Source organism: Dreissena polymorpha, chromosome 6, assembly GCF_020536995.1.
Source record: "Dreissena polymorpha isolate Duluth1 chromosome 6, UMN_Dpol_1.0, whole genome shotgun sequence".
Lineage (NCBI taxonomy): Eukaryota > Metazoa > Mollusca > Bivalvia > Myida > Dreissenidae > Dreissena > Dreissena polymorpha.
In genome coordinates, this window is record NC_068360.1 from 42,364,632 (window position 1) to 42,495,790 (window position 131,159).

The window sequence follows — 131,159 nt, forward strand, 5'->3', positions numbered from 1 at the left end:
TGACCTTTGACCTAGTGACCTCAAAATCTATAGGGGTCATCTGCGAGTCATGATCTATCTAACGTTGATGTTTCATGATCCTAGGCGTATGCGTTCTTGAGTTATCATCCGGAAACCATTTTACTATTTAGGGTCACTATGACCTTGACCTTTGACCTAGTGACCTGAAAATCAATAGGGGTCATCTGCAAGTCATGATCAATCTACCTATGAAGTTTTATGATCCTAGGCTTATGCGTTCTTGAGTTATCATCCAAAAACCATTTTACTATTTCGGGTCACCGTGACCTTGACCTTTGACCAAGTGACCTCAAAATCAATAGGGGTCATCTGCGAGTCATGATCAATGTACCTATGAAGTTTCATGATCCTAGGCGTAAGCGTTCTTGAGTTATCATCTGACAACCACCTGGTGGACAGACCGACCGACATGAGCAAAGAAATATACCCCCTCTTCATCGAAGGGGGCCATAAAAATAACTACCTGGGTCGGAATTCACAAAAGTGCTCAGGGAAGTCTTCCAAGCAACTTTTAAAATCACCATATTCATCAACTCTTCAGCTGATACCTGTATAGTTTAATTTAAAAAATAATACTTTTTGAATGAATGACCATTTAGCATTTCCAAGTTCTGTGAACAGATTTGGTATATAAAATGCAATAAGACAATGTCTTTGAAGTGCCTCTAAAGTAAGGATAGCCATAAGTAACGCTTGATTGTTCATTGTTGGCTCGGGTACTACTTAAACATACCCCAGGTACTCTTTAAGTATACTTTAATGTACCCCATACACGGAATATACTGAAACCTACCAGAAATCCTAACATGAAATTTGTTATTGTCAGCTTTTTTTTCAGATTAATTATGTTCATATTTGTCAACATTCTGTAAAATCGCCTCTATATTATATAAATTCCTGCTCAAAAAGCATGTAAAGGCAGGTTTTTGTTCAAATAGAATTTTGTTTCGTATTCTGTAGCCCCTTTTACGACATTAGGTTTCGGGCGGATATAATACTCTGGTTCAGTCTAAATTGGCCAGGTACGTGTTAGTATATTTTCCAAACCCAGGGTACATGAAAGTATACTAAAGAGTACCCGGGGTACATTTAAGTAGTACCCGAGCCGATAATGACCAATCGATAATAAGGCTTTATTGTAGCATCATGAATACCTTCCCAAAAACACATTTTAGCACAGTAAACATAATAAACATCTATTGAAACATCAGAAAAACATGGCATACAAAATACAGGTATGTTTATAATTACCTGATCTATTATAGGTTTAACATATGATCACTTAATGACATATCTTGAGATCTTTCTGCTCAGAAGTTAAGGAGGTTATGTTGTTTGAAAGAAAAGTTTATGGAAGAGATGCAATACTGATAATACAGACAGAAAAAAGGCTGTCATAAAGCTCATATTGTGCATTTCAACAGGTACGCTTAAATCAGTTAAATGGCACTGTATTAAAACACATGATTATTAATGGAAAAAACTTTCTATCAAATAAATAAACGGAAGTCATATTATAATTAAACAAGAGCTGTCTCCATAGGATGACATGCCCCCTTAAAACACTTTGATAGAAGTTATGAGCATTTTTCAAAACCTGAACGCAGATTTTGAAACCTAAACGCGGACCCTAAGTTCAAGGTCAAGGTCACAGGGGTCAAAATTTGTGTGCGTATGGAAAGGCCTTGTCCATATACACATGCATCAAATATGAAGGTTACATCTGAAGCCACATAGAAGTTATGAGCATTTTTTGAAACCTAAATGCAAAGTGTGACGGACAGACAGAAGGACAGATGGACGGACAGACAGTGCGATTACTATATGCCCTCCTAAAGGGGTATAAAAACACAATTGCATTATCCCCTTAACAAATTGAACACAATCTTCTTTATCAAAAATATATGTATAATCATGTTATAGCTCAGAAGAAAAAATCAAAAAATCTGTTTGCAAAAATTTACTAAAATTCTTCCCATTTTTTATTCAGTTTATTATGTGCATGTGTTTCACATAAAAAAATACTTAAACTTTCAGCAGAGAAATTCGTTAACTTGTTCTGTACAGACACTGTACAGAGATTACGATAACATACGCACCAATGTTGTTGTCTTTGTTTAAGCTACTCATGCACATTGGCATCTCAGGGGAAGGAAAAAGCCTGCCCACATAACTGCTTTTACCAAAACTGTTTAATTTTTTAAAAATCTGTAAAGTTATGGACAATTAAAGGTGAAAACAAGATGCTGCATTTAACAAAAGTTGAAAGCTTTTTCAGTATTGATCAATTGTCCCATTTGAATAAGTCTTGGTGCAAAATAATGTAAAAGTCAAGGCCAAAATAATGCCAAGGTGTTGGGGGTGTGATTAGTGTTGAATGGAAGTATCTATTCAAGCCTTTTAGTAAAGAGTATTTATATTTAGTGAACTTTTACCCATTCATGCCTAGCGTCCTGAAAAAAGGACATTGCAAACAGCGTAGACCCAGATGAGACGCCGCATGATGTAGCGTCTCATCTGGGTCTACGCTGTTTGCTTAAAGGAATTGTAGTAAGCAATATTCTAAATATAGAAATAAATAAACTAGACATCCCTAATTTTGGAAATAAATTGATCCAATTTACAAGGATGGGAGAGTCCACTGGGCATAAATGGGTTAATCAGAATTACGACCTACTGAAAAAGTACAAAAGAAGGTCATTGTCAAGGTCAAAATGAGGTCAACAGATGTGGATGTGTTGAGAGTGTTCATAAACCATATCTATGCCATCATCAAAGCTTTATAGAAAACAGTAATGATGTAAGACTTTATATGTGATTTTGAATATACAATGTACCAATAATTTGGACCTTTTGAATTCGTCCAAGGCCAAAAGTAAATCAATGTCAAGGACAAAAATTAGTAAGGGTTTTGTAGGTATGTATGTTTTTTGTGTTAAAAAATAAGAGGCAAGTATCGTGGTTTTGTAAGAAGCATTATTCACTTTATTAAGGGTTCACCTCTGATGCACGGACTTAAGAACAGACAGCCCAATAGCCATACGCCTATCGGCATCATTACGTGCTGGGGCCATAAAAATTACACCCCAGTGCAAACAGGTCAGCGTTTGGATAATGTTTGAAACTTATATGGAAATTCATGACATAAAACAAAATGGATACATCTGATTAAGACAGTCACTATAATAAGGCTTGCATATAAACATTTCTATGTGTCTCTAATGTTATCTCTTGGTCCTGAGCTTTCCTGGCTTCTTTGTTCGCTTGGTCTTCAGAAGATTGTAGTTTTCATATACGCAATATTGACTAGATATAAATGGAATGTAAAATGCACGAAACACCCGATGTGACCTGCAATAACACACACAAGATTGGCAATAGAAGGGTCAAGACATACTATTTATGAACATTGTATAAAGGTACCTATCATCATTAGAGTATTATGCATACAGCACTGCAAATTGATCGAACAATAGTGTAACAATACTTGAACAATCTGGAGTATAACTGATTAATAATAAACTGCAAAAAAGGAATTGTAATGCTAAAAGAACTAATAAGACTGGTATCAAAACAAAAGCTCTTCAGCCCTTATTCCTCCTCCTCATTTTTGAAGTCCCTAGATATAATCCCTCATAAAATCACAAACTGTAAAATCATGATGATTAGTGGCAAATTAATTTTCATTGATTTCATGGGTTAACCAATCAAGGAATTTAAAGCAAACAAGTTGGAAAATAACCAACGCAAATTCATCTTTTGATCCAAAGTCAGAAATCCACGAATAAACATGTTCACGACAGTCTTTTTTTTAACCCTAAAATTTTATGCCAATGAAAAACAAGAGCACCGCCTTGCGGTTGCAGACCGCTCATCTATTTTTCATTTTAAGGGTGAAGGGACCTATCTTAATACTTCAATCAAAAAGGATTGAGGTGTGGGGTGGAGAGTGGTGTATAGTGTGGGTGTGTGGTCATTTATAACATTATCTTACAAAAATAAGAAATAAAAATGCAAAAAAAAATAAATAAAAAAATTGGAGGGTTTATAAGATGATTTATAAGATGATCTTTCAAAAATAAAAAAAATAAAATACTTTTTTTGGGGGGGATTTGGGGGGGATGGGGGATGGTTTGGGTGGAGTCTATTGTGATAAGTCAGGTAAGAGTTGTTTTGTCAAAGTATCAATCAAATCTGATCATAGATAACGAAGTCATGGCAATTTTAGCAAAATTTAGTTATTTGACCTTAAGAGTCAATGTCATTCAAAGGTCAAGGTAAAATTCAACTTGCCAGGTACAGTACCTTCATGATAGTATGAACGTATTTGAAGTTTGAAAGCAATAGCCTTAATACTTTAGAAGTAAAGTGGATGTAAACACAAAATTTAACCATATATTCAAATTTACTAAGTCAAAAAAGGGCCATAATTCCGTCAAAATGACAACCAGAGTTATGCAACTTGTCATGTACAGTCCCCTTATGATAGTTAGCGAGTGTTCCGAGTCTGAAAGCAATACTTATGATACTTTAGGAGTAAAGTGGACCAACACACAAAACTTAAAGACATTTTCAATTTTCTAAGTATAAAGGGGCCATAATTCTTTCAAAATGCCAGTCAGAGTTACACAACTTTGTTTGGGGGGGGGGGGCAATGGACAATGAAAATAATTGGGGTAGTACGAAAATTTTAACATTTGCACGCTTATGGCACGTCAGGGAACAGAACGCCGGGGTGAGTAGGATAGCTCCACTATATATATTTCATATATAATAGTCAAGCTAAAAAGGGCACATAATTCTGTCAAAATGCATGCCAGAGTTATTTAACTTTGCCTGCCTCGTCCCCTCATGATAGTAAGTAAGTGTACCAAGTTTGAATGCAATAGCTTTGATACTTAATGAGAAAAGTGGACCTAAACACAAAACTTAACCGAACGTAGACGCCGACGCCAAGGTGATGACAATAGCTCATTTTTTTTCAAAAAATAGATGAGCTAAAAATGTTTGTACAGTATTTACAATTTCTGGACTAAATGCAAAATAAAGCCTTAAACAGAAATTTTTTATTCTCTTTCGGCATTCCAATTTCCATAATTTTAATGACAGAGACAATAAACTCGCTGTGCAGAAAATACGCTGTGGAAGTATTTGAAATAGTGATCACATAATTGTAAGTATGCAGAATATGGTGCTATGCTTTTGCCTCCTTTTTAAAAATGTATTTCAATAACAATGGTAAGGGTTATCACAATTATAATTGAAATATTTTTCAACTCAGAGTGGGTAACAATAGTTAATAAAAGGAGGCGGCTTATACAATTAAATTCAGGGACTATATAGGTCATGAAAATTAAGAACCAGCAAACGTCCAGGTAATTGTCTGGATTTTCAAAACAAGGAGTGAGCTAATGTAAAGGCTAATGTCTTAGTCTTCCAAATAAGGAGTGGGTTAATGTTAAGATTTTCAAAATAAGGAGTTGGAAAATGTTGGGGCAAATGTCCAGGTCTTACAGATATTGTCAAAAAAACAATGAACAGGATATGGGCAGGGAAGTCTTTAGGTTAAACAGAGGATCAAACATCACAAAAAACAAGATTTGTCATAGGGCACAGATGCCCATAATTCCACTTTTGTCTAAAAACTACACATAGGTAAACAAACTCAACCCTGATCTGACAGTCATGGAGGTAGACTCACACACCAAAAGTCAGGTAAATATCTGAAAACGTTCCACAAACAAATCAGGGAAAGTGTTATTTAAGAGAAAAAAGTCCAAGGCCAGTAACTTTGTCAAAGAACTATGGACCAGAACAAAACTAAAACTTGATCTGTAAGTCATGTAGATAGACTCATACAACAAAAATCAGATAAATATCTGCAAGAAATTAGCAAATACGTTCGGACAACTGTTATTGTAGTGAAAATAAATGGAGCAGAACAAAACTAAAACTTGATCTGTATGCAGGTAGACTCAAATACCAAAAATCAAGTAAATATCTCACAGCATTAAGGAAAAAAACTTTGGGAAACAGAATGCTGGATGGCCAGACGGACTTAGGGAAAGCCTAACTGCGATATGTAACCCTATCAGATTCATAAAAACTTACCTTGCTGCGTCAAGGAACGGAATGGAGACCAGTACAGACCAGTCCTCAGTGTCCTGGGAGTAGCGAGGCTCGTGCTGTGCCTCTGTAGGCAAGTCCAGGTCCACCAGGTAATGACAGCGAGACACGTTTACCTTCAAGAGCAATCAAGCTGAACTTGATACATTCACTTTCAATAGCAATCAAATTGACTTGATATGTTCACCTTCAATAACAATCAACAATTGACTTGATACATTCACCTTCAATAGCAATCAAATTGACTTGATATGTTCACCTTCAATAACAATCAACAATTGACTTGATACATTCACCTTCAATAGCAATCAAATTGACTTGATATGTTCACCTTCAATAGCAATCAACAATTGACTTGATACGACCTCATTCAATAGCAATCAAACATTAACTTGATACATTCACCTTCAATAGCAATCAAACATTAACTTGATACATTCACCTTCAATAGCAATCAAACATTAACTTGATACATTCACCTTCAATAGCAATCAAATTGACTTAATATGTTCACCTTCAATAACAATCAAACATTAACTTGATACATTCACCTTCAATAGCAATCAAACATTAACTTGATACATTCACCTTCAATAACAATCAAACATTAACTTGATACATTCACATTCAATAGCAATCAAACATTGACTTGATACATTCACCTTCAATAGCAATCAAACATTGACTTGATACATTCACCTTCAATAGCAATCAAACATTGACTTGATACATTCACCTTCAATAACAATCAAACATTAACTTGATACATTTACATTTAATAGCAATCAAACATTGACTTGATACATTCACCTTCAATAGCAATCAAACATTGACTTGATACATTCACCTTCAATAGCAATCAAACATTGACTTGATACATTCACCTTCAATAGCAATCAAACATTAACTTGATACATTCACATTCAATAGCAATCAAACATTGACTTGATACATTCACCTTCAATAGCAATCAAACATTGACTTGATACACTCACCTTCAATAGCAATCAAACATTAACTTGATACATTCACCTTCAATAGCAATCAAACATTGACTTGATACATTCACCGTCAATAGCAATCAAACATTGACTTGATACATTCACCTTCAATAGCAATCAAACATTAACTTGATACATTCACCTTCAATAACAATCAAACATTAACTTGATACATTCACCTTCAATAGCAATCAAACATTAACTTGATACATTCACCTTCAATAGCAATCAAACATTAACTTGATACATTCACCTTCAATAGCAATCAAACATTAACTTGATACATTCATCTTCAATAACAATCAAACATTAACTTGATACATTCACCTTCAATAGCAATCAATCATTGACTTGATACATTCACATTCAATATCAATCAAACATTGACTTGATACATTCACCTTCAATAGCAATCAAACATTGACTTGATACATTCACCTTCAATAACAATCAAACATTGACTTGATACATTCACATTCAATAGCAATCAAACATTGACTTGATACATTCACCTTCAATAGCAATCAAACATTGACTTGATACATTCACCTTCAATAGCAATCAAACATTAACTTGATACATTCACCTTCAATAGCAATCAAACATTGACTTGATACATTCACCTTCAATAGCAATCAAACATTAACTTGATACATTCACCTTCAATAGCAATCAAATTGACTTAATATGTTCACCTTCAATAACAATCAAACATTAACTTGATACATTCACCTTCAATAGCAATCAAACATTAACTTGATACATTCACCTTCAATAACAATCAAACATTAACTTGATACATTCACATTCAATAGCAATCAAACATTGACTTGATACATTCACCTTCAATAGCAATCAAACATTGACTTGATACATTCACCTTCAATAGCAATCAAACATTGACTTGATACATTCACCTTCAATAACAATCAAACATTAACTTGATACATTTTACATTCAATAGCAATCAAACATTGACTTGATACATTCACCTTCAATAGCAATCAAACATTGACTTGATACATTCACCTTCAATAGCAATCAAACATTGACTTGATACATTCACCTTCAATAGCAATCAAACATTAACTTGATACATTCACATTCAATAGCAATCAAACATTGACTTGATACATTCACCTTCAATAGCAATCAAACATTGACTTGATACACTCACCTTCAATAGCAATCAAACATTAACTTGATACATTCACCTTCAATAGCAATCAAACATTGACTTGATACATTCACCGTCAATAGCAATCAAACATTGACTTGATACATTCACCTTCAATAGCAATCAAACATTAACTTGATACATTCACCTTCAATAACAATCAAACATTAACTTGATACATTCACCTTCAATAGCAATCAAACATTAACTTGATACATTCACCTTCAATAGCAATCAAACATTAACTTGATACATTCACCTTCAATAGCAATCAAACATTAACTTGATACATTCATCTTAAATAACAATCAAACATTAACTTGATACATTCACCTTCAATAGCAATCAATCATTGACTTGATACATTCACATTCAATAGCAATCAAACATTGACTTGATACATTCACCTTCAATAGCAATCAAACATTGACTTGATACATTCACCTTCAATAACAATCAAACATTGACTTGATACATTCACATTCAATAGCAATCAAACATTGACTTGATACATTCACCTTCAATAGCAATCAAACATTGACTTGATACATTCACCTTCAATAGCAATCAAACATTAACTTGATACATTCACCTTCAATAGCAATCAAACATTGACTTGATACATTCACCTTCAATAGCAATCAAACATTAACTTGATACATTCACCTTCAATAGCAATCAAACATTAACTTGATACATTCACTTTCAATAGCAATCAAACATTAACTTGATATATTCACCTTCAATAGCAATCAAACATTAACTTGATACATTCACCTTCAACAGCAATCAAACATTAACTTGATACATTCACCTTCAATAGCAATCAAACATTAACTTGATACATTCACCTTCAATAGCAATCAAATTGACTTGCTATGTTCACCTTCAATAACAATCAACAATTGACTTGATACATTCACCTTCAATAGCAATGACACATTTACCTGACACATTCACCTTCAATAGCAATCAAACATTAACTCAACCCTTTACCACTCAGATATGCACTTTGACACGTTTGTAGTCCCTTAGAAAATCTAATAACATTGCAGTCTTTTCCTACTAGATTCAAGATTTAAAGGCTTTATTTCCTACCATTGGATACAGAGGAGCAGCAACCGGCATAAAACCTGAACAGACTGCGAGATACTCAGACTGTTCTGGTTTTATGCTGATTGCATATAGCTATTTATAATTTGCTTCTGAGTGGGAAAGAAATAAGACTACTGATGCTATTAGTGCTACACTCAGTCTCAACTCAAAATATTCACCAGTGAAAATGCTTGTAGTTTTTTAGTGTTAATTTTAATTGGTTAAACATGTTACTTGTATAGGCTTATAATGAACTCATGATTCTTCATGGACCAGACACCTCAAAATCCGTTCAAATAGCAATTTCCTGCATTTAGTGCAGCGACAAATGCATAGCTATGTCATGCAATCAGAACTATTATGTACGCATTAATTTAACATGCGTTCAGCACTTGGACATAATCTTAGCTATAAAATCCATTTAGATCACATAGGTATAGCATGCATTTACATGTAGTCATATAAAATACACATAGGTATAGCATGCACTTAGTGCTATGAAATACACATAGCTATAGCAAGCACTTAGTGCTATGAAATACACATAGCTATAAAATGCAATAAGTGCCATGATATATGCCTAGCTAAGACATACATTCAGCAATATGACATACACCTATCTGTAACCAGTTGTTTGAACTATGACATAAACAGCTTTTACATACATTCAGCACTACAACATACATACAGCTATAAAATGCAATTCAGGGCTATGACATACACATAGCTATATAGCATGCATTTAGAACTTTGATGTTCCCATGGCTATGGCATGTATTCAGCACTATGACCTACATATCTGGAGGGTTCCTCCTTGTTCATGTCGTTCATCTCAGAGGGGATGATTCTCGTCCCGTCCGATGTAGACTGGTATGGCTTGGGGAGCTGACCCTCGAACTCTGACTTCAGAAACTGGAGGTTCCAACTGTAAATAACAGCAATTCAAATAACTCTGGAATCACAAGCAAGGTCAGTATACAAGCTACATACCTATGGTAATTTCAATGCAAAGCCTCCATCACAACTCTTAATGCCTTATCTACCTTATGCTGACTTGGCACAAAATAATTCTTAATACATCTGGTATAAATAAGTTAATTTTCACAGGGATCTTCATAGCCCTGGGAAAACCGGCTTGGGTCTGGGTCAAAACACTTCACATTATTTGAGATTTTGCTTGATATCTTTTACTAATAGGGACACACTCTAGGAAAACTGAGCTTTATGCATTCTGCACACTCTTATCATGGAAGACTCTTTCTGATTTTATTGCATTTTGTCTTTTTAGCGAAAATTCAGTACGGATAGGAAGTTTTGTCCTGCACAGGCTAATCTGAGACGACACTTTATGCACATTCATTAAGCCCTGTTTTCCCAGATTGCGACCCAAATATGGCCCCAAGACAATTTGCTAGGGTCAGGTTCAAAACATTTCACATAAGATTTTACTTGTAATCTTTATTAATGATGGCCCCAGGAAAAGACACTTAGGTCTGGTTCTAAACATTTCATATAATGTTAAGATTTTACTTGTAATCTTAATCAATTATGGCCCCAGGACTACTCACTTGGGTCCAGGCAGAAAGAAGCTACTTGGGAAGCGGTACCACTCCTTGCCCACACACAGGTTCACGGGCCGGTCAGAGGGCAGGGTGTGAACCGCGGGGTCGTTGGCAATCTTGTTGAGTTCAACAAACATGTCCAGTGGGGCGTGGTAACCTAACAACAAGAGAATCATCCAAAAACTAACAGATATTGACTATGAAGCTGAATTGTGGTTTGAATTACAAAGAATTACAACTTATAAAGAATATATAGATTTTCTGAATTTTTGAGATGATTTGAATTTGGACCAATTTTTTTTACAATTAATGCTAAGCAAAACCAGCCCTGCTAAGTTGTAAAATAACCAGCTTACTGAATGGATCAAAGTTAAATATCAATCGCTTTATGAGACCCAATGAATTAACTCAGTTGATCTGTTTTCTCAGAGGTGCCTCAGGTGAGCTCAGAAGAATGAGCCTCTATCTAAAAAAAACTGGGCTTAATGCAAGTGCTTAAAGTATCATCCCAGACTAGCCTTCGGAGTCTGTACAGGCTAAACAAGGAGAACATTTTCACATTAATGGTATTTTTGGTATTTTTTGCATAAAAAAAGTTGGTTTTGGCAAAATTATTTAAGAACTATGACATTCACCCTGGTATACAGCCACTATGACACCCACCCTGGTATACAGCCACTATCCTGGAGACTATGACACCCACCCTGGTATACAGCCACTATGACACCCACCCTGGTATACAGCCACTATCCTGGAGACTATGACACCCACCCTGGTATACAGCCACTATCCTGGAGACTATGACACCCACCCTGGTATACAGCCACTATCCTGGAGACTATGACACCCACCTTGGTATACAGCCACTATGACACCCACTCTGGTATACAGCCACTATCCTGGAGACTATGACACCCACCCTGGTATACAGCCACGATCACGAGACTATGACACCCACCCTGGTATACAGCCACTATCCTGGAGACTATGACACCAACCCTGGTATACAGCCACTATCACGAGACTATGACACCCACCCTGGTATACAGCCACTATCCTGGAGACTATGACACCCACCTTGGTATACAGCCACTATGACCCCCACCCTGGTATACAGCCACTATCCTGGAGACTATGACACCCACCCTAGTATACAGCCACTATCCTGGAGACTATGACCCCCACCCTGGTATACAGCCACTATCCTGGAGACTATGACACCAACCCTGGTATACAGCCACTATCACGAGACTATGACACCCACCCTGGTATACAGCCACTATCCTGGAGACTATGACACCCACCCTAGTATACAGCCACTATCCTGGAGACTATGACCCCCACCCTGGTATACAGCCACTATCCTGGAGACTATGACACCCACCCTAGTATACAGCCACTATCCTGGAGACTATGACACCCACCCTGGTATACAGCCACTATCCTGGAGACTATGACACCCACCCTGGTATACAGCCACTATCCTGGAGACTATGACCCCCACCCTGGTATACAGCCACTATCCTGGAGACTATGACACCAACCCTGGTATACAGCCACTTTCACGACACTATGACACCCACCCTGGTATACAGCCACTATCCTGGAGACTATGACACCCACCCTGGTATACAGCCACTATCACGAGACTATGACACCCACCCTGGTATACAGCCACTCTCCTGGAGACTATGACACCCACCCTGGTATACAGCCACTATGACACCCACTCTGGTATACAGCCACTATCCTGGAGACTATGACACCCACTCTGGTATACAGCCACTATCCTGGAGACTATGACACCCACCCTGGTATACAGCCACTATCCTGGAGACTATGACACCCACCTTGGTATACAGCCACTCCTGGAGACTATGACACCTACTCTGGTATACAGTCACTATCCTGGAGACTGATACCCACCCTGGTATACAGCCACTATCACGAGACTATGACACCCACCCTGGTAAACAGCCACTATCCTGGAGACTATGACACCCACCTTGGTATACAGCCACTATCCTTGAGACACTCATGAGAGAGAAGAAGATGCAGAGGAACACAGATATCCAGCTGGTCTTCTCTGCATAGTGGCCACGCGCTCGCTTCATGAACAGATGATTGTACCATTTCTGTGGATGATACGCTCATGATTTGTAAAAGATTCTTATATATATATGTGAAAAAAACAAGAGATGTGTTTGTCAGAAACACCATGCCCCCTAATGCGCCGCTTTTATTTTATTTTTTGACCTTTGACCTTGAAGGATGACCGTGACCTTTCACCACTCAAAATGTGCATCTCCATGAGATACACATGCATGCCAAATATCAAGTTGCTATCATCAATATTGCAAAAGTTATGACCAAGGTTAATGTTTTGGGACACACAGAATGAATGACTGACTGACTGACACAGTGACAGACAGACAGGCGAAAAACAATTTACCCCCGATCTTTCGATCCGGGGGCATAAAAACACCTGGAAACAACACTTTATTTCAGCATCGCTGGGATAAAGCTGTTAAATGTAGTATAATGATGCAAATGTCTTTTTTTGTGTAAAATCATCTGATTTATGTTCTGCCTTTTTATCACGCTTTGCTTGAGATAAACACAGAAAAGGTAAACCAATGAAAAGATAAATAGAATACCAGATAAGCATTTAAAACAAGGAAATTCGTTTTCTGAGCCTTGCTAAATAAACTTCTCTCTACATAAACACTTATCTTATTCAATATGATTACACCTCATCAACCATCTAGCAATTCCTCAAATATGCAGTTTATTTGTTTGCATAATCAATGAGTTTGTAAGACTTAGGAGAAGAGTCGCCATGGCATAGTGGATATGGTGCACGCCTAACAATCAGTAGGTCACCGGTTTGCTCCCCATTGTGAGAGCATTCTTTAGATCTAACCCATAGACACCAAGAACTGGTTGTAGTCCCAGGAAACGGACTTGAGAGCGTTTCAAATAAGCCTTAGGCTTTTGAGGCAATCAAGCTAAAATAAATAGTTTAAAACAAGTAGAGGACATGGATTTGTCATTTCAATGACTTTAGCTGCAAACATTTTGATTAAAACAGAAAAGTGTTAAGGGCTAGTATGTCTCTCAAAGAATATCCTATAACACTTTGTCAGCTATGTTTAAGGACAAATAACTCATTACCACTGAAAATAAAACAGTTAATTGCTTATTCTTGACATACTTGAAGTTTTAATTAAATTTCATAAGTAGCTTGCTTAACAATCAGACCAACTGACTGACTCAAAACATCAAATTAAATAATATAAAATCAAACTATTTCCATCAAACACAGGATAAATAAAAAAAGTATTTTCAATGGATGTAATGATGTATATGGAGTAAATGTTTAAACTGAAGAACAATCTTTTAACTTCAATTGTACAAGTGATTTTAACAGAGATAAATGCACAGGTAACCAATCATTTTTTAATTTACCAACAGCGCCATCTTGTTGCAATAAGTACTGCAGAAAATACCTGAATGTAGTCAATGGATACGGCTCCTCCAACCGAAAAAAGGGGGTAGATGGGGAACAGGAACCTTTCCTCCTGTGGGGCAACCAATGTTAAGTAAAGAGTAGTGTATAGAATGTAACAACAAAACTTAGTGAGAAAAGTAGTGCATTGAATATAACAATTAAACTTAGTGAGAAAAGTAGTGCATACAACGTAACAACAAAACTTAGAGAAAAGAACAGTGCATTGAATGTTACAACCAAATGTAGTAAAAAGAGCATAACATAAAATGTATCAACGAAACTAAGTGGAAAGAGAAGTTCATAGAAAGTAACAACAAAACTTATTGAAAAGAGCAGTACAAAAATAGAAAACAACAACGAAACTAATTGAAAAGCATAACATAGAATGTAACTGCAAATTAAGGAAATATAATAGTTCATAGAACGTTACAATGAAACTTAATAAAAAAAGCAGTGGGGCAAATTACCAAAGTTTGAATGAAAGTTGAATGCTTTACACGTACTTTTATTTTCTAATTCACCTGAGAGCTGAAGAACTAAACTAAAAGTTGGAGTTCAAAATAATGAAAGTTGTTCATGAAACATAAATATATCATTTTGAGGCACATTTTAAGATTTTAACTTGGACGAGATAACAATAGAAAAAATGTCCTGACATAGGTTCATGAAAGTTTGACAAAAAAGTCACGTCCAGATTATTACATTTTTTAAAATATTTAATCTAGTCATATAGTTTTTAAGCTCACATGACCCAGTTTCAATCTTGAAGATTGGCTAATAAATGTGGCCAATAGTGTTTACAAAGCTTCCATGTAACCATATAAGGAAAACTGCCCCGCCCCCTGGCAGCCATGTTTGTGAACGAACCTGACCATATTTTATCTCAGCAGAGAAATCATTTTAATAAATGTTCTGACTAAGTTTCATGAAGCTTGGATAATAAATATGACTTCTAACAAGGTTTGACTATAGCCATATAAGGAAAACATGCCTGTCCCCATGCAGACAGCCATGTTTTCAATGGAACCAGAACCATTTGCCAAATCATACCAAAACAAAATGATCTGACAAAGTTCCATTAAGATTCAACTAGAATCTAGAGTGTTAACAAGCTTTTTCTATGACCTAGTGACACAGTTTTTGACCTCACATGACCCAGTTTCAAATTTGTTCAATATTACATGTATATTAGGATGAATGATCTGACCAAGGTTCATGAACATTGGACAATAAATGTGAAATCAAGAGTGTTAACAAGGCAAATGTTCATGAGGGACATTGCACGACCAGCAAAAGGCAATCACAAACGCTCACCATGAGCACGTTGTTATCAGGTGAGCTAAAAAACATACAAATTGCAAAGTTTTTTAAACTACGTTAAGCTGACATCATTCAAAGTGTGGCATCAACTTTCCAGGTACAAAATCATATGATCAAATCCTATTTTTATCATTAGTTATTTGCTTGTAAATTTTACGCCACTTTACCCTGCCGAAATCTTGTAGGGTAGATAATTGGTAGACAATATTAAGTTATAAAAACGATCGAACCATGGTATACAATATTGTTTGTCCAAACCTTGATGAAATTGCCCTGCTCAGAATGTTACAATAAAAATTAGTGAAAACAGCAGTACACAGAACACAACAAAGATATTTGAAAATGGTGTTGATTTTTTTTTCAAAACATGTATATGGAATGAAAATTTAAATAAAACGGATAGCTTTCAATGAATTTAAGCAAAAATAAATAGATTTGAAAATAAATAAAACTCACCTTGTGAGGTCTGGTGAAGAATATGAGAATCCAGATATACATGGAGAGCAGTGACAACCAGGAGGAAATTCCTAAATAACATACATAATATGGCTAAGTATTAATGGTTGTCCAATTGTCCGGAGCAACCAAAATATAGGTTTTGAGCATTAACAAATTATCTGCTTGTAAGACAGAAAAAGTGAACAATTTAAGGTCTTCTTTTCTCAAATAAACTAGCGAAAAAATCCAATAATTTTGCTGGATTTTTTTAACAAAATTTTATATTGACAATAAAACTACAAAGCGCTACATATCCCAAAATTTCAAAATTATATTGTAATGATGACAAGGGAGATAAGTTGCATAGTTTAATTGACAACACTGTTGCAGGTAAGTCCCTTGTATTTTATTTCATAACATTATTCTTGCCTGTGGTTATTTAGTCTGATTAAATAAAAATTGTTTACAGTTGACACTCATTGCTAAGTTATATTCAGTTTTGATTGTTTACAACGAATATGCTAGTAATGCACAATAATTGTTTGTAAAATTATTAATGCCTATATGGCAATGGTAATATTGTTGTGATCATGTTTAATAAATGTTAATCCTTTACCACTTAGATACGTATTTTGAAGCATTTGTAGTCCTTAAGAAAGTTATATTTAATTTAAGATCTTTCTTACTATAGATTCAAGTGTACAAGGCTTCATTTCCAACGCTTAGATACATGTACTTATGAGCAGCAAACAGCATAAAACTCGCAGGCTGTTCTGGTTTTATGCTGGTTGCAAAAGCCATTTTCACTTTGCTTCTTATGGGGAAAAGGGTTAATTGAAAGATTGCAATGCCAGTCATTTTACATAATTTGTTTAGGCTAAAAGATTGAACAAGAGGCCTATGAGGGCCTGAATCGCTCTACTGGCTGGAATCAATAGGGCTCAAGCCCTTGATAGTATAAAACAATCTGAGTAAGTTTTAAATAAAAAGACCCAAAATGTGAAATTTATCGCATAAACAAGAAGAAACGTAAAATTTAAACTACAAATGGCTCCTTTCCAACAATAAGTTGGACAAATTTTCTTCACTCTCAATGGGGTTCTGGCCCTAGATGATATACAACATCCGTTGAAGTTTCAAAAGGATAGAACTTTATATGTAAACAAACAAGAAATATGTTTGTTGGAAACACTATGTCCCCTTCAGCACCGCTTTGATTTTTTTTTTACCTTTGACCTTGAAGGATGACCTTGACCTTTCCCCACTCATAATGTGCAGCTCCATGAGATACACATGCATGCCAAATATGAAGTTGCTATCTTCAATATTGCAAAAGTTATGGCAAATGTTAAAGATTTTCATTTTTTTCTCAAATTCAAGGGGAGATAATTCTTGACTTATAACTCCGATATTGCTCATTTTCAATAGGGTTTGACTCATCATTCAGATAAAGACACTGTGCAAGTTGGGAAATGATTGGATGAAAACTGTGGACTTTATTGCGTAAACAAGCCTTATTTCCCATTTTTCTCAAATTCAAGGGGAGATAATTCTGGACTTTTTACTCTGATGTCACCCATTTTTTATAGGGTTTGAGTCCTCATTAATATAAAGACACTGAACAAGTTTGAAAAGAATCGGATGAAAACTTTGGACTTAAACGCGTAAACAAGAAAAAGTCTAACGCACGCACAGACGGACAACGGAAACCACGCCATGACATAAGCTCTTCAGGCCTTCGGCCAGTAGAGTTAAAAATTAAAGAACAACATAAAGAGACACTAACCTTTAATGCTGCTGTGTATATCTTGTAAAATTTCTGAAAACTTACATATTATACTTATAAAGTCACATTTATAGATCTTGAAAAGTAAATTTTTGGTTGGAAAAAAAGTTACATTTTAGAGCACTAGTCCCACGTGACAAGTGGATTTGAAAGTAAATGTCAAGCCCTGCATTGTGCTACACAAATAAAAACATAGAGCAAGGATAGCAAGTTAAAACAATGAAACAAGTGTTTGAGTTAACAGTTACATAGCTGGACAATCTGAATTTTGCATTGAAATAAACCATTTTATATTCAAAATGAATGGAAGTGCTCAAGCTGTGAAATTATGGAATTTTTTTACTTATACAGGGACTAGGAGGAGGCCGACAACACAAGAATGAACATGATATCCAATCAATGTGTGACCGCATCAACGACGTAAGGCAGTTCTGCGAGCAAAACACGGCCGGAAGTGAATTGTTGAATGCTTTTGACAAATTGGACAAATATGTTACATGCGTCCAGTTTAGTGCTGCTAACGCCGATGTTCAGAGAGACATCGCGTCTTATTAAAAAAAAAGTTTATTCATTTCCGACAATGTACTCATATGTATTTACATGTATTATAATGTTTGCTGTTCATGGTATTTTATATGTTCTATAATTAGAGAAAAATAAAAAGAAGAAGAAAAAGAATCGTTTTATTCCTCCGTTTGTTACAAATAGAAATCTATTACTATCTGACTAGTTTACGTTTTTAAGTAAAACCATTATTTATATTAGCGTGTAATCGAACCATGTGAATTCCACAACGTTTTATTTGTACAGAGTCAAAGAAGTCTTCTGTCAAATGTTTATTTCGAATAATCGTTAATCCGAAGTTTTTTTACGGTCTCGACGACTTCGAAATAACAGTGTTGAAATGTATTTCAAAGATGAGTTTAGGTTCAGCAGAATTTGATTTAATTTGGTACCTTGGCTCTAAATTATAAGATGATGTTTAGAATTAAATAGCTATGGTTGCGTCCTGAAAAATACAGAAAACTAATGAGAATCAGCCAAAGTTTGCCACAGTGCTTGTAATTTTATTACCTTTTTGTTTCTCTTTGAAGACCAAGTTCGATAATACCTGAAAAAGTGATACAAATGGTCAAATTTACAAGTTACAATTTATATCCTCCACATGTCCAAAATAATTCCATTCATCTTAGATTGAACAAGTTTTAGTATTTAACATTTTGGTATGATTGTATTATTTACGTAGGTTTATAGCATTACATTTACAGTTTTTAGGTTTTTTTCCATTGATATGGAATGAAATATCAGCCTGTGACCCAAGCTTTATTATCATACGTTTTTCACCAACTTTTTAATAACCTTTTTTTGATAACATGTTGATTATATTCAACTTGCTGAAAAATTGCATTTGATTAGTTAATCAAAGAAAACAAAAGCCCATGAAAATGCTAGCCTTCAAATGTTTTCTTAAACTTAAAGGATATGAATATTCACAATAAAGGATTGAATTAAGCATTAGAGCTCCAGATAAGGATCGTATTTTCGTAATTAAGAATTATTTTCAAGTCCGTTGCGTATTTATTTTAAAATCTAGTCGTAACATTAAAAATTACAAAATCAAGTTACGAATATTATTTTTACATCGGATCGTATCGATTTTTATTGAGTTATTTTCGCGTATTAAAGATCTTTTCGGTACTTATATAAAATGGTTATTGGGTTTGTTTAACGAAGCGCATTTTTTCCAATAAAAGCGGCATGTACAGTCTATCTGTAAAATAAAATGGCTGTGCCCAGAGGACGTCCTAAAAAACTGCAAAGCGTGCAAAAAAAACGCTTTTAACATATTGTACGCAAAGTGAGCCGAAGTTGAATGTTAAGAAAGACACCATAGAAAAGATCTTATACGATGACACCCATGATTATTATTTATTTTTAGGTCATTTAGAAAAGTTAAGAAATATTTTCTAAAACTTAGTAGTAATGTCAAGAATTAAATTTCAGAGTTAAGAATTATTTTTGAAAATTTGGTAGTAACACAATACTCCTTATCAAATTAATGAAGTATGAGATGAACACTTTCATCTCCTTTTACCATTTATAGTAACTTCGTTACCAATATTGCATTGAATATTTGATCGAATATTTTCTTTCAAAAGTGAAATGGTAATACCAATGAAGTCAATGAGAGCGCTTTGTTAATGCAGCCTATTTATGTATGAAGTGAACATTTTTAAAGCATTTTGCTGTGAAAACATCACCATGAACAATCAACAATCAGAAAGGTTATTTACTTCCCTTTCAGAAACTGCAGATAGGAAAGATGCTTCAAAAAATTAGTTCCTGAGGACTTACCACAAATGGTAGGGAGATGAGCGCTAGAGGGAAGGCTACATTAAAGTTCAGAAGTCCATTGAGAATGTAGTAAGACAGTGGCTCTGTGCCTAGAGGTAGAAATAAAAGTCAATTGTTACATGAGATCTAGAACTTTATTTTGTTTACAGTTAGTAGAGAAATGATGGGACAGATGATATATTAGCAAATACTGTATTTTAAAAATGTGGATTCTATCAGATACTTCACTTGTGTAGCAGTTATGTAACTTAATCTTAAAGTAATGGCAAATTAAATTATGCCTATTATTTTTGTATTATAAATATTATTAAGTTTGATTTCGAATTTGTGAATTAATGCATAAAAGAAACAACCATTCTGCATCACACGGTGGCTGTTATCTTTAACCTACTAACTGTGCTACAATGCAATACTGATGTATCAGAAAATGACATCATCTTTCATGTGTTAAAAGAGAACATTAACTCATATCATTTGCACTAAATCCTTTACCACTTAGATATGCATTTGTATGCATTTGTTGTCCCTTAGAAAGTTAAATTTAATTACAGACCTTTCTTATTAGATTCAAGATTTAAAGGCTTCATTTCCAACCCTAAGATACTGATAAGCATCAAACAGCATACAACCTGAACAGACTGCGAGTTACTCAATACTTAACTGAGCAATACTTAACACACATGCATTAAGCCCTGTTTTCTCAGAATGAGGGTCACGCAATCCAACACTATGAACTCACCATACAGGTCTGGTCCATGCTGAGAGAAGACGTTGTAGAGGACAATGTTGAGAGGGGCCACCACCAGTTTGCCATAGTAATGTTGGTCAATCTGTACCACCGGCAACTGAAGTCGATGACAAACTTGTCAAATATGAGAGCAAAACCTGTGTCAATCTAAACCATCGGCAACTGAAGTCCATGACAAACTTGTCAAATATGAGAGCAAAACCTGTGTTGTGTCTAGAACCCATTTCAAATCAGAATTTTAAATCTGTCAGTAAACTTGCATAGCTTTGTATAGATTCAGATATTACACTACTTTACGCAAAGCAAGTTGCCATGATATTAAAGAGTACTGAATGCCTGTAACCATGCGTATATTTCCAACATTTGTCAGTTTGCTAAAAGAATACAATTTGTCAGTGCAGGGGACGAAAAAGCAACTCCTTATTGCTGTCCTAAATAATAATTTTACAATTTGCTTGTTTTGAAAACAGAGTCTTAAAATAAAGAATTCTGCAATTTCTGATTGTAGAGCAGTATAAAACATGACATGCGAAAACATCCTTTTAGTTAATGAATTCAACTGGTTTTCCAAGTAGTTTATGGCCTACACATTAAATAAAACATTTGATTAGGTACAACTTCTCCTACATATTTCAAAATTCATATGACTTAACATGTGGAAACACAAGTTTAGCAAAAGGCACTTGCCATGACCCTTGACTATACACCGCATGGTCTAAATACAAGTCTTTTTCTTACACATGTAACCATTTGAAATCAAATTAAAAATGTAGCAAGCATTCTGATTGGTCAATATTTTAGGTAAACACTTTGAAAGTTGAAATAAAGAACTATCAAACAGTACTGGGTCCTGACACCAACAATTATAACAAGCATTCTAATTGGTCAATATTTCAAATCAAGACGTTTTACAGTTGGAAATTTAGTACTTATAACACCCTGGGACTGGATGTGAAAAAAAAAGAGATTTACGAAGAGACTTCCTCCTTTAAATGAAAAATATCAGACAAGCGGAAAAAGTAGTTCCTGATAAGCCTGTGCACACTGCACAGGCTAATCAGGGACAACACTTCATCCACATGCAATAAGCCTTGTTTTCCCAGAGGGAGACTCAATTACGTTTAATCCCAAAGCACTGATACCAATTGTGTCTTGTTCTAAGAAAATTGGGCTTAATGCATGTGCGTAAAGTGTCGTCCCAGATTAGCCTGTGCAGTCCGCACAGGCTAATCAGGGACGACACATTCTGCCTCAACTTGATTTTCTGTAAGGAGGGACTTCCTTGAAACTAAAAATACCATTAAAGGGGAAAGTGTCGTCCCTGATTAGCCTGTGCGGACTGATCTGGGACGACACTTTACGCACATGCATTATGACCAGCTTTCACAGAACAAGACACAATTAGTCAAGTGAAAACAAAGACCAACCAGGAAGGTGATGACTGCAAGAGCTGCCCATGTGACAAACAGCAGCACCTTCCTCTTTATGAACAGCACATCTACGGCTATTGGTACACTGGAATCGCAAACAAAATGCCTAATGATGATTTCAGATCATAAGTATCGTATTTTATTTGGAGGAGTGTTGCTAAAAATGAAGTTTTCACTTGCAGTGGAGACACTATATCAAATGTGAATATTAGTGAAATTAAAGAAATGATACTACACAAAATGACTTCATGCTTTGTTGACACCAATGGAGTGCCCGTCCTATGGCTGTTTGCCTGTCTGTTGGTAACAGAATGTGCTGCTTAAAATATTGTTATTATTCTAAAATACTTAAAACAAGAGCTGTCTCCATAGGATGACATATGCCTCTGATAGCTTTGTTAGAAATTATGAGCATTTTTCGAAACCTAAACGCAATTTTCGAAATCTAAATGCGGACCTTAAGTTCAAGGTCAAGATCAAAGGAGTCAGAATGTGTGTGCATATGGAAAGGCCTTGTCCATATACACATGCATACAATATATGAATGTTACATCTGAAGGGACATAGAAGTTATGAGCATTTTTCGAAACCTAAACCCAAAGTGTGACGGCCAGACAGACAGAAGGACGGACGGAAGGACGGACAGACGGAGGAACAGTGCAATCACTATATGCCCTCCTTCGGGGGCATAAAAATGTCCTTCACATTATGTAAGACCATGAATTAATCAGATAAATTCAGTTGATTAAACAATAAATGGCAGATGTAATATTACCCAATAATGGCTGCAAAAGGCCAGCCAAGAAATGTACTTGCTGCTGTTGCCATAATGGCTATCTGTAACAATAACATTTCATAAATTAAGAAAAGTTCACAACACTATGTAAATCAATATACCACCTATTAACATTTTGTCTTCACCAGGATACATTCTTTTTTTCCAGCAAAATGTAGAAATATTGGCTATACTAAATTACTTCATTTCCTAATTTAACTTAATGTAATTATAATTTAACAAATGCTTTAATACACAAGATAGGATTATTGCTTAAACTTACAAAAAAGAAACTCAATACATGCCTTTTTAATTTTGATGCAATAGTAATGGATTTTCCACTGTACTGCTATGCACAATTGGGTATAAAATGCATCATCTTTCAATAATTTGTATCAAACAACGGCTGATACAATTTTGATGAATAGTTCAACATTGAAGAGATAAAAATATTACATTTCAAGAGAAGTGCACCAATTTACACAGTTAAAGTGAACATTCATTACCATACAGTCATGAAAAGTTGCTCCAAAATTAAATGCCCAGGTAAACTTACAACTGCTTTCTTTTCTTAGTTGTTATTTCATGCAAAATTAAAATGATACATTTTAAGCAGTGTATTTATTGAAAACAAATATTGGTATGCTTAAACAATACAGACTTTGAGTAGTCCGTTAGAAAATCAAATTAAAATGAATACCTTTCCTACTAGATTGAAGTTTTATGGCCTTCATTTACAAGCCTTTTTTACTGATGAGCAGCAAACAGCAAAAGACCTGAACAGACTGTGAGTTATTCACAGACTGTTCTGTTTTTTTTTTGCTGTTTGCATATAGCCATGTTCACTTTGTTTGTGGGAAAGGTTTGAATGAGGTTAAAAAAAGACCAACGTTATTATGCACTATCATTCGTTGTCAGTATGCGAATATTCATGTGACAAAAGAGCATTACAGTTGAATATTGTTTGTAGCAAGGGGTAAGTAGAGTTCCAAAAAATTGAATTTGATCTTTGTAGCCATTTTTACTTTGCTTCTGAATGGAAAAGGGTAAATTGACCTTCTATGTATTGCCATAATCACAAACTGTAGCAGATAAGACTTTCAAATTTACTTTGATAAATAAAGAAAAGTTTACAACACATTGAGAACATGCTGTTTGCATATAGTCCTTTTCATTTTGCTTCTTAGCAGAATAGGATGAACTGACTTTTGCCATAATTGTTGCTGAAACAGATAATACTTTCCAAGCAAAAGTGTGGAGAGGTGTACCTCATACTTCTCCTGGAACCACGCCCCCAGGCTGAGGAAGGTCATGTACATGCAGAAGCTGCTGGGCAGGTAGGCGGTACAGGAGATGAAGAACCCCGCCCCCAGCAGCTGGAAACAGATCGTGATACGGCCCACGTTGTTGCCAAACTGTTGGCACACTCCCCTGTAGAGAGGGGTGAAACATGGTTTACATATGAGTATGTGAAATTATTAGAATAATCCACTTGAAATCAAGTGTCCCTTAATGTTACGGTAAATAAAATCCATAACTGTTAAAGAAATTCTGGTAACAATTTAAGTCTTTAAAGTCTTTTAAGTATACAAGCCTCAATCTGGGAAAATGGGGTTAAATGCATGTGCGTATTGTCGTCATAGATCAGCCTGTGCAGTCTGTACAGGCTAATCGAAGACAATTATTTTCAGCCTAAACTGGATTTTTCTGCTAAAAAGAAACTTCCTTTAAATTATAAATACAATAAAAGCAGAAATAGTTATCACTGATAAGCGTGTGCGGACTTCGAATGGTAAGAAAAACAGAGAAGGGATCCCAACCCTACTATTTTGCTGTAGATCTTATCATATGAAACACGTCCACATACTTGTAGAAATACACCTCTGTCAGTGCACAGAAGAATGCTAGAACACATCTTGTGAAGAAGAACAGCATCACCTACAAGAAAAATGGTTAGGTTTCATAGAAAGAACATAGGTTTACTCAGTAAAAAGAAGTGCAGCCATATAGAACATATTTGTTTACCATATACTTTCAAAAAAAAAGTTCATGTTCTAAATCTAAATGCTTGGCAACTAATTCTTAATTCTTTGTACCTGCATTGAATCTTTGCTTAGAAAAATACTAATTGACAGCTATTTACAGGTTTTGTTGTGTTGTTATTGAAAACAACATGCCTCGCCCAATAAAGGCTGTTGACGCCTTGCCAGTATCAATTAAAAGGCCCATTTATTAATTAGAATTGATGTTAATCAAATAGTCAATTTGGTTAAACAAAGAATGTGTATATTTTGAATTAGTTTATGCCCCAAAGAAGATAAAATTCAAGGTCAAAATGAGGTCAGACGATGTGAGTGTTCATAGATAACATCCATGCAAGAAGCAAAGCTCGGTAGGAAACACTATTGATGTCAGACCAAACATATCATTTTTGGGTTAACCAAGGATTAGGACCTTTTGAGTAAGTCTTTGTCTCAGAAGGTTAATGCCAAGGTCAACATAAGGTCAGGTGGTATGGGTGTGTTGAGAGTATTTATTGATACAAGCCATGCAAGTATCAAGGCTGTGTAGGAAGTATTATTGATATTCAAAAAAACATGTCATTTAATGTTAACCTGGTACAGATGGAGGGAACAAATGCCATCAGTAGATGCCAGTGGCAAACAAATATATGGGCCTTTCTCTGTGAAAAGGGGGCTTTAATGCATGTGCGTATAGTGTCGTCCTAGAATAGTCTAAGCACAGGCTAACCAGGGACAAAACTTTCCATTTTTATGGAATTTCTCATTTCAAGAAAGTCTCTTCTTAGCAAAAATCCAGTTTAGGCGGAAAGTGTCGTCCTGATTAGCCTGTGCATACTGCACAGGCTAATCTGGGACGACACTTAATGCAAATGCATTAAACCCATTTTTCACAGAGCACGGCCCATATGCATTTTATATACCGGTATTTCCTTATAGCCCAACTGACTGTTATAATCTAGCAAATGATAAAAATTACAAAAACTTCATTTCTAAACATGATTTCAGAATTTGTGTAGCTTATATGACATGTTATAGGCCACTGGCTTTTTTCATACTGGTAGTACATACTTACAAGCAGTGTCCAATACTTACTGGGTTTGGGGTAAAAATCAGACCATACAGTCTCATGGGGAGGGTATGCATCATGATGTAGGCGTACGAGCGAATGGCGTACACTGGTGAATACTCCCACGTCTGGAAGCCCTTGCCAAACATTAGGTAGTGAGTCTGAAATGGGAAAACATTATTACTTCAGTGCTTAATTATTTTAATGCAATACAGTGCAATCTTTAAAACTTGATTTTTGTACAAAGCATAAATGTAGTTAATGTTCCTTTTTCCTTCAAAAGTACATGCAAATTAGCTTAATACACATTGTGTAATAAAAAATAAATGTGATTATAAGGTGGTGAGTCTGAAATGGGGAAATATCATTACTCCAGTGCTTAATGATTACAAGGGCAATACAGTGAAGTATCTAACAGAAGATAAGTTTTACAAAACACAGTTTGTTGATTTTCAATTTCTTTCCATAATTATGAAAATTAACTAAATACACAGGGAGTACTACAAATATAAGTAATTATACACAATGAGTACTACAAATATAAGTAATTATACACAGTGAGTACTACAAATATAAGTAATTATACACAGTGAGTACTACAAATGTAAGTAATTATACACAGTGAGTACTACAAATATAAGTAATTATACACAGTGAGTACTACAAAAATAAGTAATTATACACAGTGAGTACTACAAATATAAGTAATTATACACAGTGAGTACTACAAATATAAGTAATTATACACAGTGAGTACTACAAATATAAGTAATTGTACACAGTGAGTACTACAAATATAAGTAATTATACACAGTGAGTACTACAAATATAAGTAATTATACACAGTGAGTACTACAAATATAAGTAATTATACACAGTGAGTACTACAAATATAAGTAATTATACACAGTGAGTACTACAAATGTAAGTAATTATACACAGTGAGTACTACAAATATAAGAAATTATACACAGTGAGTACTACAAATTTAAGTAATTATACACAGTGAGTACTACAAATATAAGTAATTATACACAGTGAGTACTACAAATATAAGTAATTATACACAGTGAGTACTACAAATATAAGTAATTATACACAGTGAGTACTACAAATATAAGTAATTATACACAGTGAGTACTACAAATATAAGAATTTATACACAGTGAATACTACAAATATAAGTTATTATACACAGTGAGTACTACAAATATAAGTAAGTATACACAGTGAGTACTACAAATATAGGTAATTATACACAGTAAGTACTACAAATATAGGTAATTATACACAGTGAGTACTACAAATATAAGTAATTATACACAGTGAGTACTACAAATATAAGTAATTATACACAGTGAGAACTAAAAATATAAGTAATTATACACAGTGAGTACTACAAATATTAGTAATTATACACAGTGAGTACTACAAATATAAGTAATTATACACAGTAAGTACTACAAATATAAGTAATTATACACAGTGAGTACTACAAATATAAGAATTTATACACAGTGAATACTACAAATATAAGTTATTATACACAGTGAGTACTACAAATATAAGTAAGTATACACAGTGAGTACTACAAATATAGGTAATTATACACAGTAAGTACTACAAATATAGGTAATTATACACAGTGAGTACTACAAATATAAGTAATTATACACAGTGAGTACTACAAATATAAGTAATTATACACAGTGAGAACTAAAAATATAAGTAATTATACACAGTGAGTACTACAAATATAAGTAATTATACACAGTGAGTACTACAAATATAAGTAATTATACACAGTGAGTACTACAAATATAAGAATTTATACACAGTGAATACTACAAATATAAGTTATTATACACAGTGAGTACTACAAATATAAGTAAGTATACACAGTGAGTACTACAAATATAGGTAATTATACACAGTAAGTACTACAAATATAGGTAATTATACACAGTGAGTACTACAAATATAAGTAATTATACACAGTGAGTACTACAAATATAAGTAATTATACACAGTGAGAACTAAAAATATAAGTAATTATACACAGTGAGTACTACAAATATTAGTAATTATACACAGTGAGTACTACAAATATAAGTAATTATACACAGTAAGTACTACAAATATAAGTAATTATACACAGTGAGTACTACAAATATAAGAATTTATACACAGTGAATACTACAAATATAAGTTATTATACACAGTGAGTACTACAAATATAAGTAAGTATACACAGTGAGTACTACAAATATAGGTAATTATACACAGTAAGTACTACAAATATAGGTAATTATACACAGTGAGTACTACAAATATAAGTAATTATACACAGTGAGTACTACAAATATAAGTAATTATACACAGTGAGAACTAAAAATATAAGTAATTATACACAGTGAGTACTACAAATATTAGTAATTATACACAGTGAGTACTACAAATATAAGTAATTATACACAGTAAGTACTACAAATATAAGTAATTATACACAGTAAGTACTACAAATATAAGTAATTATACACAGGGAGTACTACAAATATAAGTAATTATACATTTCTTTAGATGTTGCTTGATCATGCCCATAAACTAAGGTAACCCAGAATTAAAATGATATAAAAAGCTAACGGTATTATGTGGCTATGTTGCAAAACAGCACAACAAACAAGTTGAGGACCCAAGGATCTAAACTTATATGAGCAGGTTATGTTAACATGGTTTTCTTTTAGAAGTGCACTGGCAATTTATAGCACCCAGCATAATAGCGTTAAAGTTTTTCAAAGACAGGAACTATTATCTTGCTTGGCTTAGAAATTGTCAGAACAAATGTTCTAACCAAGTTTCATGATCATCAGGCAAAAAAGTGACTGCTAGGATTTTCCCAAGGTTTCATTATGGCCATGTCAGAAAAACTGCTTTGCCCCCTTGTGGCCATGCATTTTTTCAAAGACACAAACCATTTACTAACCTGGTGGGTGAAGTATAATTACAACTAATGTTTTGAACAAGCTTCATTTCGATAAGTTTAATTTGACCTAGTGACCTAGTTTTTGACTCCACTGGAATAAGTTACACCTTGGCAGAGATATTATTGGGACACATGTTCTGACAGAGTTTCATAGAATTGGGCAATAAAGGTGGAATCACTAATTTTCACCAGGTAAATATAGAGGATTGAAAACAGAAAAAAGGCTATCAGTTAAATAAGCTTCCTATGAGCATGTTGTTCTTAGGAACGCTATCATCTTTACTTTGTAATATAACAATATTGAAATAATAATTTAAAAACAAATGTATGCCGTTATCATATGCTAAAATTCATGAAAATAAATCATACAGGCTCCCAGTAATTGAATGTTTCATCACAGTCGCCAACAATGTTCCATGCTGCGGCACACAGTCTGGCAGACAGGAAGATCTTGAACACTGTATACGGTGTGGGGGTCCAAGGACTAGGTGTTTCAGGAATTTTCTGAACTGGCGTTTTGTCAAGTTTCTTGTCATCATCTCTGTCCGAAAGGGATCTAGTGTGATAAGTAAATAAAATTGGCCCCACCATATTAAACTTCATTAAGTAAAATGTAATGTTCTCTCGTTTTATATGAAAAAACAACTGATTATCATTATTGTAAAAAAGTTAAATTTTGAACATAGAAAACACAGCAGACCATATCTGGAGCTCAAACTCATGACTGTCAGAACACTATTACTATCAAAAACAGGACAGATAATTTTTTATCAGACACAATGACCGTATCCATTCATTTATGGTCCACACTAGTTTCATGCAATTGCATTGCTAACACAATCCTATACAGCATTTAGATACAAATCGGAGGAAAGGGTCACACACTGTGGTGGGCTCTTTTAGGCATGCTTCCCTGCATTAAGGCCAACTGTAAACTGAGGTGGGTTAACTTGGCCACTGGTGTTTGTTTTACTAGGACAAATTAAAATTGTGATAAATGTTTTTTTAATCAAAACTGCTCAGTTTGAAAATTGAATTTGCTTATTTTCATTGTATAATTTTACATCTTTTATTTCAGGAACATGGCAGTCATGAATGTCCTTGTGTTGTGAACTTACAATTCATTTGTGTCGGTCATGAATGTCTTTGTGTTGAGAACTTACAATTCTTTGTAAATGTGATATGTTGAAAAACTTTATTCTTTGGTTATATTGGGGACTCGAACCGTGAGACATGCTCTGCATCCCTTCTCACTTTCCCCTCAATTAAAGATAAAACAGATTAACGTAAAAATCCTTAATCAATAACCTCCTTGTAAAAATGATTAAGACATTCATTTAAGTCAATATTATCCGAAATAACGTAATCCGAAATTATAGATAAATTGTTTACAATCGAGCTTTTATGAATGATGAAGATTAACATCATTATCTATGAGCTTATATTAACGAACAAAAAATGTTCAAAAATCATGCTTACCGATCTTTAGCTTTGGATAATGCTGCAAGCTCCTTAATTGACTTTGTATCTCCTTTCTGACGTTTCTTCGTGGAGGCTGACATCTTGAATTTTAATGCAACGCGATTGGCTCAAATGAAGGCGCTTCGAAAATACGCGCAATTGATTGGTTAATATCGATTTAATTGTCGTCTAAAGTGAAAGTATGAAAACGTGCTGCACACGTTTTGTTTGTTTATTATAAATGCCAACACGACTCAGGAGTGACATTATGTTACTGACAGATTTCCCAGTCCCCACTGTTGGCGTCCACCACAAGGAAGACAATACTCAGGCTTTCATTGCTGGAAATTTAACAGGCACAGGATCAATTTACATTGCTGAAAGGTAAATAGATGGGTGGGGAAATTTAAATGTTACTTGTTAGAACCATTCTTGAGAACTTCAAAGCTAAATATTCTATTAAAGCTGGCCTCGTGTGTGTTTGAAGCTAACTATTTAATGCTAAGATTACCTACATTGATTATGAACTATAAAAATAAGAAACCAAAGTAAGTTTAAAAAAATTATGATGAGTGAATAACTATTGAAGAGATTATATTATCAAATGTCAAATTATATTCACTAATGTTATATCTATATTCTAGTCAGGTGACATGGATAAGTGCTGGTGGAGAGGGTGGGTTCTGTCTTGAGTACCCTAAAATCTGCCTGCATGCAATCTCACGAGACCTGTCAGCATTTCCCCACGAGTGTCTGTACCTTCAGGTGGAAGGAAAACTCATAGGTAAAAGAAGCCCATGTAAACAATTTTAAATCAATAAACCCACACACTCCATGTGAGAAAACTGCTCACATTCCTCAAATTATAATTCTTGTTGACAAAACTGTTTAAATATATTCACTTATTACACTACTCTTGAATTGGATACTGTTGATATTTTACAATCTGCAAGATTCTTTTATCAGTGCTTTTTTAGGGCTGATTTAGGGACAAAGTGTTCCCACTTTCCTCTTTAATAATCTTAATATTTTAAGCTAGATTCAGAGCTCCAGATAAGGGTCGTACAGCTGTAAATACGCCTTTTTCATGAAGATTTACGCATTTATTTTTATAAACTGGACGTACAATTACGACATGAATATCCATTTTACGCATTTACGAAAAAAAATCAGGCCGTACTGATACATCTGCGTCAGCGAAGCGTGATTTATTGGTCTCTAACCTAACGGTGCTTTTCGTTAATTTAAATTACCGAAAAGTTGTAGACTGGGTTCATATATTAATGTCTATTCTGTCGCGTGATTTCCTGTAACTTGTAAATCCGTCAAAAACAATATGTCTGCGCGCAATGAAATGCCGGCTTAACCGAAAGCGCTTTGTTGTCATATAATGACTACATACGGTGTCGTCTAACCATCCTGACATTAAATCTGTAAACCCAGAAAATGACATTGTCGCCCCGATATTAAACTATTTGATTGCATCGGTGGCTTAAAACGTTAGAAAACACGATGGGAAACAGATGAGACAGTGAAATAAGTGTTCATTTACTTAGCTTAAAGTTACTAGTTGGCTTGTGTTTTCTTGTCAAGAAAAATGAAGAAATAGTATTAGTCATGAGTTTTAATGTGTAGTTGTATTTGTATCATAATTCAGAATGGAAAACCTAATACAGTAACTGTTCAAGAAGCTACATATATTTATTATAATTGCTGCAAATGTTTCTGTGACGTCAGTTATACACCCTTCAATATCCAAGAACACGGGTAGTACAGTACTACCTGTATTTTTGGATATGGTAATACAGGTACTAATTGAGTTTAAGTGTTACTCCTTTTCTTTCTGTCAGTGGCAGTACCGTTACTAATTTCACAAATCCTTATCTGGAGCTCTGAGATTAAAAAAGGACTAAATTACTAAACTAAGACAACAAATAATGTATGGCAATTTGTCACTTAGTAGTCCCATCAATTTTATCAAGTTCATTGAGTTTGATTATAATATTATTAAGCATTTGTGACAAAGCATTTTATTAATGTTTTACAACAAAGTAGAAAATAAACATGTAAATAAATCATACAGATCTTATAAATATAATTATTTTCTTAACAAATGATAGCATGTGCTTGTTATTAAGATAACACGCCATACAGTATAAATTACATTTTATTTATGATTCACTTTAAGCTTTTAAGTTATATTGGTATACATAGATATTTACCCACTAACTCAATTGCATTGGTCTGCCAGATTTTATTACCTTAGTCCCGTTGTAACACACATGATTGGAGTGTCACCAGATAAGGGCAATACTTTTTACAGGTTAGAATTTTTTTTAAACGGCAATGTAAAATGCACTGGACTGAAATTTGGAGAATTATGGATGAAAGCTGTATGTCCAAAATAATTATGTTGGCTAAAACAAGGGAGTCAATTACAGTAACTTTTGTTATACATTTCACAATAAACGTTTAAAAAACTTGACTTAGTGAATAGATGCTATATAATACCAGAATTTCATATATTGCATTTTCCCAGAGGATGACAATCTCAGCACATCGTCTTCAGAAGAAGAAATAGATCCACCCGAGCCGATGACAGAGGTCCGCTTTGTACCCACAGATAAAGGGGCATGTACGTACCAAGCAAAACTACTTACACAGTTAAGCACAGTTTGACAAAGTACAAGAATAACAGAATTTTTAAGTCTGACAGAGTAAGGTAATAGTGGGTCCGTTTTAGAATAACATTTGTTAATGAAGATTTCTTTATATTCATGAATTTTCGCCTTTTCTCTCAAGATGACTTTGTTTATTTAGTCGCAAACTCTTAAATTAGTTGTGTCATTTAGATTAGAAAATAATAAAACTTGGAGAACAATTGTCTAATTTGTATGTTATTTTTCCAAATAAACATATGATTGAATCTAAGATTGCATTATTTTGTTAGCAGTTTGTTGTTGGTTTGGCTCAGTGCAAAAAATGGTTTCATACAGTAACACTGTATAACACACCTTTTTCTTAAGCCGCTAATAGTGACACAATTTTGTTGTAACATAAGAGATGAGAGTGGTATATTTTTACGTACAGATTGATAGTCATGGAAGTTGAAAAACATATAATAGTGAAGTCATGGAAGTTGAAAGACATTTAATAGTGCAGTCATGAAAGTTGAAAGACACTTAATATTGTAGTCAAGACTCATGGAAGTTGAAAGACATTTAATAGTGTAGTCATTGAAGTTGAAAGACATATAATAGTGTAGTCATGGAAATGGAAGTTGAAAGACATTTAATAGTGTAGTCATGGAAGTTGAAAGACATTTAATAGTGTAGTCATGGAATTGGAAGTTGAAAGACATTTAATAGTGTAGTCATGGAAGTTGAAAGACATTTAATAGTGTAGTCATGGAAGTTGAAAGACATATAATAGTGTAGTCATGGAATTGGAAGTTGAAATACATTTAATAGTGTAGTCATGGAAGTTGAAAGACATTTAATAGTGTAGTCATGGAAGTTGCCTACTGAAAGGATTCAGAAGATTGAAAGGAAAGTAAGTGATTCAGATACACGCACATTATCCACTAAATGAACTCATATAACTGGCATGTAGACTCAGGAATATATCTGACTTTTGAAAATACAAATATTGTAACATGATGTGAAATACATGTATATGTACATCTTCTTTGAAAACTTCCAAATATATAGAGCAAAACATTCGAAATGTGTGATCAGGAAATGTGTAATTTCATTGTCCAAAAGCTGTTCCCAAACTGAGCCGCGGTCTGGGAAAACTGGTCTTATTTCAAGTGGGTAAAGTGTCATCTCAGATAAGCTTGTGCAGCCTTCAAAGGCTAATAAGTGATGACAATTTCCCCTTAAACTGGATTTTAGTTATAAAAGACTTCCTTTAAACCAAAAATTCCATTACAGAGGAAAGTTTCGTACAGACTGCACATATTTCAATGGATGGCATGTTCACATCATTGACCCACATGCATTTTACCCTGTTTTCTCAGAGCTTGGCCAGGGCCCTCTTTTGGCCGTTTTGGGGGCTGAAATTTGGCCCCATTCCCCCCCCCCCCCCTTAAAATAGTATACTTTTTTCCCCTATTTCAACAAAAAATTCCCCCCTCCAATATTTTTGTTTACGTTATACCTATGTTTCCAGCAAGTATCATGCAATTAACCTTTGAATAAATGTATATTTATGTAAATTACACTAAAATATAGCAATTTTAAGCGTTGAATGGTTGGTGAAAAGATCTCAAATTCCCCCTTTTTTGCCCAAAACGACGCGAAATTCCTCTCTCTAAGGGCCCCGGCCCCAATCCCCCAAAGTGTTGCAAGGGCCCTGTTTGCTTATATATATAAGTTCACATATTCACATATTTCAGTGGATGGCATGTTCACAGCGTTGTCCCATTGCCAGATTCTACACCCTGACCCAGAGGATGTGGATTATGATGAGAATTGTGACGGTATGCAGCGAGTTTTCACATCGCTTTGTTACTGTTAAATGTTGGAATAAGTGTTAAAACATGCAATTGGGATACAATTATAATAGTCATTAGAATAGAGTTATTTGTGTCATAAACTTGTGTTATAATGGAAAATTGTTAAATTTTATATTGTCCTGGTGTTTTAACATAACCATAGAAATATTTTCATGATGTGCAATTGCAATTCCTATTTAAGAAAGGTTTGTAACTATAGTTTTGCTATTTTTTAAAAATCCAGATTGGAAAAAAAAAATGTGCATAGAAGTGGCTTTTTTTTTAGCATAATCTGTTTTACCAGGAAAGAATCCCTTGTGAGAGCAGAGATGTTCAGCATTATTAGCTCTGTCCACAACTACATGCACATTCTAACTAGACAAATCAGCACTATTGATTCCTTTCAGGCAGGTTATATCAGCCAATCAAGGCCAATTGAGTTGATAAACCCAGCCCATGTCAGTACTGAAAGCTTAGGTTCAACTGGCTGCGGTGATATGACTACAACACTATTAAAAATGGCAAAATTCACTATAAATCCCCAAACTTTACCCTGTTCCCCAATGCAGAACAATTGTTTTATTTATAACCCAAGAAATAGGAATTTTCAGAAAATTAGCTCAATCTGTAGAAAAATATGGCTTGTATATTGCAAGGCCCAGTACCCTTAGTATTCTAATTATTTGCTTCTTATTGCAGATGAGTTCTATGTGGGAGAGGAGGGGGAGGAGGCACTCAACGAGGAGGGTCAGGCCAACCTGGCCAGGTTTGAGGCCATGTTGCAGCAAGGTCAGGGGGACGCCCCCAGCTCTAACGGGCACACATCGGAAGGTAGGCTGAGACTTTGTGTCTTTGTCAGGGAATTGAAATCTCATATTGGCTTGGTTGTTCCCCTTTTTAAGCTCACATGAGCGTGAGGCCCTCAAGGTGATCTCCCTATGTGCGGTGTCGGTCATCATGCGGTGTCCTGTGTTGGTGTGAGTAAAAAATCTTTAGCTTGTAATCACTGTAAAATCCACATTTTTAATGAAGTCTTGATGACTAAGTCTTGATGAAAATAAGAATGTTTATCTTGCCTATTTAAGCTTATTTGAAGTCTGGGTCATGCGCGTCCAAAAACTAGGTCTTCAGGTCAAATCTTATGAAAACATTGTTAAAACAAACAGGTCAAATATTTCATCCAACCTAGACAAAACTTGGTCAGAATGTTAAGCTGGACAAAATTTAGTCAAAAAACTAGTTAACAGGTCAAATCTTAGATAAATCTTGTTACACTCTAGAGGCCACATTTATAACTCACTCTTAAAGTGATATTATGGGCATTTTTTACTGTTGAGCTGAAAAGAATACACTGGTTAAAACAGTTAGTTAAAATGTGGTAACTGACCAAGTATCTGCAACTCATCCTGCTACCAGTTGTTTATAAAAAATATATATTATATTTGATATTGTACATTAGATCTACTCACCTAGTCCTCTTAGCCGAAATGATCCGTCAAACAAAATAGTGTCATTGTGTCGTATGAACGAATCTGCACTAAAACTAAATTGAGATTCATATCGTATATCGAATTGTTTCTGTCGTCAGTTGTCAAAATGAAAGAACAGTTGATATTCAAATGCACTATTTTTCTCTTACCATGATATTGTTTTAGTATGTTGATGCTGCAGTAACACATATACATGTGTATGAAGTAAAAACACCAAAAATAAACAACGGTTGCGATAGACACGTACAAACGGTTAGATGCCCATAATATCACTTTAATAAGATATGGTCGGAATGTTTACCTGACATAGTATGGCTGAGTTCCAATCAGGGTCACATGCCTAAGAAAACAGTCATCTGGTCAAATTTATGAAAAACCACTCTATTGGCCACATTTATGGCTCAACCGTGATGAAACCTGATGAAGTGGGGATTGAACCTTGTAGGGCTAGGTGGGATGCATGTGTTCCAACAACTTTTCTAACCACACATTCTGCCACTATGCAATTCTATAAACTTCAATTTTATATCCACAGAAATGGAGCCCGGTTCGCTTCCAGAAGATCAGTTTGAGGATGCAGACATGGAGCAGTGAATCACAAGTGCTGGTGTACTGGCTAGAAATCTGTGTTAATTCATGACATGCATACATTTAATGATGTTGGATACTCAGAAATCTTGAAGACACTCTTGATTGATGCACAATTAATTCAGCTTGGATCTTTATACAGGGGTGTGATTTTTTTGTCCTTTCATTTGATATTCTCCCTTTCAATGTTAAACTTATTTTTACCAAAAGTTATTAACTTTGCTTGATCTATGTACAAATAAAGAGTTGAGTTGAACTTTATATTTGGGTAGGAAATTTTCCTCCCCTGAGTTGGTTCTCAAATCACACCCTGGTTATAAAAACACATGCGTGAATGGTGGTTTTCCTTACGCGTGTTGAAACATGGTGTAAAGTTTCAGACAATGTGAGAGTATTTCATAATGTATCATGTTTGAATGCAAGTGAATGTACCTATGTTAAGGGAAAACAAATTTTATGCTTTGGTTTTTGTGGATGTTTTTATAAATACTTGTAGGTCATATACAGTAGGACATCACATACACTTTCAGTGGTTGACATTATATTTTCATAGTAAAAAATTACTTTGAATTATCAAGTTTTAACTTGGTTTGCGTTATCACAATATATATTTTTTTTGTGACGTGATACTTGGTTTATCAGTTATACAGTTGTGTACAGATGCAATATGACAGTGGCTGTTGTAAATAAACAATCTTTACGGAACACCTGCTATTTGATAACTGTCAACCAACCATTACAAATGGTAATGGTCAATCTTTTTTTTTTTTTAGAACCTATATCACCGGATACATGTACAGAAGTGCTTAATTATTAACAAAGTGAATCTTGTGCTGAAACAGCAGGAGTGAAACCCTATTTGTAGCACGTTGTCCTGTATTTGCAGTAAGGAAATCAGTGTTGAAGTGTTAAAGACACACAGACGTATACAAAATGTTTAAAGGCTGTAAGGCGCTCACTTGAGCCCACATGGCTGGAAACTAATCTGAGCAGGAAGTATTAACAAGGTGTCACTATATTATAAGAAAACAGCTCAGCCTTGTGGCTGCCGTGTTTTTTTGACGAAGAGGAACCATGTTCGACTTTGGTAAAGATAATATAAGAACGAGTTTTCTTCATTTTAAAAGTCAATGTGATTGTGCAAAAAATGCGAGTTCAAGAGAGTTCACATGCCTTTTTATGCCCCCAGATCGAAAGATCGAGGGTATATTGTATTTGGCCTGTCTGTCATTCATTCATTCATTGTGTGTGTCCCAAAATGTTAACCAAAACGTTAACCTTCGTTAAAGTTTGGTGGTAACTTTTTGAATATTGAAGATAGCAACTTGATATTTGGCATGCATGTGTATCTCATGGAGCTGCACATTTTGAGTGGTGAAAGGTCAAGGTCATCCTTCAAGGTCAAAAGTAAAAAAAATACAATCCAAGGAAAGTAAAAAAGCTTTAAAAGGGAGATAATTTGTAAACCTGCCAAATGATATATTGAAATTTTATTTCAAAGCGACGCAATAAAGGGCATTGTGCTTCTGACAAACACATCTATTATTTTTTATTGGATATACTGTCAAAGTTTTTTTAATCTCGCGTGTTCCAGTTCCTATTTCTAATTCCGCCGAAGTATCATTGGAACAAATGTTCTGACCAAGTTTAATCGAGATTGGGTAATAAATGTGGCCTCTAGACTGTTCAAAAGGTACAGACAAAAGGTGATAACCATTTAAGCACATCATGACCATATTATTCCACAAAATGCTAATTGTTATCATTTGTGTGACAATATATTCCATATGAATTTCCCGCGACGACATATCCGAACATTTACGAGCGAATGCGAGATTGGCTTGTGGCAGCTCATGAGAACATCATCGTGCTTCCGAAGCCAATTCTCGTAAATGTTCGTATATCGTCGCGGAACATTCACATGGAATATATTGTCACACAAAATAAAACAAGCATTTTGTATCTCGTGAAATCTCTGTTACCATACCACATATAGCGTTGAAATTTTGCGATTTATATAAAAACACCGCTTTTTTATGGGTTAACTATTTAATGAATTATTTTACGAAACATTCGTTGGTTTTGATTATTTATGTGGCTTTTAATGGATTCATTATTGCCGCGTGCATCGTATACAGCACGGACTCTAGATGTCAATATACGCTCCGTGTATACAGTTGATGCTAACCGTCTTCGTTCATACAATAAAGTTTAATATCATAAGGGTTGTTTTGCACGATTCATCATTGCTGCAACAATTTGCTATGTCTGTTCGCTATAGAAGGTTAGGTAAGTTGAGTGGTGTGGTGCTATTGAAGGTTGTTGGAGTGAATTACATGTAACTATAATTATGTTCCTTTGTTTACATGTATTTTCTGCTAAAGTATTGAAATATAGATAAAATCTTTTCCACGAAAGAATTAACCGGTTTTAAACATTTCATAAAGCGTGTTTTCGATTGATTTCCATACATATTTTAAGAGCAAATGATTCAAATGTCACGACTGAATTCCAAGACGCTCACGAAATGCCGGTAAAATATGGAGAAAATATAGGAGGAACTCGTCGAAACACACACAGAACATGTGGAACTTACGGCGATCTGTTGCGTGGACGCGCGGATAGTTCTACCTACAGATTGTTTAATTTCGATCCTCACCGAGATTAAATGAAAGCGATGGTTCATCGTAACATCATTAGAGTTTCTCGCCGCGAAGAGTCAATGCTCAACACTTCACATCGAACATAAATATCCAAAAAGAAATATTAAAACTCATCAAACAAACTCGTGGTAGTCACTTAAAAAATATAAACATACATTGTGGCCGGTGTATTATCAATTCCGGCATTTTGTTTTATTATACAAGTAATTTATTTACAAACAGTTGACGGTTTTCCAAAGTTTTTGTCAAAAAAAACGTCAAATACAGCTAAGAAATTTCGTTTTGCGTATAATATGTTGTATGCATACAATTCTCATTGGCATTACAACACCATGTTTTTTATTAATACAAAGACACGTGTGTACCATGAACAGCAATCTCGGCATATGTGTCATATAATATGTATATTTACTGTCGATGTGTTTGACCAGATTCTTTGAATAAAACTGTTCCTTTATCAGCCATGCTGCCAGAAGACGAGCGGTAGAGGAAATCGTGAGTCTGTACCGGTTCGTAAAGGGTACCGCGACTCGTTACCATTACTTTAAGGTGCATGCTTTAGTGTTTATTTTTCAGTTCATATCAGTTCAAACTGCGCACGAACTGTCCTAGTTTCATTCCGGACGACAAATCTGCTTATGTGACTATCTAAAAATGGACAATAAAACATCTTGCAGTAAGAAAAATAGTGTTTGAATCGAACAAATATTTTTCTATGAGGTGTCGTTCTGAGAAAACTGGGCACACTGCATGTGCGTAAAGTGTCGTCCCAGATTAGCCTGTGCAGGCCGCACAGGCTAATCAGGGAAGACACTCCGCTTTAATGGTATTTTTCGTTTAAAAGAAGTCCCTTTTTACCGAAAATCAAGTTTAAGCGGAAAGTGTCGTCCCTGAGTAGCCTGTGTGGACTGCATAGGCTAATCTTGGACGACACTTTACGCACAGGCATTATGCCCAGTTTTCTCAGAACAAGACACATATTTGTATGTCGTATAAGCAACGTTCAGTTTTGATATGTGCATCGAATCACACGTGCTTCAAATCCTACACCTCTATACACCTAACCGTGGGCAAGTTGACAACTAACTATGATAATATTATTGCCTGTACGTTAGATAAACGTTTATTCTTCTCTTTCATTGCTTTTGAACTTAAATGTTATCAATGAATTAAAATTTTAAATACACATTTTTTGAGTGAATAGTTCTGAGTCAAGTGTGAGGGTTTTGAGCTCCCTAAAATCGGTTTAACCCTCATTGCTATAACATTTATGTTCCGAGACGATGCCCGCAGATGGATGCATGTGTGCGTGCGTGTGTGTGTGTGTGTTTGTTTTATGTTTATGTGTGTGTGTCTTGTCTAGTGCATTTCTGTGTGTCACACAGTTTGGCAATCTGTTTCTTGCAATACTGGGCGGATCACATGTTATAGTAAGGTTCCTTCCTGCTGATGCAGCTGTGTCTATTTGTACCTTCAGTCAAGTGCCACATTTTCAATACTATATATGTGTCTTGTTCTGATAAAACTGGGCATAATACATGTGCGTAAAGTGTCGTCCCAGATTAGCCTGTGCAGTCCGCACAGGCTAATCGGGGACGACACTTTCCGCTTAAACTTGATTTTCGGTAAGAAGGGACTTCCTTCAAACTAAAAATACCATTAAATCGGAAAGTGTCGTCCCTGATTAGCCTGTACGGACTGCACAGGCTAATCTGGGACGGCACTTTACGCACATGAATTAAGCCCAATTTTCTCAGAACAAGATACATATGAGCCGCGTCATGTGAAAATGTGTCGTATGTCTCATGCGACCAGCGTAGCTACAGACAAGACTGCGAAATTGCTCACCTTTCCGTTACTAAGACCACTAACAGTTTGGTTAAATTATAGCGTACAAGGTAGCTCCTATCCAGACTGCTTGAATACTCAGACCGATCGCGAGCTATGAATATCGCATAAGACCCATTTTTGCATGACGCGATTCACAGGAACAGTGTTTGTAATAATTATCTTTAAGCTAATGACTGCAACATTTTTCTCTTAAGCTTTATATGGAGCTGAACGGGGTTGTATTGTGGGTTACTTTTGCATTATATAAATAGTATTTTTTCGTGAAATTGTAACAAACTTTCAAGAAAACGTTTAAAATTGTCATGAACAAGTTTTTACTATCGTCTTGGAACAAAAAGTGAATTTGCTGCAAAGAACTGTTTAAGAAAACCTGATAGTGTTCGCGGAACTGACCAGTGTCTTAGAGGAACAAACGTATTATGAATAATTTGCTAAATACTTTGACAAGCTTTCAACTTTAGGATTTTAGAATGAGTAAAGTTAAAAAAGGATTTCCGCGAATTTTGTCGATATTTTCATGAACAAAAAGGAAAGTTTGCATTACATTTTTGTCATGATAATTATCATGATGTATTTTGCAAAAGAATGCATTTATTGTTGCTTATTGTTTTTTGCAGGCTTTACTTTCTTAAATTTATTTGGTTACAAAAAACTTTTCTATTTCTTTATTTTGTGTACTTCGGGGTACTTTGTCAAAATTATCTACACTATATGATGACTTTCGCCAAAATTGTGGATGTTTTCATGAAAAGTTTGAAAGATTACATGAAATTATGGCAATATTTCTTTGTTATGTTATGCATATGTATGCAACCATAGGGCTGTAAAGTTTTTAAAAGTGTTATGGTAACTATAATGCATTGATATACTGTACCTAAACCCATGCGTCACATGCATATGAAATCGAGACATGTTGTGCTTCTTCTCAATTTCTCAACAACTATTAATTAAAGTTAAATTTTTCACCTCCCGTATTATGTAATAATTGTGAATATTTTTGCTACATACACACGAAGCGCCAACGCACACACCTAGCTGAAGTAAAAACTTCTTTAGTAAATTGCAAAACCCAAATAAATTGGTTTTAATACATGACCCCCTTACAGAACCATGATCAAAGATTAACGAAATTACACATTTCCTAAACGTTGTGTCAAAGAATCGAAAATATAAGATCATTGTGCATAAAGGAGTGAAATGGGTAAACCTATACTGAATATACGTTTCCGATTATGAGAATTCATGATATGAAATTGACTAAATTATACAGTTTTACAAACGCGAAACAATTAAATAATTTTAAGCGAGTCCCTTGTTTTCGTTAATTGTTGTTCCATAACAGTTCGGATGATCAAGAGATAAAGGCGATAACCTTGAAAGGGACATTTTCACGTTTTGATACATTGGCAAAATTGAAAAAAAACTTGTTTTAGATTTGCTAATGTTTGTTGCAGTACTGTTGTTTTGCGAGGAAACAGTAATACTGAAAATTAATCAAGCTCTAAAATATCCATTACATTAATCTTTTCACGATTTAAAAACCTGAAAATTATAAAGCGTTACAAACACGAAACGAGTGCATAATTAGGAAAGTTCTGTTGTCATCGTTATATTTTGCGACACTACGAGGATTGCTTACATAATGTATAAATTACATACACTATTCCTTTAGAACGAAGGGCCGAGTGGTCTAATCGGTAGACTTTTACTCCAAGGGACAGTGGTTCGAGCTTAGGTGTGGATTACTTTTGTTCTTTCTTCAATTTTATTGTTGTTGTAAACTGGAAATCTTTTATCGGATTTTTACATTAATCAATTTATAGTATGTGATGACAAACTTCAAAACATTAAAAAATCTACATTTATGTAAAGGTCCCTTTAAATATAGAACCCCAGTTGGAATCCAGGTAACTAAAGGTCTAGTATTTTTGTGTCTTTCTTAACTCGCCTTTCTTTGAACAAAATGTGAAAACGTCCCTTAAAATCAGTTGTGGCACACGTGCTACGCGGCCTTGCTGATAAGTTTGGAACCTTGTTAAGAATGTGACCCTATTGCCGTTAATAGTTTACGTGACGGTGCTGTGAACTATCTGTAATAGTTCAAGGGTGTTTATATAACATAGTCACGTGTATGACCCAGACATTGTTCCAATCTTTCGATGGACGCATGCTCTAGGTCTTGAGGTTAAATATATAGCATATCAGGCTGACCGTCGAAAATCCAGTACAACAAAGTCATTGATAAGCATACGATATCGAACAAGTTCAAGTGCTGGGGTTCTTGGATACGAGAAAATCTCTCCGCCGAATAAAATATTGCTTACTTGCAAACTTGTCTTGATTACATAGCAGTGAGATAAAGTCAAACAGAGGGTGACTAGGTAATATTAGTTTCACATCCAGAAAAACATTCAGCTGTAACTTAACCCATTTATGCCTAGCGTCTAAAAAAATGGTCTAGGCATGATGCGGCGTCTCATCAGGGTATGCGCTGTTTGCTTAAAGGAATTTCTGTAAGAAATATTCTAAATACAGAAATAAATATACTAGACATCCCTAATTTTGGAAATAAATTGATCCAATTTATAAGGATGGGAGAGTCCACTAGGCATAAATGGGTTAATCATAACGCTGCACGAGTTTCTCGATTTGTCGTAACACTGGGTCAATTTCTTAACAAATGATGTCAGGTGAGCAAAACGTTATGGCAACATTAATGGCGTTTAACCACGCAGGATCTTATAAACGATGCTATAACACAATATTAAATAGTTTATTAGAAATAATGATATTTGATTGTACAATTATGCTTTATTTGGGGCGAACCACTTTGGATGTTCGCACAAAGTCATCGTCGGATACACACGTTCGATATTTTCCGACCCTCTCCATTTATAGAAATTCTGGAGTGCTAATGAATGATTTGCCGGTTTAAACCGTCAATCGCACAAAGTGCAAATTTATTTAAATAAGTTGCTGACGCATTAAGTTAGAAACGGCATCCATATCTTCACCATACAACATAAGACGATGCACACGAAACAGTTAAATGAACAATTACAATATACGTACACTGTAAATGATTAAAAGCGGCAGACTAGCGCCTTAATTAGAATGGTAAATTCAATTCAGTAAGAGTTATATCAGCTTTTAACAGTTGAAAGGTAGCATCTTCACGCAATATTCAAAACGGAACACGACTAAAATTGCAACAACTCTTAAAATATTACTCTTAAAATAAACGTTTTAGGATAACACATCAATTATTATACAGTTCAGCACAGACGAAACATGCTAATTATGGAGCAGGATAATCTATCATGTCTGAGTTGAAGCAAAATGCTATTTGAACGATTTTGTGTCCAGAAAGAAATCCATGGCGACACGGCTATTATTCTCACATCCAGCGCATCAAAGTTTGGTTTTGTGGTCAACATATCGGACAGTTTGGCTTTCCTTCCGGTACAACGGCACCCCTCCACACAGACCTAGACTTATTTATAAGACGCGCAAAGAATTTAGAGATACTTTTTATATGGGGTAAATTCTTTAAGACGCGCAAAGAATTTAGAGATACTTTTTATATATAAAGTAGCTTAATATTTGAGAGCGTCAACAAGTTGGACTAGGACCTCATATATCTCATCGCGGCATTTATGTTTAGTATCGATGCGTCGCTTATCTTCCGTACGCTCGTACTTGCTATGGGCTTCAACATATGCCCAAATATAGGCCATGTAAATGTAGTGCGACCAAACGCAAACAAAAGTCGCTGTAGAAATGGGCTTATTATACAACATTTTGGGCTACATTATGCAATATTATGAGTGTTCTCAATTTCCACGATCATGACAGTGGACAAACACGTGTCGTCTGGACACATGCGTACTGAGGTCACGTTTTATGTACGCTTAGCGGCGACTATAAAACCGGCCAGTGTGCGTGGTGACTTTGTATTGCAAGCGTTGGATCAAGTCGCCTAACCATGATGCGCCTGTTAGTGTTGTTTGCTTTCGTGGGCTTTGCGTCTGCATTGACCATTCCGGAACTAGCTACACAATTGGGAGCCACTGAGTTGGTGAAGCTTGTCACACAGGCAGGCTTGGCTGATACGCTGTCATCTAAGGGTGAGTTCGAAAATCGCTTTTCTTTTTCGTTTCTAGTACTTTTTGTTTTATGAAAACTGAGTAATTTAATGGCTTTGCTTGTAGCAGAAGTTAAATAACATATCGTCTATTTATGTTTTTTCGTATTTCTCAATCAGTTTCACAATAACGACCATAGATTACATTTTGTAATGTTCTTAATACTTTTGAAATGAATAAGACGGCTTTCCAATTGTAAAATTTATAATGCTCGTGGAATTTCGCTTAAGTAAATGTCCTTCTTGGTTGCAATATTGGTATATGTTATGCTAAAACGAGATTGATTTTCACAAATTTAAATGGTATGCCTCAAACAAGATCCTATCGGTGAGATAAGAATTTGTGATATTACTCGCGCATGTACTTATGATTTGATGAGAGTATGAACTCAATTTGTGATATTACTCGCGCATGTACTTATGATTTGATGAGAGTATGAACTCAATTTGTGATATTACTCGCGCATGTACTTATGATTTGATGAGAGTATGAACTCAATTCCAATTGTTTGTTCTAATACTAATACTTCAGGGCCATTTACCGTTTTTGGACCAACAAATGATGCCTTTGCAAAGCTCCCTAAGTCAGTCCTAGACTTGCTGATGAAAAACAAGCAGCTACTTATCGAGGTTCTGAAATACCACGTTGTCTCCGGAAGTGTGTACTCATCTCAGTTGACCAATGAATTGACGGCACCTAGCTTAGCGCCACTGTCGGCAACAGCATTCGTTAACATCCGATTCAACATATACAACGGCGGGAAGGTAAGCAAAAAGAGGCATAGACGACTATGTTTGTCTAAGAACTATTGATATAGAAAAAAATAATATTGTTTTTTTTATAATAAATTAATAATCCTCATTGAATAGATGTGAAATAGCAAAGCAAATGTTTTTATTCTTACACATATATGAAAATAAATATTTTAATGATATAATTTGTGTTTAAGCTCATCACTGCGGATGGAAGCCCGGTGGTTTTGGCCAATCAGAATGCGTCTAATGGGGTCATTCATGTCGTCAACAGAGTTATGTGGCCTTTGCCCTTCCTGAACGTCCCAGGGCTTATCACCAGAGAACAGGCGCAATTTTCTACGCTTCTTACTGGTATGGTTTTATTGTCCTAGATTAGGTACATTTCATTGTTCACGTTTAACCCATTTTTGCTTAGCGTCTAGAAAAAAGGCCTTGGCAAACAGCGTAGACCCAGATGAGACGCCGCATGATACGGCGTCTCATCAGGGTCTTCGCTGTTTGCTTAAAGGAAAAGCTGTCAGAAATATTCTAAATATAGAAATAAATATACTAGACATCCCTAATTTTGGAAATAAATTGATCCAATTTAGAAGAATTGGAGAGTCCACTAGGCATACATGGGTTAATACTTAATCTTTACTGTTCAAATCGTTCTATATTTAGATGTATAATTTACAAACGAAAACAGCTGTAAATTCATCATCGGAAAATAATCTCAAATTAAATACTCAGACTATTCATTACAGTCATTCCTTTTTTTAAAGTTTAATCAGTAAATCTAAACTAAGCTAATTAGCGTGTTAAAAAGGAAAACTTGCGACAAGTGGTTTGACACGTTTTTACTTAATTAAATATTAATAAATACAAATCAAATGCTGCACATAATACATTAACACTCCAAACATAATAATACTGTTGCAACTTAAAGCCGTGGAGAAGGCCAACCTTGTCGCGACTCTCAGCGGGGGACCATTCACAGTGTTCGCTCCAACCAACGCAGCCTTCGCAAAGATACCCGCCGATGTCCTCAACAAACTTCTCGCCAACATAACTGCACTTACCGGTACTGGCTGTAGTATGATAAAATAATGTACTAAACACTTTTAAATTTGCTGGTACAGGCTTTATTCGGCTAATTGATGTTGAAACGCGCTTATTGTTGTATAAGCTTTACTGATCTTACTGGTCAGTGGCAGCTTAAATAATACATGAGCATGTCGCCTGGCATAGTGATATGTACTTAATTATGCTTATTTGTGCGTTTACTGATATAAGATTTAGTATTTCGCGTGTATAAGTAAACGATAACAGGGCTTCATAGCATGCACCTTTTAATTGATAAAAAAGTAATGATCATTCGATCTTTGATAACAATAAAAGATGTGTTTCATTTCTTTCAAAATGCTACAATAATGTTGCAGTTCTCAATTAAGACCAGTTTATATATTCATCACTCATTTTTTTACTAGAAACTTCAAAAATATACGTAGACTTTCATGTACATACTTGTGCATTGCAAAATATGTTATACATGCAGACAATGCCACAATTCTATCACTTTAAAAGAAGAACGCTTCACTTAATTGTATGGGATATCTATCATTTTTGCTTGAGAAAGCACAGATATGACTGAGACTCAAATAGACGTACTTGTTTATTTTGAAACATTGCATTAATAACGAGTTTGCCAATAATAAATGATTTAAAAAAGAATGCGTAAATGCAAAGCAAACGTATTTATCATTGACAACGTTTCTTTAAAATGAATTCAACGATTATGTTGTGGAAAACGGGCTCGGCTGTTATCAAAACATATCTTTTACGCTAAGGTCTATAAAACATGAACTGCTTTTTCCTTCATACTCACAATCAAATTTATCAATTATTTTCCAAGACGTCCTTACGTATCACGTGATCAGCGGAACCTTCTGGAGCGCCAGTCTATCTGACGGCGAGACGCCAAAAACTGTGGAGGGAAAGACAGTCAAGATCTCTATCAATGCCGGTAAGTATACGTGTATTTCATTACCCACAGTTCGAGTGAGAAGCTTTAGATGAAAACGCATTATTACGACAATTATTTTCTTAAGTTTTCGATTTGCAATACAAATTCGCAAAAGTATATGCATTACTTTAACAGTCTTGCTTTCGGACATATTTGTTCATGATATTTATTAAACTATCAAGTATCCAATTACTCTAGAATGATTCACTTAGACACAGTCTCTTGAATAACTTGATCTTCAACGACTCAACTTGTGTCAATTTATAAATTACACATATTGATTGTTATCAAGATTCAAGTACATCATTATGTACTGTCTCTGCGTTAATATCCTTAACGCAAAGTATTAGGACCATCATTTTGTGTATCAATGAAATCAAGTCGATTATCTTTTACACATAAATCCTTGATTTTGCATATTCTCGGAACCTGCTATTTAATTTTGTAAAATTTAACCGTGTCGTCATTTGTTTCAGGTAAAGTGAGTGTTAACAACGCTAACGTACAAGAGGCTGACATTTCCGTTACAAACGGCGTCATCCACGTCATTGACACTGTCCTATTACCGCCATCGTTTAACATCAATTCTTTATAACATTCATCGAATCATATTGTTCACATTTATTAAGCATTTCTAAATAAATGTGATATATTCTAATTAAATGTGATTTTTACTTATACGTTTTGTTTGTTTATTCACATTGAGAGCCTTACACCTGAGCTATCTTTTACAAATAGCTGTATTTTTATTGTATAATTTACGTACTTAAGTTAGTTTACAGGGATTTCATACGATTTCCGTGTCATCATTAAGAATAAATATATAATGAAAATAATTTTTTTTCTTAAACGAAAGGTATAACAAACAATGCCGATATCGACACGTTTACTCATTTTTTTATTGTAGAATTAACATGGTTTCTTTTTTTTTTAATTCTCTGTTAGACTTAAGTACGGTTTCTATTCATCTAGTGCATGAAAGTTTCATTTAGTTTATAATACATTAACATGATTAAATCAACGTACCTTTAATGAACTCAGTAAGTCTGTATACACGGACGAACAATTAACGATGAGTGATCTTTGTCTTAGAAGTTTTAAGCAGACGTAAATTTGGCATCAATTATTTTATTCCGCCAAGATCAATAATTCAATTCGCAAAGCCCATCAGTATTAACTTGCAACAACGATTTTTTCGACAAATTGTAAGGTGTTTGAAAATTGCTGATGCAAATTATCATAGATTGTGTGCAATGCCAAAAAAACCTACTTTCGAAGAGTTTTATCTAAATAATACAATCAATTTCTAAGAATAACTAACTTCTTATTAACCACGTTAAACTAGTGCAACATAAAAAAGTGTAAAATAATAGCGGAATATAATTAATAAAAAGAACAAATGCATGTCGTTTCTTGTGCAAATAAAACAAGAAATGACTTTAAAAGGACATTCGTCGCGGCCATGTTTATATAAATTTAATGCGTTAAATAAAGTATAAAATGAACAAGATGAACGACACATGATTGCTCAGAGCACAAAGTCTAAGTACATTACTTGTTATGAGTACTGCAAATCGTTCTTTCATGCTACGCAAAATAAGATATCGCCCCCAATGGTGCAGAAAGGTACCATGCGACATTGAAGTTAGAAGGCACATGGTACCCTTTTGTACCAATAGGGCGAAATGTAGTATAAGTACAATGTCGACTTATCACCAAACTTCTTTTACTTTAAACAACGTTTGCAAACTTAAAAAGAATTACAATTTAAAAGCATTGTATGGCGAAGTGAATACAAAGATGTAATTATACCAAATTCGTTTGGAATATAAACCGCTTCAGTAGAAAGCAATCGTCAATATTATCCGGCCTTAACACGTGTAGCTTGTCTATCCGCTATCTCATACGAAGTGTACTTAAGCGATGCCCTGAAGTCCCTAAGTTCGCGTTTGTTTATAAAAGTTTAACTTTACATAGACTATATGAGGATGTCCGTTGCATATCAACAGGTTCACGAGATAAGAAATATCATGGTTTCCATGATCCGCTGTGTTATTTGATAACTCATTCTTTACAGTATTATCCTCGTGTTGCAAAATTTTGCCGTTGTAGGACTTCAATGAATAAATGCTCATATCAATGCCAAAATATACATAACACATTTGAATGTGATAAACAATTAATATATTACTAAGACAAGTTTTCACAAATACCAATTGTAAGCACATTTAAGTTTGTTTACGTTTGAACAAAATGAAGGTAACTCAATTCGAATGTTCCGCACATCATGTAAGGACAGTATACTTTACTTGCTGGTACATGCTTTAGATTTCCCAGTGATGCAGACATATTCCTGAGTGTACTGGAAAAGGCTTTATAATCTCAAGTGATGCATACACATAATGAAGCTCATTGGGTCATTGTCGACCTGGAATGGCTTGAAGTCACCTGGGGGTGACTAGAAGCCGATTCATGTCTTCCTGGGGTGACTTCAAGCCGATTCTTGTCACCCGGTCGGCTTGAAGTCACCCAAGGGTGACATGAATCGGCTTGAAGTCACCATAGGGTGACAATAATCGGCTTCTAGTCTCCCCCGGGTGACTTCAATCCATTTCAGGTCGACAATGACCCAATGAGCCATAATGACAGTAAGTTGCGTCTGCAGGTAAAGACTTTAGGATAACCAGTGATGAAATCACATAGTGACAATACTGCGCTTAAGTGTGCACTATGATGCATAAACGTAGTGACATTACTGTGCATACAAGTACATGCTTTAGTATGCCCTGAGACATCTACATATAGTGATATTACCGCTGTTATTAGTGGAGGCTCTAGTATGCCCAGTGGTATAAACACGTTTCCGTACTTTATGCAGATTCATGCTTTTATATCCTCATGGATATACTTGAATGCGCAAACCCTCAGTTGTTTTCTGACCAGTGGCTACTATCTCCTCCGACCATGTATCCCACAGTATCTTACCTTGCTCAGAATACATGTTTTTCATTGGCTAAGTCAGGTCACATGCTGACCATGTAGTTTTTCAGGTTAATTCGGTAGCTTTTTACATATGACGAGTATTGTTTTATGAAGTAATGGAAAAAAAAAACATAACGTCATTTAATTCAAAACGGAAACTTTTCATCTGTTAGATTGTTCGTAGATTATTCAGGAAAGAATTGTACTCGGTAAAATAAATGCATTGAAAGGCTTTTGACTAACGTCTCACGGTGTAATAAAGAGTGATTAATTTGCCTCGAGGTACGGCTTCGCCCGGTATTATTTTGCTGACCCTGTATCACAACGTACGGCCTCGGTAAAAAACAGTAAGAGGCAGTGTAACCAATTTATTTAAAGGCCCTATAAAGGTTACAAATCCAATTATTGTGCATATAAACTGGTCTAATTTTTACCGGATTTCAGTTACTCTTGCATAAAAAATGCTAATAACACAGCTTTGGTGCAACGTTATCAAGAATTATGGAAGATATACCCGTTTCATAATTGGAAGAAATGTTTACAACTTTGCAACTAACGTGGTGTGTAGCCTGAAAGCGGTGACGCATGCTAAAAATAGCCGAAAGAAAATTCAGTTTTAATTCTATTTTAAACAACTTTTTCCAGCAGAAAGTAACTGATTAGATCACTACAAACGTTTTCACCATTTAAAAGAGACCTACTCTGTGAGTGATACCGGAAAACGTTGAAAATCAACGATATATTTTTGGTGACCTGAGTCACTTTCACTTTCCCGAGTAAACAGCGACTGTAAATAAACTGATTGTTTGTAAACAGAATTGAGTTGGAGGACACTGTATTTTGAGCTCAAAACAAGTTGTATTGTTCATTTTTTATGGTAATGCCCTAAAAACATTGTGAAAAAAACATTTAAAAATCGGTAAATAATTACGGATCGTCACCTGTATAGGGCTTTTAAGCGATTACCGTTTTGTACTTATGAAAATGTGTAAGTAGTAGTCATGACATGTTCCATTGTCATCACATTTGTTAGAACAACACTCATTATGACCATATATATCTATACTACAGATCTGGCCAGTATATACATGAACACACTAACGATATGTTCACTTGCTGTACTCGACCAGGCGACGCAGGCTAAATTCCTAATATATATGCACGTGCGTGTGCTCTGTGGTCACCATATCGATAAGGTGGGATTTCCTCCTGGTACTCCGGTCCCTCAACCCACTGCCCAATACCACATGACAATTGAATATGTTACAGAGAGGATTTATTGATGGAAATTTTATGTACATTGTCAACTTCGAAACAAACTTGTGTAGGTCTAGTAAAATAATTATGAAATAGTTCTGTGACACATTCCTTGAGCCGACGAAATACAGCCTCAGGCCCGGGTGGACCCCATAAGCCGGAATAAACACATTAACAGCAATCCTTTGTCGTTAGGAATCAGGCTATGAGTCATCTAACGCCATAAATTGTTCAACACATTTGCATTGGGGTTTAACAATACATGTTTTATGATCGCACACAGCAAACAGTATTAACTATTTTCAAAATAGCGTATGCGGATTTTTGCTTTATACGTTACTGAAAAAATATATAGATTGGGAAGAATAAATCTGCATGAAACTAAAACTTGACCGTTTAAATGGTTAAGATTATTTGCCCATTTTGCTTATTATCGAGGCACTTATAACTAGGTTCGTGCGCAGTAGTAGACGGCATTTAAGGAAAAGATTATAAAACATTATGGGTGTTCTTTACTGACCCACATTTAAGAAAGTGAAAGAACTCGTAACGTCTGAACAAACATGTGTACTGAGATCACGTTTTATGTACGTTATGCTTCGACAATAAAATCGGACATTGTTCGTTGAGACTTTGTATTGCAAGCAGTTGATCAGTCGCCTCTGACATGATGCGCTTATTAGTGTTGTCTGCTTTCCTGGTCTTTGCGTATGCGGCGACCATACCGGAACTAGCTACACAATTGGGAGCTACTGAGTTGGTAAGGCTTGTCACGCAGGCAGGCTTGGCCGATACGCTGTCTTCTAAAGGTGAGTGCGAAAACCATTTAGTGTTTAAGTTTCTAATATGTTTTAATCAAAAGGCGTTATTTAGGGTCCGTTGTAAGTGTATTTTTGCAACCTCAGATTTGAGTTGTGTGTATGTACTCAATGCTTTGAAGATGAATTTGTCGGCTTTAAATATTTAAAATATATAATGATCAGGGGAATTTCGCTACAGTTACTTAACTGTCTCCATTGAAAATATTGGCACATGTTATACCAAAACGAGCCTTTTTGCTTATTCTGTTACTACAGGACCATTCACCGTGTTTGCACCAACAAACGATGCATTTGCAAAGCTCCCTAAGGCGATTCTGGACGAGCTGATGAGAAACAAGCAGCTACTTATCGAGGTTCTGAAATACCACGTGGTCTCCGGAAGTGTGTACTCATCCCAGCTGACCGATGGAATGACTTCATCTAGCTTAGCGCCTCTTTCTGAAGGAAAATTCGCAGACATATGTTTCAATATATACAACAACGGGAATGTAAGCAAAAGCCGACATTTATAACTATGTATGACTAAGAACTATTGACAAAAGAAAACAATATAGTTTTCGTATAATAAATTACAGTCCACTCTCGTTATCTCGACATCGGATATTTCGATATTCTCGATATGTCGAAGTTAGCTCAATGTCCCAACTTTCTTCCTTCTTTATCAATATAAATAAACCGCATATCTCGATTTTCGTTATGTCGAATAATTCGATATCTCGATATAAAATTTTGTCCCGAGTCCCGATTTTACATGTATTTACTGTGGTTTATCTCGTAAGTGCGAATAACTGTTCAAGTGTCGGAAAGAGATGAGAATTTTGTCCTTTGATGCTTCACTAAAGAAGAAAGACTAATTGTTTTAAAATGCATTGAGTTATATTTTTGCGTATATAAACCGTCGCAAATTTGCAGAATGTTTTTATATCATTGTACTCCAACAGTTATCATCATGGCTAACTTGAAAGAATATTTTGAGTTGTCGGTCGAGCAATCCAGAGAAGGATATATGGATCGGCCAAGAGGGGGACTGATCCTGTACTAATAATCGATTGAACTTTGGATTTCAAACAACAAAATGTTCATGTACAATTCAGTATTCCGGAACGTGATTTACGCATGTTCAGATGGAAAACCCTCGTCTTGATTGGACGTCAATTGCATCATAACTTTGAATAGCAACATACCGGATGTTTACTCGACAGTTTAGAAAAATTATAACCGCATTTGTTCATGCAATTATGTCATACTTAAAACATCGGCTTTAGTTAGACTACTTAGCAGGTATTTAGATGTTAAAAACAAGGTAAATTTTCGTCTCATTTTTATCTTTGAAAACGCCTAATAGGATATCTCGAATTCTCGTTATCTCGATATGTTTTCTTGTTCCCGCCGACTTCGAGATAACGAGAGTGGACTGAGTTAAACTCATTAAATACATTTGAAAAAGCAAATGAGATGTTTATAAGCGCTAATACAAAAAATGGAAAAAAAATGTGTTAAATGATACGTTTGTTTTTGTTTTAGCTCGTCACCGCGGAAGGAAGCCCCGTGGTTTTAGCGAATCAGAACGCGTCTAATGGGGTCATCCATGTCGTCAACAGAGTTCTTTTCCCTTTGCCAGTCCTTGATATTCCATCGTTTTTATCCAGCGAAAAAGAGCGCTTTTCGACACTTCTTACTGGTAAGGATTTATAGTTCTATCTCAGGTATATTGATTTATTCACGTTCAATAATAAATATAAGATATCCGTGTACTCGTATTAGGTTAGGATAAGTTAATAAGTTTGATAGTCAATAGATTCTCAGATTATGTCAGCGACTACTGTCTCATGCTACCTATTTCAGTCATTCCTTTTTGAAACTATTTTGGATTGATGCGTTAAACTCAATGTAATCACTTCACTTGTTGAAAAGAAAAACAAAACACTGGGAACGCTCTTTGTGACTCGTTATCGTAAAAGCTCTCACATATTAAATAGTCATGAATAACGATCAAAAGGTTCAGTAGGTGGTTTCAAAATTACATCACAGGGCAAACCTAATTATATGAGTCGCGTCCTGAGAAAACTGGGCATAATGCATGTGCGTAAAGTGTCGTCCCAGATTAGCCTGTGCAGTCCACACAGGCTAATCAGGAACGACACTTTCCGCCGAAATTCGATTTTTGATAAGAAGATACTTCATTTAAACGAAAATGGCATAAAAGCGGAAAGTGTCGTCCCTGATTAGCCTGTGCGGACTGCACATGCTTATCTGGGACGACACTTTACGCACATGCATTATGCCCAGTTTTCTCAGAACGCGACTCATTTTGTTGCAACTTGTAGCCATTGAGAAAGCCAACCTTGTCACGATTCTCAGCGAAGGGGCATACACAGTATTCGCCCCGACCGACGAGGCCTTCGCAAAGATCCCTCCCGATGTCCTCAACAAACTGCTAGCCAATGCAACTGCACTCCTCGGTACTGGCTGTAGTATCATACACAAATGTGTAGTTATTAATGCATTTGCTGGTACATGCTTAAGTTTGCGAATTGATGTATTAACTTACTAATTGATGCATAAAATTGGCCTATCTAATTCAAAGGCCTATTGAACAGAACTTGCTATTGCCTTATTACTCACAATCCAACGTATCCATTATTTCCGCAGACGTTGTGGCCTATCACGTGCTCAGCCGTACCTTCTGGAGCGCGAGTCTATCTGACGGCATGACGTTCCGAACTGAATTGGGAAAGTCTGTCAGGATATCTATAAATAGCGGTATGTCTGCTTGTATTTAATTTCATATAGTTCTGGTGAGAATTTAAGATAAAACACATCATAGAGGCAATGGTTTTATTTAGTTTTCGATTTGCGATAAAAATGCTTAAACGTACATGCTTTAATAAAGTGTCTAGCTTAAACAATATTGCTTCTTGCTATTTATTGAACTATCAATAGATTTTCTTCTGTCTATTTAAGGCAACATCGTTTGAATTTGAGCTACTTTTGCTTTATTTAACCACTTGACCAACAATTGATCAACTTGATACTTATGGATATCAACTGGGTCAATTTATGATCATACACATCTATATTTTTAATAAATTAAATACCTAACATGTTTAACAAAAGAATGCGGGGCAGCATTTTTTTGTATTGAAGAAACTTAACTGTATTGTGGATATTCTCGAAACCTGTTATTTCCATGTGTAAAATTTAAGCGTGTCTTCATTCGTTGCAGGTAAAGTGAGTGTTAACAGCGCTAACGTACAAGAAGCTGACGTTTCCGTTACAAACGGCGTCATCCACGTCATTGACACGGTCCTTATGCCGCCAACGTTGGACATTAACTCGTCATAATATTCAATCAATCATACTGCTCACAAAATTATGTTTTTCTATTTAAATGTAATTTTTGACGCAAGTTTCATTTTTTAGCCGCATTGGGAGACTTCTAATTGATTTTTCTTTAAAATCTTAATGATGGCAGATAAAAGAAACTATTCACTAATGCAATTCATCTTTTATTCAGCATGCTACTTTAGGGCAACTTACCACTGATGATCCCCTTGCAGACAGTGTATTTCATGCGTAAAACCGATTGAAATATTTATATATATATAAATGGATAATAATGATGTGATAAATAGAGCATCATATCATAATATGAGATAAGAATTTGTTTCTACTCTAAGACATCATCGAATATGTATAAGCATGAATTACTACAAAATCTATAACTGGGGCAACGATTACCTTGATATCACACTGATATAGACAAGGCAATACGGGCATACATAGAAGATGCTTGAGTTAGATATTTTAAATTCAAATGAAGTTTAACTTTAGTTAGATATTAACATACATCAGAGCTGAGCCGGACGCCTTCAATCAGTCCTAGTTCAGACAGAATATTTATGTTATGTTCTTTTTTCTAATAACTTATATCAGTATTCCAACCGTTTTATTTCTATTAAATTAATAACATAATTTATTACGTTCGACGGGCGACGTAATTATAATATTGACACAACAAACTCGTTTCAGCTGGATTTTGTTTATTGATAGTGTTTTTTTTTTAAGTAATTTGTTAAGTGAATTCGTTTAGGTACACCCGACTGTTTTTTTTTTCAGTTTTTCATAGGCTTAAATAAGTAGACGTTCGTCATTTTGCGTTTGTTGGCGTTTTCCTTTGTAAAGGATTGTTATAGTAAGCATAGCTTTGTAGTATGTTTTTTTTTCTATGTACACCGTTAGAGGAACGTGAGTGTACACTTTGACGCCTAAATTCTAGGTGGCGATAAGGCGAGCGATCCGGAGGGTCAAAAGCTTGAAGTTTGATGAGTACAAATACTTGAACTAGTTAATTATCGTTAACTGCTTTTTCCCAATCATACAGTGCATATAAAGACTTAAATACCACCTTCCGTTTTATCTTAGTTGAAAACAATATAAAGACCAAATTAAATATAAACATTGTAGCCGCAATTTAGGATCAAAATCTGCTTTTAAGGGATATTAATTATGAAGTTTTTAAACAATTTTTTTGCAAATTTAAAGAAACCGTCAGTATTCAAATGAAAATTCACATGTTGTGTACATTGCGACTATGTACTATCCTGTTTCTATACTGTATTTAAACAGACATATACCATTGTTAATGTAACCTGTGCTACAGTTTCCTATTAACAAGATGTTTATTTCTACTTCGGGAAACTATTGCTGTGGCTTTTTGTTTGCTAAAAAAGTTTGATCTTTGAGCCTGAATAAAAAAGTAACTAAACCTTTAAAAATCTGAACGGAAGAAATTGTGTTAAATTCTTTTGTAGATAAACATGTTTTTTTTCAGTTCATGCATCTTGAACTTTCTTTTTCACCGGCACATTTTTATAACTGTATTAAAACAATACTTGTTTATTTCTCGATTGGAAGCTAAATGTCAAAAGTAGTAACAAAACTAACTGCTCAGGGGAATAACCAAATATCCGCTTTGGGCGTTTTTCTCACTGAATAAGTCTATATAAATAAACATATACCCTAGCAAGAGAAGTTTTGACCCCACGGGCACGATTATACCACACTTAGTACAGATCCACTATGCGATTGTTAACACCAAATACTAAACCAATACCTCAGGCGTCAGATAAAAGTTTTTTTAAAATAAATATTTCTAGCTATAGTGACCCACAAATGCAGTGGACCAATCTGCTGTAACAAGACGTCTCCCTACTGCAGGTTTGGTCCAAATCTATAAAGGCAAGAAGCATACATTATGTGGCTTTGGGGCAAATCTACAGCAAACAGACGCATTCCTGGTGAAGAAATAGGCAAAATGTATAGAAACCTGACGCAACCCTGGGACATCTGTGGGCAAACTATCAAGTAACCAAAACAAGACAGAGCCTGATGTAGTTTTTGGCCAAATATATAACAACAAAACAAAGCAGACACAGCTCTGGTGCAAAAATGGGAAAATTCTAAGATATTTGACGAGTCTCGATGAGCTCTACACGTGTCATATTGCTAAACTTTCAAGTTACGTCATTAAAGTAGGTGATGTCATCAAAGTTTTGCGTAATGGTGTCACATGCATGGAAATACGACGTGATATAACGACCGCACTGACGTTATTCGACGGGTCGTGATATGCTCTTCACACATGCCAAATTTCTTGACTTTATTCAAAAACGTTTTCTAGCAGCACCTAATTAACTTTCAAGGTCAAATTTGCATTACGACGTAATAGGTCCCATTCCTTATACCGGTAGCGGTTCGCTCGTTGCTGGAGACAAAGCATTTGACAGAGATTAATGTGTCAAACTTGTTTTTCTCAATGTGCCAAGCATGTCTGACGTGTCATCGATCCTCCTTGTGACGTCAGTGACGTAAACATGAAATCGAGGTTGCAGCTTATTACGTCACAGGCACCGCCATATTAAACCATGTAGGTCGCTGTGGCGTAGTGTATAGGTGTCCGCCTAACGCCCGAAAGGTCATGGGTTCGATCCCCACCGTGGGAGCGTTCTTTAAATGTCTCTCAAAGACACCAGGTATTGGTTCAAGTCCCAGGAAACGGACTCGAGAGTGTTTGAAATAAGCCTTAGGCTTTCGCTGCCATCGAGCTAAACGAAATAGGTTTAAACTAACCATATATATAACTCAATTCGACGCGTCTTGATGAGCTCTACAAACTTTCGAAGTTTTTAACTTCCAAGTGACGTCATTAACGTAAATGCCATATTCAACATTTAACGTTCTGACGTCCCAGGCGCGGCCATCTAGTGTGTGTCATTATAAAGAACTGACTGACGTCATTCGACTGTTCCCTAACACGCTTAACATACCTGCCGAATTTCACAAATAAGTTGAAAGGCGTTTGAGAGCAGTACCAAATTAACGCTAACATGTAAACTTGCATTATGATGCTAATCGCTCCCATTCTTTATAATAATAGCGGCTTGCTCGTGGCTGGAGGCAAAGTATTTGGCCGATATTGATGAAAATCGGCAACCGTGTTTTGCGCAATGTGCCAAGAATGTTAAAAGATTGAAATGTTCACCCCTTCTTATGTAACAATTGATATGCTAACAGTATCCAAAGCTGTCACAGTGGCAACTGAGGTGTCTACCGTCTTCAAACAAGACTGTAGCCATAATGGAATAATTGTTGTGTCCTTAAATATAAAGAAGGACTTGCTGCCACAATTTTAAATGTCATGGATTTTCGCCACTGCCTATTTTTATTTTAAAAAGTCCTCCTGGAAAATGAAGAGCTTACCAACACTTTAAAAGTAATAACGTTTTGTATGAATAAATTCGTTTCCTGACGATCTGTAATCCGGTCAACAGGTAGACCGCAAGAATGCTTAATAAACACAATCACACACATATGTTAATATCAGTTATAATTAATCACATGAGATAAACACAACCCAAACTGCGCTTTTTTATTCAGATATGTTTCATTTATAAAATGTATGTATTCGGTGGAAACATTATGTTGTCCTGTAAATTATAGGGAAAATTAAATATAGGGAAAATTAAATATAGTATGACGCTACTTATTGGGATTGTCACGGTGGGGGTGGGGGGGGGGGGGTGTAATTGTTCTCGTTAATTGGAAGCATTATTGTTGCGTGCATCATATGCAATTGTTCTCGTTTATTGAAAGCATTATTGTTGCGTGCATCATATGCGGTTAGTGCTGACGTTATTCGAAAATATACTTCAGTTTCGTATAATCCAGGTTCTTTTTCACGATTTAGTTCAATTAAATGATTCAATCATGCAACATTGTTCTGTTTTTCTTTCGCTGTATAAGTTTGTTTATCAATGAGTCATGACATTCTATGCTATGTACGTGATTAACAATAATATTCTTTCTTTTTATACATGTATTCATTGAGATATACTTCCAATCATTTCCATGTTTGACGGTGCATTATCAATCGCAGAGTTTTAAGATAAAAGTTTAATACAACTTCGAAAAAGTATCGTTCTCCGTAAAATATTTTGTTTCATACAATTTAAGGAGACGTTTCAACAACGCGTACTTCTGTTCAAAGACACGAGTTTAAATTCTAAAGCTATTAGTGTCTGTGTTTAATGACGAGACTGGTTGTAACGACTGTTCCCTTATCAGTCATGTTGACAGACAACGCGTCTTAAAGTGATATTATGGGCATTGTTCAGTGTTGAATTGAGCTAAAAAGAATTAGCAGGTCAAAAGAGTAAGTTCAAATGTGGTTACTGACCAATTATCTGCAACTCATCTTGCTACCAGTTGTTTATAAAAATATATTTTATATTCAATATTTTACGTGACTCACCCAGTCCTGTAAGCCGAAATGATGTATAAACGAAATTGCACTTAAACTAAATTTAGGTTCACATTGTACATGCGTGATCAGTTGTCAAACGAAAGTACGGTTGATATTCAAATGCGTTATTTTTCTCTTTCCGGGATATTGTTTTAGTATGTTGATGCTGCATTAACAAATATAAGTGTAGATGAAGTGAAAACACCAACAATAAACGACGGTTGCGATAGACACCTATAAACTGTTAGATGCCCATAATATCACTTTAAACGGTATCGCTAAGTAATTATCTGGTCTGTACCGGTACGTAAAGTACACCGCGAGTCGGTACCGGTACCGTAAAGAGCATGATTTAGTTTTATGTTCATACCAGTACAGTTGGCGTCGAAATGTTCTAGTTTCATTCAAGAGGTCATCTCTGCTTATACGACGTTCTAACATGGGACAATATACCATTTGTTAGTAATATATCAAACGGGTGTGTGCGGAAATCAATATAATATGTTGATGATAATGTTGTCTTAAAACCCAAGTTTTGTGGGGATGCAATAAAAACATTGTTGTTGCACACTCGTTATTCAACTCTAACGCCTCTCTACACATGCACGTGTGCTTTTTGACAGATCAATAGGATAAATAATGCAATTTATTGTACGTAAGATGCTCTTCAAAAATGCATTCTTCTGTTTTACTTTGTCTTATTTTGAATGTAGATTATATGAGTTTAATTTTAAGATACATGAAAAACATTTCGTAAATTAATTCAGAAAAAAAGTGTGAGGGTTTGAAGCTCTTTAAAACCAGTTTTTACCTTTATTGCTTTGCATTGACCGTTGCGAGACGATGTCCCGATTCTTATTCTTGTGTAGGTGTGTGTGTATGTTGTGTATATGTTTGTATTTTCTTGAAAAATTGTTTTTTTATCACAATGTTTGGCAAACGGTTCTATACAAAACATAAACGATCACGCTATAATAAGATTTACATTTCGCTGGTGCAGCTATTATTACAATTAATACCTTAAACTCATTGACACATTTTAATACTATCTGTACATTGTCGTGCAAATATGAAATAAATGTAACATGCGGCGATAAAAAAAAGTTTCGCGGAAACTATTGACCAGGATATATGCTGTATTCATGATGGATATATGCTGTATTCATGCTACATATACTCGAAGTGCTAACGTACACAATAAAATCACGAAAACACTACTTGTGTACTTCACAAAACCAAATCAGTTCGCTTTAATGCAAGGTTTTTTCCTTCTGTCAATTAATTTAATGCTTATTGTATATAAATGTATACCTAACAGGGTCGTGTTCAAAGTCTGACGAAATGACAATTTTCTCCATCTTTGTGTCACAGAATCGAACCATAAACGTCACGAGCACTGTATTAACGGATGGAATATGTAGACCAATACTGAAAATACGTTTTATTTAACGCGTGTTCATAAATGGAAAATGATAAAATTTTAAAGTTTACAAACGTGAAACAATAGATTTTTTAGCGTTTTTTGAAGTTTTTACATGTTGAATAAACAACATGGATCAAAATACATAATACACTCTCTAGTTAAGATGATTACGAGGTAAAGGCAAAACCTTTGAATTCTAAGAATCCCGGTTGTAATCCATGCCAGGTCTAGTAATTTATGTCTTTAGTGCCTTAATTTGCCTTTCTTAAACCAATCTTTGAAGAAGTCCCTTTAAATTAGTGATACAAGCTACACGGCCTTGAGGTTAAATATAAGTCACTCTAAGCTGAAAGAAGAAGATCTAGCACAACACAGACATTGACCTATCTTATCATACGTTATCGACCAGTTGTCGAGGTGCTAGATTCGAAATAACCTTTAACCGTTGAATAAAATATTGCTTACTTGCAAATTGTCTTGACTGAAGAGAATGCTGTGATATAGCCATACACAGACACTGACTACGTTTTTATGTGGTTAACAAGTGTAACACCATTCAGCCGAGTCGGCAATTGAAATAAAACGATGAACGCATTGAAGTGGTTCGTTATTTCGTTTCAATGGATCTTTTTTTTAAACGAAGTCCTAAGTTAGCCAAACGTTAATGAGGCATACATGGCATTTTTGTGTTATGTTTGAATTAATGTTATAACAAATCATGTTAAAAGTTTTGTATACCTAATTAGTTTTGATTTAATTATTAAACATTCTTTGGAGTGACTCGCTCTTGATATTAGTACAAAGTCATCGTCGCATACTCATGTCCTTTTCCGAGCGATTCGGAGTGATAAGTCTCTAAGTCGTTAATATCCTTCAATGTTACAAAGTTCACAATTAATTAAAAAACTTGTAGTTTGCAATGGCATTTCCTACATAAACAAAACAACTTTATACGATGAAAAACGAAACAGTTTAGAATATATTTAAATTGTATACAATCAAAAGCGGCAGAAGGTGCCTTAGAATGGCAAATTAATTTCAGTAATTTTTTTATTGCGTTGGATTTTATCTACGTAAAGGAAGCATCCGACCTACAGACAATCTTTTAAATGAAAATCGACCAAAATTTTAACTACTCTTACAATAAGCGTTTTAAGACAAACATCAATTAAAAAAGAGTTAAGTACAGATGAACAAATTGCAAACTACGGAGCAACATAATATAACACGTATGAGTTGAAGCAAAAGGATATTCAAACGATGAAAATATCGTTAGTGTTTGCCATACTGGACAGTTTATTTTGAAACTCCGGTTCCCCTATCCATAGCAACGACCACGTACTAATTGAATACTTTTTAATAACATTTTAATAGCTGGGCATTGCATGTGTAATTCTTAATTCGAAAAGGTTTTCGTAAGTCGAGTAAAATAATTAGGTAAGAGTGCTAAAACAAAATCCGGGACCTGACATACTGTAGCATCAGACGAAAAACCTCCTACTCAGCAATACATTCACTGCAATCTTTTATCGTTCTAATGCTAGGCTTTTAAACTGTAAACGTCATCGTTGTTAATAGAAACGAATAAGAGTTTACACTATATATTTGTTGACCGAAAACAACGATCAATAGCAATTTTTGAGAAATATATAATTCAGAAAATAAACGTAAATGATAAGCCAAGTATGCAGGTTAGAAAGAATGAATCTTCATTTATCTTAATATATGTAATGCTTTACAGTTTGAATGGTAAATAATTTTAGTCATTTTGCATATCAACACGGCATTTATTGGTAATATCCTGGAGTCGCTTATCTTCTAAACCTTTTATGGGAGTCAACATCTGCTGCATTTATAGGTCAATTAAATTTTGTGCAAACTAAACTTAATCAGAGGACGCAGCAGAAATCGGAAGCACATTATGGAGTACACTATTCAGACATGTGAGTGTTCTGAATTTCCCAACTTTTAAGACAGTGGGCCATCTCGTGTTGTATTGACACATCAAAACACTCGTATCACGCGTGATATACGCTAAGCGATCACTATAAAACCGGTGAGTGTGCGTGGAGACTTTGTATTGCAAGCAGTTGATCAGTCGCCTCTGCCATGATGCGCTTATTAGTGTTATCTGCTTTCCTGGTCTTTGCGTCTGCGGCGACCATACCGGAACTTGCTACACAGTTAGGATGTACTGAGTTGGTAAAGCTTGTCGAGCATGCAGGCCTGGCTGAAGTGCTTTCTAGGGAAGGTGAGTTCAAAAACCATTAGGTTCTACGTTTTTAGTACTTTTCACACAATAACGGCGTCATTTAATTAATGTTTCTTCTGTCGATTATATTTCGTGTTTCTCAGTCAGTTTTACGATGCAACCGCAGATGAAAATTGTATTTATATACTTTCTGTTTTTGAGATAAATGAGACTGCTTTAAAACTGTAAAAGAAATAATGCTCGTGGAATTTCGCTTTAGTAAATGTCCTGTCCATATTGCAAACCTTGGAATATGCCATACCAAAACAAATTTTTGTTCACAGATTTTAAAAGTATGTAATTATTCGTTGAAATGCTTCAAATTATTAAATCAACACGTGTGGTTGCTTGTATTGTTACAACAGGACCATTCACCGTATTTGCACCAACAAACGATGCATTTGCAAAACTCCCTAAGGCGGTTCTGGAAGACCTGATGAGAAACAGGCAGCTACTTAGCGAAGTTCTTAAATACCACCTGGTCTACGGAAGTTTGTATTCATCCGAGCTGACCAATGAAATGACGGAAGCTAGCTTAGCGCCCCTAGCAAACATTCGATTCAACATATATAACACCGGGAATGTAAGCGAAATAAGAACATTTCCGACAATGTGTGACTAAGCACATTTGATGCAGAAAAACGATATTTTTTCCTTATAAAAAATAATCTACCTCATTGAATACACGTGGAAATGTCAACCTGATGTTTATATACGCTTGCACATATATGAAAATGAAGATGATTTATGATAGATTTTGTTGTTTAAGCTCATCACCGCAGAAGGTAGCCCTGTGGAGAAGGCCAATCAGAATGCGTCCAATGGGGTCATCCATGTCGTCAACAGAGTTCTCTTCCCTATACCCTTCCTGGATATTCCACAGTTGATCGTACGAGAAAGGGCGCGCTTTTCTATCCTTCTTGATGGTATAGGTTTAGGCACATATTTATTCATGTTCAATTATTAATCTAAGAAATTCTTTAAATCGTTGTTGATTTAGATACATAAATCTTTAAAAATAATAAGTATTACAGTTATCATTATGCAATACACTAAGCGAGTGAAATCGCAAGTTACCTATTTTGGTTATTATTATTTCACAATATTATAACGAGTTGAAAAAGAAAACAACGTTGTGACATATGCTAAGAAAAAATCATATATATTAAAAAGTCATGAACAAATAAGACGGTGTATTTAAATGCAATAATAATAACCTTACATCGCTAATATATATATATATATATATATATATATATATATATATATATATATATATATATATATATATATATATATATATATTATTATTATTTATATATAGTGCCAGTTACGCGGTCTCGGTAGTTTTCAGACTATACTTACGAGGTCAATATAGAAAACGGGGTCTGTATACAACCCCGCATTCTCGGCACCTTTAATTACTATGAGGGGGGTAATGCAATCAAATGTCACAATAAGACTTAAATCGAAAACCACAATCACGTCTGAAATTGAAATTGTATGTACCTTGCAATTAATTTCGCTATATATTTCCTTGTATAAGACGTTGAATAAATTACGTATTTATATATAATAATATATAAGTTACCTTCATATACCTTCAATTGGTGTTTATATCGGATAAAAAGGGAATGGAGATACATGTGTTTAAAGTGGGAACCCCATGACCTATTTCTTGATTAGATACTCCGTAACTGGCAATATGTATATTGTTTCAACCTGAAGCCGTTGTGAAAGCAAACATCGTCGCGGTTCTTAGCGGAGGTCCATTTACACTCTTCGCACCAACCAACGACGCCTTCGCAAAGATACCCGCCGATGCCCTAAAAACACTTTTTGACAACATAACTGCACTTACAGGTACTGGCTAGTCTATGTATTAACTGACTTATTGATGTATACACTTCACCTAGTGTAATGGTCTTTAATGGGCTTAATGAAATGACGAGCCACCTTATGATCTGATATGTACTTCTTTGCTATAACGATGCTCTTACTGATAAAAGGTTCAGTATTTCGCGTGTTTAAATATATGTAAATGCAAATAATTATGCATTATTAATTTATTATAAAAAAATAACCATTATATCTTTGATAAAACCGGGGCATTTTAATATTCCAAAATAACATAGTGGCATTTCTTTTAAAAAGTTACACTAAGCTTAAGGTTTTTAGGTGTTGATGTAACTGTTTTTCAGATAACGGTATTCATAAAAAATTGTTTTGACTTAAAAATACAAAAAGTGTATTTATGCGGATAGTGCCGAACAGTAATCACTTGAGAAGAAGAATGCTTGGCTTAAATGTACTAGATATCTTTTATAACCCTTTTGCTTTGAAAATCACACGCATGACTTAGACTCAAATATACATACTTGTGCATTTGACAATTGTGTATCAATGATGAGTTTACCACGAATAAATTGCTGTTTTAAAACAATGCATAAATCCATAGCTAACACCTTTAAAATTGACAAAACGTATGCCTATATAACATTACATGCTATTGCCGGATTATTCACAATGCAACATATCAATTATTTCGTCAGACGTCCTGAATTATCACGTGATCAGCGGAACCTTCTGGAGCTCCAGTCTATCTGATGGCATGACGCCAAAAACTGTGGAGGGAAAGACGGTCAAAATTACTATAAATGGTGGAGGTATGTATACGTTCATTTAAATTAATATATTTTAAATGCAAAGTTTAAAGGAAAAAAACACATATCAATCGGACAAATATTTTCTTAGTTTTCAATTTTCAATAAATAAGCGTAAACATACATGCTTGAATCTAACCTAATTTGTTAAAACAATTGCTTCTGATCTTTATTCAACTATCAACGACCAATACTATTTTGTAGAAAGCAGCGTATGTGATTTGAGTAACCAAATCATTATTTAGTAAGGCTAACTTGTTACTAAATGATTCGTTACTGATTTAAATTGTAAGAATTTATGATCATAGACATACATAGATTTTAAGATTTAAATACCTCACATGAAAAGTCTATGCTCAACTGGCGAAATTAATTATCAAAAAGTATTATTCGGATCATTATGTTTGTATTGATTTAATTAATCCATTAATCTTCAACACATAAACACTACAGTTGAATATGCTCGAAACAATTTCTATCCATTTGTTAAGTTAATCCACGCCCTCTTTTATTTCAGGTAAAGTGAGTGTTAACAACGCTAACGTAGAGGAGGCGGACGATGCCGTTACAAACGGCGTCATCCACGTAATTGACACGGTCCTTTTGCCGCCATCGTTTCACATCAATTAGAAATAGCATTTAACAAATTATATTGTTCAAATGAGTATGTTTTTATAATTAAATGTGATTTTTATTTACCATTTGTTTGTTCTTTTTTTCGATTTGGTAGTCATATAATTGAGCTTTTACAAACACGCTGTATTTGTATTGCATATTTTACGTAAGTTAATAAATTTGAGGCGAGTACATGCGACTTAAGTGTCAACATTTTATTATTTTTGAAATCTTTAACCAACATTTGAATATGAACGAGAGATGTTCTATAAACTTTATTTACAATCTTTATAAAACACCATTACTCTAATACAGATGTATTCAATAACATGTATAACGAACAAGCTGACACCGATTCCGACAGGTTAACTCGCATTTGTTGAAGAACTTAAGTTGTGTAAATTTGTCATATAAATAAATTTGCAAACACTGATAGGGATTTCCCAACATTTTTCATGGTTTGTTTACATTCTGGATTTTTATGCATTTTTGATACCTGATTTGAAACAATAAGTACATAGATCGTAATTCTTTTATTGAACCATGTTAAAATCACTCGCATTGTTAATTCGTTAATTTGACGTTCTTTTCTCAAGACCCATTGCAAGTGTTCCGTCGTTGTTTATGTACCCATCGTTTAAAACAGCGGTGTGTTTATAAACAATATCAACAATTGCATTTATGTCATCATTCGCTTACCCGTTCATTTCTTTCAGGAACATATTCACCATTATACCTTATTAGGCCGTAGCATCTGTATTACCACCGCACAAAAAACCATCATGAAAGAAAATAATTTGCATATGCGTCATTAACATGGCAGTAATAATTTGTATATATTGTTCACGCGGTTGTATTGATTTTTGTGCGGGTTTGTGGTTCTTGTTAGCTCTGTCACACTGTTCAACATAAAGTCATGTTCCTAAATGAAGGGCCACTTGCTTAAGTACGGTTTCTATTTGACTAATGCAGCAAAGTTTCATTTTGTTTATATTTAATTAATTTAATTTAGTCAAAGTAACTTTCTAAAGCCTGTTAACACGGGCGAACAAGTAAAAACGACTAATCTTCATTTGAGAGTTTTAAAGCAGTCGTCAATTTGGCAAATAATATTGCATTCCCCCAAGAACAGAATCATATTCTCTCAGCGTATCAGTACGAAGTTGCAACAACAGTTCGTTTGACGAGTTGTTGTTGTTTGAACGATTTTAATGAACTTTACATTGATTTAGTGCAATGCTATAATCTATTTGCAAAGACGATAAGCCACTTTGGCCAGTGCAATATAAAATGTCTAATACATATCGAGAAATAGCATTATCCCGCGTAACAATTTCATATAATTTGGGTTGCAAATTAAACACGAAAAGTATTGTTTCAATTACTTTTTAAATGGATTGCCTTAGATTAAGTCTATTTGGAACAAGATGATCGGCGCATAATTTTTCGAAGCCCTTGCTCAGCAAAGTAAGATTGTAACATAAGTACACTTTCGGCTTATCACGAGGCTTCATTTACTTCAAACAGCATTTCTAAAATTAAATAGCACTTAAATGTAAAAGTATCTTCTTGTGAAGTAACAATTAAATATGTAATTATACTCAATTTTAAATTAAATTAAATCACGAATCTAATACATGATGATATACAAGTTGATTATACATGTTTTAAGTCATGTATCCCAATTTATAGTAAGAACATCATCAACATCAACATCATCATAGAATAATTTAAAAATCATTATTATAAATCTTATTCATAATCTTGGACATCATAAACATATGCATAGTGATATATCACACTTTACCATAACAAATCATAATCAAGCTTTGAAGGTTTTCAATTAATCATTTATCAAGAAAATATTAACATAAGTCGTATGCAAACTATGGTCATGTTGGGTTTTTTTAATTTTGCAAACGCTCGTTCACCTATAATGAACAGCTTATAATATATTACAAAGTTTACTCGTTGACATAGTAATTGAAAAAAAACATGACTATAAAACAGAGCAAACGTATCACAACGTTATAACGCAATAGATAATAAGAATTTAAATAACATATTTTAATTTAAAGATATTGGATTATTTATGGTTGTTTATGCAGGTTGTCTCATCCACATGTTATACAGTCACTGAATAGTAAAGTAATAAATCATTTTCCGTAAAGTATAATTCGTAGAAAGTGGTATGATTTGTGTTCCTTAAAATAAAATCATATTTAATTAAATATATTGTGCAAATATTATGACATGTTAACAACGCATAAATGTGTAAGTGTATTTTTATAATTATAAGTAAAGAAATAAACAAAAGCATACACAAAAGTAAGTACATAAACTTACAGATACCATTATTGATAATATGCAGATACTTTAAAAAAAAAAAGATAATTATGGTCTTATCAGCGAATTTGTGTAATTAAATTGTAGATTAATTATTTTAGTAACTACAATATATTTGTAATCGGCATGCACATATTGTAAAAATAGAATATACCATAAGCTGATAACACATAAAACCGACCATGCTTCCGTCCAGTATATACCGTGTTGTCCAGTATATACCGTGTTGTCCAGTATATACCTTGTTGTCCAGTATATACCGTGTTGTCCAGTATATACCGTGTTGTCCAGTACATACCGTGTTGTCCAGTATATACCGTGTTGTCCAGTATATACCGTGTTGTCCAGTATATACCGTGCTGTCCAGTATATACCGTGTTGTCCAGTATATACCGTGTTGTCCAGTATATACCGTGTAAATGTAAGCGCAATTGATACTCAAAATGCTCAAAATACACCCTATGGTGCAATTGACAAGTTGAGCAACAAGAACTGCATGCCTTAAACCCTTATGCCCATTGTGTGAATAACAAAAGAGGCAACATTTGCGAATGGGTGTCTGTGTAGTTAACTGCCGGTGCAAGCAGTAGTGTCACATGCATCAACGGAAAATTTGATGATAAACATGCGTAGTAATGATTTCAACTTTATAACTATTATCCCCATTATCAATGTTACATTTGGGGTATTTTTTTAAGTTCAATATTTTCAAAGTTCTCCTTTTTGGCAAATTTACCTATACTTGTTCGTTATGTATTTTAGGCTTAGACAATTGCAATTAAAACATACTTGTCACATTGTGATGCAAAGCTGTCACTTTCTAATTAAGACTATAAAACATATAAGATTAGTTCATATTTATTGTTTAAGTTACATTCCACTTGATAGTTGTGTATCCTTCCTACTTATGTAGCGCCTGTTTATGCGTTCCATTTATCATCTGATACAAAAGCTATTTAACAATACCATTTGCGGTTATATCATATATCATATGCCTGTTTTTGCATATGATTGCATGTCATATGGTTTTATGATATGTTCGACCCCAATAGCTTTTCACAAACCGTTTAAGCACTGTACTTCAATTTGTCATTATTGTGTGTACATGTGTGTGTAAAGTGAATAAAGTAGAGGAAACGCACAAGCATTTATCTGCTTACATAATTTCTAGATTTTCATTGTTTGCTATGTTATATTCCATACCCGTTTGATTTGTGCTGTGAGGGTACAGTACACCGTTTTTCCGTACATTACTTCAATACATTCATAGTTCAGAAGCTGTAAGAAGTACAGCTATTTTATCCAATATGCATTAAAACTTTATTAACGATTTTTCTTATACCCAATCAAAGAATAAATTTCTCACCTTTGCCGACACCGGGACAGTTATTCGCACTTCGAGATAAACCACAGTAAATACATGTAAAATCGGCACTCGGGGCAAATTTTTTTTATCAATATATCGAAATATTCGACATTACGAAAATCGAGATATGCGATGTTTATTAATATAGACAAAGAAGGAAAAAAGTTGGGACATTGAGCTTACTTCGACATATCGAGAAAATCGAGATATCCGATGTCGAGATAACGAGAGTAGACTGTAGTTTGTTTAAAATTTAATGACATCATTTCGTTTATAGATAATCATCAATCACAACTCGTGTCATTTTAAATAACGCGTAGTATTAGCAAAGCGTTCACAGTACGATGATGGTATCGGAAGCCTGAGTGGTATAGTGCAGAGGCTAGTTACGCCCCTGTACCAAGTTGGCATGCACATTTGGTAACCAAGCGTGTTCATCTTGGAATTAAAAAATAAAGTGTCGTTGGCAAATTCAAGCGCATAGAAGTTACGTATTGATGCATTCAAGAAAAAATTATTTCGTCGGTATAAATGATGTTATTGTGTTTCCAAGCACAGAGTGTGATATTATCTTTGATAATTGACATTTGTATATGCACTTGTTTGTCGCAACTGAGATTAGAGCCTTTTGCACTGAAATAATGAAACTACTTGTGCGACGGTTGCATTACTGTTTCTACCTGTCGTTTAGATGATCCAATATAATAAACGGAGAAAACTAAATACTTTAAGTGATTGTGTAAAGCACAAACGTAATAAAGCAATTATGCTATTAGGAAGTGCAAAAAGTACTATGAAACATATTATTTTCTAAAGCCACACCTTTAAGAAACAGTGATTTTTCCACATAAGATTATAATCGCAGTCGCACGGCACGTGTGTCACTTTTAATATCCCTTGTCAAAATATCGCCAATTATCTTCATAGTTCATATATTTCTGTTCATCGGATCTCATCTTTGCCGTTTGTATGGGGCAAAGGCCGTCGACCAGTTTCCTCGAGGCGTCTCAGTGCTATGCGAGTCTCTCCAGCTGTAACCACGTCAATCAGCTTGACCTCTGCTTCGAGGTCGCGGCACCAGGTGTTTCAAAGCTGCCCTCTTTTCATATTTCTTTAATTATTCCAGGAGAGAGATTGCCTTGCATTGGATGTAGGCTTACGAAGGGTGTGGTCAATCCGTCGCTAATGTGATATACATGTATTACTTTCTCATGTATATATGTTTGTGTTTCCGTTGGGCGAGTCAGCGAAAAGCAGGATAAGTTCTCATATTGAAAATGCAGAATGCTTGTTGCGCTGGATATTTTGAAGACATTTTGGAATCTTATAATAAACGAATCGTTTGGGAGAACATCCCCTCTTTAATGCTTGTCTCCGTTTCATGTTGTATTGGACTTATAAACAATGCCTTATCGTTTGCATTTTACAAGCAAATAATGCACAAATCGACGTCAAATCAGCTTTTTGTTTATCTCTCTGTAACAGACTGGATAACATGTTTGATTACCACCACTACTATTACGATGATTGTTTACCCAGTAACATTCACCAGCGACGTCGCGTGCAAAACGATGGTTTCATTTTGCATTGCTTCCATCTACAGCTCAATTTTAATGGTGTTTCTCGTAACAGTAGATCGATTTGTGATGATGTGTAAACCATTCTCAACATGGAAGTTCACACAGTTTCGCTGCAAGTTAGTCGCTGCTGGGTTTATTGCGCTCTCTTATTTGTTTTCAATTATTTTTTTGCAAAGGCAGAAGAAATCGAGGTGCACATCATTGAGGCAAATGTCACGCGTAAAGGACATCAATGTAATACGTCGTTCGCGGGAGAGTTGTCTGGGTTTATGGAGGTCTTCAACATATACAAGATCGTGTCTTTCATCTTGGTTTTCACATCGTATATTGTTATGTACTCTCTGATTGCTCGGAAAGTTTATAAGTCCGAACAAAAAATGTTAAAACACCATATCAATGAACATTCAAACAAAGCGCTTGATTTAAACAAATGTGATTCAACACTTGACGACTCTCATATAGCAGTGAAGTGTGCAAAGGCAGGTGTCGAGGCTAATCACATCCAAAATCGTGCACAACTAAAGGACATTCGAGAAGAAACAGCAGTGAAGCAGCGTCCACGAAACACCAAAAATGACATAAATCGTAAAATCACACTAATGTTAATACTTATGGCACTCGCGTCCTTCCTGGCCTTTACGCCTTACTTTGTGATACGAGCAACAACGTCACTGAAAAAATACGAATACCCTTGGTGGATGGCGCTGTTGTTCCATGCGTATGTTATCCAGAGCAATGTCAATCCATTCATCATTGGCTCGTGTAACAGTGAGTTCCGTGTGTACATCCTTCGGTGTAGGAGTGTAAAATGACGGTAATTTGGAAAATTTTCGAGTGCAGTTGGCTTTGTAATATTCTATATATGTCTGCATGTGAACGAAACTAATATTTTGTGTTATAAAGATAAGATGTGAAAACATTGTCAAAGGGGTTTTAATTAACAGTTTGAGTGCAATTAGGATGTTGACGAAATACGATAGTTCCCATGCAAATTTTAGTCTGTGGTATATATGTACTGAACATGCATTTACATGCTTCTGCTAGCGGCTAAACTTAGAATGACAATTACTGATATAAATAAGCTCATATGATTACTAATATACTTATGTTTGTTGTATGTTTTGTTTGAATGCATGAATAAAAATAAGGGTGATTGTGTTTATATGTATTAAAATCGTTTCAATACAGCTACAAAATAAGTTAATGCAGTTTAGACTGTGATATTTGAATAGCGACAATATCAAACCAGGCGCAGAGATTTGGCTGGAATCAGCATAGCTGGACAAAATCCCTTCCGTTATAACCAACAGCGTGATGATCGTCGGAACACGTGGTACTATAATTTTCAAGATTTTATTTTTACATTTTTAATTTAGGTGATTTATTTTGAATTATTAATTTGAACTTAAACACTTTTTAGAATATAAAAGAAAACGATACAACTCTTCATAATATAAGACTTGTGCTTCCGGGTCAACTATGGCCGACGTTGTTTTTTTCCAATACTCTGAGAAATAAGTGATTTTGTTTTTTTTAAGTGATTGCATATTAAAAAAGGATTCTGGATAGTAAAATGAATGAGTAAAAGTGAGCATGTGAACTTTATGTTATCTAACTAACAGGCAGGTGCCAGGAAAACATTATAATTTTGACAAACAATGTGTTAAATAATTTTAAAAAATAACATGAACGCAGCCATATTGGACACCATGTTTATCGAAGCTTGACCATTTTACTATCGATGCTTTTTTAAATCACGAAGGTCACGTTCGACCACTCTATCTTTACTTCCCAAAAAATATCAGTACCACGAAAATGTCAACAAAGGGCAAACATGACAAAAAACGTAAAAAAGAAATCAACTCGACGGGTAGCGTCAGTGAACTAGAAACAGACTCTATTGAGTCTGAACTGCCTAAAAAACAGTCTTCAAGTGATCGTGCTGCATCAATTGAAATAAGCAGTGGCGAAGAAAATACGCGTAAAAGTGAAATCTCTGACATAAAAAACAATTGAAATACATTAACTCAAAATTGTCGAATATTGTTTCAAACGTCGACAAATCAATCAACAAGATTAACGATAAGGTGAAAGATATAATAGAAAGAGACGACGAAAGACTGAAAATCTTAGTGAACGATCTCTTCGATAACTTAAAGAAAGTTTATTAACATCATGTACAAAGCAAATTGCAATTTTAGAGGCAAGACTATTTGAGAAGGAGATTGAAAATGATACACTGAAGAAAGATGTCAAAAACCTGAAGTCGCAAGTAAATATACAGTCGGAAGAAAAAGTATAAACTGAAAGCTGAATTAGCGAACCAGGAAAATAACAGAAGAAGATCAGAAAATGACTCTTACCAATATAGTCGAAGCAATAATATAATTCTAAGCGGAATAGATCATTTAACCACAGAAATTGACCCCAACGGAACGCCTTTATTTGAAACAGCAGAGGAAACCACCAAAATCTCCATTGCCAAAATTAATAGCATCACCAAGGAGAGCCTTACTTTGGAAGACGTTGACATCGCCCACCGACTGAAAAGGAGTCCAAATGGCAAGAAAGGTATAATCTTACGCTTCAAATCACGTATGACGCGTAACCGCGTGCTGAGGCAAAGCAAACTGCTTCGTGCGAAAGGCGTGTTTGTACTTGAGGATCTAACCCCCATAAATCGTGAGGTGTTTATGAGCGTAAAACGGAAAATGTCGGACGAAGTTAAAAGTGTCTGGTCCAGGAACGGTGCCATCTCCTACAAAGACGCAAGAGACGTGGTTCATCGCGTAGAATGGGAGGACTATCAGCACTGGCTTGATCTACCGTGGCCTAAAAAATAACATTGATACCTCAAAAAACATTTACCCAAGGTGTTGATACAGTAAAAATTAAAATTACATTGCTTGCGCTATTCTTTGTACACTTCATACTAAAGGTGCTAAATTACCAAAAACGATCATGTACTGTAAAAGTTTTAGAGGTGTATACGTGTTAAGGTTGTCAACGCTTCTTTTTTCCGCACTTTACTTTGTACTCTCACTGGACTGATTTGTTAATAAATAAAGCTTATTGCACGAGTTGCACGAGGATCCCGTTTTTTTTATTGAGGCGGATCAATAAGATTGTTTGCAGTGCCTGATAAAATTAGATACGATTACAATCTAGACACAGGTTAAATGTACTGAGCACTATAAAATGTCACAGGGCAAAAACATGGCAATTTTTATGAAAACAGAAATATGGTTTATCATAACTTTTAACGCCTAAAAGAGTTTGTTGTTGTTTTTTTTCTTCTGTTTTTGTTTTTCGCTGAAGAAAGAAACATACTCTCTTTTAGCAAGGCATTCTACCTTTAAAAAAAACAGTGGCCGTGCTGCATCTTTTATGAAAAAAGATGTGTGCCTTGGCCTAACTGTATTTCTTTGATTATGTTAATTCTAATAATAACACATTCTTCGTCACTACACACTAAGCAAACATAAGCAACCAAAATACATTTTTTTTATCTTCATGTACAAACACTTCAATATAAGTATGCTTAATTGCCCAAGCATAAATGATATTTACTAGTGATGGATGTTTTATATAATCCTGAGCTTCGTTTATTTGCCTAGACTTATGTCCATCTCTACTATTTATTGCAGTAATTGCCTAAAAAGTATATCGGGCGAAAATATCCGGAAAATAAATCAAATCATATCGTTAGCATTGCTCTGTACTTTTAATTGATTAACGTTTGTGCAAAACAGTCTTTACTAAAACAGCATTACGGTATTACTTATACTGCAACTAATACATCTCCTTACTCGATCTTATATTAACAAATGTACATATATTGTGAGCTAATGATGTTCATTTATATAGTTTCCTACTCGCTATTGCATAATGTAAACCTGATATGATATAAACTTAGCGATGTTCACTATACATGTACTTCTTTTATTAAAAAAAAAACTCATCATGATCTAACGTGTCATTGTGCTGTACATCTATAACATATTATTAAATGCTAGGCCTTTTGGATTACCAACCCCACTCCGTTATACGCAATTCACGATGCTTTTGTTTCGAAGCAGATTGATTGAAAGTAAATTTACGTGGTAACACTTATGAAAAACTGTAGTCACACCAAATAATTAGAAAAATGATAGAAATATAGTCTAAATGTCTTATCATTTTTGAAATCAAATTAGAAATTGTGTGCATATCTCATCGAGGAAAATTTCAACGCATCCTGAATTATATAGAGATACTAAACGAAATAGTTTTTCCCTTTTTTATTTAAATACAAGTAAGTCTATTAAAAAATTATACCTGAAAATAACCGTTAAAGGGCCACAACAGAGTAAAATCTCATAAGGTTTAAAAAGGCGAAAATAACATTACAGTTTTTCTTTATTAAGCTTATTACACAAAAATGTATTCATAAATTGAAATAGAAAAAACAAATAATTCAATGTACCGTCTGTTTTGTTTGTTTCTTTTCGTGTTTACGTCTAGACGTTCCTTGTTTTGAATTTTGACGTCATAATATGTACAATGTCTGTGTAATAAGAGTCTTTTCTCGTTGTGAATTTTGTTGTCATAATATGTTCAATGTAAATATTATAAAAGCTTGTTCTTGTTTGAATTTTGACCACATGATATGTGCAATGTCAGTGTATTGTCGTGAATTGAAATAGAAAACAATAATTCATCTAGTGATTCGATTGTTTTGTTTTGTTTGTTTCCTTTCTTGTTTACATTTTGACGTTTCTTGTGTGAATTTTGACGTCATAATATGTTAAATGTCTGTAAAATAAGAGCTTTTTCTTGTAGTGAATTTGTCGTCATAATATGCTCAATGTCAGTATTATAACAGCTTTTACTAGTTTGAATTTGACGTCATAAATTTTTTAATGTCAGTGTAACAAAAGCTTCTTCTTCGTCTAAAATTTGACGTCATAATATTTTTTAATGTCAGTGTATTAATAGCTTTGTCTTCTTTGCATTTTGACGTCATAATATGTTCAATGTCAGTGTAATCAACGCTTTCTCTTATTTTGAATTTGTGTTCAATGTCTGCATAATAAGAGCCTTTTCTTGTTGTGACTTTTGTCGTCATTATATGCTCAATGTCAGAATAATAAGATCATTTTCTTGTTTGAATTGTGACGTCATTATATGGTTAATGTCAGAGTAATAAAAGCTTCTTATTCGTCTAAAATCATAATATGCTTAATGTCAGTGTAAAAATAGTGTTTTTTTTTGTTAGAGATTGTACGTCATAATATGTTCAATATCAGTGTAATCAGAGCTCTCTCTTGTTTAAATTTCGACGTCATAATATGTACAATGTCAGTGTAATGAAAGCATTTTGCTTGTTTTCAATTTTAACGTCATAACATGTTCAATGTCTGTAATAAGAGTCATAATATGCTTAATGTCAGTGTAATAAGAGCTTTTTCTTGTTTGAATTTTTACGTCATAATATGTTCAATGTTAGTGTAATTAGAGCTTTCTCTTGTTTTGAAATTTGACGTCATAACTATTTTGTTAATGTCAGTGTAATTAGAGCTTTCTCTTGTTTTTAAATTTTGACAACATAATATTTCCAATGTCAGTGTAATCAGAGCTCTCCCTTGTTTTTATTTTTGACGTCATAATATGTTCAATGTCAGTGTAATTAGAGATTTTTTTTCCGTAACAGGTAGAGTGGCTCGGTTTAAAAAGACGCCACTGTTATTTTTGCTGATGTAAAATCCTGGTACTTGCCTACCAAACCTTCTTTCTTATGTTAGATTTTTTTCTTTTTCAGTCCATATTACTTCCGTTCTGTACTAAAGTGTGTTATAGTTTTTATAGTAGTATTGCAAACAATAATTTTTTGTCTCCTTTTTTTACCAAATAAACTAACAACCAACTGGACTGGCGCGCAAAAACTTACCATTACCTTACTATCATCTGGTATGAATATTAACATATGTACTCTAAATGTAAAAGGGCTTAATAGCAAGGACAAACGCACTAAAATTTTCAAATGGTTAGACGAAAAAATATATAACATATGTCTTTTACAGGAAAGTCACCTAACAATTACCTTAGCACAAACCTTGAAAAATGAATGGAACGGAGATATCTATCTTAGTGGACAACATACAAATAAACAAGGAATTGCTTTTCTGATCAAAAGCAATACAGGAATAACAGTGGATAACTTTAACGAAATAATAATTGGCAGACTAGCAAGTATAGATATAAAAATACACGAAACCCAATTAACATTAATAAACGTTTACGGCCCTAACATAGATGAATCTAAATTTTACGAAACGCTTCAATCCTATATAATAAGTAACCAAGATAAAAACATTAAAATCGGAGGCGATTTCAATATTGTTCTTAACCCGTTATTAGATAAAAGAAACGGAAACCTTTATACTCACTCAAAAAATAGAAACATTTTGAACAGCATAATTGATGTGATTTGTCGTTTGGGCGTATGGGCGGGTTTGAACTTCACAAACACGCTGACAATTCACAGATACCAGTCCACCTATTTGTCGCAACGGCGAATATACATAGGTGTATATTCCTGTTGAATAAATTTAAAATCGCAGCATTCCCGAATGATATGGCAGAAAACAGTCACTATCGCTAGTCTATTATTGTCTCATGTCCATTCACTCGGATGAAAATTCTTATTTTGTTGAGACCCAGCTGCGAAATTAATTGTTTGTTTTTTTCATGAAGTTAAACATATTCTAGTCAATGTTAACCTAATGCAGATTTACATAAGTATTGTCAACACTTGAGTATAGCGAAGGAATATTAAAAAGATGATATATGATTTTGTATCTTAATCGTTAACCAATTCGTAAATATGAACTTTAAATGTTTAATAAACTATATTAGCTAGCATATATTGGTACCATTTATCAAATATTATTAAATAAAATAAAATGAATACAACTCCGCTCAGAGATATGTCTTTTTCCAAGCACAGCTGTACCATATTTCTTTCGCAATTTCACAGCTTGTGATGATAGACTATTATAATCAAATATTAGTCTTGTTGAGTATCATTTATGTTTTATGTTCTTGTACACTTAATGACAATAAACATGGTTACACAAGTTTGAATATGTAGACAATATTACGGAATTTCATAACATTAGAAGCCAAATGAAAGTACTGTTTCAGTTAAAGCCAAACGGTAGGTAGCACTCGAGGGATGTGGTCATTTAAACAGAGCACGTTTACACCCATACACAGAATCTTTTCGTATTTGTTACCGATCTTAAAAAGTGTGTCCTTATTAACGAAATTGCATAGAATAGAGGGGATAGAGGGTTTATAGTCTGATTATGATACAAGACTCATCTTCATCGGACATTAACCCCCCGATTGCTCGGATGTAAGTCATCCGTTTACATTCAGCGCGGTGTGCAGCTACGGTACTTTCGCTAATTTCCCTCAGAGGTACCCATTTAAACTCCTTGGTGGAGACGAGATAATTTGTGGTCTGAACTTTCGAATCAAAAATGGGCTCGTTTGTAGAAAAGAAAGTTAACAAAGTAAAAACAAGTGTGTTGAACGCTATCTGGTATGCATAAGGCAAGGACATGGAACACATTTAAATCGCGGCATGAGATAAGTTGCAAACATAACAGGGCAACACTGATCTTTTTTAAATGATGACAATTGAAAAAAGCAACAATAAAATTGACATGTTTTGATGATAGATCGCAGCGAGATTGACTATTAGGCAAAGACTAGAAGTACGAAATAGACACTTTGGTTAACATAAAACCAATGTCAATAAGGCCCTTAAAAGAAATATAATGAAAAACAATGCATGTCCGATTTATAGCACCGGATCGAACAATCTGCGCTGAAGGAGAATTTTGATCTAAATTGGTATCAAGAGTAGATAATCATTGAAAAAACATCGACTTTAATGCCACTGGGTTTTCGTTGTTGATCCCTCTAGCCTCCTGTTTGAACGCGCGCGAGTACTTGAAAAAAAAATGGTTTGCTTGTTAAGAAGAAAATGAAGCCGAATAATATGGCATCTTTACACTGGAAAGAATGTTTAAAAAAGGCTGAGAGTCAAGCTCCGATAGTTTTATATAAAAGCTTGATCAACCAAAAGAAAAGACAGATTCGTCTTATTCCTTGTACTGCTTGAAATAATTACGTAATGTTGATTCATTTGCTCGATGTTTGTGAATACTTTACGTAAAGTTTCGGAAAAAAAAATGTACACCGTAGCAGAGCCGCGAAAAGATACGAGAAGTTTCATTGCTATGCCAGGTAAAGAATGTAAAATGTCTCGGAGAAACTGTGCGGTCCTACTTTAAGATCATTGAAATGCAAGGCGCTGCGAAGTGATACGTGCTCTTCCTGACATTATAGCTTACATTTTATATTTTGAATATACATTTACATACACTTATCAAAAGGATAATAAGCTTTCTAGACAAGAGGAAGTACTAGTATGTACCGCATATCCGTGATTATTATTATATACGACTTTGCGCGAAAATAAGGTAATTTCTTTATTTAAACTTCGCTTAGGATTTGTGTTTAAACAATGCCAATTTATATTGCTTTATCTTTAATTACACTACATTTAAAGCAGTTCGTTAATTGTTACTTACATTATTTATAATAGTCAACAACTAATCAAGTATCAATACGTATATTGCAATTTTAGAAAATGGATTACTAGTAATTTTGGTAAATGGATTATTCTACCTGCAGATATATGCATCTCGATTTGCGCGATTACCAACACAAATATTGCGCGCTGTATTTGAGTTGTTGGCTGCAAAGGTAGACTTTGGATATTAACCTTGCTTAAGGACGTATGACATATATTCTGACGTAGAAGAAGAAAATATAACATTATATATGCTTTGTTTGAAATACTGAATTCAGTCTTCCTATCCGGTCCAAACCGCAGCCCGGACCAAGGGTAATACCATGTACAACAGAATGACACCTTTCGAATAGAGGATGCCTTCGAGCGAGCAAGCACAATGGAGCTTAAGACATCATGCTGTTTAATATGCTATGGTTTGTGAAAGAACTTAATTTTCCATAAGGGCGATTTGTGAATATAGTTTAAAAAAATTGTCTGTTTTCTAAATCGACTTCCAACAAACTGAGATAAACGAGAGTGTTATACCAGAAGAGAAACTAGTTCACTGGCAGATAGATTAGTCTGAATGTGATTCCTCCAACTGCTGTGTTAATTAAGAGTTCAATACTCACTTCATGCGAAAGCAAATTCAGTTTTCACGAATAACACATTTATTATTGACAAAATGCTTATAACTTTTCTTAGAGTACGGTTGCCTTTCAGAAAGCTAGTGTTGATTTTTTTGCGTAAACATACTCAGAAAGAAGAGATATTTCTAGCAACACTCGTCATGACCTCAGCCCTAGTTCTTAAATAACACACGTTACCATAGTATACTATAGTAAACTGATTGGCATTGTCCTTGAAGTTAAGAAGATTTATGATATTGGATATGATTCCGTTGGATTACGTAAGTTCTAAAACTTCCCTGCACAAAACGAAGAGATAGATACTTTGCCGTTATAATATTTTTGTGTGGTTCAGCATGCAAGATACAGCATTTGTACATAAAACACGAGGCGTTTTATATTATTTTGTTTACTAAATTAATATCGTATCGAACGATTATCCATGTACAGTACTGCCTAACCAAATACATTTCAGCCGTGCTGTGTGAAAAAGGTTTTTTTTGCATGTGCGTAAAGTGTCGTCCCAGATTAGCATGTGCAGTACGCACAGGCTATTCAGGGACGACTCTTACCGCAAAAACTTGATTTTTGCTAAGAAGAGACTTTCTTGAAACGAAAAACATCATAAAAGCGGAAAGTTTTGTCCCTGATTAGCCTGTGCGGATTGCTTATCTGGAACGACACTTTACGCACATGCATTTAACCCCCTTTTCACAGAGCACGGTCTGTGCTGTCATTTATACTATAATTTACCTAGTGGATATACTGCATAGCGAAATGCAAATACGAAATGTCAGACTAGTAAATAATTGCAGTTACACATAAAAACAAAAATCGAAACAAAATATATAACACATAATGTTTATCTTACTATGTGGTCTCTTGAGATTTGTATGACCTTTCTTATTAATGGACGCTTACAAAGTATAGTGTACAGCATGGTATATATGTATGCTAACTATCGAAAATCGGGTGCGTAATATCAAAATAGTGGTCTTTTTCAATTCTCACGGAGGAAATAACCACCTGACAATAAAATAGTGTTGCAACAAAAAAAACTTTGCTTTTTAAAATGAACATTAATAATTATACAATAGTGTTGTAATGCGTAAGAAACGATACTTGCAAGGTACATATTAGACTTTTACATAGCAGGAGTACACATAAGTGATTAAAGGTATACATTATACAATTTTCCGAGAAACGAAAGCCTTTATAACTTTTTATTTGAAGTTATTTGAAGCATCGTACATGGACAGCGTTGTAAACTGCACAAGGACGCTCGGTGATAAGTGTAGTCCATGTGTATGTACAAAGTTGATAATTTATAACTTAATCGTGAACAACAGGCAAACTGTATTTTATTTTACCGCTCTTCTGTATTGATATGTACGACGTTTTGACCATTTACTATTAAACACCGATTCTCATATCTCTACAAAAAGTTGCATATTACCCTTAATTCACTGGTACAAGTGTACTAATGTGCGTAAAATTATCTGTCATATACGATGTAAGAATGGTCAGCTAAAAACGTATTTATATCAAAGGGGCCTTTTCACAGATTTTGGCATGTATTGTAGTTTGTCATTTAATGTTTTATATTGATAAATGTAAACATAGGATCTAAAAAGCTCCAGTAAACAACAAGAATAATATTAATGAACGAAGAATAAGTATCCCTCAAAGGGGCTCGAACCACTGACCCCTGGAGCCATGGAGTAAAAGTCTACCGCTTTAACCACTTGGCCATCCACTCTCATACCATGAGAGACGTATTTTATACTTAATATAAGCAATCCTCACAGAATATAACGACAACAACAGAACTCTTCAAATTATTAAATTGTTTCGCGTTGCAACGCTTTATAATTTTGAGGTTTTTAACTCGTCAAAAGATGCACATAATGGATATTTTAGAGCATGGTAAATGTTCAGTATTACTGTTCCCTCACAAATATCATAACTACAAAGAAAATTTGCGAATCTTGAACAATTGTTTTCAATTTTGTCAATTTATCAAAACGCGAAAAGGCCCCTTTAAATTATTGTATTATTGTTACCATCGTACATTTAAAATTAACTGTAATATGAGGTAATCCCATGTTCTGTTATTTGTTATACATGTACGATGCATCTTTGTAATGGTGCTTTCCAATGCATTCAACTAAATTTCCGAAGGTGTATTATATTGATTACGTTTACATCAATGCTGAAAGAGACTTGACAAAACTGTTTTAGCTAAATGGAAGTGTCTACTCAATATCCATGGGATGAAACTTCAAAATGAAACTTTAAAATGAAGCGACTAAATCACTAGTCTCGAATCATTTATTCAGCATCAAATAATTAGAAAATCTAATCAACTATACACCAACATTACATTATAAGTACATGCAAAAGGAAACAGTATTGATCGCCTTTGGGTCAGTTAGTGTAAATAACTCTGCTGACACAGAATAATGACGAATAAATTAACACATGCAGTCTTGTTTACTTGTACAGGTTTCGAGACAGTCAACACACGTGCTTTTGAATGTGGAAAATAGACAAATACTGTGAAAAACATGCGTCACTTTGTCCGATGTGCTAAGTGATCGCTATACTGTCTAAATAAACAATTGGAATTAGTGTCAAAGTTGTGAAATGTGGCGTTGGATTGTTAATTTGTTCTGACAGGTTGTCTGATAAATTTAAATCTAATTTTTAAATATATATATACAACATTTTACAGCACTGAAATTCGTACATTATGGTTAATAAACATAATGCAAAAGACAAAATACTATATACAAACTAGACACACTTGAGTAAGAAAACCCCACATCACACCATGCACATCAATTGTGTGGGCTTTGAAGCCAAATCAGATGATTATTAGGTACGCGTGGACTTTCGAAAACTGTCTAGATCTTCATGATGTCTACCGCTCTTCGTACCATATAGTGAATCAACACGTGACACAATAATACGAAAAACATACTACATTAATTGTATAAATTTTATATCTTTTCTATTTATGTTAAAAATGCAATAACTTATATTTGCTTAAATATTTCAATACTGCTTGTAGACACTAACAACTCAATTTTTTTTATACCACATTTATATAGCGCCCTTATCATACTCGAGATGTGCGTTCAAAGGCGCTTTACAGTTTTCCCCTGATCACTGGGTCATAAGTCATCCGTTAACATCTTGGCGCAGTATGCAGCCACGGCACATTGGCTTATTTCCCTCACAGGTACCCATTTAAACACCTGGGTGGAGAGGAGCAGTTGTGTGATAAATTTCTTGCTCAAGGAAATTCCACCGGTCAGGGCGGGATTCGAACTCGGGACTTCTCGATCCCTAAGCCAGCGTCCTACCATTAGACCACTGCTCCCAAAATTACTTTTTGGCAGGTAGATATTGGTGTTTTATTGATAACAGTGTAGATATCATTAACACTATTATAAATAATATTCTCAATGAAATTGCTTTGTACGGAAGCTTCCCATATTGGCTGCTAATGTTTGCTAATTTCGCTAATTTCCGTTCGCTGACGTAAATATCGCGATATTATCTTGATTCAATAATGAACATGGAACACCATATTAATGCTATACGTAGATCATGTTTCGGTCAGATTAGGCAAATAGGTCACATCAGGCAATATCTTACACCAATGCCACAAAATCCTTGGTCAATTCACTTGTCACATCTCGGCTAGACTATTGCAATGCACTGCTGTATGGAACACAAAAAATCAGCTATCAAGAAACTTCAAAATGTTCAAAACACTGCTGCGCGTGTTATCACAAGAACATCCCGCTATAGTCATAACACCGATCCTAAAATAATTACACTGGCTGCCAGTAGAAAAAAAATTAATTCACTTCAAAATTCTTACCAATGCGTTCAGAGCTTTAAATGGACAATCGCCTGTATATCTGAAAAACCTACTCGAAGTCTACGAACCAAGGCGAAACTTAAGATCAAAGAACGAAGCGACTTCATAAGTGCTTCCAACGAAGATTCAATCCGTATCATGTACGCTGCTCCCAAACTATGGAACTCACTTCCATCAAACATTCGAGGTTTTTCAACACTGAATTCCTTCAAAAAGGCACTGAAAACTAAACTCTTCCTCCAATCTTATGCAACATAAGCAGTGGTTTATTCAATTCATTATATACAATCTCAATCAGCATGAACTGGAATTAACCATTTTAAAGTGGTTTGTGGACTCGTGGTAATGGTATCTTGACGTTACCCTTGTCGCGGTTTTATCTTGCTGATCTTTCTAATCTATGGTTACTGTGCATGTTGTTTTTTACGTAGTACTTACAGTTTAAGTTTTAGATTGTATTATTTCACTAATTGTCTTATAGCTAAACCCATAGAGTGGTTTTTATAGTGTCTTGTTGATCCTTATCTATGGTTACTGTGCATGTTTTTACGTAGTACTTATAGTATAAATATAATAGAGTAGTTTTATAGTATAATTGAGTAGTTTTTATCGATTTCTTTTGAAACATTGTTGCAAAATGTATTCGTATCTGCGATACGTCAAATGTTCTTATGTTAAGCGCCTTTGAACGTGCACTCTTGCATGAAAAGGGCGCTATATAAATCAAGTATAATAATAATAATAATAATAATAATAATAATAATAATAATAATAATAATAATAATAATAATAATAATAATAATAATCTAGCCATATTCTTGATGTTTTGAAAATCGACAACAATGTCTACACGCGCTTATCTGTAGACAGACTTGAACACAATATTTATTTGATCGTTCATAACACGATCTATAGACTTTAACATTCAAGTATTGCAAACTTTGATTATTTAAAAAATAGTTAAATATAGACAGTATATTGTATTGCTGGTATCATTATCACAATATCATTAAAGACTTGCCATTGGTTCTCTAATGAATTAAAACGAACTTCGTGAAAAATAAATATTAAAAAAAGTGTTTATTTTTCGTATTAATATTTTACGACATCAAAAGCAAATGTGTATTAAACTTGTTTTATAATAAATTTCAACTAATTGACCGGCTCAATAAACACGTATGCACTTTTACAATGATGAGAATGAATAAAATTTATTGCTTTTACATGCACACTTTTGGCGATTGGAATGCATTTTAGGAGTATCTGTCGAACGGTATTTTTTTTAAATTCATGTCCAGTTAGTTTTGTTAGTGTCATGACAAGCAAAGGTTATGTGTTACATAAAGCTTTGCATGCTGTGTGATCCGTATGTTAACTTGTGTCGATGGTACCACGACATATGCACATTAAAATCGATGTACTGTTTCTCAAACGTGAGTATCTTTTGATGTGCATAATCCAGTCGAAGGTTAGATTGAGGATAATTGCAATAACTTTATTGAGTTAGTGCATATCAAACTGTCTTGAGTGAGGATATGCCAAAATGGTTAGTAAGGTCGTGTCCAACTTGCTTCGGCAAATGCCTTGCTCATTTTCCATGCTTGGTATTGAGGGTCTATCTAGTACTTTGTATTGACTTTTAAATATAATGTTATATTAAGTTGTCACCATTCATCGGATTGAATAATATATGTAAACATGGGTAAGATAAATATAATCTACTGTACATGTACGTGATACAGTTACCATCCCACAAACTTTTATTTTCATTTCAAGCATTCTGCATTGCTTCCTTTTTACGGCAAAAAATACAGGCGTCAGTACCAGCATATAATTAGCATGTCTTGTCTCTTGTAAAAGCGCCTCTCACCTAAAAGACCATGGGTCAAGGCCCGGTTCTGGAAGCATGTGAGTTGGGTGAGTAGTCACCATACATGACAGGTTGGTTTTCTTCCGGGTACCCAGCCCCCCCCCCCTTCCCAAAAACAACAACAACAAACAAACAAGAACAAAAAATGCAAGACCACGCAAAAGTTGAAAATCTGTATTAACAATTTAATAGCTGATAGGTTCACACTATGTAAATTAATGTTAGTTTTACTTAAGCAAAGCTTGAATACGATTAAATAATCAATGTAATTATTTCAATTACAACACTTTGGCTTTGAAACATTAACGGTGAGGCAATGCGATTAAAAGCCAACTTAGTGTTTATGTCATCTTAACAGATAATACTATTAACAGATAATGCTACTATATATACGTAATATTCACATTCAGTAATAGCAAATTATTTTACATAATATATATATATAAACAGAGCTATTATACAAATACACTACATAATATAATACAACAAGTGACGTATTTATATTTTCTTTTTCAATTAACACAACTTATTTTTTATTATTACTAAGCGATTCCAATAGGCAGGAAATTTTAAAAACATAACAGTGTATAACATACTGTATATGTCGAGAAAAAAATATGCTTATAGTATATTTTCAGCATTTTAAACGTCGGATCCGGATGCATAACGCAGTCCAGAACCCGGATAATAGCAAGCAGAACTGCATGATGTCTGTTGATTTAAGGGGGTCTTGCAGTGAAACATTACCTTCGACATTTTACGATCCTCAGGTGACGCAATGTAGTTTTTTCTGTTTTCACCTGTTTTTGTACAACAGCGATGATAAAATAGATTTTTAAACGCGTTTCTAAATCGACTTCCGAATGCATAATATATAACAACATTTATAGAAAAAGATGTATAGTATAGAAGAAGAGATATTGACTGACTGAGAGACACGTTTGTTTGAACATAGCGATTTTCATTTCGTGTGGTGATCAACAGGTAAATACGTACTATATGCGATGGCAAATTAAGTATTAGACATGACAATGTAACTACAGACAACATGCTTGTCACTTTTTTAAGTGGACGGTTTCCTGTTAAAGAACTTGTACTCAGTTTTTTACGACGTACACATATCCCAAAAGACGACAAAATAATTGCGACCATCGCTGGAAAAATGATACACACAGGCAGCACCATTGTTAAGACCGCGTCAACATAGACCATAATTTTAACGAAGCTCCTGTAACTGTTTTCAGGCCGACATTGTGGCCCAATGGTCCAAAACGGAAAAGAGTAGATTCCAGTGATTATAATTGCCATAATCCCGCTGATGAGTTTTGCCTTTTTCCTCGTGCATATCTTCGATACCGTAAACGGTTTGAATATTCTGAGAAAGTTTTCTACAGTCACTAGAACAACTAGCCAAACGGAGAAACATCCACAGACATAGCTTGCAAATACCAAAAGTTGACACACGGCCTTTACGTCGTTAAGGTGAAGTTCGAATACCGCGGACAACCAAATCACAAATACTGTTCCGAGAAAGCCCAGATCAGACACACTGCGTAATGCAAGCAAAACACTGGACGAGCACAGTCCTAGTGGTTTCGAAACGAAGGTCAAAAATGACATAATATTGCCTAAGGTTCCAATGATCACTATTGCCGGCAAAACGAAATAATCTAAAGCGCGGATGAGATGCTCGATTTTTGTCAGCTCGGTTCCGTTTCTTACATCACTGGCATTGAAGGTGAAGTTGACAAGACGTTCGTTCATTGTTGTGATTTCAGTGGTTCTAGAACAGCCCTGCACAATCAAAAGACAAATAAGTATCAAACAACCTATAAAATGTTTTGGCATTGAATGTAAAAATACATGCATACAAAGCAGGATATGTATTATTAATCAAACTAATATAATAAATCAATTACGGTAAATAAATCAAATCAACGAATAACAGCTCTTAATAGTGTTTATGTTCATAAAACTACTTATTGCCTCATGTACATACAGTACTACACAAGCAGATATGTTAGGTATCCATATTCAGACAAACATGTATATAATAAGCAGAACAAATAAATTTTAATTAAAAAAAACTCCTATCTGTAGTAATGCATATCTTACGTTTTGTTCTCGTGTATATGGTCTCGTTGAAACCCTATATGTATTACTCGTTTCCCGTTCATTGGAGGTACACCTTACTAAATACAGGACAATTTGTACAAGGTATATATACCCGACTAAGCTATTATCGGATACGCGTAAACATGGACATGCGCGGTACACGTGTTGGTCACGGAGAACATGTATGCGTGATATACAGCTAGTTGTCGACCATATGTTTTCATTCCTATATAACTTTTTTCGTTTTTTTTCATTACAGCTCTGGTAATGTGTAATGTGTAATGTTATTATTACATATATAATATGTAATGTTATTACTTTAAAGTAGGTATGCCCCTGAACAAATCGTAATTTTATTAAAACTCTTACCTTATCAATGAGGTTAAAGAGAGATGTTTTCCAGCACGGCTAATTTAAAGGCGTGTTCTTTTATCCGTCAGTTTTTCTGCGGCTTTCCATCAATGTTAAGCATCAAATCGATAATCTCAGGAGTGTTCACTCATACCCGATCCATGCTATGTAACAGAATCTTCTCGACTAAGTCATACACACAAAACAGCACTTGAAATGGACAAGCGGGAAACCAGAAAACCAAGATGTTAACAAAAGACTTTCTCTCTTAACAAATTATATGTTGTGAGAGGTAACTACTTTCAAATACTGCATCTAAAACACCTGCGAATGTTACAGGGAGATTATGCGATTTTTTTATATGTGTTGAATTGTAATATTTTTATAAAATATGTTACAATAAAACAAAATAGGCAAGAACAAAAATACATTGAAGTCGAATTTCATAAAATGCAGCAAAGACAAATAAGCGCAACAAGGCGATTGTAACGAAGATATTTCGTACATATTTTCTTACAATAACCGAAGCATTCGTCTTTTTATTAGAATCAGAGTTAGCCCCCCCCCCCCCGTTAGTGTTCGTGTGTCGTTTGAATAGATATCGTTACAGGAATTTAAAATGAACCGTAAAACTAAATTTGGATTTACATCGTTCATGCATGATTTACATGCTGGCGAATTCGACTTTACAGACATTTTCGATTTCAGAATTAAATATCTTGTTTATTTCGCATTTTCCGACACATGTTCTTCTAAACTTTTATTTTAATTTATATTGAAAGATATGTTTAATAAGTTGTTTACACATTTTATATAAATTAATAAATACTTGACAAGACCGTATAATCTCTCTTTAAATAATGGTCTATATGAATTATGCATTTGTTTCATATACACCACAACACAGGTGTGTAGCGAATTTTAAATATTTTCCTACACAAACAATCGTCTGCGACACTTTACGGCCACATATGGGCTAGAGGCAAGCAAAACATATAGTCAGAAAGTTTTTTTTTGCTCTATTTTTCCTGTAGAAAATGCATTTATATGTCGATGTGCAAAAACGCCGAGTTATACTCTTCTGATATTAAACAATGCTATGGGGATACTTTGTGCGATTTAAATAAAAATGTAGTGTATTATCTACATGTAAATTCTTAGCTTCATTAGTCCAGTAAACAATACACTACTGGTCATGTACGTAATTCCGGCCACTTTTGGGACTATTTAAGAAAAATCTTTAGTGTTAGGCAACTGGTTGAAACTAAACTTCACATATATAATCCTGGGTTCAAAACTCACCTGGCATGAAAATTTGAATAGAATTCGATCGGTGAATGTTACTTAATGAACAGAAGATGATGACATGTAAACTATCCATTTTCGTAGGTTAAATGTACCTAAAAAATCGGCCACTTTTCAGTTTGATCTGCAGATAAAATTACAAAGCAATATCTTTAGACAAATGTCCTCAATTTCAGAGTATTAATCAATGTTTATACTATTAAAATTTTTGACTTGAAATTTAAAATAAATGTGAAATTTTTATACCAGTTACTCCCCCTACCTATTTTAATAAATATAAACAATGGGCAGCTGCTAATTCTTAAAAAAAATACTTGTTTTTAATGGGTTTAATCAATTTTTTCAAACACAGCTAAAAAACTTAACACATTTTGTTTAAAAAGTTTGCTTCAGTGTTGATTATTAGTAAACGCTTATATATAATATTTAAACATGTAATCTAGTAATATTCTTATCAAGGGAGGTAATTCATATATCAAAAATTTATATTTAGGTTCTGATTTGTATGTTTTGAATATAATTTTTTGTACAATTAATTGGTAAAACTTTAATTAAAGTTTATTAGATAAAATTTAAATAATTTTGTCAAATATATTTGTTTCTTATATGAATATTATTGTTGCAACTAATGATGACATCACTTTCCCCACGAGCCAAATATTTCCTGCTATATTTGTGACATTTTAACACAAAAGTTTACAATGATATGGTTCTTACATTTTCAACATATTGAGAGTAGGGATGGTTTTCATGTTGTTTTTTCTAAATAAAAACAAAATAAGTGCGTGAAGATCATGAAAATGATTTTACACAGATGGCCGATTTTTTACGTACAGGCCGGAATTACGTACATGACCAGTAGCCACAATACAAAAAGTACTTACCAACAATGCACATAATAAAAATATCATGTAACGGAAATAGCATGTTATTTGTTTCAATATGTTGAGGGCTTTTTGGAACCATTCGTCACGGTATTTTATGGTGTTTCCCAGAGAAGAGTTCAGCTTTGGATGGTAAATAAAATCTAATTTAAATCAGAAAGTTTGCAATATTATTAATTGCATAGTTAAATAGTTGGATTGCACACATGGAAATATTTGTATATTACTAAGCGGGTATTAAATACGCTGAATAAAACATTAAAATCATTTTGTTTGTGTTTCGTCATTTTGTTGAAAGTGACATTCATCATTTTTAAAACCTCAAAACGACCCTTGCAAAATAAACGCATATTGTGTACATTTGTTCAACAGGACCGTGGTTTTGAATATAACAATGCATTCGATGTTTGCTGTTTAAAATATGGACGTCATTAACCAGAATAATTGTCCACACTATACACGGTCATTATCGCCGCCATCGCAATCGTCGCCAATAATGTATCTTCATAATCACTATAATAATCATCATTATCCCATACTTAACATCATAACTTATCATACCACCGCATTGATATCTGCCTGATATAACGCTGCCTGATATATTTTTTATATCATGTTCAACAGGAAGTTCTTATATCAGTCAATGTTTGGAGTAACGTGGGATTTGCAATAAAGTCAACAATTTATATCAACATGAATCAGGTTAAACAGAACAAACAATATGATACCAAGAACGTACATATTTTATTCTATTTTAAAGTCATAAATCACAAAAACGTTTAAAATCACCACAGCCCGCACTACAGAAGTTAAATGACGTCATCAATGGGACAATCAATCCTAAATATTGATTTAGTCATAGCACACGCAAGTTTTGCACAGAAAGTCAAGATAATGATTACTGTATGCTAATCCTCAACTATTTAAACAAACGATTTAACACACTTATGTCAATATTGACACCATCATCAAAATGTCAATTCCAATACACATCTCCAAAATGGCGTCTCCAAACTATTCGGTGAAGTGTGTTCTTCGATTAAATTTGTCGCTGCAGTCCATTCCTGATCTCCAATTTAAGACGTTTATAATTGAACGGGGTGTACTCTTCCCATTCGTAGTGCAAACAACTTTTTTTCTCTGTACGATGTTTAAAATTAGCGATTATTCGTGTCATCTCATCGAACGCCGTTGCTACGTGTATGTCAACGTGTAAAAGGCGGCTCGGCAAAATCAGCGAGGATCCGTACATTTTAAATATAACAAATGCATTGTTTTGCAGATTCTTAGGAAAATGTGGTAGGATAAACAGAAAAACAGGTTACTGTCCCATCGTTTTGTAATATATCAGGCTCGGCACGAATAAAATAACGGCTCGGCAAGCCTCGCCGTTATATTATTCTAAGCCTCGCCTGATATATTACAAAACGATGGGACAGTAACCTGTTATTCTCTATATCTAGAGGCCACATTTATTCCGGACACGTGATGCAGTATTAACGTCGTGAAAATTGCTAGCGAAAAAAATTTTTTTTTTTCTTATTTTGGACTTAAAACCTACCATAATTGTGGATGTTTGTGTTAAATAAGGGGTTACTGTAAGATTTACATGTGTGTGAGTGATCAAAAAAGGACATAAACATGGATTGTGACAATTTTTCTGTGCCCGTGGAAAACCGGTTTAGCGCCATTTGGGAGCGGGAAAACAAACAACAAAGCAGAGCGGTATGTCAAAGTATATCACGGCAAGATTTCGTTAACAGTATTTTAGATGATAAACTAAATCACATGTTTGATGAGCTGCGCTTCATCAGGAATGAGCAAGTTAATTGCAGTTTGAATGTTACGCACATGCAACAAGAAATCGTATACATCAATGAAAAGCTTTCTCAAGTTACATCAACCTCGATTGCTCATTCAGATTTTTTGAAGACCCGTGCATATATCGATTGATATTGAAGCAAAATCAAGACGGAACAACCTAATATTCAGGGGGCTCGCTGAGAACTACGGGGAAAACTGCACTCAAATTATTTTTGACTTTTTAAAGAACAATCTGGATATTGACCCAAGTTATGTATACATTGCTCGTGCACACAGACTTGGTCACAAAAATCCGAGGCATTTCCATCAAAGCAGGACGATTACATTGAATTTTCGTGATTACTGCAATGTCGAGACAATCATGAACAATGTAAGAAGGCTTAGGAACACTAAATTTTCAATTGACTTCGATTTTCCCCGTGGAATCCAAGAGGCTCGAGGGCGTCTGTGGCCTAGATACAAACAGCTTAAAGTGCAAAATCCGAGGTCAAAGGTCCGTATTGTGTACCCGGCGAAATTGATGCATGACGGAAATTTAATCCAGGATGAACTGCCTGAATGGGGCAAGTACATAGGGGCCAACTGGCTGTTGAAAATTGGTGAAGTTGGGCGCATGAAGGTACCTCATACTCGTGGGACCGACTCACCTCAGTGAGAAACCAATGTTCACCGACCGTCGGTCCATAACCTCGTTGCAAGTCAGCCCGTCTCAAACGTATCGATGTTTCACACCGAGACAAATATGAACGTTAATGTCAATGGTTGTGACAAACAAAATCATGATGAGACTTTGTTTTGTACAACTGAGACGATGGACGCGCAGTGCTACAATGTGCTTCAACCAGAACCCGTCAATGCTAAAATTATTACACTTCAACAACGGGAAAAGAGTCAAAAAGTAAAGGCAAGCATCTACATCGAACAAGCAATACTCCAGCCACAATCTTCTGTACCGCAGACGTCACAAAATATAAATAATTGCACAGTGCAACAGCCGAGACTGTACGATATGAATCCACCAATGCCCCAAAAATCGCGAGATGAAACAACAGTAAAATCCAGGGTTGTCATTATGATTGTAAACAAAGGATTATTTTGGAAAAGTAACCGATTCGGCCGGGGGTCAAGCCTAGGCCCCCTTGTAGGTCCAGGGCAAGGCCCTGGTAGGGGGGTCAGGGTGGCAAAGCCCCCGACCGAAAACGAATTCTAGACATATAAGGGACAAAATACTGCTATTATCAGAGCATAACAAGTTGAAATGAGGTCTTAAAAGAATAGAAGATTTTCATATGTTTAGTATACTGTACATATTATATTGATAGATTTTTGCATGTTCCAATTCTATCCATTACTCGATATTCCAGTATAATTACGATTTCTTTTTTTTAAACCAAATTACGGCAAATATTGACGATGAATGTCGTCCGCCATTTAACGCAAGTGCATATACAAATTGAATTGTGGGATTGGGGAATTCCCATTTAACATGCGTGAATCACGTGACGCGATTTGAGAGCATTAAAAACCGTTTATATTAAGTAATTACGACAAATCGACGACTCAATCTAAACTGTTACATGTACCTCCTTTCAGAAAAGTTTGCGAAAGTGAAAGTGAAATTCTGAGAATAAAAACGCGTCTTTCTTTAAATTTTAACAAGTACTTTTCATTTCGGATCGTGATATAACTTGTCAGGTCATTCATGCATGTAGACCTATATGTATGCATAGTTTGGCAATCTCAAAACACGTTATTTACCTACTTATTACATTATGTGTTATGCCCATTCGTATAACAAAATGCATTATTTAATTGAAGTATTTTCAAATGCGTATAATTTAATGTGTTATCCGAAATCATTTCCAGATTTCATTATTCACGGAAAATTAAGAAAATTCTAGCAACAGAGACACATTTCTCGTGTTTTTCATGCACAGATGAAAATCATGCCAAAATTAGACTTCATGTATAACATCACGTCATTTTTCCTCGGGGAAAGCGTGGACTTTAATATTTAGATGCTGAATAACAAATCCGTAACGCAGAGGTCGCTAATATCTTTTATTTTGGTAGAAAATCGAAGAGCAATATTTAATATGTGGCAACCTTTTTTTTAAACTAAAAACTAGTTAATTACGCTCTACAGTGCTACATTCGTTGAGATACGGTCAGTAATAACCTGTGAAATGTACAGCTATTTGATACAATTTTACGTGGGGTCGGCGTGTATTCGGCTGCCTGAGCGCTGATTGGTTGACGTGCTTACCAAGAAGAATTTGATTGACAGCTGGAAAAATCAATATTGGCAACTCGCTGAGATATTTATTGAAAACAGTAGCTCTTAGGCGGAGTTAATGGACTGACTGAATGGGCGTCGCTCTACTATACTACGGTTATTCCTCGTCAATTATTGTCGGTTTGCGTGATCAAAACTTCCGATAGCAAATTTAAAGATTCAGGAAAAACAACCGATTTTCTGGCGATTTTAACCGATGAATTCGATCGGCAATCGGTTAATAATGACAACCCTGAAATCGGTGATATGTGATGCAAGCAACAAAAAATTGCCCACAAATGTGGAAGTACCTGAACGAGGACGTCCACGAGAAGCACGGTCGATTTCAAGGGCAGATCAAAGAACTGAAAGTACTGGTTTGACGATGCTTTTGAAGAGGATGGGTATATAGAGGATATTTGTTGGATTCGGTGGAATATCGATTTTCCCAGAAAAAACAGCGAAAAATATCAATATTTTCACTGTTATTTTTCACTGTTTAAAACAGTGAAATACCAGTTTATTTCACTGATATTTCTGTATAAATCACCGGAAAGCATAAAATAAATAAGCAACCATTTAAGTTAATATACATCACCGAAATTGTGTAATTTTTATTGCTTGTCATTTATCCGCAGGTCAATAGTTAATGGTTGTGGTGCAATCGTTTTCGTTCTTGGACACTGCACTCTCTTCAATGAGATTTATTTACCTAAATATTTAATATTTTAACTTACAATTCTTTTGGGAGTAATGGTCCAGACAACTGGATAAAACAGCAACACTATGCTAACCCATTATTTTTTCGAGGAACATAATTGAGAATTCCTGTGCTAGCCCCCAATCACAGTGTGTTGGGGTAAAATAATAGTCAAATTTTGTTTTTCTTCTCAAAAGATTGTCGTAGAATATAAGTTGAGGAATATATCATCCAAGACTACAACTTTTAGAAAGCCATTTTTTTCATTTATTTTTATTGATAAACAAGGTTTTGTTACAATCTATACTATACATAGATAGCTTTAACAGCACAATGTGGCTCACCTGAAACTGATTGTTTCCTAGTGGTATTAACTAATTTTTCATGAAGATCTAGAAAAAAGGCATTGTGAGTATGAACAAAATATTTGCGTCAATCCGATCTAGTTGAGCCTTGTTACCGAGTTCCTACTTTTATTTATTTGAACATTCTGATCAACTGTCATGAAGATCAGGTACAAAATATAAGTGTTAATATAGATTTTAATGATTTTAGTTATTGATCAAATGCTTGGAAGCACATCACCCACTTTGGAACGTGACCTGTTTATCACTGAGACTAGAACTTGTGACCTAAATGTTGAATATGCTACTTTCAAGCTTGACTTTATCATCAATTAAAATAATGTTCTAACCAATTTACAAGTGGATCAAAGAGAGAATGTGACCACTAAAGTATTAACAGACCTTTTCTTATATTTGACCTAGTGCCCTAATTTTTGATAGAATATGAAACCCAAAATAACATAGAGATGACTAGTTTCATAAGAATCGGCCAAAGAGGTGACACCCAAATTTAAACATTGTAAAATGATATCTTATGTGTTCACAATAAACTTTGGATAAAATACAACAGACAAAGAGTGAAAACAAAAACTCATCTTGTCACATCATAAAAAGTGAGCAAAATAACCAAAACTATGACATCATATAATTGCTCAGTTACTTCCAATAACAACAAGAGCACCGCCTTGCGGGTGCAGACCGCTCATCTATTTTTCTTTTATAGGTGTAGGGACTAATCTCAATTTCAATCACAAAGGATGGAGAGGGGGAATGGAGAGGGTGTATAGTGTGGGGGTGTTGGCATTTATTACATTATCTTCCAAAAATGCAAGGGGGGGAATTCTTGGGTGGGATGGTTGGACGGTATTTAAGAAAAAAAAATTAATAAAAATATATATTTGTGTTTTTTTACCATGTTTAAAAAAAAACAAGAGATGTGTTTGTCAGAAACACAATTCCCCTATTGCGCCGCTTTGAAATTATTATTTTTAATGTTTTACATTTGACCTTGAAGGATGACCTTGACCTTGAACTTTCACCACTCAAAATGTGCAGCTTTATGAGAAGGCCGCTTTGAAATATTATTTCTTTGACCTTGAAGGATGACCATGACCTTGAAGGATGACCTTGACCTTGAACTTCCGCCACTCAAAATGTGCAGCTTCATGAGGACGCTGCTTTGAATTTTTTTGACCTTTGACCTTGAAGGATGACATTGACCTTAAAGAATGACCTTGACCTTGAACTTCCGCCACTCAAAATGTGCAGCTTCATGAGGACGCTGCTTTGAATTTTTTTGACCTTTGACCTTGAAGGATGACCTTGACCTTGAAGGATGACCTAGACCTTGAACTTCCACCACTCAAAATGTGCAGCTTCATGAGAAAGCTGCTTTGAATTTTTTTTTTTTTTACATTGAAGGATGACATTGACCTTGAACTTCCACCACTCAAAATGTGCAGCTTCATGATAACGCCGCTTTGATTTTTTTTATTATTTTGTTTGACCTTTGACCTTGAAGGATGACCTTGACCTTGAAGGATGACCTTGAACATACACCACTCAAAACGTGCAGCTTCATGAAAATGCCGCTTTGAAATTTTTTGTTTGACCTTTGACCTTTGACCTTGAAGGATGACCTTGACCGTGAAGGATGACCTTGAACTTCCACCACTCAGAATGAGCTTTGAATTATTAATTTTTGACCTTGAAGGATGACCTTGAAGGATGACCTTGACCTTGAACTTCCACCACTCAAAATGTGCAGCTTCATGAGATACACATGCATGCCAATTATCAAGTTGCTATCTTCAATATTAAAAAACTTATGACCAATGGTAAAGTTTTCGGACAGACAGACGCCATATACTTGACATTTGACCTTGAAGGATGACCATCACCTTCTTCTTTCACCACTCAAAATGTTCAGCTCTATGAGATACACATGTATGCCAAATATCAAGTTGCTATCTTCAATATTGAAAAAGTTATGGCCAATGTTAAAGTTTTTGGACGGACAGACACCATAAATTTGATATTTGACCTTGAAGGATGGCCTTGACCTTGACCTTTCACCACTCAAAATGTGCAGATCCATGAGATACACATGCATGCCTAATATCAAGTTGCTATCTAAAAAGTGAAAAAGTTATTGCCAATGCTAAAGTTTTTTTCCGACTGACATACTGCCGGACAGTTCACCCAACCGGGGGCATAAAAATTATTTTTGAGGGGGTGGGGGTGGGGGGGGGTACAGTGTGAGGGTGTGGTGGTCATTTATTAGATGATCTTTAAATTAAAAAATAATGGGCGGATTGAGGGTGGATTCGGGGGGGGGGCGATTCGGGGGGGGGGGGGGGGCGTGGGGGATGGTTTGGACGGAGTCAATTGTGGTATGTCAGATAAGAGTTGTTTTGTAAAAGTATCAATCGAATCTAATCATAAATAAAGAAGTTATGGCAATTTTAGCAAAATTTGATAATAATTTGACCTTGAATGTCAAGGTCATTCAAAGGTCAAGGTAAAATTCAACTTGCCAGGTACAGTACCCTCATGATAGCATGAAAGTATTTAAAGTTTAAAAGCAATAGCCTTGATACTTTAGAAGTAAAGTGAATCTAAACACAAAATGTAACCATATATTCAAAGTTACTAAGTCAAAAAAGGCCATAATTCGGTAAAAATGACAACCAGCGTTATGCAACTTGTCCTTTACCGTCCCCTTATGATAGTTTGCGAGTGTTCCAAGTATGAAAGCAATGTCTATGATACTTTATGGGGTAAAGTGGACCAAAACACAAAACTTAACCAAATTTTCAGGTATAAAGGGCCCATAATTCCGTCAAAATGCCAGTCAGAGTTACATAACTTTGCCTGCACAGTCCCCTTACGATAGTTAGTAAGTGTTGCAAGTATGAAAACAATGGCTTTGATACTTAAGGAAAAAAGTGGACCTAAACACAAAACTTAACCAAATTTTCAATTTTTAAGTATAAAAAGGGCACATAATTCTGTCAAAATGCCAGTCAGTTACAAAACTTTGCCTGCACAGTCCCCTAAAATTAGTTAGTAAGTATTGCAAGTATGAAAGCAATGGCTTTAATACTTAAGGAAAAAAGTGGATCTAAACACAAAACTTAACAAATTTGTCAATTTTCTAAGTATAAAAAGGGCACATACTTCCGTTAAAATGCCAGTCAGAGTTACATAACTTAGCCTGCACAGTCCCCTTACGATAGTTAGTAAGTGTTGCAAGTATGAAAGCAATGGCTTTGATACTTTAAGAAAAAAAAGTGGACCTAAACACAAAACTTAACCAAATTTTCAATTTTCTCAGTGTAAAAAGGGCACATAATTCTGTCAAAATGCCAGTCACAGTTACATAACTTTGCCTGCACAGTCCCCTTATGATAGTTAGTAAGTGTTGCAAGTATTAATGCAATAGCATTGACACTTTATGAGAAAAGTGTACCTAAACGCAAAACTTAACCGGACGCCGACGCCGACGCCAAGGTGATGACAATAGCTCATTTTTTTTTCAAAAAATAGATTGAGCTAATTAAATGTTACTTTTGAAACAAATACAGGCTGTTCTAAAACAAAATAGCCCTGTATCGCTCACCCAAAACTCCTTCTATAATGTCAAAAACTTGTGTATGATTTGACTAAGTTGTAACCTAGCTTTAGCCTGCACATGACCAACTTGCAAATTCAGCTTTTGATTTGATTAAGATGGACATTGTAAGCAATTTTCATGAAAATCAGGAAGATAATGTGACCTGTAGAAAGGTAAAGGAAGTTTTCTATATTTTGACCTAACGACCTAGTTTTTGACAAGCTACCAACTTTCAAACGGAAACTTTATTTCATCGAGATAACATTCTGTCCAATTTTCATGAAGATCTGGAAGAAAATGTGACCTCTGGAGTGTTCACTAACCTTTCCTGCAATTTGGTTTGTTGACCTAGTTTGGACCACATATAACCTACTTTCAAACTTAACCTAGAATTGACCGAGATGAGCATTTACCAACATAAGACATACAAGGGCTGTTTGTAAAACATGCATGCCTCCCCTATGGGCTGTCAGTTGTAGTGGTATCCATTGTGTGAATACATTTTTTGTTACTGTGACCTTTGCCTTTGACCTAGTGACCTGAAAATCAATAGGAATCATCTGCCAGTCATGATCAATTTACATATGAAATTTCATTATCCTTGGCCTTACTATTCTTGAGTTATCATCAGGAAACCTTTTTACTGTTATGAGTCACTGGGACCTTGACCTTTGACCAAGTGACCTGAAAATCAGTAAGTGTTATATACCAGTCATGTTCAATGTTCAATGGTCAATGTAGTTTAATGGTCCTCGGTGTTAGCATTTTTGAGTTATCATCCTGATACTATTTTACTGCTTTGAGTAACTTTGACCTTGACATTTGACCTTGTGACCTAAACATCAATAGGGGTAATCTGCAAGTCATTATCAATGTACCTATGAAGTTTCATGATCCTAGACGTAAGCATTCTTGAGTTATCATCCGGAAATCATTAAACTGTTTTGACTCACTGTGACCTTGACCTTTGGCCTAATGACCTGAACATCAATAGGGGTCATATGCCAGTCATGATCAATGTACCTATGTAGTTTCATGATCCTAGGCCTAAGCATTCTAGTCACTGTGACCTTATCCTTTTATCTAGTGACCTGAAAATCAATAGGGCTCATTTGCCAGTCATGATCAATGTACGTATGAAGTTTCATGATCTTAGGCCTAAGCGTTCTTGAGTTATCATCCGGAAACAATTTTACTATTTCGGGTCACCGTGACCTTGACCTCTGACCTTGTGACCTGAAAATCAATAGGGTTCATCTGCGAGTCATGATCAATAAACCTATGAAGTTTCATGATCCTAGGCATAATCGTTCTTGAGTTATCATCCAGAAACCGTTTTACTATTTCGGGTCACCGTGACCTTGCTCTTTGACCTTGTGACCTCAAAATCAATATGGGTCATATGCGAGTCATGATCAATGTACCTATGAAGTTTCATGATCCTAGGCATAAGCATTCTTGAGTTATCATCCGGAAACCATCTGGTGGACGGACATACGGACCGACATGTGCAAAACAATATACCCTGTCTTCTTCGAAGGGGGGCATAATAATACAGTAGCAGGAACAAACAAGGGAGGCAACTTGTTATGCAACAATTTGAAAGTGTATAAAAAGTGGTACTTTATTATCTCGCTAAACATGGGTCTAAAATACGTTTAAAAGCTATTTTCTGATTGGATGAAACAGTCCGAAATCATCCAATGACTAACAACAAAACATGTCAAAATCTGAGAAAAGGCCCCTTTAACATAATATCTACTCCTATAAATATGAGGTCGATATACATGGACTAAACGATAAATTACGTTTAATTATTTGGACTATAATGATATCAACTACTTAAATAGAAAGAACAAATAATTCATAAAAACCAGTAATTTGAGTAAAGAGTTTGTAATCAATGTTGTATTTCAGGACAGTTTGGTGATATGCAAATCCCATATGACATGTTGATGTCGGCACGGACTCTAGATTACACGGATAAGAAACGGGACCGTTACGCCAAATATCTTGTCGTGTCTAAGTCACGTGACCGTGTCGTAACTATCGATCTTTTATCGAAGCGCCGAGGTCATGAATTTGATGTACCCACTCACGTATTTTGTTAAATTATAGTTTCATTTCTAGACCGATTTTGACAATTTATATATCATTAGAAAGCTTACGTAACGTAGTTTCAGATATATAAATATATATTAAGTTTTTCCTCTGATTTCGGCAGCCCGGCGAGTTATAACTTTAACTTTTGCAAATATCATACCGTTTTGGAGTTTTAGAATCTAGATTTACGATTGACATGTTCGTACTTAATACCGATTTGTAGCGTTTATATTTGGAGTTCAGTTTTAAAAATAACATCTTGCTTAGGAGAATAGAATTATGTATATGATAGAGAAAAAAATGGTTTAAAAATGAAAACAAGTAAGGAATGAAGGCGGAAAAAAGTAGCGCGCGGTCCTAACGAACCGAACTGATGCTAAGGTCTTGGCGATTATGCATTTGTTTAGATACCGGCCATTGAATTTCCTTTGCCATGATTATTATACTTTTTATGAAATATATTGAAATATTTTGTTCTAGAGACATATCAATAAAGCTAAGTATTAATGAAGCTTAGTAAATTAACGATTTCAGCTCTTGATTATAACACAAAAAGGTTGTTAATTTTATGATGAAACAGCGTATATAGCGGACCCTCTTGATATTTTTCGGCTTTGCATACTTCAAATATAATGGGTGTCAAAACATTCACCGTTTGTTGTTTATTATCAAAAAGGTAATAATGTAAAATTATATGAAATGTTATTAACCATAAATTATCAATAAATTAAAATTATTTAAAGATTCTTGAAAATCACGGTCAACTGTCTATGCATGTATATTGAAATATCTGTATAAGTTAACAGAGTTATAAATATATAGAATTCTAAATTAATACTCTGTATTATTTGTATTTTTCGGAAAGATTATTTAACCCCGTTGTGGTCAAATGAGAATGCTGTTTTTAATTATGTTGTTCCGTACACTACCATACACTCTTTATAGGACTACGAAATGACGGAGTTTTTTACCGGTACCCGCTAAATACGTTAAATGTTAAGTATTAGATTTTTTAAATGTTTAAAATGTACATGTATAGGTATTAAGCACTTATAATTATTATGATTAAGCTGGCTGACATCTATACAGTATTTAGTTTATGGCAATCTGTATGGGCAGATGACTATAAATGTTTTTAATACGCTACATATCTTATAAACGCAAACTTGAGTATTTGGCGTTACATTACTCCAAGAAATGACCACTAATACCACGAGAAGACATGGAGGTATCATAAAAAGTGTAAACTGACCAGACATTGCCACCTGTGGTTAGGGACCAATATACAAGTTTAGGTCCCTGCTGTGGCGTATGACACCATAGTGTTATTTAGTATTGGTCGGCACAGTATCTGATCATAACGAGATAATTGGTTTGTGCTGAACACAGGGGCAATAAAACCACAGATCTACCAATAAACAAGATTATTGAGATATCTTTTATTGAACACCGCGATAAAAATGCTCAAACCATGGACTCAAGATTACACGGATAAGAAACATGGCAACATTCTCAGAATCATCGCTGCTATATGTGTAATCACCTAACAATTCGTCTAAAAATAATTTATATATTTGAGTTGAAGACGATGTACTGTTGTATAAGTCTGAACAAACTATCTGTCTGCCTGTCTAAATCTAAGCCGTCATCGTACCGGTGAAAAAAAATCTGATTTTGAATAGTTGGACATGATGCCCTGATGTCAAAATACGAAATGACCCGCGTAACACCGACCGTGATTTTCAAGAATCTTTAATAAATTGATAATTTAAGGTTAATTACATTTCACATAATTATACATAATTACCTTGTTGATAATAAACAGCAAACGATGAATGTTTTTGACACCCATTTTATTTCAAGTATGCATGCAAAGCCGAATAATATCGAGAGGGTCCGCTATATACGCTGTTTCATCATAAATTTAACACCCTTTCTGTGTTATAAACAAGAGATGAAATCGTTAATTGATTAAGATTCATTTACAATAAGCTTTATTGATATGTTTCGTGAACAAAATACTACAATATATCTCATAAAAATATAATAATATGGCAAAGGAAATTCAATTGCCGGTTTCTAAACAAAAGCATAATCGCCAAGACCGTAGCATCAGTTCAGTGCGTTAGGAACGCGCGCTACTTTTTCCCGCCTTCATTCCTTAATTACTTTCGTTTTTAAACAATTTTTTTTTCTATCGTATACAGAATTCTATTCTCCTAAGCAAGATGTAATTTTTAAAACTGAACTCTAAATATAAACGCTACAAATTGGTATTAAGTACAAACATGTCAACCGTAAATCTAGATTCTAAAACTACAAAACGGTATGATATTTGCAAAAGTTAAAGTTATAACTCGCCGGGCTGTCGAAACCAGAAGAAAAACTTAATATATATTTATATATCTGTTTACTACGTAACGTAAGCTTTCTAATGATATATAATTTGTCAAAATCGGCCGAGAAATGGAACTATAATTTAACAAAAGACGTGAGTGGGTACATCAAAATGTATAACCTCGGCGCTTCGCTGTACGCTGATTGTAAAAGATCGATAGCCACAACACGTTAAAACGCGCGGTGGTAAAACATAAAATGTGTATTTCTTGTGTTTAACTCGCTATAAATCCATTAATAACAACGGGAATATACTAAAAGTTATATTTTTTTGAAAGAGGAATTAATAAGCAACACGATAACGTACAAACCAATAAAATCGGATGAATAGTTTTTGCATAAGATTGAATTTACTACAGTAAGGGTCAAATACTCGATTCATCTCCTGTCAATATACACTCCGTGATGTCGGGTATCATAGCCATTCAATAAGTAGCAAAATGCTCGAACAAAATTTATGAAGCAAAATGTGACTTAAATTGATAACTAAAATTACCAGTATCATCAGTATGCCAGTTTTGCCTTGTCAAGCTGTCGAGATCCAGAAAGTGCTTCATTCACATTGAATATATCCTTCGAAATCCATTTATTGTTGCATTACTAAATAGCGAAACAAGCCGATTTAAGCTGTAAGAAAGTTTTATCAAGTCTCTCATTGGCGAAGCCATTGTTGTAGAAAGTGATCCATTCACATCGAATATATCCTTCGAATTCCATCCATTGTTGTCATTAGCGGAGATTTAGTGAATAAATAATTCATATATTACAAATGACAGCTTCTAAATAGCGAAACAAGCCAATTTATGCAGTAAGAAAGTTTTGACTAGTGAATCTCATGGGGGCGGCCATTGTTGAATGTTGAAACACGAACGACAACTCTGCTAGGAGAATGTTATCAATGAAAATCAACGAGGTCGATGTATTTCGATTAGAAAAATCGAGTTATCTCAATCGGACTGGCTCGGTCTTTTACATAGGTCGCCATTGTGAAGAATTTTTGATGGTTATCATACCTTAGACGATGCTGTTCCAGCATCGTCAAAAAGCGGTCACAGTCTGCTAAACCCTATAACGGGATCATTCCCAAAATAGACCGGTCATGAAATCTGCAGCTAAAAATAGCAGCACAAGCCTGAAATCAGCTGACTCTGAACAATGCGTGGGTGGTAATCCCGTGCAAATACAGCAAGTGTCATGCGGTGTAAAAAAATAGGACGGTGTTGGGAAGGCCAATTTGCGGTGTGCGTTGTTAAATATTCAGGGTATTTCTAGCCGTAGATTAAATAAACTTCACACGAATGAACTTATTAGTATCTTTGATTCTCATGATATTGTACTGTTAACTGAAACATGGGCACAAGATCTAACCGATTTACATTTTGATGGGTGTGAATATTTAGAATTGAATCGGTATGAGAATTTGAAAACTAGTAAGCGATCTTCAGGTGGAATAATTGTTTACATAAGGAATGCATTTGTAGGTAAAGATACTTTGGTTTTTAAATCACAAGATTATACCATATGTGCTAAAATTGAGGCATCAAAAGTTTATTTATCTGATGACTTGTATATATATACATATTTGTTATGTTGTACCAGAAGGAAGTTCTCGCCAAGCAATGATAGAAAGCCATACATTTGAGAGATTATTAGAATTTATTGTTGATCTTGACCCAAAAACGGAAAAGAGCTAAATTTTATTGTGTGTGGTGACTTAAACTCTCATACTTCAGATCTGCCTGATTTTGTTGAAAATGAAAACATTAATAATATCGACTTTTTGCCCGACGATTATATCCATGACGTATGTATTCCGCGCTTCTCGCAAGATAAAGGGCGGGTTAATAATGCTGGTTTAATGCTTCTTGATTTGTGTAAACAAACCGGTTTGCGTATAGTTAACGGTCGCATTGATAAAGATGTGCCCGGTAAATACACATATGTTGGTATCTCTGGATCAAGCGTTGTTGATTATGTTTTAACTATGCCTTATTTATATCAATATATAAATCAATTTTGTGTACATGATCCAAATATTTTATCTGATCATTGTTTGTTAGATTTTTCATTGTCTTTTAATCTGCCTGATATTAGTAGCTCATTTGTAAAAGTTGAACAGAAACAGTCATATAAATATGTTTGGAATAGTGTAAATAAGGATAGTTACACAGAAGTATTGTCATCTGCTTATGTTATTGATCAAATGAATGCATGGCAAAATGATGCTAGTAGTTGCAGTTCTGTAAATGATATAGATTCATGTATTTCACAATTTAGTGGTATAATTGATCAAGTTGTGTCACCGTTATTCAAGCGGAAATTGAAATACAAAATGCAAATTATGGGGGTTCAAGTCGTAACAATAGATGGTTTACTTCTGAATGCTCTGAAAAAAGATCGACCTTTTATAATCATTTAGATTTATATAGAAAAAATAAAACAGATGAATATAGGTCGTTATTAATTAACAGTAGGACTGAATATAAGAATTGTATTAAGCAAGCTTAAGCAAATATCATAATAATCAAACAAAAAAATTGCTAGAGGCCAGGTTTAAAGATGCAAAATTGTATTGGAAAAGGCTAATACTGTCAGCTGGTTTACAAACATCAAATATAACCATGGGTGTATTTGTAAATTATTTTAAAAGTATATACAACCCAGATAGCATGTTTTTTTTTCACTTGATGAAGACGTTGTGCACTTTGTTGAAAGGTATGAACAAAATTAGTTTAATATTATGTTTGAGGAATTTAATATTCCCATATCAATACAAGAAATTAACAAGGCAATTTCCAAAATCAGCCCGAACAAGAGTGCAGGCCCTGATTTATATTTAAATATTTTTTTTATACACTGAAAAAGTATACTTACGCCGTATTTACATGCGCTATTTAATAAAATATTTACGTTAGGGCATTTCCCTACGGCATGGTCAGATGGTCTCGTGATTCTTTTACACAAGAAAGGCGGTGTTAACGATGTCAATAATTATCGAGGTATTACACTTCTTAGCACACTAGGACAATTATTTACCAAAATATTAAATAATAGATTATCTGTTTGGGCAGAAAAGTACTATATTTATATAGAAGCACAGGCGGGATTCAGGTCCCAAATGAGCACAGTTGATAATATTTTTGTTTAACATGGACTCATATCTCACATTTTAAATCATGGTAAACAGTTGTATTGTGCTTTTATAGATTTTACTAAGGCATTTGACGACGTCGTAAGGGATAATTCATGGTATAAATTGATAAAGTTAGGTATTCGTGGTCCTATTCTTGATATCATGAGGTCGATGTATAATGCGATTAAGTCCAAAGTCAAACATTGTAACGAAATAAGTGATAGTTACGAATGCATGCTTGGAGTGAGACAGGGTGAATGTTTGTCCCCGTTTTTATTTTCAATGTAATTATATGACTTAGAGTCAGAATTTTACATTAAAGGTATAGAAGGTATTGATGTTAATACTTTAAAAATGTTTCTTTTACTTTATGCTGATGACGTGGTTATTTTCGGTAACACAGCAGAAGAATTACAAAAAGGATTAGATTTACTTCAAGATTATTGTCATCGCTGTAAACTTATTGTAAACACTAAAAAACAAAAATCATAATTTTTAGAAAAAGTGGGCGACAAACTTCTAAACATTTTTACTATAATGGTCAACGGGTTGAAATTGAAAATAAGTTTAATTATCTCGGTATCGTTTTTACACGTGGAGGTTTGTTTTCGGAAGCACAAACTACGCTTTCAGGACAAGCATTAAAATATATTTTCAAAATGAATACATATTTACATAAATTTACTGACCTTTCTGTGAGTCACAGATTAAATCTTTTTGATAGACTTATAATGCCAATTTTGAACTACGGCAGTTAAGTTTGGGGCTTTTATTGTGGTATGTCTATTGAACGTGTTCATATGCAATTTTGTAAACAAATACTTGGTGTAAAAAGATGTACGCAAAATGATTTTTAATATGGCGAACTTGGTCGTCTTATTTGTCAATCTGCTAGATATGTTAATATTATTAAATATTGGATTAAGTTAATTAGAACATCCGAAAATATGTTTACTAAAAAAGTCTACTTAATGTTGGTGAATGATTGTAATGTGTATCCTAATAAAATCAACTGGTGTTCACTACTTAAAGACTTGCTTGGTAACTTAGGATTTTATGAGGCATGGTTGTTTTAGGATGTTGGAAATGACAAGGTGTTCATCTCAAATGTTAAACAGACATTAAATGATAATTGTATTCAAAACATTAATGAGAGACTGAACAACTCAAGCAGAGCCAATTTATACAAAAACATTGCCATTTTTAAATTCCAGTCTTATTTAGATTTGTGCACAATTAAAAAAATTCGAATTTGTTTTTCTGAACTGAGATGCCTTTCACATAGATTGCATGTAGAAAGTGGGAGATGGGCCAAACCTCCCGTTCCTATAGGCGAAAGAGTATGTCATATTTGTAACACATTAGAAGATGAATTTCACTTTATTTTAGAGTGTAGAATGTATTCAGAATTGAGATCCCAGTATAAACCATTTTATTACAGAAATCGACCTAACGTAATCAAATTTATTGAATTACTAACAACTGAAAATAAAACGTTGCTGCGCAAATTATGTTGTTACATATATAAATCATTTATAGTAAGGGCTAGTAATACATATGTACTCTGTTGATATATGTACGTGTTACACGGGCCTATTATAAGAACTGTTTTTGAATGTATTTGATCAATTGTCATTATTATCTTGCCTATTGATATATATATATATATATATATATATATATATATATATATATATATATATATATATATATATATATATATATATATACCACAATATGTTTATATGTTTGCAATGCTTTGGCCTTCTGGATGTTATGCTCAAATAAACTTGAAAAAACTTGAAAACATCATTACCAATTTACAGACCATGTATAATGAATGAGAGCATGCATATAATGTATTAAACATTGACCTTGTACGAGTATGATTATTATGATAATTACTATAATAATAATAATACAAATAATCATAATAATAATAATGATAATATATATATTTTTTATGTTATTGATGATGATGATTATGTTGATGTGAATATTGATGTTGATGATGATGATGATTGATGATTGATGATGATGATGATGATGATGATGATGATGATGAATGTGATGATGAGGAGGACCATGATGATTATACTGACGACGAAGGCGACAACGATGATCTTTTTCTGTTGATGATGATGGTTTTTAAAATTCGGTTAAATAATTCCGTTGGCTGTTTTGACATATTTGCTTGAGATTTGTTGTTCAATAACTAGCTTTGAAAACACATGCAGGGTCTGTCATCCGCTGCATCACGGTGTAAATTTCAGTGGTTTCTAATCATTGTTTTGAACCGTACTAGTAACTGTTGCGTATACATTGGATGCTCCACGTGTGACCACAGCAGACTGTTAAAAAAGTACCGTTAGGTGTTTAATGTGATAGACGTAAAATATCAATAACAATAGGTAATTTGTATGTATTAATTTAATAAATTTATGATAAACTTCCAACAAATTTCATACAGTGTATATCAATTGATCTCAATAATTTCAAATTTAATTAATAGGCATGGACGGTGTCAGAATATAATGGAGCAAAGTATTTTTTAAATATAAAAATCGGCAAAATGTAGTGGTTCCGCTATAGGCTTAATATAAAATTCGGACAAAATGTAGAGGTTCCGCTATAGGCATTCTGAATTTATTTGATTTCAAGACAACTGGACACAACATGGAAAGTATGTTTTATAGTTTTCTACACCTAGTAAGAAATCACTAAACAATGTGATTGATATACCATCATATACGTGTTTCCCTGCTAGCTTATTTATAACGCCTCCATTTCACAATGTACTTCAAGTCCGATATGTTTGAGTAAGTCAGTCAGTAAGTCACGTTGATACAATTGCAGTTGCGTAATGATTGTTCTTTTACAACAGTGTACGCAAAATGAAAACTGAACAGTAATTATAATTGTGAATACTCACGTTTAAAAAAATCAGCTAACGACGCAATTGTATGACTTGAAGATGATTGTTACGTAAGCGGGATTATTTATTTCATTTTTATACCGATATTGACGGTATATAACTCCTCATGAAATAAACTAGCCTGTATCCCACCTTGTTGAATATACCTGTCGCGTACACGGACTATTTTGTACTTTACCACTGAATGATTTTTCATAAGAAATCTCTCGAATCGAGGAAACTTTAGCTTTAAAGTTATACGACCTACAACCTTTAAATCTAGTCAATGGACATAATTTTTCGCCATCCGCCTAATGAATCAGATGATTGATGGAGTCATAAAATGACATACTTATTGCGTCATTTTCCAAAAATATGTGATGTCATCTTTTGTTGTACACGAAACTAGTATGCGATGTCTGGGAATAAAACATTAAGGATGCGCATTTTTTTCGTGTAAATTTATCCTGGATGTAATTATGAAAAAGTGCATATTCTATCGACTAATTACCTCGGATGGAACCGTTGAGACGAATGATTTAGATCTAAATGTAGATTTAGCTTATTCGTGTAATTGATGTTCAGAATCTGCGTGCCTATTTGGGTGTGAAATTGTGTGTGTAGAACATATTGATAGGTGTGTATTTTGGTTCAGTAGTCTATTCGAATTGTTTTGCTTTTGGATGAAACGTAAGGGTATTTTCGTTGATGAATAAACTTTGTTTGTGTTGTTTTATCAAAGAAAGTATTTTCAGTAAGAATGACCCGTTTGCAACAAGAGTTTCAAAGTTTAATAGAATTATGACGGATTTTTTTGTGTTGGGTCACAAACTACAGGATGTGAAGGATAGATCTAGACGCCATCAAAATCTGCAGCGTCCATGAAAAAAGGAGGCGAGTATAGTTTATTGATAATTTATGTTTAGAACGACTCTGTGTGTAAATCTTCATGTACATGTATGTTGACATCGACATCATTTTGTCAAGAGCAATCGCCGCCATATTGGATTTTGATAATTTCTTTCTAAAATAAAATGAAGTATATAAAAGTAAAATCTTTTCGCGGTCGTAATGTGTTACAATTCGCATGCTGCGGAAAACTGAATCGAGGCATATGGTGATTTTTTTTTTCGTTTTACAGTTTTTGTGTGAATTTTTTAAAGACTATTTTGCGTACCAGGACGAAAACATTTATATCACTTCGCACGGTTACAATCGTTTGAGTTTAAAGCGCTTTTAAGATAAATTAACATTATTACTAAGGTTATTAGATATATTTATGGTAAATGTCACGTTGAAAAAAAGGGGTTAAATAGAATAATAGGTTTAGCGTTGAATACAGAAAAGTTTATGTTGCTTGGCTCGAAAACCGAAAGCGCTCGCCAAGGCTCGCGCTCTCGGCGCTGTAAGCCTCGCAACATAAACTTCTCTGTATTTAACGCTAACCTAGTATTCTCTATATATTCGTTGATTCCCTAACTACTGTGGATTCTTTTACTTATAATGTGTTGATATCACACAATGCATATATTAGCTTTTATTTTTCATATAACAATGGTAACAAACGTCACTGAAATGGTTGTCCAGAAACTATAGCATTATTATTTTTTTTTAACTTATTGTTTTGTTTTGTAAGTTGTTAAACGTGCTCGCAAACGGAGAATAAATCATTTATACATCGTGATCAACGAGCGGTTAACGTTTACACCATGTCGGATCGCAAATTATCACGATGCGGATCCGACTGGGAAAATTGCAGCGCCCATTGCAAGAACCGATGCAATAATTTGCGAATATTTAGAGGTTGTCTTAATAACTATTGTTTTGAACAGTCAACGTTTGTGTTACGTTTTAATATGCTATTCCGTAAGCGATATAACTAATTAGTTATAGCAAAGCTCTTAAATATTAAATATTGTCTGGGAAATATGTCAATATGTGTGCTTGACAAGTCTTAGAGGAGCCTGCTTTTTAAATCCTCAAATTGATTTGAAATCATAGAAAATCATAAGAAAGAGGTAAATTAAAATAGAAGCAACAGTTTCGATACAGTAACACATACAAAACATACCGCACTTAATAATTAATTTGAAACATATTTGATGTATTGAATGCCTTAATTGTTAGGCATCGTTGATTTGCTATTTCCGCGGTTTACTTGGGCCATTCTGACTGTAAAACCATGTATGGAGTTGAGTGATTAAGCCTAACATTGGAGCTGGTCATAGTGTACAAATGTAATTTTAAAAAGCAATATTCGTTCTTGCAATGGGCGCTGCAAGATTCTGTGATTACATTAAATTAATTTATCCGCCTAAGCGTTTCAGGCCTGTCAAAAACTGACATTGTGTTCTCAAAAAGATGACCGCTAGTTATTCCTATAAGCGATTCTTTTCAGAACGTTCGCTAATCGCCCATCGTCGATAGTTTCAGATCATTTACAAAAACAAATCAGCTAATGGTTGACCATGGTCTTAGGCTCATTCATAACAGTTTTAATAGTAAATAATAGTTCCGTGTTGAGAAGCCGTGGTGCTTTCTATTATAAAACATATTGTTTTTGGGTGACCACTATCCGCATGCAAGGGAAACATACTGCTCAGCCTCAGGATAAAGGCACGTGTACTTGCAAATGTTTCTTGCTTAAAAGTTAATATGAGTCGTGTTGTGACAAAACTGGGCATAATGCATGTGCGTAAAGTGTCGCCCCAGATTAGCCTGTGCAATCCGCACAAGCTAATCAGGGGCGACACTTTCCGCCTAAATTGGATTTATGCTAAAAAGATACTTCATTTAAACGAACATAGACCATAAAAGCGGAAAGTGTCGTGCCTGATTAGCCTGTGCGGACTGCACATACTAATCTGGGACGACACTTAACGCACATGCATTATGCCCAATTTTCTCAGAACGCGGCTTAATATTTTATAAGTCATGCGTTATTATCCAAATATATTGTCCCGCACAGACGCGGTAGCGCTGTCATCATTTTTAATTTCATGTTTCGGTCAGTACTTTTGTTTTCGTAGGTCTTCTCATATCGAACTGTATTATTCATGTGGAACAGGTCAATTTATTGACACTTTTCATATGAACATGAATTAAATTTTTGTATAGTTCTCACCTCTCTCTCCTGTGTGCGTTCACATATGCTGACTGATGCAATAGTTATTATTTCCAATAACAAATATAATTATATTGCTGCGATGAACGATTCTCTGTTTTGCTTCCATATTTCTGTTTTATTTTATTGTGACTTTTTAACTGTGTTTATTTTTATAACAATTGCACACCATTGTATTATAATATGTGTGTGAAATTAACGAGATATTCATTTGAATATGAACATTTATATTTATTGCAGTCAATCATCAGAATTCGTCGTCTTTTTACATGACATATATTATAGCAATTGTGTACTATTATATGTGATATTACTACAAGAGCGATGTACGACTCCCCCGAACTCTTTGAATATCTATAACGTTATGTTCTCTCTTTGACTAGTTTCATAAGAGACTGTATATTATGAAATGACACTATGTTCGTTATATCATATAAAAATATCAACGACAATGGCAAAAAAGAAAAAAAGAATGGTACGTTTTAAATAAATTGCAACGACCCTTGTTCATAAGTATATATGAGATGTTGTGCTGTTTGCGTGTTTGCTACACTCGTGATCCAAGTTCGCCGTGAAGTTTTACGTCCGATGCATATCATATAAGCTTGGGGGTCACGATAATGACCACTGAATTGTCATTCGTGTGATCAAGTTTCCCCCTTCCTCCTTCTAAATGAACTAGCCGGATGTACACATTACACATTTTGAAATTGAATGTTTAAGATTATTCCAAATTAGAAACTGAGCTTATAAATGTATCGAGGAATTAATCGGACTACCAGTCCATTTCTAAGTTAGTCGTATGCGTGACACTACCCCAGGACTTGAAAAAGATATTAACAAGCATAGTTAAATCTCTTTTTGTTGAACTTTTCTCTTCGGCTACCAATTCTGAACGTAAATGTTTTTAAACATTTGAAAATGACGTAATTCCTAATATAACAATTGGAATCTTTTTTCACTAAAATCTTTTTATTTTGGTTCAATAAGGTTATATTTGACAGCGGTGCGTGCAAATGATCTGCATACTTTATTAAGAACAGTGTCTGTTAACTCGAACTTCACTAGAGTCATCGACAACAAACTTACGTTACATAAACTAAACAATTGATACTGAATAGATGTAATACTATGTTAGCGAATTCAATAAGTTTATGTTTTTAGTCTAGCTGTTATTATATTTTCTGCTTTGATATATATTAATTCTCGGTATATTATTTAACATTTTCCTTTTCTGAAACTAGTATTAACTATATATGTAAAGAACAAAATATGTACAAAAGATATTGTATAGAGTTATGCATATTTATTTTACGAAAGACACACAACAAAACGTATGTTTATAATACAAATTGCAGCATACATTACAGATGAAATATGTGAGTGCTCGTGTAGCTATTGCTCCATTCACTTGTTAACCTAATATAAAATATCACAAACTCATCGAAATCAGACAGAAATACAATAACCAAGTCCTTATATCGAAGATTATTTTAATGCACAATCAAAGGTAAAAATTATAAAAATTATTAAAAAGAAAGAATACAATATGTGAATTAAAACAAGTGTGTTTGCGCTTATAGAACACAAACAACCCGTTTACCATAAATACTTAAACTCATTAAAACTAGCTAATACATTTACTCCGACCATCATCACGTGGTTTGTAATGGTTGCATTGATAAAATAGAGCTCGAATGCATAATATTACTTTGCCTGAAAGTAGGATAATAATCAATACGCAAAATGACGGCATTAAAGCGCACGTATCGAATAATTTGGCTCCCGTCTTTACATGAGCTGACATGAAATGAGGGCACTAATTTCAAAATCAGCAATTGAAAACTACAATTTGCAAGCGAGACTTTGTACGGTAGAAAATACCCAAATAAAAAACATGAACACGTCGAATGCATTAACGACGCCGCTTTAGAAGTCAACATGTCCGTTCATAAATATGCAAACACAAATTGCAAGAGTATTGGGTTATTTATAAAAAAATGTTTTAAACGAATGTAGCAGTTGATACCATCTTAATTAATATTAAGTGTGGTATATAGGCCAATTATGTATTGCGAATGCAACTAAAATACAAACGCAAGAATATTTTAGTAACATGCAATGGGTTTGTAATTTGAAATGAAGTTATTAACTCAACGCAACAGTGAGTCAGTCACATGAAATAAATAGTTATTTACATGAATTTGTTATTCACCTTCATGCACTTCCATATCCGACTTTAGGAATACCACCTTTGGTAGCTAATGCTCGATTGGTCATTGTGGGCTCGGGTACTGATTTAATGTACCCCGGGTACTCTTAAGTATACTAAAATGTACCCCGGGTACGCTAAATATACTTTAACGTGACCATGCCTCGGAACGGCTCATGTAAAACATTGCAGGGGCAAACTGGTTTTCGGACACCGGAACCTCACACACGGTCTTGATTTATTAAAAAATAATAAACAAGATCAACATCAAATCATTACAATTAGCCTTCTTTCCTATCTATCCGTTCAGCCCTATCTATTCGTGAACAATCTTCACGCGAAATTTGCCGCAATCCGAACGGTCGCGCGTGCCCGGTTTCTATATAAGTTTTGACAGGAGATATTTTGCTCCCCAGATATGTGAAAAATGCGAACTAAAAACGTAAGTAATCTATTCAATTTAACTATTTGTCAAAATATAAACCAACCTTTCGCCCAAAACAGTCATCCTTTTAATGAAATATGCATATAATTCACATTTTTTTCTCCGTGTTTACATTTGTCTTTCCGTCTGCAAGGCTGTTTGGATTGCCCGGATCAAATGACGTAATTTTATCAATAGTCCAGTCAGGGAAAGGTTTGACCTAGACAAAATTGCAAAAGAATTTCTTTTTGCGTCATGCGACAGAGGATGACATAGTGTATATCCAAAAAAAAAAGACCCACTGTTTTGCTTTTGCCGTTTTCATTATAATCAACTTTGAAAATGGCAAAAAATGAAGAAATTGGACGTGTCACCGATATGCTACCATACATACGAGATCAGCAGGAAAGTCACGTCAAAACAGGATGACGTCACAAATAATACATGACTGCGTGTGTATATCTTGATTGATTGATTGATTTTATTTGGTAAACATATGAACATTACATAGTTACTACATAATGCAGACAATATAAAATATATTATCACAGTAATATACATAGCAAACCATGGAATGCACACACAATACCAAGGATAACACAAAAAAGAGAAAAATGATTTTCACTTATTTCCATTGTGGTCCTTGTTATTGGTGGCAGTAACCATGAAACAGTCATGTATTAGATTTTAATAATGTATATGTATCAAATATGTACTGTTTAATAAAGTATATTACTGATTAAGAATGAATAAATATAATCACATGTTCATTATTATCACAGAAGTTGCATAAGAAAGTTACACACTGCATAGGTAGTTAATAAACACACTTTGTAGCATACTATAAGTTAAAGAATAATTATGAGATCCTTGCATCTTATTGATCATAAGACTTAAAAATGTATCACAGTATTTTAACAGAACATAAAATTCATAATAAAAATTATACTATAAAAAGCTATAAAGACTCTAAAAACTGTTTCTTGATGGCACCCTTGAAATTGTTAGGTTTAGGTACATCCCTGATGTTTTGAGGAAGATTGTTCCATAAACAGATACCATTATATGTAAATGTTTTAGAACCAAAACTTCCTACTCTTGGTTTGGAAAAACGACCAGAGTCTTCAAATGTAAAATTTTCTGCAAAATGATCAGATTCTGGCTGAGCTACCATATTAGACCTAGTACAACGATTATGTACGCCAGACACTGGCTTAAAATTCTCACCCATATACTCTGGTGCAAGGCCATTTTTAATCTTATGTACATGACAAAGTATGATCTGTTCTACTCTTTTTGAAACAGGCAGCCAACCTAAATGTGAAAACTGTTCTTGACCAACATGTGATCTGTTATCCATATTCAGAACAAACCTTATCATCTTGTTTTGTGTAGTTTGAAGCCTATTTTTAAGTGACTGAATAAGACCAGGGTACCAAAAAGAGCAGGCATAGTCAAAGTGGCACTGTATAAGAGACATGACAAGGAGTTTTCTGGTGTGCAATGTTAAGAACTTACTATTTCTGTATAGGAACTTTAACCTTGAGTTTGCCTTTGTAATAATTGATCTAGCAATGGTTTTACCAGACAGGAACTGGTCCAATACAGCACCTAGGTACTTAACAGAACTTGATGGAGTAATTGACACATCATTGCAAGAGACATTTAACTGAGAATTTGACCTTAGTTTGGGCTTTGAGCCAAACAATATAGATTCTGTTTTACCAAGATGTAGGGAAAGTTTATTGTCCACTAACCACTCACTTATAAGAACGAGATCGCTAGAAAGAATGGATTCAATTTCTGAAATGTGTTTACCAGCTACCAGGATGCCAGTATCATCAGCATAAAGTAAAATTTTATTTCTTACCACAGCGGCCATATCATTCACATAAATTAAAAATAAAAGGGGACCTAAAATGGAGCCCTGAGGAACACCACATGAGATGGAGGCCTCGAAGGACATAGTACCTGATACGTCAACAACCTGATGGCGATCGGAGAGATAGGAGGTAAACCACCTGACTGCGTCACTATGGAGACCAATAGCCTCAAGTTTCATGATTAAAATACTATGATTGACGGTATCGAAGGCCTTCTGTAGGTCTAACAATATCATACCAACCATCTTACCTTCATCCATCTTAAAACGAATATAATCAGATATATGGGTAAGGCAGGTGTCTGTAGAATAGCCACGCCTAAATCCTGATTGATAGCTATACAGAAGCTTTTTGTCATTCAAGTAACCTTCAACTTGGTCATAAATTACTCTTTCAAGGATCTTTGAAATGATACTTAAGATCGAAACCGGTCTGTAGTTTTCAACCTCAGTCTTAACACTTTTCTTATAGAGGGGAATAACTCTCGCTGACTTGAGGTCATCAGGAACAGAACCCTGTATGATTGACAAGTTAACAATATGAGCAAGGGGACAAGATATGAAAGAAGCACTATCCCTAACAAATCTAGCAGGAATGCCATCCAAACCTGAGGCCTTATTAGCACTTAATTTATGTGTATGCTTTAAAATTGTATTTTCAGACACAATGGAAAATGAAAAACTGTTTGGCACAACACCTTTAGTAGCGTAGTAATTACTTACAAAATTCTTGCCATATTTATTAAAACTTTTTGGAAGTTTCTCAACAAGTATAGAAGCAACTGTTGTATAAAATGAGTTAAATTTTTCAGCTACTGTAAATATGTCAAAGAAAATTTGCCCATCAATCTGAAGCCCTATACTACTTGATGAAGAGTTCCCTTTTTTAGTGGGAAGACCTAACTTCTTAAGTGTGTCCCAGAGAGATTTAGAATTGTTTTTATACTGTTCCAGTTTATCTGAAAAATAATGTTTCTTGGCCTTACAGATAAGTGACTGAGCTTTATTTCTCAACTCCTTAAAATTATTAAAACTTTCTTCCATTCTATTTATCTTATATACATGAAAAGCTTTGTCTCTTGCCTGGATACTATTTAAAATATCAGGAGTAATCTTGGTAGATACGACGAGATAAATACTGGCATTCGGCTTTGAGATCATCATATCTTCAGGTATTTAACAGTATTTTATATTGAGATAGAACACGTTGATCATTGATGCAAAGAATTTATGCATAACATAATTATTATAACGGTTTCTCGAATATTTATTTTAATCTCGAACCACTCTGCCTTCGATTTTTAAGGCAAATTAAGATTTCTGCGAGGCGATTCTGTTTTCGTCTGTAAAACAAAGTTTTTACGGCTCTTTTCAAAAACCCGTTGGGAAAATAAACAGTTTTTCAAGCGGCGATTAAGGGCTTGACCAAAACGAATAAAATATGTCAAATATTGCGAGAGAACTTTGTAAAATAAAGTACGGAAGCCAATAACGGCCATAAGAAAATTAGTCTCCACTATTTTAGGGAAAACATTAAAAGGTCGCATTTAAATGTTTTGTGTGTGTGATTTCTATATAATCTTTTATTACGTGTTTTACAGGAATCCAGTCCTATAAAATTCCATGAGATGTAAGGACAGTTAGAAAGTGGATGATGAACAGATCGAAAGAATGATGGACAGACTGATAACTCGGATGGAACTTGCTACGTTATAGATGGAGGCCGCCCGCCCGAGGGTCACTCATTCATCGACTTCCTTGGATGCAAGGGTCTTCATTTGGAGACATACTCCAGCAGCTGGAGTTTCACTTCTGTGTATGTGTGATGTACTACGACTATCTGTACCGAAATTATAAACTAAAGGCGATTTCACTGTTGTATTTGATGGATATAAGTAAGGACCCACCATCAAGGATATTACCCATCTACGCCGGACAAAGGGGAAACTCGGAAAAGCTGTGAAGTTTTCATTGGAAACTCTGCTGAGAATGAAAAAAGATGTTTTGAATAATCCAGAAAACAAACAAAACTTTTTCACGGTTTGTGAATGTCTGGTGCAAACGATGATGCTGAGTGTTTAATTGTAGATACTGCCATTGAAAATGTTATTGTAGTTTGTGAGGATACAGATTTATTGGTATTACATCTTGATAAATTTATAACACAGTTACTTAACATAACTTTCAAATCAGATGTGCGTAGACTGTCTGCTAAACAGGGTTTTTCACCCTTATATAACAGGAGGGACCGAAATTCGGCCCTTTCCCACTTGAAAATAAGGTCATTTTTACGACCCTCATAGTATGTGCCAACGCTGGAAGCAACATACCTCCCTACTTTGTTTTTAAAGGTGAGGTATAAAAAAGAATATCGAATATCTATGTCATTAACCATAGTTTATACAATTTTACGTCAAACAATTTTTTATTACGAACATGACTTTATAAGTAACAAAACACTGTAAAAGAAAGAGAAACTCAATATGTATCTCATTTAAAACGATAAATTGATAGTGACCAAATGATATTACGTCTTTTTCGATCAATACTAACGATATGTTTCGGACTTAAATCTAAAAATGTTATTGTAGTTTGTGAGGATACAGATTTATTGGTATTACATCTTGATAAATTTATAACACAGTTACTTAACATAACTTTCAAATCAGATGTGCGTAGACTGTCTGCTAAACAGGGCTTTTCACCCTTATATAACAGGAGGGGCCGAAATTCGGCCCTTTCCCACTTGAAAATAAGGTCATTTTTTCCAAAATTGATAGCGGAATTTCCAAAATTGTAAAACAAAAAAAAATTAATCTTAGACATATTGGGCATCTCCCAAATTGAAAGCAATAAGCTCTATTATGATTAAAAAGGCCCCACAATGTGTCTTTTAATACGTCTGCGCAATAAAAAAGACCCTGTTTCACATACTTTTAAAAACACGGCCTTCCCAAAATGAGCAGTTATCGCGCATGAAATTCCCAATTTGAAAGGCTAAGGCCTCTTTCCAATTTCCTGATAAAAAGCTCTGTAAAAAAGAGAAGATATATAGAATATTTGCAAAGCATGTGCGCAATGCGGAAATTCGTTGTGAGAAAGTCTTCCATTGCTACGGTGTCAAAAAACACGTCGATAATCTGACATCGATGTTCACCGATCATCGAGAAAATTGGATTCGATTTCCGCGGAGAATATATTCGGTCCGGAAATAATTAAAAACAGCCGAAGATATTGGTGTTACAATGGCAATACCACGGCAAGTACACCGAGCAAATGTTGGTGGAACCAGTGAAGAATACTACCGACGCAAAATTTATATTCCGTACATGGACTCACTGATCCAGTCTCTATGAAGCCGATTTTCAGAATCTAATATGCCTGAATTCATGTCATATCAACTCCATCCGAACCACATCAAAAATTTCGATCGATCAGACTATAAAGATACAGTCCGAACCATCGACGAATTTTATCAACTCGATAATTTTGAACAAGACGCAATGTCATGGTACGACATGAACTAGAAGGAATCCATCGAACAGAATGAGTCAGATTTTGCAAAAAACGGATTTGTTTCCAGCCGTGCGTGAGGCTATGCTCATATTACTAATCCTGCCCGCCACCACTTGTACGGCGAAACGATCATTTAACACGCTGAAACGAGTCAAGACATGGCTAAGATCCACCATGTCCGACGACAGGATCTTATGATTATGCATGATGAACGTTCACAGGGGTCAGATCAACACTGACAAGAATATGTTCATTCAAAAAATCATCGAGAAGTTCGACAGAGACCCACGTCGCCTTCACTTCCTATTCAGGATTTCGCACGAATCAATCATGTTTAAAACAATGTTTTGAGAGTAAATAGATTGTGAAATAACCGCATCCATGATTTGTTTGATTTGGACTGAGCTATTGCTTTGATTGATATGAGTCAATGTTTCTTGTGTTTGCCATGTATGCAATGTATAAGTATGTAATTAAGTAAAAAGTACATATACATTTAAAGAATTAATTTCAGACACATATTCTATCCTACAAAATAAATACAGGATACATATATTGGCCCGTATATATAATGTTGATCAGTATACTTTTCATGGAAATTTTGATTTTAAATGACAATTATGTAACATTGTGTTAAAAGAAACCACCTCTTATGAGAATAATTATTACTTTTTCCCTTCTTAATATTCATTTCACTTATTATATTAATACCATCCAATGTTATGAAATGCATTGTTCTGTGGTGTGGTGATTGTTTTAATTTAGCATGTAATTTTTAGTGGGTGGGGTAAGTTTGCCCTCTTGGTAATGTATATAATTAGATATTTGAAAGCTTTCTTGACGTGTTTTCTTTTCATCAATAAGCTTTAGAAACTCATAATATCATATATAATACATAAACACTAATTTAACCCGTTTGCATAGCCTTATTTTACATGTTTAACAATTTGCAGTTCCAAAGTTACTTCCTAAATAGGGTGGTAATGTTCGAGCTTATTTTTTCTGAAGTTTGGCGCATTCCCCATGCTGGGACTTTTAGTATGTTATAGAAGAGGTACCTAAGAAGCAAACAAGTATAAAAGAAAAACTTTTGCAATTTTGTCTAGGTTGACCCATTTTTTCGGCTACGCTGACTGGACTACAAGTCACACAGATGCTTTAGCTCAAAAATTGAGGCCCGCAATGGGGTTACTGCGATGTCTGTAGTCAACTTATTTTCAATTTACGTTATGGCATTTATCTTTTTGCAAATTCTACAATTGTTGAGCCCGATAATTCCTAATCATTTCTTTCGTTCAAAAGCCCACTCCATCCAGATATCATGGCAAGTATAGAAACTGTAAAAAAGATAAAATTCTTAAGTCTTACTATGATGTAAAGAAACATAGATCGTCTCTGCGCAAGGCGGCGATGGGAATATGGTGTCCCCTACCAGACATTGAGAGACAGAGTCTCTGGCAAGGTTGATCCTGAAGATATTGCGAGGGAAACCGTACTTGAGACAGAAGAGGAACTGGGGCTGATAGAACATGCGGAACAATGTGCATGATTGGGAAACGGGTATTCAAATATGGAAATGAAAAAACTTGCCGGCGAACTGGCGTTCAAGCTTGAAAGAAGGAAAAGAGACAAACCCCTAAGTAACTGTTGGCTTTATGGTTTCTTGGGACGTTGGAGAGAAAGGCTTCCAACACTAAAGCCATCTGCTCTGGATTCCAACAGAGCGAAAAATACTACCCCAGAGGCCGTTCAGACATACTTGCACAATCTTAAGAATACCATTGACACCCTACATCTTGAAAACAGGCCAGACCTAATATTCAATATGGACGAGACTGGCATAAGTCCAGAGCACAGACCGCCAAATATTATTGCCCCTTCCAATGAAAAACCACATTCAGTAACGTCCCCACGATCAGCAACGACGACCCTCATAGCATGTGCCAACGCAGCTGGAAGCAACATACCTCCCTACTTTGTTTTTAAAGGTGAGTTATAAAAAAGAATATCGAATATCTATGTCATTAACCATAGTTTATACAATTTTACGTCAAACAATTTTTTATTACGAACATGACTTTATTTGTAACAAAACACTGTAAAAGAAAGAGAAACTCAATATGTATCTCATTTAAAACGATAAATTGATAGTGACCAAATGATATTACGTCTTTTTCGATCAATACTACCGATATGTTTCGGACTTAAATCTAAAAAGTATGTTATAATTTAACAGGTAAAAGATTCAACGAAAACTTAATGCAAGGTGCATCTGCTGGGGCCGGTTATGCTATGTGCGATTCCGGGTGGTCAACGACCACAGTTTTTCAGGCTTACCTAAAAATCCATTTTCTAAAACACGTAAAACGGGACCACGAGAACCAACCCGTCCTACTTATACTTGATGGACATACAACTCATACATCATCCGAGTTGATCCAATGGGCGCTTTCCAACAACATACACATATTTGTATTGCCGGCGCACACTTCACATGTTTTACAACCTCTTGATGTCGCAGTGTTCGGGCCATTCAAGCGGTTTTATTACAGCGAATGTGCTGCGTACATGAAAACCAACATGGGTAAAATCGTAACTAAGTACGATATAGCTGCCATCGCCTGTCAAGCGTATCTTAAGGCTATGAGTCCGTAGAACATTGTGTCTGCCTTTAAGAAAACAGGCATATACCCACTTGACAAGACAGCAATTTCACAGAACCAATTATACCCGTGTGAAGCATTTAGAGACGAGACACCGCTTCAAAAGATAAATGCACTTTGTTCAGGAAAAGAGGCAATCGATGCTTATCTACAAAAAAAGGCAGAAGCAGAAAAAAAACAACTGTGCAAACAAATAAGAAGAAATGTAACTGCATGAATAAGAGAAAAAAACTTTCTAAACCAAACCCTGGTGGTAAGGAAATCACGAGCGAGCAGTACATTGAAGAAATAGACTTGTATTCCTCCCAAAAGGATGACGTGACCCCAGCGTTTCCGCAGCTCACAAAAAGTCCACAGCCCTCTACAAGTGGGTTAAATGTCATTCACATAAATGACATTCACATAAATGACAGCGACAACTCAACGGATTCAGAAGGGGAAAGCGAGGTCTGCTGCGTATGTGGACTTTTTATCCTCGCAGAGCTGACGAAAATTCGTTTATTAAAATAGTCAACTGGGCACAGTGTGATGAGTGCGGACATTGGGTTCACCTTGCTTTCCGTGACAAGAAAAAAGTCTTGAAGAGGGGATATGCTTTTCGGTGCATGCACTGCATAATTTAAACTTCAAAAGACAAACTTTGTTATCTTTTTGTTGTTGTTAATATTGCAAAGTTTATTGTTGTTTAGATGTGTACCTTATTTCTACAGTTGTTATTTGTGTTTATTTTATGATTAATGACAGGAAATATAATTTCGGACGGCATATGTAATATATTTTCGTGGCGAAAGGGCTCATCCTTTATGTCTCAGTCATAGTGCAATTCACCGATCTGTGTTTCCCCTTCCGAGGCCTCAAATTGTGTGCGCGTGACGTCATCGAATGATGTGAACGAATACATAGGAAACGTTTGGATGATTCTGATTTGTCGACAGCAACCTTTTTGTACGTAAATAAGTTGTGTTACCGAAGTTATCGACATGTTTTTGTTGTTTAAACTTATAGATAAGATATTGCTTGAACTTTGTGTAATAGTTTCAGTCATCCATATCAACATGTAAGGCGCATGCGCGCGTTCAACCTCTTAGGTGGACGAGAGACAGGAAAACAGGCTATAACAAAAATAAATTTAATATAATATTTTTTATTTTATTACCATAAATTGGAAGCATATAATCCTACCCATCACTAACGTAAATTTCGAGTGCCCGTAAAACGAAAGCAAAAACAATTTTAAACTTATTATAATGTCATTCCTGTCGATAACAGAACTTTACATCCACATTGTTGTAATTGTTTTTCTTCCCATTTTATGCAGCTCCGTGTAAGTCATTCAAATGGCACTTTGACATTATGTCTTGTGGACAATAGGACAAACACACCTCAGTGACGAGAATAAGTTACATGATATAATGAACGCCTAAAGAAACTCATGCTCAATGCAAAATAAGGCTTATCTATAAAATCGAATTTAATATATATTGTAAATCGGTCTATTATATCAGGATTCATAACTTACTGCACAAATCCGTGTTGTTAAAATAAATCAGTTTTGGAATTTCGCTTAGCTTACTTCATTCCACAAAAATCGTTCGTTAATTGTTGTATTACCTGTGGAATTGGGAGCGGTTAGCAAGGATTATGTAAATCATGTTTTAAATTACAGGATATACGTTTTTAACCACGTCAAATAATATAAAGAATGATTATGTTTTAAAATCTAACCTTTCTAATCCTTTTATTTTATTCTTATTTTTCATGATAATAATCATAATAAATTTTTATACGTGTTTCCATTACGAATATGTTTCGACTAAGAATTATTGTTTGAACAGTAGAGCATGTGTAAAACGGCTTGACAAACGATCCTTTATTGAGCACATATTCCTCTCCCGATGATAATGTTATTTGGGTATAGGTGCGTGAAGTTGGTTATAGGTGCGTGAAGTTGGCTCGCCGTTCGACGTTCGACATAAGCTCAACATTCAAATTACCGATTGTCGAGCTGGCTTGGCATTCCAGCTCGACATTTAGTTCGACATTCGGATATATTGTTGTAAAATAATTTTTGAATGTCGAGCTGGCTCGGCATTCCAGCTCGACCTTCAGTTCGACATTCGGATATAGTGTTGTACAATAATTTTTGAATGTCGAGCTGGCTCGGCATTCCAGCTCGACATTGAGTTCGACATTCGGATATAGTGTTGTAAATACTTTTTGAATGTCGATCTGGCTCGGCATTCCAGCTCGACATTCAGTTCGACATCGCTGCGCATGTGCTGGTGTGTGCACCGTGAACATAAATTGTGCTGTTCAGGTGTTGTTGCAGCAGACAGCAACTTCATTAGTGAATGACTGTTTGGGCGGATTTTCGCGACTTTCCGTATAATACCCGGTATCAGGTTGTTGTGAAATTCTTTAAATAACGAAGAATTGTTCTGTTTTTAAAATTCATTCGCCAGAGTCTGGTTTTGTGTTGGCGCACATTCATTTGTACATTTATCATTTGACGGGAATGCACTGTTGGCTTTAAAGCGCGTTAGATAGTCTTCAATGCGATATTTCTGCATACTTTTCACAATACATTTATATCATATTAAGCCAATTTTTCGGTTTTTCCCACAAATCAAGTTGATACTATCTTAAAATAAATATTTTATGTAAAAAGAATTTGCTATTATCTTGATGGATCAATATTCTGCTGCAATAAAAACGTTGTTATTAACCAAACTCGCTTCTTAACAAATAACTGTCTTTAATGCGCGTAAAAAGCACCATTGACAAGTGAAATGAAATAGTGTATCTCATGTTTTCACGCTTGGACTATATATGCGATCTTGTTAATGCATACCCATACTCGTTAAATAATACCGTTAACAATTCTTGAATCGTCGATGTTCGTTTGCTGGATATAAACTAAACAAATGCATTGACAAATATTTTTTTAACATTCACTTTCTTCTAGCAAAGTCCCAATCAATATTGAGCTGTCGACAAAACTTGTTAATATACATCACACGTTACGTAGCTTTAAGGCAATTTACCCTAATAGAAGAATATTGAAACCAGAAAGAACATGATACACACAACTGTCTGGCTTCAATCATGCATATGATATGGAAATCGCGCATTTACGAAAGTGGTTAACTTTAAGGAGTTACTTATGAAATGAGTTTACGAGTACGAAGTCTTCATAATAATCACCAACTTAATCACGATGAGTTTAAATGAGTAATGAAACATTTTTTTTATTTAAAAGGTAAGTTTATAATTAACATTTGTTAACGCGAATTATCAGGTTATTATCGACAAACGATATAAATATTGTTAAACCATGCTAGCGGACAACAGTAAACTAAAATGTTAATGGATTTTATGTTTTTGCCTTAATAGCTTCTTTTTTCTATTATTTTTAGTGTGCTCAGTTTTAATTATCCATACTGGGATAATATTGTCACATTATCATCAGTATATCTCAGATACTGAATTAATGAAGAAGTATTCGTGGAAACATTACTCTCAATTGTGTGTATATAATAATAAGGACAATTAAACTTTATAATACCGTGTCACTGTCTCTTCGAATCAGTAGGCCTTCCATCGATTGTTTGGTTATCAAAAAGTTAAGCATGACGTGCCTTACATCATTTAATTGGTAAATATATATATAAGCAGACTGACTGGTGTTTCTAAAATGAAACAGACAATACTGCTTGAATTATGTGTATTTACATATTCACTAACAATGCAACAACAAAGCAGCATGCATTCGACGAAACTAATGCATGTCTAACCAAATACATAGCTCACACTGTAATAAGCATGCGACAACAAAATCTATATCTGATGAAGCAAATTCTCAAAAGCATCACTACCTGGTAGGTAGTAATGTCTATCTGTGAGAGCACAAATGAAGTTTGAGTTGGATCTTTTGGGGATAACTTTTTCCACATCTAGCAACCGAGCACCGAAATGGGTTATCTCCTGTGTGGAGTCTTTCGTGAACCGCGCATGCGTACTTGCTATTGAACTTCTTGGAACAGTATTCGCATTGGAAACTACGGTGGTCCCTGTGGTAGCGATAGTGCTGTGTAAGCGAAGACCTCTTAGAGAACTTTCTGTCGCAAATGGTGCACGCAAAAGGTGTTGTTCCAAGGTGGACGTTCATGTGATCCTTTAGGCGGCCGCTGTTTGAAAACTCCTTCTGACAGACGCCACAGATATGGGCGTTGTGGAGACGCTGGTGTTTGGTAAAATAGCACGTAGACACGGCACTGTCACAGAGGCTGCATTGGATCTTTTCTTCGTTAAGTCGTACGTGGCGAGTGACGAACCCGTTAACGGCGTGAAGCGACTTCCGGAGATTACACGTGGC

At 34.7% G+C, this 131,159-nt stretch overlaps 5 protein-coding genes and 1 long non-coding RNA gene across 8 annotated transcripts; 4 read left to right on the forward strand and 2 right to left on the reverse strand.

The window, feature by feature from the left end:
- Nucleotides 1-421: 421 nt before the first annotated feature.
- LOC127834070 (alpha-1,2-mannosyltransferase ALG9-like) lies at nucleotides 422-30,991 on the reverse strand. 3 transcript variants are annotated; one of them, XM_052359649.1, is made up of 18 exons: nucleotides 30,898-30,991; nucleotides 29,788-29,974; nucleotides 26,462-26,596; nucleotides 25,213-25,283; nucleotides 24,614-24,776; nucleotides 23,346-23,407; nucleotides 22,568-22,655; nucleotides 21,132-21,237; nucleotides 20,393-20,481; nucleotides 19,112-19,148; nucleotides 18,038-18,070; nucleotides 16,270-16,340; nucleotides 14,492-14,563; nucleotides 12,988-13,117; nucleotides 10,989-11,139; nucleotides 10,216-10,345; nucleotides 6,133-6,263; nucleotides 422-3,372 (listed from the first exon to the last, which is right to left on the reverse strand). In XM_052359649.1, exons 1-18 carry the CDS (start codon nucleotides 30,978-30,980, stop codon nucleotides 3,246-3,248), a joined length of 1,866 nt encoding a protein of 621 aa, XP_052215609.1. In that variant the 5' UTR covers nucleotides 30,981-30,991; the 3' UTR covers nucleotides 422-3,245. The 3 variants fall into 3 exon arrangements, with proteins under 3 accessions (XP_052215609.1, XP_052215611.1, XP_052215610.1); XM_052359651.1 differs by lacking the exon at nucleotides 29,788-29,974; XM_052359650.1 differs by lacking the exon at nucleotides 18,038-18,070.
- Nucleotides 30,992-31,047: 56 nt separating this feature from the next.
- LOC127834071 (methylosome subunit pICln-like) lies at nucleotides 31,048-38,160 on the forward strand. The gene is made up of 6 exons (XM_052359652.1): nucleotides 31,048-31,263; nucleotides 31,524-31,663; nucleotides 33,419-33,514; nucleotides 35,279-35,362; nucleotides 36,077-36,208; nucleotides 37,403-38,160. Exons 1-6 carry the CDS (start codon nucleotides 31,121-31,123, stop codon nucleotides 37,459-37,461), a joined length of 654 nt encoding a protein of 217 aa, XP_052215612.1. The 5' UTR covers nucleotides 31,048-31,120; the 3' UTR covers nucleotides 37,462-38,160.
- Nucleotides 38,161-45,889: 7,729 nt separating this feature from the next.
- Nucleotides 45,890-49,548, forward strand: LOC127834148 (transforming growth factor-beta-induced protein ig-h3-like). Its single transcript, XM_052359782.1, has 6 exons — nucleotides 45,890-46,096; nucleotides 46,646-46,878; nucleotides 47,064-47,220; nucleotides 47,798-47,932; nucleotides 48,764-48,874; nucleotides 49,351-49,548. The coding sequence occupies exons 1-6, from the start codon at nucleotides 45,955-45,957 to the stop codon at nucleotides 49,467-49,469; spliced, it is 897 nt and encodes a 298-aa protein (XP_052215742.1). The 5' UTR covers nucleotides 45,890-45,954; the 3' UTR covers nucleotides 49,470-49,548.
- Nucleotides 47,694-50,830, reverse strand: LOC127834152 (uncharacterized). The gene is made up of 3 exons (XR_008027826.1): nucleotides 50,687-50,830; nucleotides 48,737-48,835; nucleotides 47,694-47,939 (listed from the first exon to the last, which is right to left on the reverse strand). It is a non-coding gene; the product is annotated as an uncharacterized LOC127834152 (long non-coding RNA).
- A 2,521-nt stretch (nucleotides 50,831-53,351) lies between these two features.
- On the forward strand, nucleotides 53,352-58,718 carry LOC127834149 (transforming growth factor-beta-induced protein ig-h3-like). Its single transcript, XM_052359783.1, has 6 exons — nucleotides 53,352-53,922; nucleotides 54,190-54,422; nucleotides 55,459-55,615; nucleotides 56,262-56,396; nucleotides 56,587-56,697; nucleotides 57,161-58,718. The coding sequence occupies exons 1-6, from the start codon at nucleotides 53,781-53,783 to the stop codon at nucleotides 57,277-57,279; spliced, it is 897 nt and encodes a 298-aa protein (XP_052215743.1). The 5' UTR covers nucleotides 53,352-53,780; the 3' UTR covers nucleotides 57,280-58,718.
- Nucleotides 58,719-65,212: 6,494 nt separating this feature from the next.
- On the forward strand, nucleotides 65,213-68,773 carry LOC127834151 (transforming growth factor-beta-induced protein ig-h3-like). Its single transcript, XM_052359784.1, has 6 exons — nucleotides 65,213-65,412; nucleotides 65,778-65,995; nucleotides 66,182-66,338; nucleotides 67,141-67,275; nucleotides 67,965-68,078; nucleotides 68,593-68,773. Exons 1-6 carry the CDS (start codon nucleotides 65,271-65,273, stop codon nucleotides 68,703-68,705), a joined length of 879 nt encoding a protein of 292 aa, XP_052215744.1. The 5' UTR covers nucleotides 65,213-65,270; the 3' UTR covers nucleotides 68,706-68,773.
- The last annotated feature ends 62,386 nt before the right edge of the window (nucleotides 68,774-131,159 follow it).

Excerpts from the sequence above, each read along its gene's own strand:
- LOC127834070 (XM_052359649.1), bottom strand. The coding sequence starts at position 30,980 with ATGTCAGCCTCCACGAAGAAACGTCAGAAAGGAGATACAAAGTCAATT. Across the intron at positions 25,284-26,461 it reads TGATTTTTACCCCAAACCCA|GTGATGCTGTTCTTCTTCAC; the intron begins GTAAGTATTGGA and ends TTTTTCTTGTAG. Across the intron at positions 14,564-16,269 it reads TCTTCACCAGACCTCACAAG|GAGGAAAGGTTCCTGTTCCC; the intron begins GTGAGTTTTATT and ends GTTGCCCCACAG.
- LOC127834071 (XM_052359652.1), top strand. The coding sequence starts at position 31,121 with ATGCCAACACGACTCAGGAGTGACATTATGTTACTGACAGATTTCCCA. Across the intron at positions 31,264-31,523 it reads TCAATTTACATTGCTGAAAG|TCAGGTGACATGGATAAGTG; the intron begins GTAAATAGATGG and ends TCTATATTCTAG. Across the intron at positions 31,664-33,418 it reads GGTGGAAGGAAAACTCATAG|AGGATGACAATCTCAGCACA; the intron begins GTAAAAGAAGCC and ends GCATTTTCCCAG.
- LOC127834148 (XM_052359782.1), top strand. The coding sequence starts at position 45,955 with ATGATGCGCCTGTTAGTGTTGTTTGCTTTCGTGGGCTTTGCGTCTGCA. Across the intron at positions 47,221-47,797 it reads ATTTTCTACGCTTCTTACTG|CCGTGGAGAAGGCCAACCTT; the intron begins GTATGGTTTTAT and ends TGCAACTTAAAG. Across the intron at positions 47,933-48,763 it reads CAACATAACTGCACTTACCG|ACGTCCTTACGTATCACGTG; the intron begins GTACTGGCTGTA and ends TTATTTTCCAAG.
- LOC127834149 (XM_052359783.1), top strand. The coding sequence starts at position 53,781 with ATGATGCGCTTATTAGTGTTGTCTGCTTTCCTGGTCTTTGCGTATGCG. Across the intron at positions 55,616-56,261 it reads CTTTTCGACACTTCTTACTG|CCATTGAGAAAGCCAACCTT; the intron begins GTAAGGATTTAT and ends TGCAACTTGTAG. Across the intron at positions 56,397-56,586 it reads CAATGCAACTGCACTCCTCG|ACGTTGTGGCCTATCACGTG; the intron begins GTACTGGCTGTA and ends TTATTTCCGCAG.
- LOC127834151 (XM_052359784.1), top strand. The coding sequence starts at position 65,271 with ATGATGCGCTTATTAGTGTTATCTGCTTTCCTGGTCTTTGCGTCTGCG. Across the intron at positions 65,413-65,777 it reads TGAAGTGCTTTCTAGGGAAG|GACCATTCACCGTATTTGCA; the intron begins GTGAGTTCAAAA and ends TTGTTACAACAG. Across the intron at positions 66,339-67,140 it reads CTTTTCTATCCTTCTTGATG|CCGTTGTGAAAGCAAACATC; the intron begins GTATAGGTTTAG and ends TTCAACCTGAAG.